Genomic DNA, 144,179 nt, shown 5'->3' on the forward strand with positions numbered 1-144,179 from the left:
TACGTTTGGCAATTCAGTATTACGACGTTACTGCAGGGGTGTGGCAGGATGGTGCCTTGTGCGGCTATCTTTAATGTCGGTGTAAGTGGCTACGTCAGCTGTATTGCAGTGACGGTGCGTGAGCTTCCCACGTCGTAATACACCGAACGAAAAGATTACGCTAGTAAAGCATCTTCCCGTATTTGATCCTAACTTTTCCCAACGTCTTTAAAATTCTGACTTTAGTACTGGATCCCCTGTCTCTTCACTTTTGACTCCTGTTTCTTCTTCTATCACGTCACGAGACAAGTGGCCCCTTCATAGGGGCCTTCAGTGTACTCCTTCCTCCTACCTGCTCGCTCCTCTCCTTTTTGCAGTGGAGTTCCCTTTGCACTCTTGAAGTTATCGCCCTTGCTATTAATTTCACCGAAAGCTATTTTGACTTCTATTTATACTGAAGCTGTCCTTCTGACAATCAATTCTTTTTCTATTTCTTCACATTTTTTCTGCAGCCATTTTGTCTTAGCTTCCCTGTAGTTCTCGTTTATTTCATTCCTATTTCTGCATCCTTGATTTTCCCAGAACGTTTTTTTAGTTCCTTCTTTCATTGATCAACTGAAGTATTCCTTCTGTTTTCCATGGTTTCTTCGCAGTAACCTTCTTCATACTTGTGTTCTTTTCCCATCATCTGTAATCGACCTTTATAGAAACGTCCATTCGCCTTCAACTAAACTGCGTACTGAGCTTTACTTTACCTCTGAATCTACGGTCTCAGAGAACTTCAAGCATATCTTTTCATCCCTGATACTTCGGTGTCCCACTTCTTTGTGCACTGATTCTTCCTGACTAGTCTCTTAAGCTTCAGTCTACTCTTCATCACTACTAAATTCTGATCTGAGTCTACATTTGCTATCGGGTACTCTTGCAATCTATATCTGATTTCGGAATCTGTGCCTGACTGTGATGTAATCTTACTAAAATTTTCTCTGACAGTCTTTCCCAAGTATACCTCCTTCTCTTGTGAATCTTGAACAGCTGAAATTTATTACAGAACTCAATTTGTTTTTACCAAGCCCATATTTTCCCGTAACCTTTTCTTCTCCGCCTTTCCATACAACTGTATTGCACTACCCAATGACTGTTAGATTGTCATTTCCGTTTACGTACTCAATCATCAGTTTAATATCGTCATATACTTTCTCTGTATATTCACTTTCAGCTTGCAACGTCTTATTGTATATTTGTACTATCGTTATCGGCAATGGTTTGCTGCCGATTTTGATGAGAACATCCCCTTCTCTGAACTGTTCACAGTAACTCATTCTCTGGCCGAGCTTCCTCTTCATAACGAAGTCCTCTACAGTTATACCATTTCCTGCTACCATTGAAATTACCTTTTACTCATCTAACCAGAAATCTTTGGCTTCTTTCCAATTCACTTGACTGACTAGAGCCGTATGTAGACTGAGCCTTACCATTTTTCTTTTCAGATTTTCTGATTTCCCTAACACGTTCAAACTTCTGATGTTCCAACCACAACTTGTAGAACTTAATCCTTTCGTTGGTTATTCAATCTTTTCTGATGGTTACCTCTCGCTAGGCTGACCCCTCCTTGAGGGGGACTAGTCGGGAATGGGGGACTATTCGGGAATCTTATACCACTGGAAAGATCATCATGACGCACTTCCAATTGCAGGTTACATGTTCTGTGATACACGTTATATGTCTTTCACGCAATGGTTTCCGTTGCCTTCTGCATCCTCATGTCATTGCTCATTGCTAGTTCTTCCGCCTTTACGGGCAGTGTTCTCTAACAAGACAAAGTGAGTGACCTGAATTTCTGTCCGCTCCTCCACCCTCTTTGACAAGGCCCTTGGCTGAATGAGGGTGACTTCTTGTGCCGGAGTCTTCGGCCGCCATTACTGACGATTTTAGAACCATTGGCATAGGACTTTGTAAGTACTGATCAAAGACGCATTGCCTAGACCACTTTTTAAATAAGGAACTTCTTCTAGAGCTCGCAGTGGCACCTTCGATTTGACAGTGGCTGCTACTTACATGACTAGCTAAGTCCCTGGGGCTGGTTTTATGAACTCGGTTTTGGGCTTTAATGTTGTACCTCCCAGTTATAAGATATAAGCTTCATCCTGGTGCTTGCAGTCTTAAACTGATTTAATCCTCTATACAACAGCAGTAGCTAGAGAGTGTGATGTAAAAATTTGTGTGTTATATTTTAATAAGATTGTTGTAATGGTCAATAGTTAGGTCTTACAGGTTATTTTATATCTTCCGTGTCCCTTTATGGTTTTAGAGTAAATGGGGGTTCTCATGCTAATAATCAAACGAGGTGTTAGGTGTTACTTAAGATATTTTCTTTATATAGATTTTAAACGTTTAACCTTGACCTGAAAAAGTTTTCTTCTCTTCCACATTCTACTGGACGTAATAATTACTTTAAGGATTATGGTTTGCGGATTTTTCAGTGTATTACGAAGAATTTAACTTCGAGTGGGACTGGGCTATAATATCCATGTATGGGTGTGGTTGGAAGGAAATTAGTAACCTGAGTTGAAAGTTATTTTGATAAGAACTATAACCTCCCGTCTTCGTCAGTGGTAATATTGAACGGCACTTACGAAACTCAAACGTAATACCTACATTTAAAACTTCGAATACGCTAAAGCCTAAGTTAAGACTCAAAGCTGAAATGAATGACAGACAGGGAGCTGTTTTTTTACGGGATTTCAGGAACACACTAACACCACTTGCGGATGTCATTTCAGAGACTGTGCTGTTCCTTCTCACTCCTGATATTTGTCATAACATGACAGTCCTGCATAATGTTTCCGAGGGGAAAACATTAGATATCTCAGACAATTTGCAAATTCATAGTTATAAGAAAAGAAATCAGAATAATTTACTGAATGACCAATCACAATATAATGACAATTTTGTATTTGCTATTTTTGAAGATCTTTTGGGATTTGTTTTTACGAAATTTCTCTAGTTAAGGTGATGTGGTTCTACAACTTTACAAAAATTGAGGTCTCCTTGTTCTTCGATAGTGATTCCTTTTCTCTCATATATTGGAACTGTGGAAAGATCACACTGGAAAGACATTGTTTCCCTTTCAGTCTGCCGATATTCATCGTAACACTTTGGCCTCGAACATTACTTTATGCACTTACGTCACACATCGCGTGTGACTGGATTCATGATTTGCTGTTAGAGAGGTCATAGTTCGTAGTGATCGATGGAATGTCATCAGTAAAACAGAAGTGGTTTCTAGACGTTCCAAAAGGTAGTGTCATAGGCCCTGTGCTGTTCCTTCTCTATATAAACGATTTAGGAGACAATCTGAGTAGCCGTCAGATTGTTTGCAGATTATGCTGTCGTTTATCGTCTATAAAAGTCATTATAAGATCCCAAAAAATTATAAAACTACTTAGGAAAGATATCTGCATTGTGCGAAAATTGGCAATTAACCCTGTAATGAAAAGTGTGAAGTCATCCACATGTGTGCTAACAAGAGTTCGTTAAACTCCGGTTACACGATTAATCAGTCAAATCTAAAAGCGGTAAATTTAACTAAATTTCTAGGTATCAGAATTACGGACAACTTCAGCTGGAAAGAACACACAGAAATTATTGTGTGGAAGTCAAAACAGTTAGGAGATGCAACACGTGTACCACAGAGTGTACCTTAGGCTTGTCCGTCCTCTTTTGGAGTACTGCTGCGCGGTCTGGGATCCTTACCAGATAGGATTAACGGAGAAATTCGAGAAAGTTCAGAGAAGAGCAGCACGTTTTGTATTATCGATAAATAGCGGAGAGAATGACACTGACATGATACAAGATTTGGGATGGAAGTCATTAAAACAAAGGCGTTTTTCATTGTGGCGGAATCTTCAGACCAAATTTCCATTACCAACTTTCTCCTCCGAATGCAGAAATATTTTCTTGAAGCCGTCCTACACAGGGAGAAACGATCGTCACAACAAAGTAAGGGAAATAAGAGATCGAACGGAAAGTTTTTGGTGTTCGATTTCCAAGCGCTGTTCGACATTGTGTTAATAGGTAATTATTGTGGCGGTGGGTCGACGAACCCTGTGCCAGGCACTTAAGCGTGATTTGCAGAGTATCCCTGTAGATATAGATGCAGATGTAGACATTAGGCGACATGATATTAAGTGGTAACATTTCTGATCACATTCTTTATTTACTAAATTACAAAGTGTATAGAAGTATTAAACGTTACTACATGACATGTTTTGGGACTATGCTATTCATTTCGTTTTGTCCCTGTCAGTTCCTATGTCAACCAAAAAGACTTGGAGCACTGTGCTAGTACGTAAACCTCGAGCTATGAGTTGATGACTTTGAATTGTGTGAATCGTGTATGGCAAGCTACATGGCCCTATTTGTATAGCTGTTGTGACTATATCGTATAGCAAGTTTATTTTTATTCTATTACATAGCGAGTTGCAGGATTACGCTATTTCTTCCCTTGGTCTTGGCATCCGTGTCTTGCTCTACAAGACCTCGAGCACCATGCTAGTACCTGAACGTCTGGCTACATATTATAGCGTATATTTGTGATTTCATTTTATGGTTTCTGTATTTGTAATGACTTGTTTGTTGTATTTATGAATGGAACACTTCATGTTCTCTTTGTAGTTCCTTCTTATTTACTTAACTACACCGAGATACAGAACAAGTGTGTATGGCTACCTAGGCATTGCGCTACCTGCATTTTGTGCCATGTCTACTTTTATTTTGTTTGTTTTTATGATACGAACATGCCATACGACTGGCTTCAAAACATGTGTATTAAACGACGTATTTAAGGTTCAGAGCTTCCTGTTATGTTTTTGAGATTGTTTTAATTTCTTTATTGATTATTTATTTATTATATGTCTGCAGTGTAACATTCTTCGATCACTGGTTTGTCTTTATGCTTTATATGAAACGAAGTATTTTTGTTTGTAACTACTACCGCAGTGCAACATGCTGGCTGGTTGTAACGTCTACGATCTCAGACATCATTCTGCTAACGTAACAACATGTTGTTTTGTAATCAGAGCAATATGTACGTTGTTTTTGTAACAGTTACTTTATGTGATTTGAGACTTTCTCGGCGTATTCCATTCGTGAAATCTTCTCGGGTGATCAGCCGAGTAAAGGCGTCGTCTTCTCGCAACGTTTCGAAGGGTTTCGTACCCATCATCTTCAAGCGAAGTGTCGAGATGCTGCTGCTGCTGCTTACATCTATTACTTTCCCCTCTTTGGGGAAGTGTGAGGGGGAGTTTGTAGCCTTTCGGCTTTTACTCCCCTGTGAACGTGTGTGTGTGATTTTTCTATAGTTTTTTGGTGTCTGTGACTTGTGATGTTAGTTGTGAGTGAGTCTGGTACTAGCCTGAGGTAGGCGAAAAGATTGTTGTTATATGGGAAGGAACTGGATTAGGGATTGGGTATTGGGATTTTCTCTTCGACTTAATCGTCGAAGATCGTCATAGGGCGCTTATGCTTATCGCGGGACATGTCATACCGACCTAGGGAGTGGATGAGCGCGTTACCGGATCTGGAAGAACCCTCATAGAAGGCCCTTGCCAGATCCTGGAAACGCTCTCTCAGGAGTGGGATTTCGGCTGCGGCGTGCAAGTCGTCCGTGGGGAATCCATAAGGTAGGCGCAGTGCCCTTCTGAGGGCGCGGTTCTGCAGCCTCTGGAGTTTGTCCAGGTGCTGCTTTGCCGCGTATCCCCAGACAGGGCACGCATACTCCATTACCGGCCTGATCAGGGCCTGGTATACATTTACTGCTACTGGGCAAGGAAGGGAGCTGGTTGTGTTCAGGATAGGGTATAGGATGGACATTCTGGCGCAGGCCTTCCTGTGGACCTCGTCTATGTGGGGTTTCCACGTAAGACGAGAGTCCAAGGTTACGCCAAGATACTTGGCGGTTCTGCGCCAGGGGAGTTGGGTTCCGTTTAGGTGAAGGTGGAGGGGGGGGCGTTGAGGAGGTTCGCGCCTTCCGAGCCTACGGGTAATCAGCATTGCCTGCGTCTTTTCAGAATTGATGGTGATTCGCCAGCGACGGGCCCAAGTTTCTGTGTCATCTAAAACCCTTTGTAGCCTACGAATGACCAGGTCCTTGTTCGCGTTTCTCGTGTAGAAGGCTGTATCGTCAGCGTACTGTGCAGTGTGCACCAGGGGGGCCGTTGGTGTGTCCGCAGTGTACAAACTGTACAATACGGGCCCCAGGACCGATCCCTGTGGCACCCCAGCACGAATACGCCTTCTGGTGGAGGTGGCAGTTTCTACTTTGACGGAGAAAGTCCTATTCGTGAGATAGCTCTTGATCAGCTGAACTATGCTCCCGGGAAACCCTTGTGTATACAACTTGTAGAGTAGCCCTCTATGCCATACTGAATCGAAGGCTTTGGCTACGTCTAGTAGCACTATCCCGCAGTAGCCTCTGTGGTTGAAGCCCTCTGTGGCTGCTTCAACCATTCTCATGACCTGTTGTGGGGCAGAGTGGTTCTGCCGGAACCCAAATTGGAAATCCGGCAGAATTTGCTCTCTGGTAATATGTTCTTGTATGGGTCTTAGTAGGAGGCGCTCATAGATCTTGCTGAGAGTTGGCAAGAGGCTAATCGGCCTGTAGTGCTGCGGGAATAGAGGGTCTTTCCCTGGTTTGTGTATCGCGACCACTTCCGCATGTTTCCAGCAAGCTGGGAAAACACGGGATCGGGTAATCTCGTTGAGGACGTTCGCGATGTGTGTGATTGCTGTAGGTGGGAGATTTTTGACTAACTGATTAGTGACACTGTCGTGCCCTGGTGCCCTTTTTGTAGGGAGGGACCTAATTACTCTTGCCACGTCCTCGGGGGCAAAAAGTATGGGTTCGTCCTCTGGGTCCTCCTCGGCATTGAGGAAGACAGTCAGTTGACGACTGACTACCTCTTCATGCTCTTCATCCTGGGGTTCTGCCGCTTGGAACTGCTTCTCGAGGGAGTCGGCGAGGGCGTTGGCCTTTCCAGCATGGCTGTAGACCAGTCCCCGCTCGCCATGCAGTGGCGGCATCCTAGCGCGTCGTTTTGTAAACTGTTTGGTCGCTTGCCATAGTGTATGATCGTCTACTTTGAGAGCTGTGAGGCGGGTTTGCCATTGCTGGTTTCTGTGCTCATTGAGCGCAACCTTCAGTTCTCTCTGTAGACGATTGAGCAGCCTCCTGGTGGCCTGATTTCTGGTGATCTTCCACTCTTTTGCCACTCTGTTCTTATGTCGAATTTGAGCTAGCAAGTGTTCCGGGAGCTGTATTTGCGGCGGTGGGCCATCCCTTTGTGGAGGGGTGGCTTCTTCCGCTGCCTGCAAGATGGTGCCTGTTAGGTCTTGTAGCGCTTGTTCTACTGTTTCGGCAGTAGGTGGCGGAGCGCGAGCGATATCAGAGGCGACAGTTTCCTGGTATCGCTCCCAGTCAGTACGTTTGTACGACGTCTGGTACCGTGGGAGTGCTACCCATTCTCCCACATCGACCTCCAGAATCACTGGGTTGTGGTCGGAGGACATTCTATTGATTGTCCTTGCGGCCACAAACCCTGCGATCCTCCTAGTGAGAGCTATGTCTAACACGTCGGGCCTGCCTCCATTTTTTGGAAAATGTGTGGGCTCGACTGGACCCCATGTTTCGAAGTGGTGGGTGCGCGCTAGTTGTTGCAGTTTGGCACCTGCTCTGGAGGTTACTCTAGAATTCCAATCAGGATGTTTGGCATTGAAGTCTCCCCCTATTATGAGTTTGCCTTCAATTTGCCCTAGAGCAGCTATGTCTCCCTCATCTAACTGGTCATGTGGGGGTCGGTAGACTGCAACAATTGTTAGGGGTCCAGTGGCAGTGGTTACTTCCACCGCCACTGCTTCGATTTTGTTGGTAGCTGGTAAGAATACCTGGTGGTGGGGGATCCCTCTTTTTACATATATGGCCACTCCTCCGCCTTGGGTTGGCCTGTCTTTGCGGTAGGTAACGTAGTTGGGAACTGTCGCTTTTATTCCCGGTTTTAGGTGGGTTTCTCCCATCATGCATATGTCGATGGAGAACTCCTTCATGAGTTCTCTGAACTCGACTGCTTGATTAACAATGCCGTCTGCGTTAAAGACGCACATTGTCAGGCCTTGAATATTCGGTCGTCTATTCATGATGGGGTTTTGATACTACTGAGGAAGTCGCAGAGGGGAGCGACTGCTGGACTGTTGCCTGAAGGGCGACGAGGATCTGTGTGTTCTGCCTCTGGGCTTCCCTGAATTCCTTCATCATTTCCATGACGAGGTTCATGGTCTGCACCATTACGCCTAACAACTGATCCATGGGGGGGGAGTGTGTGTGGGGTTCCCTAGATCTTTCTCCGTCATGGTGGACCTGGTCGTTGTTGCTGTGTATTTCCCGGTGTTGTTTTTGTGATTGTGTCTGGTGTTGTGGTGATCGGGCCACGCTTTCGTGGTTCCTCGGAGGAGAAACCACTTCCGCATATGTCGCCCTCGGTGTGTCCGGCCTTGGTTTTCCCCAGGCCTTGTCTGTGTGTGTTGTAATGTATTGGTTTCTTGTGTGTCTGGGTGGGTTCGTGGTGTTTTCTTTTCGTGTGTGGGGGGCGGCCTTTGCGCCCTTTGCCTGCTGTGTGTGTCTTTTATGGACCTCACAACCTTGGTAGCCCGCTGTGTGGTTTTTGCCACACAGCGCGCACCTTATTTGCGGGTCCGTGTGTTTTATGTTGCACGTTCGTGTGTCATGGGCCTCGGCGCATTTTCTGCACCTCACTGCCATTGAGCAGTGTGCCGCAATGTGGTTGAGGCCCTGACATCTGAAGCACTGCACCGTCTTGTTTTTGCGGCGCAGTGGTTCAGTGGTCACAGGGACCGCCAGGATCGTCTTAATGTCCCTTTTGTTCTGTGGGACGTCTGGCAGTGTGACCTGATACAGGGGCCATTTGCTGCCTATGTTTCCCATCTGTTGGACCGCCTTGACGATGTACCCCTGGGCAGTCAGGTCTGTTTTGATCGCCTGGGGGGCCACTCGTCTCGGTAGGTCTCTGATGACTATGTTTCTGTTACGTGTTTTTGTTGTGGGGAAAGTGTAGTGGGGTATGTTTTTGCTGTAGAGTAGTGTTTTTATTGTGTTGTAGTGCTCGAGTGTTAGTAATGTTATTTTTATTTTGTCACCACCAGCAGGTTTTGCCTTGAAATTGCCTCCCCCGATTGCTGTTTTTAACATTTCGTGGAGTTCCTCGTAATTCCGAGTGAACTCCGCGACGATCGGAGGGAGGTGGTGGGTGACCTGATTTTGTGTTTGTGTTGTTGTGTCTTGTGGTGTCTCTGGCTCATCGGCCACCGCCTGGAACCTGTTCAGGGTGGGTTCCACTCCCCGGGCCGGCGGGAGCCTCGGCTGGCGAAAGGTTTTCCTCGCCAGCACAAAACCATCCGAATCCTGCCCGGTTACGTGGTTCCCTTCCAGTGCCGGTGTTTCCTGGTCCCCTCCCAGGACGACGACAGGTGCTGTCGGGGGCGCAGGCTCCTCAGAGAGTGTGGAAGTGGTTGGGGTGGGGGTGGTGGAGCGCTTTTTCCCCTTCGAGTGCTTCTCCCTCTTGTCCTTCCTTACACGCCGCTGCTTGGATGTGGTGGACTTGAGTGGGGGGGATTTAAGGAACTGGGATCGGGTAGGGGGTTGGGTGGCAGTTGCGGGTTTGGGGAGGATTTTAGTCGGTTGACTGGGCTTCTGCTTGCCATTTAGGTTACGGATATGGTCAGCAAGGAGGCCACAGCTGTTGGCAAGCAGGAGAGGGCTGAGGAGAGGGGAGGGAGGGGCGGGATCGCAAATCCTGACGATGTATTTGTCTGTCTGCGTTTTGTGTGGTTTTGCCATGTCGGTAGCGGAAAGGGGGCTTGCTGCCAGGTTATTGTCAGTTGCCACTTTTGTTATCACCGTTGGGTTTTCCGGTGGCATTGCTGACCCTAGTATAACGATAGCAGACGCGGAGTTCTGGACGGGGGCGGCGGAAACCATTTCTGTGGTTCCACGGCCCGCTTCCAGGTCCTGGCCTACTTTTTCCCTATTCTTGGGGGGGGCAGAGACTGACTCTGCGGCAGCTGAGGTGCTCGAGACGGCCGACCGCGCGGCCCGCGGCAACAAGAAAGCGCGCCTCGTGTCGTCGGCGGAGAGAGACCGCCGCGACCCCAAGGCGCCACTCGAGCTCGGCATACCACAACGACGAGAAGACACGACAACTCTGCCAGGCGACGCCATGCAAAATTTTCTCCCAGTGCCGTCCGTGCTAAGACCTCGACGCAAGTGCCCGTCAATGTTTTAATAAAAACAAAGCCGGTGTACACTCCTGTTTGTACTCCCGTGCAAGCGGGGGCCTATGGCTGACAGTACGCGAGTGAGAGGAGCGATGCTCAACCCTCGACTGCTACTCAGCGAGTGTCGAGATGCTGTGTTGCGCGGTCCTATAAAGGCTCCTGGACCAGTGACTGATTCCGGGTGCCGACCAATCAGGTACCTGCGGAATCGGCCGCCGCGCCAGTGGTGAGGGGTTCGCGGCGCGGACCGGGCGTCGAGTCCCTGCCGGTTCCTAATACGTCTGTGGCCGCTACCGTCTTCGTGCCGGAGCGTTCTCTTCTAATTTTAGTTATTGCGGGATTCCAAGCTGTACTAAGTTGGAAACCAGTGTCTCGATTGATCAGGTTACTGTTCAACCGAATTTCTACAGCCTCTTTGAAAACTGAATCCCAAAATCCTTTAGCGTCACACAGCTTCTTCGTACCCTCAAAGAGGAAGGTGTGTCCTTCGTTAAGGCTATGTTCCGCTACCGCCGATTTTTCTGTCTGACCAAGACGTACATTTCTAATGTGTTCCGAGCGCCTCTGCGTGATGCAGCGCTGCGTTTGTCCGATGTATTTCGTACCACATTCACATTCAATACTGTATACGCCCGGAGTCTGCAGTCCTAGGTGGTCTTTGACTGAGCCAAGTATGTCCTTAATTTTACTTGGGGCATGAAAAATTGTCTTGATGTTGTGTTTCTCCAGAATGCGGGCAATCTTGGCTGTTGGCGGTCCCGCGTATGGTAGAAATGCCAGGCATCTGGTCTCATCTTCTTCTTCTGGTGTGTCTACCTTCCTGCTCTTGTGTAGGGCGCGCGAGATTTGCGTCTCATTATAACCGTTGCTGCGGAAGGTCTTCCTTAGGTGTTGTAACTCTGCAGGTAGGCTGTCATCATCACAGATAGACTTGGCCCTGTGCACAAGTGTGTTAAGCACTGAGTTGCGTTGTGCTGCGTGGTGGCAACTCTGTGCATGAAGGTATAAATCCGTATGTGTCTTCTTCCTATACACAGCGTGACCCAAGGTGCCATCAGGGTGCCTCTTGATTAGAATGTCAAGGAAGGGCAAGCTTCCGTTTTCTTCCACCTCCATGGTGAATTGTATGTTGCTGTGTATGCTGTTGAGATGTCGCAGGAAGTCTTGTAGGTTCTCTCTGCCATGTGGCCACACGACAAAAGTGTCATCCACATATCTGTAAAAGGCTTTAGGTTTCAATGGGGCGGTGTCCAGGGCTATGTCTTCAAAGTGCTCCATGTAAAGATTAGCGATGCCTGGAGCTAAGGGGGACCCCATGGCTACACCATCCACTTGTTCATAAAATTTGCCTCCACACTTGAAGTAGGTGTTTGTTAACACATGCCGGAACAGCTTTATTGTGTCCTCACTAAAGCGTGTTTCGAGCAGCGCTAGGGAGTCTTCCAGCGGTACTCGTGTGAAGAGTGAGGTGACGTCAAAGCTGACAAGAAGATCTTCTTTATCCAGGCGAAAGCCTTGTAGTACCTTCACAAACTCCGCCGAGTTCTTGACATGGTGCTCACAGTGACCCACGATCGGTTTGAGCAGTTGTGCTAGGTACTTGGCTAAACCATATGTCGGTGAGTTGATGGTGCTCACTATGGGTCGCAATGGAACTCCGTCTTTGTGGATCTTAGGGAGCCCATATAGCCGTGGTGGTGCCGGTGCTCTGGGGTACAGCTTCCTGATGACGTCCTTTTCCAGTCCAGAGTCATTGAGCAAGGCGATGGTCTTGCGAGTCACGGAAGCTGTCGTGTCCTTGTCCAGTTGCTTGTAGGCAGTATCTTGTAGCAGTGAGTTTATCTTCTGCCAATAATCTTCTTTCCTCAGTATCACCGTGGCATTGCCTTTGTCAGCAGCTAGAACGACAGTGTCCTCATCCTCACGTAGGGCCTTAAGAGCCTTCCATTCAGCAGTTACTTTATGCTTGACTTGCTGATATACTACTGCTCTCATGTTCATGAAAGATCGTTCTGTGACATGATACGATGTAAGATGCATTCGGGGAAGATTCAGTGAAATGTACTGCAGAATGTATGTTATATTCCATGGTACAGTCCATGATTATGTGAAACTATATTACACCTGACCGCAGTGTGCTTGCAGATGTTGGCCTATGCTTTTAAGATCTGATTATGGCAACGTAATCTGCTGAAACCGGCCATTACAACAAATCCATAAATGCTGCACAAAAGCGATCTTCACTGTTTGGCCGGCCGGGGTGGTCGAGCGGTTCAAGGCGCTACAGTCTGGTACCGCGCGACCACTACGGTCGCAGGTTCGAATCCTGCCTCGGGCATGGATGTGTGTGATGTCCTTAGGTTAGTTAGGTTTAAGTAGTTTTAAGTTCTAGGGGACTGATGAGCTCAGATGTGAAGTCCCATAGAGCTCAGAGCCACTTGAACCATTTCACTGTTTGGAGTTGTACATTTGTTTCTATATAATCTGGATCTATCCCTAACTTGACAATCGTCTTTCTCTAAATCTCACATAATTTTTTCAGAGAACATCAAATATTCTTCACGATTTCAAGCTCTCGAACGCTTTTTCTACGTCGATAAATTTCAAAACACCCACAGTAATTTGTAATAAAATTTTTACCCTTTTTACTATTCATAACAGTCAAAATAAATGCTCTATTTAATACTTGAGACAACTGAAACTGAGTGCTGGAGGTGGGACTCAACCCAGCATACATACTGCACGTTCCTAATTTGACTCACTTAGCAGGTCACCAATCAGACATTATTCTTGCTAATAGATCCTCTCACACCTTCCAAAACCCATTTAAGATATCAGTGCTCCGAGATCAGCAACACTGCGACAAAACAGAGATCGTGGAAAGCTCAACGGTTTCAGGGGAGTTATTGGTATGGTACATATTACGCTTTAGATGGATCATACGCTGCCTCAAAACATTTTCATGCAGAGCATGTCTCTAACTTCGATGACCTAGCACAGAATGACTGTACCATCGGATCACGCTTCCCAGATAAAATAATAATTTTAAACAGATTGTTTATGTTCTGAAACAACCACCCAGCCGAACCGTCGTTGGTAGCGCTACCTATAAACATATTACATAATCATCTTTGATGTATACTAGATGGAATTTACCTCCGTTTACAGTAATCGACTGGTTAACAGATATGGAGCATTACTTATTGCAAGAACTTGCAGGCAGAAACACATTTAATGTACTGAGCAAGCTGGAAAGCCAGGCACAGAAAAGTTTCGCAACAGACATCGTTCTAATTGCAAACCATTCATCACCGTGGATGCGAACTTAGTAGGAACTAGGTCGTTGCTGCCACAGAGAGTTGGCTAAGGCTGTCGTAAAGAGTTTTTCACACTGTAGAACTTCAGGAGATGGTGCTAAAGAGTCATGAAGCCACTTTCTTGAGTAAAGCACACTTCCAAGAGTACAGCGTAGAGTACCGGCGGGACCGAAATTATACGACAGTGATAAATGGAACAAGCAATGGCGCTAACCTACAGGCTGAATAAAATATAAGTGGTCGGGAAATATTACATACGCCTTAAGTTCGTCAACACAAGTAAAGCAGGCTGGCGATCTTAAGATCGATGAAATAAATTTCTGGGGCTGTTTTATTTGGTATATCCAGCGCAATATTAGTGTGTAGAGCTTCCGACAGTTTGGGTTGTTCACAGATAAGGTCTGTTAGTCGTAATTTCAGTCTTAATCTTGTCTGCACCTGCCCTGGTAGTGATCAAGATTCTCATTACAAGCCAGTATCTGATCTATTCTACACAGAGTACGCGAAAGAACTAGCCCCCCTTCTAACAGCCGTGTACCGCAAGTCTCTAGAAGAACGGAAGGTTCCAAATGATTGGAAAAGAGCACAGGTAGTCCCAGTCTTCAAGGAGGGTCGTCGAGCAGATGCGCAAAACTATAGACCTATATCTCTGACGTCGATCTGTTGTAGAATTTTGGAACATGTTTTTTGCTCGCGTATCATGTCATCTCTGGAAACCCAGAATCTACTCTGTAGGAATCAACATAGGTTCCGGAAACAGCGATCGTGTGAGACCCAACTCGCTTTATTTGTTCATGAGACCCAGAAAATATTAGAGGCAGGCTCCCAGGTAGAAGCCATTTTCCTTGACTTCCGGAAGGCGTTCGATACAATTCCGCACTGTCGCCTGATAAAGTAAGAGCCTACGGAATATCAGACCAGCTGTGTGGCTGGATTGAAGAGTTTTTAGCAAACGGAACACAGCATGTTGTTCTCAATGCAGAGACGTCTACAGACTTTAAAGTAACCTCTGGCGTGCCACAGGGGAGTGTTATGGGACCATTGCTATTCACAATATATATAAATGACCTAGTAGATAGTGTCGGATGATCCATGCGGCTTTCGCGGATGATGCTGTAATATACAGAGAAGTTGCAGCATTAGAAAATTGCAGCGAAATGCAGGACGATCTGCAGCGGATAGGCACTTGGTGCAGGGAGAGGCAACTGATCCTCAACATAGACAAATGTTATGTAGTGCGAATACATAGAAACAAGGATTCTTTATTGTATGATTATATGATAGCGAAACAAATACTGGTAGGAGTTAATTCTGTAAAATAACTGGGAGTATGCGTGCGGAACGATTTGAAGTGGAATGATCATATAACATTAATTATTGGTAAGGCGGGTGCCAGCTTGAGATTCATTGGGAGAGTCCTTAGAAAATGTAGTCCATCAACAAAGGAGGTGGCTTACAAAACACTCGTTCGACATATACTTGAATATTGCTCATCAGTGTGGGATCCGTACCAGGTCGGGTTGACAGAGAAGATCCAAAGAAGAGCGACGCGTTTCGTCACAGGGTTATTTGGTAAGCGTGATAGCGTTACGGAGATGTTTAGCAAACTCAAGTGGCAGATTCTACAAGAGAGGCGCCCTGCATCGCGGTGTAGCTTGCTGTCCAGGTTTCGAGAGGGTGCGTGTCTGGATGAGGTATCGAATATATTGCTTCCCCCTACTTATAACTCCAGAGGTGATCACGAATGTCAAATTAGTGGGATTCGAGCACGCACGGAGGCTTTCCGGCAGTCGTTCTTCCCGCAAACCATACGCGACTGGAACAGGAAAGGGAGGTAATGACAGTGGCACGTAAAGTGCACTCCGCCACATACCGTTGGGTGGCTTGCGGAGTATAAATGTAGATGCAGATGTAGATGATCTCTCTTGTGAGTTCAGTTGCGCATTACTAGCCATCACCCCGCTGTGTCTCTCGAGAGCCAGTGCCACTCCGGGTTCCAGACAAACCTAAGTATCTACCGGTGGAAAACTACGTGCGTGGTGTCACGTGGGAACGCGACTCCGCGGACGCTAATAGATGCCTGTGACTGCAGCGCTATTTAGAACGGCCTGCACATCACGCACCGGCGCGGTTTGCATTCCCAGGCGCTGTGACGCCTGCAGCAGTCTTTGCGGCATACAGGTCAGTAACATAAAGCCTTCCGTATTACCCTCCTGAGCCCACCGATTCCATATTCTGCTAACAGTCATTGGATCTCGACCAACGCGAGCAGCAATGTCGCGCTACTATAAACCGCAATAGCGATAGGCTACAATCCCACGTTTATCAAAGTTAGAAACGTGATGGTACGCATTTCTCCTCCTTACACGAGGCATCACAACAACGTTTCATCAGGCAATGCCGGTCAACTGCTGTTTGTGTATGAGAAATCGGTTGGAAACTTTCCTAATGTCAGTACGCTGTAGGTGTCGCCACCGGCGCCAACCTTGTGTGAATGCTCTGAAAAGCCAATCATTTGCATATCACAGCATCGTCTTCCTGTCGGTTAAATTACGCGTCTGTAGCACGTCATCTTCGTGTTGTAGCAATTTTAATCTCCAGTAGTGTATTTAGATTGGGAAGTACCGTCTTCTGGATAGCGCGACTGCCGGTTCGAATTATTGTGGATATTTTCTTTTGATCTTACTATGGAGAAACTGACTGGCAGGACCCTACGTGCCTGACTCATAACACAACGGACAACGGTACTTGAGAGACAGTGGAAAATATGCATGGTCTAATATGTGATGCGACACTATCCATTTGTGGAAAACGTATCATGGCGACGAAATCAGGGTAATTAGAGAACAACAAGCTTTTCACGCATACAACGTTAGTACTATACGCAATGACTATAGTAATATCTGACGGTACTGGGAAATGGAGAAAGTTACCTTAAGTATTTTCAGATTTTTTTATTTATGTTTCATTTTACTTATTTATTTTTTAATATACTAACTCTCTTAACGGTCTATCAGTTCAAATGGTTCAAATGGCTCTGAGCACTATGGAACTTAACTGTTGTGGTCATCAGTCCCCTAGAACTTAGAAATACTTAAACCTAACTAACCTAAGGACATCACACATATCCATGCCCGAGGCAGGATTCGAATCTGCCACCGTAGCGGTCGCGCGGTTCCAGACTGTAGCGCCTGGAACCGCTCGGCCACTCCGGCCGGCGGTCTATCAGTCTCCTTGCGGTTCATAGTAGGTCACATACAGGTTTTATCTACTCTGCGTACTTGTTTTGGGTGATTATAATTAAACTGCAGCTACTCATATAAGAAGAGTGTCGGCTGTAATTGTCATACTGCAGCGAAAAATTAACCCTAGCATTACCAACGTATTTTTTGTTACATGTAATACCAAGGGGGGGCCTCAAAGGCCCATAAAGAATACCACAATTTATTTTATCATAAATCAAGTTTATTTACTTCTGATACCTCTAATAACAATTCAAAATGCTTAGACATTGTTTTTGTATACTGGATAATAAAAGATATTATAATAGGAATAATATATTTTTTGGAATAATGTTTCAAAATAGTGTTTTCTTATAAAAACGACTTTTTTAATTCGATACACTACATGAAGCAAACAAAATTTACTGTCTCATTCTGCAACGCATTTTTCACACAACACTGTCTTCCTGCAGTGTTTCCCACAGACGTGTTTGTGGCACTGAGAGCAGGTAACAGTTGACTTTCCCAGCTTGTTGTACTTGATCTTTTTAGATGCAGCTTCTTGGCAGCATAGGTGGCACCGTCCACGTGTTCCTGGTTCTGCTGTTGAGGATGATGGTTCTACAGAGCAGCTGAGCTTCCGTTGTGTGATGCTTTCCATTGCCATTATTACTGGCTTCTGAAGTCCATACAAATTTTGTGCCCGTTTATCTACTTGAGATCTTATTAGTTCGAGACCTAAGTTAGTGATAAAAACTCTTCTGCGGTTTAGCAAATTCTTTTTCCAATTCGGAAAGTTGAGGAGGAAGAGTGAATATGCATTTATTGCTGCTATGTCAATGAATGTGTAGAAGAGGGACAAAGGCCATCTTCTTGTTCCTCTCTTTGTGCTGTAGTGTCTTGCCATCTGGTCTATGGTGTCCACGCCTCCCTTTGTAGAATTATAAAAAAGATTTATGTTAGTCTTTTTTGAGTCTTCATTCAACACCCCTTCTGAGTGATAAGTTGAAAGCATCAACAGCAGTCGTTTTGGCTTCTCGCGGACTAGCGTTGATGCAAGAGTAACTGGTGGCCTCTGTGTCTGAGGGTCAGTATAAGCAAAGATGGAAGAGTGTAAACTGCGGCCAGTTGTAGTCTTCAGCTCTTCAGGTATGTGTCGTCTGTTAGACTGTAGGGTGCCAACAAGTGTGAGGTGAAAATCATTCCATAGAGTCTCAGCAAGCTCCACTGAAGTATAGTACCGATCTGTGGTAACATTACGGCCTGATTTTTCAATAGGTTTTATTAGTCTCTTTACAATTTCCATCGGTCCATTTGAATGCTGTGTATTTCCTGACTTGCCTGTATAGATGTCCATGCTGATCACATATCTAGTCTCAGGATCAGACAGCATTCGAATTAGAATGCCGTATTTTCCAGGTTTTTCTTTTAGAAACACCTTGAATGGACAGCGACCACGGAACAAAGACAACATCTCATCCACTGTTGTATGTAGACCAGGAATGAAATACAATGGAAGTGAAGAATTGAAGCTTTCAAAAATTTCCCTCTTTGGAGCAAACTTGTCAGTCTGGCGACGAATTTCTCTTGTGTTCTTATCATCAAACCTCAATATTTTAGTCAATTCGAAAAATCGGGTCCGACTCATTGATCCATAGTACACTTGTCGGCCCTGAAGCAAAGACCATAAATGTTGGACAGGTATCTTACTGTCATGATTTGAACCCATGATTAGCAAGAGTCCTATATAACAAAATAACTCATCTTCATCTGTGTGCTGAATACCTAGTCGAGAAGCCTCTTCATTTGAGTGTAGTTTTATTAGATTCATAATTTGAGGTGTAAAAAAGAGCTCTATAGCCTCTTTCGGAGACGCAATTCTTCCTTGTTGTCCTAGCACCATTCTTTCTCGCACTATATTTTGTACAGAACGCCGATATTGTCGAGATGGCTTCGTAATATACTCTCGTCCACTTTTTGCAATGAATTTATCACATTCCGTATCATTATCATCTGGTGGATTGGCTTCAACCTCATCTTCATTCTCAGACGATGAATCAGTTCTAATTTCTTCCACATCATCATCCACTTCACTTTCCTCTAAATCTGATTCGTTCAAAACTTCTTCTAGCACTCTTTCAATGGAACTATCACGTAAACGATGTCTACTCATGTTGCTGGTTCAACAGCAGCAGAAACACTGAAAATAACAATGGTCCGCTTCATAATAATATGTCTGAAGGCAACAATGCCAAAATTCGTTTCATGGTAAGAATTTGAAACGAGAGACTCAACCTCGTAAATCTTTCCTTGCTATTACCAACGGGTGGGCTTCTAAGGCCCACAGAGAATTAAATCAAGTAAATGAATTTTAATTACATTTTTATTCCGAAATTCTGTAATGACTCAATAGTACATTCAATAACGAACAATTACCTTTGCTTTCAAGTTCATATATCAAAGGGTGTGGATACAACATAGAAAAACTGAGTCAGTGGGCCTACGAGGCCCCCCCCGTTGGTAATGCTAGGGTTAAATCTAATTTTGGCGACTGTACTGTCTGCCATCGGGTTCCCCTACATGTCAGGCAGCACCGCATAACAGCCACGCTATGAAGGTAAACACGCCGAAGATTCCAGTCGATTAATAGGAACCTTTCCTTGCAGAGGTCGCCGCGACATATCCGGCCACGGATTCCTACGCCGGGTTTCTATTGGCTCCAGCTCACTATATAGGCCCGGCCGGTCGAAGGCAGACCAGGCCCTTCTCTCCCTTTATTAGTCCTCTCCCTCCTTGGTTCCCCCCCCCCTTTTTCGTTTTTTCCTCTCCTCCCTCCTTGTTTTTCCCCCTACTCCAGGTCTCCCCCCCCCCCCCCCGATCTGCCATGGATCGGGAGTGCCATCTTTGTGCCGCCTTTTTCGTGCAGTGTTTTACAGTGTGTTTTTCCAGTGCGTGCTCCGCGTTGTGTCTTTTGGGAAGTGTAGCGAACAGCCATCATACTGTCGCTGGGTGTGCTTTTTTTTTTATCACTTGCGAGCAGAAACCAGACTGATGCCATGTTTTTTAATTGTGTGTCTACTATGTTACTTGTCTGATTCCTGTGTATTTTATCAACATTGCCAACCCCTTTTGCTTTCTGTTTTAACTTTCCGCATTTTTACGCCATTTTACACTTTGAATCACCATTTTATCGCCTGTTTTTCCTTGTTTCTTTCTTCTTCCTTTTTTAAACAAAAGTCTGTAGGCTGTAGAGCAGCGTAGTAAGCTGCTGCCAGCCCGCCCCCTTCAGGGGGAATTGAAAATCAATAAAGAAAAAAAAATGGCAGACCAGTCTTCGTCCGCTGCTAAAGGCAACCGCTGTAGCAGAGTCTCCGAGAAGATATCACCGAAGCCGCTGTAGTGCACCGTCGATCGAAGTACCAGCCGACCGAGAGGAACCACATCTCCGGCTAGATCGACGGACGTCTACATCTATTGTACAGCCAGCTATTGTATTGTAGAAGAAATTACGTTCAATAAACTGTTGGCGATTACAACAGCGACCAGGTGCCAATCTGGCGCTGTGAATCTAACAGAAACATACAGAAACGTTTCCAAATGTAACGGATTAGAAACGGGAGGTAGGCAGCACAAGGCAAACAGTTGAGGAACGCATAATGCTGATTTTATTATTAAATGCCACCAAGCCAGTTTGCTCAATATGAGCACCGGATACGTCGACGAGACGCTGTACGGTGCCACATTTGCACGTTGTGACCAAGAGTGGAACTAATTCTTTTGAAGATAAAATTGTTTCCGCATTAATGCATTAGCACGGCTGGCTACCAAATTCCGCTCCCATACGACAGTTACAGCCCACACTGGGCCTCCTTTAGTAGTCTTTAGGACTGTTAATTGTTGACGTTTTACTAACATCGATATTTGTCTGGATTTCTTTGACATGGATAAGCAACACGAACAATTACTGTTAAGATTGTTGCAGTTAAACAATTATGTTACTTTACTTTCAGAAATACTTTTGAAAGCTTATCCTCATGGTCATACAAAGCGGTGGCCCTAAAACTGATACGTGCAAACTTTAGTATTTAATAATGATTTTCAGAAATTACTGCCAAAACAGTAGTATTGCCAGTAATTTACTATTATTCTAGCTTCAATAAACATCAGGATACTCGGAATAAATTCGTTTAGGTAAGGATCCTTGGGTAACAGAAGAAATATTGAATTTAATTGATGAAAGGAGAAAATATAAAAATGCAGTAAATGAAGCAGGCAAAAGGGAATACAAACGTCTCAAAAATGAGATCGACAGAAAGTGCAAAATGGCTAAGCAGGGATGGCTAGAGGACAAAAGTAAGGATGTAGAGGCTTGTCTCACTAGGGGTAAGATAGATACTGCCTACAGGAAAATTAAAGAGACCTTTGGAGAGAAGAGAACCACTTGTATGAATACTAAGAGCTCAGATGGCAACCCAGTTCTAAGCAAAGAAGGGAAGGCAGAAAGGTGGAAGGAGTATATAGAGGGTTTATACAAGGGCGATGTACTTGAGGACAGTATTATGGAAATGGAAGAGGATGTAGATGAAGATGAAATGTGAGATAAGATACTGCATGAAGAGTTTGACAGAGCACTGAAAGACCTGAGTCGAAACAAGGCCCCGGGAGTAGACAACATTCCATTAGAACTACTGATGGCCTTGGGAGAGCCAGTCATGACAAAACTCTACCATCTGGTGAGCAAGATGTATGAGACAGGCGAAATACCCACAGACTTCAAGAAGAATATAATAATTCCAATACCAAAGAAAGTAGGTGTTGACAGATGTGAAAATTACCGAACTATCATTTTAATAAGTCACAGCTGCAAAATACTAACGCGAATTCTTTACAGACGAATGGAAAAACTGGTAGAAGCGGACCTCGGGGAAGATCAGTTTGGATTCCGTAGAAATACTGGAACACGTGAGGCAATACTAACCTTACGACTTATCTTAGAAGATAGATTAAGGAAAGGCAAACCTACGTTTCTAGCATTTGTAGACTTAGAGAAAGCTTTTGACAATATTGACTGGAATACTCTCTTTCAAATTCTGACGGTGGCAGGGGTAAAATACAGGGAGCGAAAGGCTATTTACAATTTGTACAGAAACCAGATGGCAGTTATAAGAGTCGAGGGGCATGAAAGGGAAGCAGTGGTTGGGAAAGGAGTGAGACAGGGTTGTAGCCTCTCCCTGATGTTATTCAATCTGTATATTCAGCAAACAGTAAAGGAAACAAAAGAAAAATTCGGAGTAGGTATTAAAATTCATGGAGAAGAAGTAAAAACTTTGAGGTTCGCCGATGACATTGTAATTCTGTCAGAGACAACAAAGGACTTGGAAGAGCAGTTGAACGGAATGGACAGTGTCTTGAAAGGAGGATATAAGATGAACATCAACGAAAGCAAAACGAGGATAATGGAATATAGTCAAATTAAATCGGGTGATGCTGAGGGGATTAGATTAGGAAATGAGACACTTAAAGTAGTAAAGGAGTTTTGCTATTTAGGGAGTAAAATAACTGATGATGGTCGAAGTAGAGAGGATATAAAATGTAGACTGGCAATGGCAAGGAAATCGTTTCTGAAGAAGAGAAATTTGTTAACATCGAGTATAGATTTAAGTGTCTGGAAGTCGTTTCTGAAAGTATTTGTATGGAGTGTAGCCATGTATGGAAGTGAAACATGGACGATAACCAATTTGGACAAGAAGAGAATAGAAGCTTTCGAAATGTGGTGCTACAGAAGAATGCTGAAGATAAGGTGGGTAGATCACGTAACTAAGGAGGAGGTATTGAATAGGATTGGGGAGAAGAGAAGTTTGTGGCACAACTTGACTAGAAGAAGGGATCGGTTGGTAGGACATGTTTTGAGGCATCAAGGGATCACAAATTTAGCATTGGAGGGCAGCGTGGAGAGTAAAAATCGTAGAGGGAGACCAAGAGAGCAATACACCGGCAGATTCAGAAGGATGTAGGTTGCAGTAGGTACTGGGAGATGAAGAAGCTTGCACAGGATAGAGTAGCATGGAGAGCTGCATCAAACCAGTCTGAAGGACTGAAAACCACAACAACAACAACAAGGACTCTACTGAGGTAAATAACATAGGAAAATCACGGTTAAACACAAAGGTACATTTAACACTTATATTCCACGGATTGAAGATGGATGGTTCATACTGTGATACACTTCTAAATAAAGTACTTTGCCTGTTACTGATGTCGAAGGTGGCGTGAGGCGGTGCTGCGTAGTAACAGTGCGCAGGTACGGCTCTTGATGTACATAGCTCTGTCTTCCTCTTGGTGGCGATGATCAAATTACAAATTTCAGAGCTATTAATTTATTTCCGTACTGCGCCAATCATGTAGAACACGTCCGAGGCCAAAAACCCAGTCTTGCAGATATATTCGGGGCCTCTAGTGCTTGACCAACGTAATGCATGTTCACTATTTGCAGGGCAGCTACCGACAGTGTGAGCCACCTGCGCACCTATTCTCACTCGCATGCCCCACCACCTTATCCATTCCACCACAGAAAGGAGTTCGGTTCTACCTATGATCCATACACCTTTCCAATTTACACTTCTGCTTACAAAAACCCTAATTATGAACCATCTACAATTGCATGACAGCATATACATGAAAAATTGACATAATTAATTACAGTTGTTCTTGAAATATTACATAATTATTTACAAAATATGTTTTAATACTTTATTCCACCTACGTCAAAGAGGTTATCTTAAATAGATAAACTACACTTAACAAAAGCTTACTATCGATATAGTATTTTCTTTATTTTTCAAAATTGTTATGGAACAAAAAAAATTTTTAAATATACAGATTAATCGCAATATTATTCTTACAATAGCATTACAATCCACCTGGTGTATTTTGTCTTCTTGGTTTCAACAAGTTACGTTATGTAACGATGAAAAATAAAAGACTTTTCACTCAGGTGTAATTTTATTGAGCATGGATTGGAATACTTTTTTATCCCGCTGGTATAGGCAGCACTTTACTGAGGTCATCTCTTACGTGAGAATATACCAATATACGTAGACGATGTGATATAAATTAATGTACATATTGAACCATTTGATCTGGGGATGGTTGAGTGAACAACCTAAATTAGTTATCAATTATAGTGATATCGTTTGCGACCTAGACAAATAAAAAATTTTGTATAAAATTTAAAAATAAAGTTCTGGGAATTTTGACTAACTTGACTCGTGATTTTATGTATGTTGCGAGAGAAAACGAGATATAGCAAACAGACAGTAATGGTGACATGGTATACAGTTCATGCTTATCGCACTTTTAAAATGGGGCCTCTTGTGCTAATTTTGTATGGTTCTTCTCGCATATCTACATAAGAGTCAGATAAGTGATTCTGGCCATTAGAAGAAGTCAGTGCCTGGCAACTTGAAGTAACTAAACAGTCCGCCCAAAACCGAGCAAATGAGTACACTTACGTAAGATATGAAAATAAGCGCCCTCATTGTAGTTGACCGCTTTCTTCGAAATCGGAGGTATTAAAGTAAGATCTCTACCTCTCAGAAACAAAATTATTCTGCCTTCCAAACATGTTTGTGGTTACTGGTACAGTCAATCTACAGGCTAAGACTTAGGCACCACGTGGAGAGGGTATAACTGAGTGTTAGGGGCACCGGGATACCCAGTAAATAACTGTCGATTAGTCGGAGAAACAGTTTACGATCTTGTCACAAGCTAGTGGCTACAATCAGATTATCCGGAGTTACGATGGCAACTCGTAAGACATTACGATCGCAGCCCGCGCAATGAAGCCTCTGCACCACCGCTAATGTAATCGGCCACGTTCAGCTGCCATGTGCCTCCATTAGACCGTATCTCCCTTGCTCTGAATTACACGTCCTTATTTTGTGTGTGTCCTCTGATTATTTATAAGTGTAATTTTTCTTAATTTACGGAGAATTTCCCACCCGTCCAGTAAACCTTACTTCGTATCTAGGCACTGTTCATCTCATTCCGAATGTGTCAGCTACATCATTAATGTAATTTTGGGTTCTTTGTTGAAATATCCATATTTTACTGGGTCTGTAGTCGATATTATTTAAATAACACCGCCCCTTCCGTGCTTAATGTATCACACCAGGTCAGTTCCACTGTGATTGTGAAGACAATGACGAATTGTGCCTTAGTAGGAGATGAATTCGATGCTTCCGGCACGGTCAGGAGAGGGGGCGAAGTAGTGGGTACTCTTGTCCTAGCCACATAGCTGGCAACTAAATTATAACTTTTCACTAATGTACACTACTGGCCATTAAAATTGCTACACCACGAAGATGACGTGCTACAGACGCGAAATTAAACCGACAGGAAGAAGTTGCTGTGATATGCAAATGATTAGCTTTTCAGAGCATTCACACAAGGCTGGCACGGGTGGCGACACCTACAACGTGCTCACATGAGGAAAGTTTCCAACCGATTTCTCATACACAAACAGCAGTTGACCGGCGTTGCCTGGTGAAACGTTGTTGTGTTGCCTCGTGTACGGAGGAGAAATGCGTACCATCACGTTTCCGACTTTGATAAAGGTCGAATTGTAGCCTATCGCGATTGCGGTTTATCGTATCGCGACATTGATGCTCGCGTTGGTAGAGATCCAATGAATGTTAGCCAAATATGCAATCGGTGGGTTCAGGAGGGTAATACGGAACGCCGCGCTGGATCCGAACAGCCTCGTGTCACTAGGAGTCGAGATTACAGGCATCTTATCCGCATGGCTGTAAAGGGTCGTGCAGCCACGTCTCGATCCCTGAGTCAACAGATGGGGACGTTTGCAAGACAACAATCATCTGCACGAACAGTTCGACGACGTTTGCAGCAGCATGGACTATCGGCTCGGAAACCATGGTGGCGGTTACCCTTGACGCTTCTTCACAGACAGGAGCGCCTGCGATGGTGTACTCAACGACGAACCTGGGTGCACGAATGGCAAAACGTCAATTTTTCGGATGAATCCAGGTTCTGTTTACACCATCATGATGGTCGGATCCGTGTTTAGTGACATCGCGGTGAACGCTCATTGAAAGCGTGTATTCGTCATCGGCATACTGGCGTATCACCCGACGTGATGGTATGGGGTGCCATTGGTTACACGTCTCGGTCACCTCTAGTTCGCATTGACGGCACTTTGAACAGTGAACGTTACATTTCAGATGGGTTACGACCCTTCATTCGATCCCTACGAAACTCTGCATTTCAGCAGGATAATGCACGACCGCATGTTGCAGGTCCTGTACGGGCCTTTCTGGATACAGAAAATGTTTGACTGCTGCCCTGGCCAGCACATTCTCCAGATGTCTCACCAACTGAAAACGCCTGGTCAATGGTAGCCGAGCAACTGGCTCGTCACAATATGCCAGTCACTACTCGTGATGAACTGTGGTATCGTCTTGAAGCAGCATGGGCAGCTGTACCTGTACACACTGTTTGACTCAATGGCCAGGCGTATCAAAGCCATTATGACGGCCAGATGTGGTTGTTCTGGGTACTGATTTCACAGGAGGTATGCACCCAAATTGCGTGAAATGTAATCACATTTCAGTTCTAGTATAATATATTTGTCCATTGAATACTCGTTTATCATCTGCATTTCTCCTTAGTGTAGCAATTTTAATGGCCAGTAGTGTATTGTTTCCCTCATACAGGCGGTCGTCAGTTTGACAATTAATTAAGTTGCAGCAGCGTTCACAACTACCACACATAGTGTGACTAATTACATTTGATAGCATTGGATGCATTAATTTATCTCTTTTTCACAGTGCTCAGTTTATATTGTATAATCTTTTTCAAATTAAACTTAATCGCAGATTAAAACTGTGATCCTGACTGAGACTCAAACCCGCTACCTTCCTTTCGTGGGCAAGTGTTCTAACGAGTGAGCTACCTTGAGAGCGTCATAACCATTAGGGCTTCGGGACGTGGGAGGGGGGGGGGAGCGGTTAGAGCGCCGAACACCTACGGTTTTGCCAGAACTCTCAGCAAGCTGCCACTCCACAAGCCCCATGCACGAACCGTGTAAACTAACGTCGTTCAAATTCGCCATTCAGACTGAAGCAATTGTACACAGACACATTAGCTCCCTCTTGCCTGGCATCTTATGTTTTTGGCTGTACCAGGGCCAGGGTCGTCCCCTTACATCTAGTAGCGAATGGGCTCGCCTCAGGTGGCTACATCCACAGCCGAGGACGGGACAATCCTGCCCCGAGTGCCTACTCACTTGGACCCCGGATATGAGTCTATATCTGTCCAGATGTCCTTGTACGCCGAGACCCACCAACAAGCTCCAGTTGAGCTGCTGTGCAAAGCCTCACAGCAGTCACAGGAGGACAGACTCCGCAACAAGCTCCAGACCAAGGCTCAGAACAAAGTACCGATCAAGACACAGATCGATACTTCATTGACCTTCCCAGCTTGAAGGCAGAGGGATTAAGGCTAAGAGGCCCAACCCTCCCCCATTGTAAGGTCGCATGTGTCACACTCATGGATAACGACTCCCAACATATCCCCTTCTGGCACAATGACACTGCCACAATGAGTCCAACGGCTCTTAGCCTTTAGTGGGGAAATGCTCTACCGACTGAGCTACACAAGTTACTTTTCCCGGTACCTTATCGCCTAGCCTGCAAACTTCACAGAAGCTCTCCTGCGAGACTTACAGGGCCACCCCTCCGAGAAAAAATGGATATTGCAGTAACACGGCTTCCCACAGTATGCGGCCTGTAGCCTCTGCAGTGGAATGTGAGCTGATGTAAAACTTACTGGCAGAAGATAGGAGACGAGGCACTGGCGGAAGTGAAGCCTCGAGGCGGGTCGTGACCCGTGATTCAGTAGCTCAGTCAGCAGAGCACTTGCCTGCAAAAGGTAACAATCCCAATTTTGAATCTCGACCCGTAAACAGTGTTAATGTGGCAAGAAGTGTCATATCACGGCAAACACTTCTGCAGATTGAAAATTACATTCCGGTGTTTGCGGATGTTTGTATAGTACAGCCCATATCTCCTACGCGGTCCGCCACATCACTGCTTTAATGGATGAACTACGAACACCATGACGAAGGCACTCGACGTAAGTGGGAAAATGAAAGCAAGATGTGTACTGTGTACTTGGACAGGCAAATGGCTAGTATTTCAGCACAGTTGTATGGAGTAAATAAGATAAACGGCATCCACATTCTGTGCGTAAGGAGAGACCACTGTGTTTCTCATGAAGATATATGAATACTGGTTGATTGCAAGAAGTATGTACGGTGACTAACATAAGAAGGAGAAACCAGGATATGTCAGAATTCGACGGCAGATACTGCAGTTTATAGTTCCATGACATTGCAGTTGACGATAATCGCGGTCCACGCATGCCATGATAATGTGGAACGATGGGTTGAGGGAGCTATGTTCAAGACCAAGTCCCTTGCGACTATTTCCCGAAAGGATAAAACATTGTCCTCTTGGTGGTAGAGGAAAGAACAGCCATGTCTCCTACCTTGAAACCGGAAACCGGCTACTTTGCAGCAAGAGAAGTATTTACGTGTTCAGAGGGATGACAGTAGGAACAGAATAGTCTCTCATCGTGATGACTATTCAAGTGCCGTCCCTTGACCTGGCTCACAATAGTTCCCCGAACGAAGAAAATGGACACAGGAACGGCAACACGTCTATATCCACGTAAATTCTGCTTCAGCATATCAGAATGAATATAACCGGGTGTCGAGAGACAGAGGAGAACGAATTTTCTTAATGTTCGTCACCGTCAAATGGTGCGAGCACCCAGTGCTAATACGACGTGCTACTGAGTGTACAATGTGATTCACCCCTTCCCTCTCCTGGTCGGCACAACAGGTACTATAAACAACTGCCGTTGCATGTCTGACGTTTCAAGTCCCATGGCTGTGCTCTAACTATGAGAGTTCCGCGACGTTTTCTTTCAACAAGATAATGCAAGTTGCGTCGTGTCGTATTGAGCTATGTTGATTCAGAGGATGTGCAATCTTTAGTCAGCATGTTTTTCGGATCTGTCACCCACAGAAAGTATCCGGTCATATCTGCCAACAACTGGCAGCAAAGTCAAATGATGAACACTGGCACAGCGCAAGAGCTGCATGGAAAGACTTAGATCTGTGTGTCATACAAGCTCAGTTCGACTCGATGCCTAGTCGTGTAACACTTGAAAGCTCTACGCAATAAATTTATCTTTTGTTCACTGCCAAATCACTTGCAGGTTTACTCATGTTTTCTTCGTACAACAGTATAGTTATACAATCAGTTAAATGCCATTATTTTTCATCCTTCATGGTATTGCGAGATTAATGGCAGACTAGTTGGTCTTCAATAGCCGATTTGGGCCAATTGCCTAAGACTTCACAATTATGTGATTTGATGAGTGGTAGGACTCTAACCGAAACAGATCAGTCATGACAAATCACAGTATGCAAATAATTTGAACATAGCCATGCACAAAATAAAAAACAAAACAAAAAAAAAAAAACTGACGGATATGTTAATCCGTTCAACTGCGGCTTGTTTGAAAGAATGTTATCATATGTTATCATTCATGCTTTAAACATCTTCAGTGGTCGCTATCAGGTGCATGTTGTTTAGGTCCGTAAAAGCCAAAAATTCTCATTTCTGACTGTTAATTCTTCATCTGTTGTGAAATCACTGCAATTCAAGAACTGCTCCAGAGATTCAATTTTTTTATTAAAATGGTGCAGGAACTTGTAGAATGTAAAAATTGCCATCAGTCAATAAATGTAATTCGCTATAAGACCCACAGTGATTTAACTGATAGTGAAGAGTACGACTAGCTAGCATATATATATATATATATATATATATATATATATATATATATATATATATATATATATATATATGGTGTCCCATTTATCTTGACCACCATTTGATGTAAATTACAAAGATTTCAAGCTATTGTTCTTTAGCCGTCAGGGGGACATCAAACAGCATGAGTGCCCTCGTTGTAGCTTTGTATTTTACAAAGGCTTGAACAGCGGAATGAATTTTTTTAAATGGCACCCTGCATTTTTTTGAGTAATTCATTTCCTCTCCTAAAGACCTATTCAGAAACGTATCACAGTGTACCATTCATTCAAACACAACGTTGTTAATTACGTAATACAACATTGACTTGGAGCCCGGGATCACAAACTCGTCCACTTGCTGGAGTTGTCAGAAAACAAATGAAAAACAAGTAAAAACATAACACAAAACTGACTTTGACTTTATTGTACCTTTGCCCAGGAGTAGGACATTCAAAGGTGCTCAAAGTGGTGACCCTGCATGCCGATACCCTGGTGCACTCGTTGAATGAAAGAATTATTTACTGATTACAGTGTTGCCTATTGAAGAGAATTACAAGCAAGCACGATACGTTCCTGCATGTCCTCTGGAGTTCTTGGAATATCGCGATGGACAACGTCTTTAATGCATCCCCAAAGAAAAAGGTCCAAAGGATTTAAATCAGGAGACCTAGCAGACCAAGTAACTGTTCCTCCTCGACCAATCCATCTGGCAGGATACCTTCGGTTTAGAACACGACGTGTACGCAAGGCACTGTGTGCTGCACATCCATCGTGTTGATACCACATAAGCATTCTGGTACTTAGCGGCTCTTCATCCAGAAGAGGAGGAACAATTCGTCTGAGGAAGTTGGCATACGCTGTGCTATTTAGACTAACACTGATGAAATAAAGGAGTAACCTCCCTCTCACTTATCGACGTTAATGACAGTGAAAAATTAAACCGCGTGTACCTAATGGAAATTTGGGAAAAGCATCCGTCACCGAAGTTAATCTGTCGGTAAAGAGGTAGGAAGGGTTACATCTAAATGAAAGGGAAAATGCAAATGAAATTGGTGGAAATTAATTTTGAAAAAGGGTAAAGTTAGTAAATAAAGTAAATTTGCGGTCCCTACGTTAACAATAAACTAGCGTTAATTAGATATTTGAGATTTGGGGAAAATTACGGTCGTCACTCCTAAGGACAACTACTATAATAACTGAACAAGAAAGGTTAATGCACATATAATTAGCACTAGAAGCGTGGCAACTGAAGGTTGACACGTGTTGTGTGAAAACTGAATGTTTGTCAGAAGTAATAAATTTCGCTACACTCTGACTTAACTGAGCAAAAGAACTAATAAAACCGGAAAATTCAAAGTTAATATAGTGACTGAAATGAATAGTGAACTTTGTTTCTGAAGCACTACGAAATCAAATAGAATAAGGTTAGTCTTGGGCTACCTCAACAATCATCTCAAAAGCAACTTGAAGCTACGCAATTTAGAAATAAGAGATTTAACTTTGAACTTGAATTAAATAATTTTGAACAATTAATAGTAGTAAAATTTAGTACGTACCAAGCTGAGCTGCAGCCACAGGTGAGCTAAAGTATGGTAACAAAACTCGCACTCTTAATTTGTGCTTGTGTAATCTAAATATAGTTCTGTTTGGTTATTGTAGCCAGCTATGAATACTTTAACTGAATTTTTAAATTAAAGCAGTGAAATGGAATGATATTACTTTAATGCTGGCGTTTGAATTTCAACGACACTCGGGTTTATTTCGGAAAAGGAAGTTACCCTGCTTGGTAATGCAATTTGGACAAAGAGCAACAAATGTTCATGCTAAGTTGCTGTATTTTAGTGATGCAAATGGAACAGTTTGAAAAGCTGAGGTCTGCCATACAGTTTACGTGCTTTCAGTCTTCCTTGTTGGTTGCTTGAAGGTTTGAAGTCGTCGATCGAGGAGGTGGCGACAGTCACTTATTGTCGCCGTCGCTGTTGCAGAAGCTGGATGTTGGCGGGCCTTCTTCTCGACACGGTCACCAGGCGAAATCGGCTCTTGATGTGTGCCAGTTAACGCATCCCGTCCGCGCCACCGTGCCAGAAACTATCACAGCAAGTCGAGCGGAATTACATGCTGCCAAACCCCGAAAGCGCGGCAACTCGCGGGAGCTTCACTCAACACACCTGCTCCACCACCGTACTCCAGCCAGACTCTGCTCTACCCGCGCTCCACGCGGCAAAGTTAACACTACCCAAGATCGGAAACACTTTGGTTCACCACACGACTTATCGATGTAATCGTTCGATAGCATAGTTTTCCCTAGGCAAGACCCAGCGTAAAAATACAAATAATATTTACAAAACAAACCAATTATACATAGACATAAATGTATAAAAATATACATACAAATTTTAAATCAACTACAATACATAAAGGCACAGAAATGTCATTTCTTCAGGTAACAAAATAAGGAAAAATTTTATAGTACAATAGATGGAAATAGGATATTCATTTCCGGCGTTACAAGAGCCAATAGTTGCAGTACCAAGCATTCCACACCAGACGTTAACTCTACATCGATGCTGATGTTCCACCTGTCTAAGCCAACGTGGGTTGTCGCTGGACCAACAATGCATATTCCTTGTATTTACCTGTCCTTTGTTTGAGAAGGAACATTCATCGGTAAATAGAACACTGGAGAAGAAGATCGGCTTGGATTTTCTGCTGTGCTTACCGACATAACTGTACTCGATTGTGGAAATCATATCCATGCAATTCTTAATGTAGCTGTACATGGTAAGGATGGAACCGGTGACGTGTAAGAATAGGATGTACACTTGTTTTAGAAATGCCAATCTCTTGTTCAAGTTGTCGTGTGCTCACATGTGGATTCACACCAACGGAAGCGAGAACAGTAACTTCGGCAGCTTCGTCTGTGCGAATGCTACGACTACGATGATTGCGTTGTCGTGTGTTAAACTTCCCGTTCCCTGAAGCGTCGCATGAAGACGAGAAAACATCCGTCGGGAACGTGGGTTCTTTTCAAGATACCGCTCTCTGTACATTTCCGCTGCCTGCGTAGCATTTCGCCTACCTTCAACAACAACAATATAAGAAACGTTATGTCGATGCAGTTTGCAGGAAGACAAGCTTTACTGTATGTCTACACTACACAACAGTATTTAAAAGGACCAAACTACTGTACTAAATGTACCTGTACGTAAGAAAACAGTATTGGAATTACTGTTCTGCTAATTTACATTCCCCATAGTAGAGTAGCATTTCTACCTTCTCTTCATTGGTGTACATTCTACTCACACAACTCTTCAACTGACGATGGTTGACGGAATGATGGGTGTGCATTCTGTTTATGTTTTCATCTGTCCTCTGTCAACGTCAGCACGTGGATGTGTTCCATTACCCTGAGTACCTGCTCTAAGTGCTGGGAGCGTCAATGTCAGTGTTGTGTTATGTAATTAATGACGTAGTGTTTCATTGAATGGTACACTGAGATTCATTTTTGAATAGGTCTTCAGGAGAGGAAATGAATTACCGAATAAGAAAATGCAGGATGCCATTTAAAAAAGTCATACCGCTGTTCATACCTTTGTAAAAAGCAAAGCTACAAAGAAGGGAATCATGCTGATTGATGTCCCGCCGACGGCTATTGAACATTTGCTTGAAACATTTTGTAATCTTCATCTGGACAAACAGTTGTTTCGGATGGTAAAGTTAAATGGGACACTCTATATACTACAACGACCCCAGTGAGTTAATAGGAAGACTATGACCTCCCATGGCATCAGCTGTTGCTCGTAATACTGCTCATTTGAATGAGATCATTTCAGTAACTCCAGAGCTTAAAGAGAGAGGTACACTCGAATAAATATGGAGACAGTAGTTTGAGAAGTTCACAAACCAGCACGTAAGACATACCGTTCTAGACATATTATATTTAATGATTTAGGTGACTTATTGCAAACAAATCTTGTATATATGAGGGAAGACACAAACGAATAATGGATTCAAATATATTTTAATGATTATTGATATGTACTCTAAATTTGAAACCACGTTCCGGGTTCCCGGGTTCGATTCCCGGCGGGGTCAGGGATTTTCTCTGCCTCGTGATGGCTGGGTGTTGTGTGCTGTCCTTAGGTTAGTTAGGTTTAAGTAGTTCTAAGTTCTAGGGGACTTATGACCACAGCAGTTGAGTCCCATAGTGCTCAGAGCCATTTTTGAAACCACGTTACCTGTTGAAACATAAACGGGGAGGTATGTTGCATAGGTGTTTGAGCATTTGTTGCCGATAAGGACAGATCAATGTCAGGACATTTTGAAAATCGATAATGGTGGTGAATTTCACAATATGTGTTTCAAGAGCTTGATGCAGAGATACTGAATACAGTACTACTCAACATCCACCCACCCAAAGGCAAGTATCATGGAACAAGTGAATGGAAAATTAAAATGTGAAATGTGGATGCATTTTAACCTCCATAGTTCATACAAATGTACAGATACCCTGCCAGAAATAATTGCACTGTATAATCGAACCTAACACAGCACTACAGAACTGAGACCAATCGATGTTAGCGGTAATCCACTCATGGATATAGTACATATCATATTGAAATGCACAATCCATGTAAATAGAAATTTTATGTATGTGATCTGTTGCATATCTCAAAACACAAGACAAAATTTGAGTACCTCCCAGTTAGGTCAAGTGAGATATTCACAGTTTCCAAACCTTAGAGAACAAATCTCAGAACTTACATCTTAAAGGATAGGGGTGGCTCTGATATTCAGGGATGCTTTTACGCAGAGACACTGCAGAAAAGCTTGAAACGACCCTCAGAAAAATTATAAATGACTGTGCTTAAACTGACACACAATATTTTTAGCGCAACGCAATCTGACTTTCAATAATCCCTACAAAGAATGGCCTTGACTAACAATAACCTATACCCTTCATGAATCATTTACCCCACAAAAATCTTCGTTATTCGAACTACTGCAATACAGCGAGCGCCACTACTGCCAGCTAAATAAAAGATTCTAACTACTGAAGGCACTAACTACTGATAGGCATGGTTAGCAAATGAAAGATTTTGATAGAGAACACACAATGTATTTACCTTAATAGTGTTCAAAAGCCATAATATATATATATAGCAGTTCATGACATCCAGTCTTACAAATTTACTGTCTCTGATGGACACACGTCCAGATCATCCGTTCTCAAAACTCCGCCATTTCTCTCCCCACATACACCACTGTTGGCGGCTCACCTCCAACTGCGCAACGCTACGTGCTGTTAACATCCAACTGCGCAACACTACAATAGCAAATATTGCAACAATGCCGACCAGCCTCAGACTGCACACCGCATAATCAGTGACTTTCATATAGAGCGCTACATGGCGTTACCAACATAAAAACCTAAACAGCCTACTTATAAGCTCAGAACCAGATGTGTTCCTCATAGGGTGTGTCATACGAATTTGAGGGAACAGGGCACTAGTTAAATGGCTGAATTGATGCTGACGATTTGCTGTATAATGGGGTGCACAGAGCGCAGCCAATACAGTAGGATAAGATGTATATTAGGAGACACGTTATAAGAGGTGGTGGTACTCTCGACAAACATCCACTTGAATTGCACGTGTCAGGATATAACTACTGTGGGACTGGTATACAAAGCTTAAAAACCGTTTGACTCATGGTGATAACGGCATTAACCTGCTTGACAAGGCATACTTCTAACATAACATTGCATACACACAACAGGACGTCACACTGCACACCGAATTTTAGCTGATAACGCCAAGGCAATACATGTGAGAGAGTATATTGGTATGGGGTATCACACTGGAGCATGTTCAGTTGATAAAATCATGTGTGGCAGGATTACTTGGAATTGGGTTTGAACTTCAAGCAAGTTATGAACACTGGACATCTTGCACTGAAGAAGACAACAATGAAGAAAAAGGAACCAAGGCAAAGATGTTAAAAGTGTATCCTGACAGTAATGTAGCCATCTGTAAGCCTTGACCTTCATAATAAGTATACCCGTTTGCTACTATGGATAAGACAGCAAAGAAAACTGATTGTATGTATAATAATAATTACCTAATTCCTGTCTCTCCGAAGGCATAATTTTTTCTCAGGTCCCTTGATCATCTGGGACACAGTTTGCCCACTCAGGTATCGAAGGGGAGTTGGGGTCACAGTATCCCCCAGTCTTATGCCATTTCCTCCACCCCGTCTGTAATGGGTGATTGCTCCACTGACTCTTTCGACATCTTGTCACTCTCGTACACCAACTGATCTATATCCATTGTAACAAGAACGGCAGATATTGGGAAATTTGTATGAAATACGTACTACTAGAACGAAACTCTGATTCCTATGTATGTACACAGTGAGGGCGAGACATTCCTCATTAAGATAATTTCAACCACCTCATCAATTGCGCTGAGATTGTCCACCATAACAAGAACTATGAACTCACTACTTCTTCTTCTTCTTTTATCGTTGATATATGTATAAGATTTGAAGACAAAAAGAAAAAAGAATTTATTTACTTACAAGGTTGATGTACTGGTGGAGGTATGTGAGGAGCAGACTATCACTTATCTGTATAACTACAACCTCTCTTTCAGCCTCCAGCTGGTGAATTAGCTGCTCTTGAATTTTCTGAAGGTTCACTGAAATGAAAGGGGAGTTGTAGTAAGCAGGAGATCCTGGGTTCGAGTCCTGGTCGGGACACACATTTTCAGCTGCCCACATCAAGGTATGTCAACAACACCTGTCAGCAGCTGATGGTTTCAATTAATTATAATTTATTCTAGAGGAGCTGCACGGTCATCAACGGTATCTGTTCTTTCGAGAACAGTTACTATCTTCATATATACTTAAATGGCTACCCGGCCAGTGACATTCGTCTGTACAAGTGCGCACAGGTTGCCTTAACCCTTATGGGATACGTCAACTTAAATGAGCGCGAGTAACGAGTGGATGGGCGAAGTATCTATTAGGAACATTACGTAGGTGATTGTGGACAGTTGGGAATATGGGTCTCACGGGAAGCGTGCAAGGGATAAGTCCCTGCAGTAGCGCTATTCATCTGTGTCCTCGGTGGCTCAGATGGGTAGAGCGACCGCCATGTAAGCAGAAGATCCCAGGTTCCGGTCGGGGCACACATTTTCAGCTGCCCCATCAAAGTATGTCAACAACACGTGTCGGCAACTGAGGGTTTCAATTAATTATCATTTATTAAAGGGGAGAAAAGACTAGAATAAAACTGCATGGTGCAAAAATAATGGGATCTGCTTGTTCTGAAGTACACGCAAACACACACACACACACACACACACACACACACACACACACACACACACACACACACACACTGAAGATGAAAGCATGTTTCTGTGCTTACATGGTAATTGCTCTTCCTCAGCTCTCAGGCGTTTGCCGGTGGCACTATGGGTGGTTGATGATGAAGAGCGTTTCATTTTGGCGGCGAAAGCTCGAAACAAGCGCAGTTGTTGACAGAGGCAAAATAATGGCGACTGCACCACAATAAGTTTTTATATAACCTCTGTCCCCCTCCAACCACCACCAGTGGGAACGCAGCATTCCTGTGCTGAGGAGAGCCAGTCAGAGCATGTTGGTCTGTGAGCAGGTCCTTGATCCTCCTGGCTGTGAGTTTCGCTCTTCGAAAACTGAAAGTGAGTATAAATACAGGTAATTTGGTCCATTAATTAGCAATAACCTTACATTCAGCATTCTGTGCATCGGTGATGTACATTAAAGTGACGGTTAGTAACAGTTAGTAGCAGTACGTGGACAGTGGTTCAGATGGTTCAAATGGCTCTGAGCACTATGCGACTTAACTTCTGAGGTCATCAGTCACCTAGAACTTAGAACTAATTAAACCTAACTAACCTAAGGACATCACACACATCCATGCCCGAGGGAGGATTCGAACCTGCGACCGTAACGGTAACGCGGTTCCCGACTGAAGTGCCTAGAACCGCACGGCCACAACGGCCGGCGCGTGAACAGTGACCAACAAGGTGGGACAGATCAGCAGATGATAAATGCTCGACACACTTATTGTACATCTTTATCCTACAGGCAGAAACCCGCATAACTGCCCAATGTGCTGGTGTCCTCCATTGCCATTGTCTTTGACAAGCAGAGATCCACCGATTTCTGAGTGGTTTGGAAACTTTTTGTAAGCGTTGCTTTTCTTTGGGGAAACCAATTGGTGACTTAATTTCGTGTGTTTCAAACCAAACTGCGAGCTCTCACACACAGGATGTAACTACACAGTTGTAGACCCCCCAACAAGTAACGATACTTTAATCGTGTGAAAGCACATATAAGCTCTGATTTCTTCGGTATTAGAAACTAACTCGTATAAAAGGAAGCAATCCACATATTTCGTGAGAAATTCGAGGTGTATGAACAACAATATTCCTGTTTGGGTTTGGGTAAAGTGGATTTCTTAAACTGGGGACTCTATACTGGGAACGGAATTGCAGTTAGTACCCTAAATCCAAGCTACACCTGCTTTTCCTGCAGGGCCTAAGGCCAGCAGCTGACTGGAAGTTGTGGCATAGCCTTGTACGACTGGTAAGTACAAAGAAAGTCTCCAGCGACCAACTAGTTGGCTGTTGCCCACAGATGTGGCGGCAAGTCCTGGTGGCAGCCCTTGTGGCACTCTCTGGATGGCTGCCTAGTGAAGTAAGTGGTATGCCAATAGATCAGCGACAGAAGTGGATGCCTGAGTCGTGTGTATTCTCTGATCCTGAGGTGTGAATTTGAGAAGATTCACATGACAAGTGGTAGTGCTGGACGATTATGCCTCCCGAACGAAATTGACCACTTGACTTCTTGGCAGTCATCTCTCTGGCTTCCGGTATGGCTGGAGATATGTGTGCAGCTGCTGGTGTGTCTGATGCGTGTGTGGGCCCCTTCTTACCGGAGCCATCGTGGCTGCCCGGCAGTCAGCGGATAGCGTGAGTTACATGACCACGATCGTGATCAACTGAAAGGCTTGTTTTACACTGGATATGTTTAGTACGAGTTGGAAACGTTGTGGTTAGCTCTTATTAATTGTAGCAGAAATTTAATTACTTGATTTGCAGAATCTTTCTGTGTGATTCTCAAACGTTGAAATACATTTTATTAAGATGAAAAGTCATTGTAATGAGGTGGTGACTGTTCTAGGCGATCTCTTTGAGTCCTGTACATTGCTAAACAATGAATTTGATAGGGTAGCAAAAATGGACTATTTCCTGCGAAGAATAAGCGTTTTCTCCTTCTTTGAAATTTTTCTATATGTAGTTCAGAATTTTCTTCTTCATATGCGGCTATGATCTGACCGTATACAAAACATTTTTCGTTGTGTAGACATTTTTCGCTGTGTCTAATTATAGAATTATATATTAAGATGGTATCTGTTCTTTCGGACATGCCCAAAAGAACTGATTCCATCGGCGACCATGCAGCTCTCTTAGAATGAAATGATAGTTAAATTAAGACCCTAAACTGTCGACAGGCGTTGATATACACCAACGTGTGCACCGACCGAGATTCGAACCCAGGATCTCCTGCTTACATGGCAGACGCTCTATCCATCTGAGCTACCGAGGGCACAGTGGATAGTGCGACTGCAGGGATTTATACCTTGCACGCTCCCCATGAGACCCAAATTCCCAATTTAGTGTCGACACACTACATTCGTAGTGGCCCTGCCCATTACACTCATTACTCACGGCAGACAATCTTACCGAGTCCCGTAAGAGTTCGGGCAATGCGTGTGCATCCAGCACAGAAGAATGTTCTTTCGGACATGTTCAAAATAACAGATACCATCGTCATGTATAGTTAAGGCCGACCGGCCATTGACCTTCTTCTTCTGTGCTGGATGCACACGCATTCCCCGAACTCTTACGTACTCGATAAGATTGTCTGCCACGAGTAAAGAGTGTATTGGGTAGGGTCACTACGAATGTAGTGTGTGGACATTAAGTTGGGAATGTGGGTCTCACGGGAGCGTGCAAGGGATAAATACGTGCAGTCGCACTATCCTCTGTGCCCTCAGTGGCTCAGATGGATAGATCATTTGCCATGTAAGCAGAGGATCCGGGGTTCGAGTTCCGGTCAGGGCACACATTTTCAATTGTCCACGTATGATGTATATCTACGTTTGTCGACACCTTAGCGTCTTCATTTAATTATTATTTAAGTTTATAGAATTATTTCAGTTATCATGTTAGCAATGTGCTGTCAGTTTCGGCGGTTACTGTCGACTACGCGCACAGCAGGAAGAACATACACACACACAAACAAACACACACACACACCATCACAAAAATGGAGGCAGGGGGCGGTGAAAAGTGTGGTGGTAACTGCAGGACAGTTTGGAACACACTCTCGTGGTGATATTGTGCACTAGAGCAGTCGGCCTTAGAATTTTGAGGTGAATAAATAGACATGTAATCAGAAAAGATAGGGGTGGATGGTGGTGGAAAGTAGGGGTAGGGGGTAGCAGAGTGTGGAGGCAGCTGTAGGAAAATCCAGCACCAGAATAACACTCTCAAAAATTAAAGTAAATAAATAGAGACACTCCCTTACATACTTCCACCGCAGCAGTTCAGCACAGATTGAGTCTTTTTCCCGCCAAGTCATAATTGGTGGAAGGGAGGGGGAAGTGAGGGAGAGGAGGAGAAGTGAGCAAGGCGGGCGTTGGGATGATGACATCATCTGTGTGACAGTGCCACGTGTACCCAACAGGGGGAGGAAGTGGGAGCCGTCAATTTGAAAAAAATTGGAAACAGTGAAGAGCGGTTCAGGACAAACTTTACCACTATACCACACTACTGATAGAACCAGTAGCCTACTCCTACTCAATGACATGATTTTGAAAAGGTCGAATGAGTGACTGCGTGTAGGCACAGAGCAAAAGTGTAGGCATTTCCAGAAATGACAGCGTGAGCCAGTCAGGTGGCTGTGTTCTGAAGTTTGGACGTTATTCTGAGGCGCTTTAATGGACATTCACATGCCGAGAGAGAAGCACACCTGTCTAGAATTACTTATATGGCTAATATGGTTCCTGTCAAGAATTAGATGATTTCTTTGTTGGAGGAATGCTTCCTCCCCACCCCTTCTGGAGATCATGTAGGTGATGAGGACACCAGGCTCGCTACCTGGCGACGGGCCATTGCCCAGAATGCTACAGTTTAATAGCGGGAAATTTTATTTCGGGCACCAATTGTCTGAATTTTCCAGTGTTCTAAACCACTACCAAGCACATAAGAAAGGCAGAAGTGAAGCGAAAAATAGTCACTAGGAAAGATAATCTAGTTGCAATGAAATGAATACCCCTAGCTGCATACAGGCGTTGATATAAGTCATCGAGGACTGTTGAAAATGCGTGCCCCGACCGGGACTCGAACCCGCAATATCCTGCTTACGTGGCAGATGCTCTATCCATCTGAGCTATCGAGGACACAGAAGATAGTCCTACGGCAGGGGCGTATCTCTGGCACGCCTCCCGTGATACCCACGTTTGCAACTTATTGTCCCGCATTATATTCATAGTGCACCTGCCCATTATTCTCATTACTCGTGGCTTTACTGCAGTTTCCCGTAAGAGTTCGGGCACTGTTTGTGCATCCGCACAGAAGAAGAGATATATATATATATATATATATATATATATATATATATATATCGGGGCGGTTAGTAGACCCGCAACCGAGCGCCTCCCCAGGTGGCGGATAGGGGAATGCCTTCTAGATATAGGTGGTACCGAGGAAATGAAATACTCGGGGCGGACCAAAACTACTAGTAGCGTCTGTTCCCACAGTGGGCGGCTACAAAAGGCGTCTGCTCCACTTGTCAGTGGCGGCCTCAACCAACCTCCTGATCTGGAAAGTCAGGTTGTAGTCGGCAGCATGCCATACATCCAACTACTAAACATCATGATGGTACAACGAGAAAAATCTCATTACCCCGGGCCCCAGTCAATAGACTGGGATCGTCGTGAGCATCGGATTTCGGGGGCTCACGGACATCATGAGAAGAATCGGAGCTTCTCAAACTCCCTCAAGACCAAACGCAAACACTATATCGGCACACTCAACGTGAACACACTGATGAAGACAGGAAAGATGAAACAACTGACAGACACTCTCGAAAAATTTCAACTCAAAATATGTGCACTGCAAGAAAGACGATTCACAGATGAAGACCATTTCAACACGGAGAATTTCAGAATATACAAAGGAAAACCATCGAGACAACTGAAAAACCTAAGGCTTTTTGGCACAGGATTTGCAGTACACAGGTCCATCACGGATAGCATAATCGACTTTTCGTCACCAAACGAAAGAATCAGCACCATCACAGTGAAATCAGCCAATAAATCCTACACAATAATCAACGCACATGCACCGACTAATGACTACAACAGGAAAATCCCGGACGAAATTGATGACTTCTGGACGACAATGGAAGAAACTATCAGAAAAATTCCTGCAAATAGAGTCAAAATAATACTGGGAGACTTCAACGCTAAACTCGGAAAAGAAAAGATATACAGACATATCACAGGAAAACATACTCCACACAAGGACACCAACAAAAACGGAAAACATCTGATAGACTTTTGCAAAAGCCACGACCTCACCATTATGTCAACAAAATTCAAGAAACCAACACGAAAACTTACCACATGGAAATTCCCCAGCGGAAAGCAAGAACTACAAATCGACCACGTAATAGTCCAGAAAGACTCACAAAAAGAAATTTTGAACATAGACACCCGTAAAGGCTACTTCGACTCTGACCACCACCTACTACAGATCAGGATTCGCCTTTTGCCCAAGAAAAAGCTCCAGAAGAACAAAATTGTTAGACCAGATCCATAATACGTTACTTGAAACGAGAGAGAAATATTACACAAAATTAAAATGGAGAAAACGACAGACTGGACACAACTTTCACGAAGAATCCGAGAGCCCATGAAACTAGCAAAAGCACCACGCACACGGAAACACCGTTGGTGGAACCACACATTTGACCAAGCTATTGACCAACGAATCAGTGCATGGAAAAAATTTAGTAGCCATAAGTCCCAAGAGAATTGGACGAACTTCTTGAAAACACAGAAGCAATCAAGCAAAACCATTCGCAGTGAAAAACGACAGTATGACAAACGGCGACTGACAGAGATCGAATCGGACTTCATGAAGAACAATACAAGAAACTTCTACAGAACGTTCAGAGAAAATATGACTGGATATCAACCACCGAACTTGTGCTTCAGAAGGCCGGATGGAACCCTAGAAACCAACAGCAAAAACAATTGTGACATTCTGGCAAAGTACTTTGAAAAACTGCTCAACACGGACCCCCCTATGGAAGAAATAATGACAGAAACGAGCACATACAATCCAGATAGTGAACCTCCAACTCTAGAAGAAGTTAAAGAAATAATTAAGTCACTCAAAGAATCGTAGAGCACCAGGAGAAGATGGCATCATCGCGGAAATCTGGAAGTTACAAGACCCAGAACTCACCAAAGACATCCACAGGATCTTGGAAGACATCTGGAAGACCATGAAAATTCCTGACGACTGGAAAACTGCCCTGATACACCCACTACACAAAAAAGGTGACAAGACTGACCCGAACAACTACAGAGGAATGTCCCTACTACCGGTCACATACAAGATCCTCTGTAAAGCTTTACTGAACAGACTAGAATGCCAAACCGACCACTTGATTGGGGAATACCAAGCAGGCTTCCGTAAAGGGCGGTCTTGTGCGGAACAAATTTGGAACCTGAAAATGATTTTACAACACAAACAGAACCTGATCATTACCTTTGTTGACTTCAAAAAGGCGTACGACTCTATCGACCGGAAAACTCTCTTCAAAATTCTAGCAGAATACAAAGTAGACAACAGAACACGGGCTATCATAGAGCAAACTTTAACCAACAAGACCTCCAAAGTAAAGTTTTGTGGGGAACTATCAGAACCCTTTGAAATTCGCACAGGTGTCCGACAAGGCGATGGCCTCTCACCTCTCCTTTTCAATCTGGTGTTAGATAAGGTCATAAAAGAATGGGAAACATCACAACAGGGGATAACCTTAGGAAACCTACAGATTAAATGCCTGGCTTTTGCAGACGATTTGGCGATTGTCACGAAAGGTATAAAGGAAACAAAAGACGCTATTGAAAAACTGCACGAAATCGCTTCCAAAACTGGACTACAGATCTCTTACGAAAAGACACAGTTTATGAGCACAAAGAAACTCTCATCTCTGAACACATAGTATGGCACAATTTACAAAACGGCAAACTTCAAATACCTCGGTGAAACACTACAAATGAGTGGACATAACAGAAACTCAAACGAAGAAAGAAAGACTAAACTGGACAAGGCATACAAAGTAGTGTGGAATCATTACAACAAGAAGTCTATCTCACAAAAAGCCAAATTACGCCATTACGACACGGTGGTGCTCCCCGAGGCACTATATGCAGCAGAGACCACACTAATCCTAGGGCATACACGTATCAGACAATTAGAAAAAGTAGAACGGAAAATACTTAGGAAAATATTTGGCGCAACTAACAACAATGGAATATGGATCAAGAAACCGACAGGGGAACTGTACAAACATACGGAGACAATCACAGAAACGATTAGAAAACGCAGACTACAATTCTATGGACACCTATACAGAATGCCATCACATAGGCTGACCAAACAGATCTTTGACTGGGTAACCACTAGAAACAACAAATGGGTGGCAGAGGTAAAAAAGACCTGAACCAACTCAACATAACAGCAAACACAATAAACGACAGAATAAAATTCAGAAACATCATTAAGAAAAGTAAACTACATGAAATACAATGTGACAAATGGACCGAAGAACGCAAGCAAGATCATAGCCAGAAGATGAAAGAAATATGGACAACCAAAAAGGCAATCAAGATGAAGCCGAAGACACAAAGCCGACAAAAAGCATGAACAGAGGACCGGAAACAGAAACACAGCAAGCGAATGAGGGAAGTTTGGGCAGCAAGGAAGGCAGAAAAAGGAACTGGCCATGTAGTTTAGTCCAAATGCGCTCTTTAAGGGCAAAACACCAATAATAATAGTATATATATATATGGTATCTGTTCTTTCGGATATGTCAGAAAGAACAGATTCCATATTCATATATATAAAGCTAATCTAGATTTTCAATTACAGAGCAGTGTGCTGAACAACTACTGGATCGAGGAAATTTGCATAGCAGCCTCTCCAAGATATTAATAGACAGTATCAGCAAAAAATGGCCACTTTACACATACACAGAAGGTTAACAGATATGAGAGTAGCTTAAAGACTTCTTAAGCAGTGAAAGCAGTACGTCGTCCATGACGACGAGTGTGTTGTATAGCTGCTGCCCGCCATCCCATATCGCGGCCGGGTGCTAATAGTATGACACCGCTGGAGCCGTGGTTCAGTGAGCGCTCACCATTGAGTCCACAATGTCCTGTGAGAACACAGTCGGCGTCTGACGGAAATTTGCAATTCGTTCGCCAACTTTAAGACGCCTGTGGTGTAGTATCGATTTGTGATACCTCAAGTACTATTGTGAAAATTTAGAAAACCGGCATCTGGAACTGACTGCAGAGCGATTCTGCGGTCCCGACATGTATTTCACTTAAGACGCGAGAAATTAGGGCTCATACAGACGTATATAGACAATCGTCTTTCCCTCGGTCTGTTTGCGAGTGGAGTAGGAAAGGAAACAATAACAATGTTTCAAATTGCTCTGAGCACTATGGGACTTAACATCTGAGGACATCAGTCCCCTAGAACCTCGAACTAATTAACCCTAACTAACCTAAGGACACACACATCCATGCCGGAGACAGGATTCGAACCTGTGAACGTAGCGGTTGCGCGGTTCCAGACTAAAGCGCCTAGAACCGCTCGGCCACAAAGGCCGGCGAAGGAAACTATACTAGTCGTATGGGATACCCTCCGCTACGTACCGTAAGCTGGTTTGCTGAGTATGTAAGTATGTTTAGATGTAAAAGAAGAGGCTAATAGTGCACTAGATACCCTGCGTCATGCACTGTATAGTGGTTTGCGGGCTACGTATGTAGGTGTACAAAAAAGCCTTGGGAGATGCTGTGGAACAGCTCAGAGTAAAGGCGTGTCGCCTGTGGAGCAGCACAGCGAGCGCAGACCGCCCTCTGTTCCAGCAACAAAGCGCGCGAGAGAGCAGGTGGCAGGTGTCAGCCGCGACCCGGGGGCGGGACCCGCGCGGCGCCGTTGTGTGGCGTGGAGTGGCGGGCCGCGCCGCGCCTCGCGTGTAGGCCGCCGGCGACGCACCGCGCAGCAGAGTAGGGCGGCTCGTATTGATTTTTACAGTAGTGGCGGCGGCGGCGGAGCGCTTGCACCCGGCGCTGAGCGGCTGCGGCTCCGAGGCCACGGTTTAATCTGCAGGCCGGCGCTGTTAGGGTCTGCCCGGCGCTCTCGAGCACTCCGGGCTTAAGCGCCGCGTGCGTAGCCTGCGGGCTTCTTCCGACCCTGCTGGCCCACTGCCTCCTGAGAAGAGAGCGGTCCAAGTGTTTCGCTGGTTTTTACCTCTGGCGGGAGATAACGTCATTCAGTACCCTGCTGAGATCCCAGTATTGTTTCCGCATCATTGTAATCGCCAACACTGAAGAGTGATCTTTTTCTGGTCATCAGACCAAAGATGGTTCGAGATAGCTCTTCATTACGTATATGCATAAGAAAAGGATTTCGCGGCCAGAGTCCATTTCAATCAAATTCATTGGGGATTATGATCACATGTAGTAAAACTGCTGACGATCATCTAATACGACTTACAGAGCGTAATTAATGAAAGCTACCTGCAATATTAGCTGAAAAGTCCGTAGTTTTTATTTTATATGACATGGTCATATATCCAAAAGAATTTGTTGAACGGTAGTTGAACTTGCTTCTCGTAGCCAACACTTGGTCTCCTTCTATAACATTTATCCTCTATCCCCCACTTCCACCACCACCCACAAGCTACACTTCCCCATTTCCCCACTTCCCCCCCACTCCCCCCCCCCCCCCAATATCAATCACCTATTCGCGTTTCATTGTTTCAGGGTGCTACAGCAAGCAGTCTCGAATTATTTCAGAATAAGGTCTCGGTTGTGAAGTTATTTAATGCCAACGTTACGTTTCACCCTCTCGGGGCATCATTTGACTGTGTGAAAGTTGCAGTATCTGTAACCCACCCGTCGCAAAGCCATTAAAAATTGAAAAAGGACGCAATAGTAATTGGATATGAAATCCATCAATTCACTTTCTATTTTAAAAGACTTTATTACGGATGAGTTACTTATACAGCAACTTTTACGCAATCCGATGATCCTCCAAAATGGTAAACGCGTCATTGACATTAAATAACATCGCAAACAAGACCATTTTATTCGGAAATAATCGCCTATTTCTTGATGCTTCGATTAGTAACACCAACAGCTAATTAGTTGCCGGAAGTTTTAACTTACATTCCGATACTCTTATCAATATCATCTTCAGAAGTATATTATGTTACCTAAAAAGATATGATGAATACAAATAGTTATTCCGGCTTCCAACTCTGAAGTAAAATAATTGAAATTCCCAATATTGGGAACTGAAACCATTATTTACTTGGTTACATTAACCAAAACATGTTACATGAAATATGAGCTAAGCAGCTTAAGGCGCAGGCAGAAATTAAAATTAAAATGTCTGTTAAAATTGTAAGGGTGAAATACATATGGCAAACAAATGACAGAGAGAGAGATTCAATGTTGGCAAACGTCGAACTAAACGGTAGCATCTGACAATAGTGCTTGAGTAAATAAGCATAGAGTGGGCCACATGTTGCGAGCCGTTGCCATAATAAAAAAAAGGTGATGTAATATTTATCTTTTTCTGCACCAAGGAACCATCATAACACAAAAACAATAATGTAATATGTATAATAAAATAGAACAGAGAATCAAAGAGTAATGCCATTTAGTGAAACTAGAAAAAATGCTTAGATTTATCTCTAGCAATCATAATTTCTTTTTAAATGTCTATAGTACGATCTTCCTCCCATTCAGAAACATTATTCTCCTGAAAGACCTTCATTGTTTTGATTACATATTCCTCTTTACTAGTGATAACCACTGTATTCCATTTGTCTGATTTGATGAAAAATTTTCCAAAAAATTAATTGATTAACATGAAGCTAATGCCTTCCTAGCTTAGATCCCACTTTACAGTAAATAAAATAGTACATCTGAGTCGTACAATAGTTAACAGTAGAAGCAGTGGCTAGCATGGAACAGCAAAATTTTTAACAGATTAAAATATCACATATTTTTCAGAATAATTTTTCATTTAACTGTCAGTAGTTGGCATACAAATTATAAAATCTGGTAGGAATAAGATTAGTTTAGTCTCGTTCGATGTTAATTTAGAAATAGTGGAGAAGAACCTGAATCCTCATAAAGAACAAATTGCAGATGAACAGATTACAGATTAAATGCCGCTGCTTAAAGCGGTAGTAACATACCATTATTTTCAGTTTAGTGGAAGGATTTATCAGTAGTCAGTCTTGCAATGGGTAACCTATTAGCCGCTTACATCCTCCCTGGTGGAATGACTGGAACTGATCGGTTTTCTGACCCCCTCTGTCTAATAGGCCCAGACGTCTAATAGGCGCTGCTTATGCATGGTTGTTTACATCTTTGGGCAGGTGTAGTGATATCTTTGAACAGTCAAAGCCACTGTGTCTATGATACAATATCCACATTCAATGTCTGTCTTCAGGAGCTCTGGGAACCGGGGTGATGCAAAACTTTTCTTGATATGTGTATATCGCCTGGTGAAACTAATGGAAATGTATTACGAAGTGTGTTTGAGGAAAACAACGCTTCAAAAGAGGAAATTATGTTGATTAACAGTTCGCGGAAAAATATTTACAGAGTCGCGAGTAACGATTAGAAACCATAAAATAAGCCTCAATTGCAACTGGATTTTTTAAAAGGAGGCAATATTCTCTTGATGTGTTTCTAAAATATGGCCCATTCTTCTCATATGTCTAATCTCCATCCTTTCCCTTCTTTACACAAGACCCCAATTTATTTGCCTCTTTTTTGGATTATGAAACAACGTTAATATATGTTCTGCTGATGTAGAACTACACAGCTTAGTACCTTTTTACCTAACAGATGTTCACTTTATCTTATATTACAGGTCCTCCCAGTCTGTCCGATTTAAAATACTGGACATCTATTGCATGACATCTTGTAACCACTTGAGCTGCATAAGTTGTCATTTGCGTTTTTAGTATTATGAATTTAATTTGTCTTTAGGCTATTGGCTATGGAGAATTCTACCTCGCAACAATACATTTCATCAACAAATTTCTAATCTTATAAGTATATTGCCTATATAATGCATTGAAATGTAGCTTTCATTTTAATTTTCCCCGTTTTCATATTTTCTAATGGCGGAATTTCTATTTCTTGTTGGCTTCTCAAAAATTTTTGTTTATTATAGATGGCTCATATCCATTATTAATAGGCTACAGTTTTAATTAGGTTGAACTCATCCTCCTTCCCTTTTTTTAATGGCATCACTACTGCACGATTTATGGCCTAACGAGCAAAAGTCATCTTGTGGGACTGAGTAAAATAGTATGATATAATCCATGCTAAATGCTTTGCTAAAAATATAAAAATTTATTCTATTACGTATAATCGCAAATGTGAGATCTAAAGTTTAGTTATTGATTTTTATTTCCTTACTCACAAGTATACTGGCTTTTTTCGTGAACACTCTTAAATCGTGAATAACTTTATATTACTAATTTCGTAGGTGCCTAGCTTTTAATAAAAATTATGTTATTATATTACATTTTTTAAAAAAATACGAGCCCCTCAGTTCAACCATACCTAGACGGTGAATACAGTGGTTAGATCGCGTCAGTATTGTTGCTTTGTGCCATGAAGGGCTCTCAACAACGGAAGTGTCCAAGCGTCTCGGAGTGAACCAAAGCGATGCTGTTCGAACATGAAGGAGATACAGAGAGACAGGAATTGTCGATGACGTACCTCACCCAGGCCGCCCAAGGGCTACTACTGCCGTGTATGATAGCTACCTACAGATTATGGCTCGAAGGAAACCAGACAGCAACGCCAAAATGTTGAATTATGCTTTTTGTGCAGCCACAGGATTTCGTGTTACGAAGTAGGCTGCATGATGTGCAACTTAACTCCCAACTCCATGGCGAGGTCCGTATTTGCAACCACGACACCATGCAGCGCGGTACAGATGGGCCCAACAACATGCCGAATGGTCCGCTCAGGATAGGCATCACGTTCTCTTCACCGATCAGTGTCGCATATAACTTCCGCCAGACAATCGTTGGGGAGTTGTTTGGAGGCACCCCTGGCACGCTGAACGCCTTAGACACACTGTCCAGCGAGTGCAGCAAGGTGGAAGTTCCCTTCTATTTTGGGCTAGCATTATATGGGGCCCAAGTACTCCGCTGGTGGTCATGGAAGGCGCCGTGATGGCTGTACGATACGTGAATGCCATCCTCCGACAAATGGGGCAACCATATCGGCAGCATATTTGGCATGCATTCGTCTTCATGGACGACAGTTCGACCCCCCATCGTCCACATCTTGTGATTTACTTCGTTCAGGATAATGACATCGCTCGACAAGAGTGGAATTTTCTCCAGTCCTGAATCCTATCGAACATGCCTGGGATAGATTGAAAAGTGCTGTTTATGGACGACGTGACTCACCAAGCACTCTAAGGGATCTACGCCGAATCACCGTTAAGCAGTGTGAAAATCTGGACCATCAGTGCCGTGATGAAATTGTGGATAGTATGTTGTTGTTGTTGTGGTCTTCAGTCCTGAGACTGGTTTGATGCAGCTCTCCATGCTACTCTATCCTGTGCAAGCTTCTTCATCTCCCAGTATCTACTGCAACCTACATCCTTCTGAATCTGCTTAGTCTATTCATCTCTTGGTCTCCCTCTACGATTTTTACCCTCGACGCTGCCCTCCAATGCTAAATTTGTGATCCCTTGATGCCTCAAAACATGTCCTACCAACCGATCCCTTCTTCTAGTCAAGTTGTGCCACAAACTTCTCTTCTCCCCAATCCTATTCAACACCTCATTAGTTATGTGATCTACCCATCTAATCTTCAGCATTCTTCTGTAGCACCACATTTCGAAAGCTTCTATTCTCTTCTTGTCCAAACTAGTTATCGTCCATGTTTCACTTCCATACATGGCTACACTCCATACAAATACTTTCAGAAACGACTTCCTGACACTCAAGTCTATACTCGACGTTAACAAATTTCTCTTCTTCAGAAACGATTTCCTTGCCATTGCCAGTCTACATTTTATATCCTCTCTACTTCGACCATCATCAGTTATTTTACTCCCTAAATAGCAAAACTCCTTTACTACTTTAAGTGTCTCATTTCCTAATCTAATCCCCTCAGCATCACCCGATTTAATTTGACTACATTCAATTATCCTCGTTTTGCTTTTGTTGTTCATCTTATATCCTCCTTTCAAGACACTGTCCATTCCGTTCAACTGCTCTTCCAAGTCCTTTGCTGTCTCTGACAGAATTACAATGTCATCGGCGAACCTCAAAGTTTTTACTTCTTCTCCATGAATTTTAATACCTACTCCGAATTTTTCTTTTGCTTCCTTTACTGCTTGCTCAATATACAGATTGAATAACATCGGGGAGAGGCTACAACCCTGTCTCACTCCTTTCCCAACCACTGCTTCCCTTTCATGCCCCTCGACTCTTATAACTGCCATCTGGTTTCTGTACAAATTGTAAATAGCCTTTCGCTCCCTGTATTTTACCCCTACCACCTTCAGAATTTGAAAGAGAGTATTCCAGTTAACATTGTCAAAAGCTTTCTCTAAGTCTACAAATGCTAGAAACGTAGGTTTGCCTTTTCTTAATCTTTCTTCTAAGATAAGTCGTAAGGTTAGTATTGCCTCACGTGTTCCAACATTTCTACGGAATCCAAACTGATCTTCCCCGAGGTCGGCTTCTACCAGTTTTTCCATTCGTCTGTAAAGAATTCGCGTTAGTATTTTGCAGCTGTGACTTATTAAACTGATAGTTCGGTAATTTTCACATCTGTCAACACCTGCTTTCTTTGGGATTGGAATTATTATATTCTTCTTGACGTGTGAGGGTATTTCCCCTGTCTCATACATCTTGCTCACCAGATGGTAGAGGTTTGTCATGACTGGCTCTCCGAAGGCCGTCAGTAGTTCTAATGGAATGTTGTCTACTCCCGGGGCCTTGTTTCGACTCAGGTCTTTCAGTGCTCTGTCAAACTCTTCATGCAGTATCTTATCTCCCATTTCGTCTTCATCTACATCCTCTTCCATTTCTATAATATTGTCCTCAAGCACATCGCCCTTGTATAAACCCTCTATATACTCCTTCCACCTTTCTGCCTTCCCTTCTTTGCTTAGAACTGGGTTTCCATCTGAGTTCTTGATATTCATAAAAGTGGTTCTCTTCTCTCCAAAGGTCTCTTTAATTTTCCTGTAGGCAGTATCTATCTTACCCCTAGTGAGACAAGCCTCTACATCCTTACATTTGTCCTCTAGCCATCCCTGCTTAGCCATTTTGCACTTCCAGTCGATCTCATTTTTGAGACGTTTGTATTCCCTTTTGCCTGCTTCATTTACTGCATTTTTATATTTTCTCCTTTCATCAATTAAATTCAATATTTCTTCTGTTACCCAAGGATTTCTATTAGCCCTCGTCTTTTTACGTACTTGATCGTCTGCTGCCTTCACTACTTCATCCCTCAAAGCTACCCATTCTTCTTCTTCTGTATTTATTTCCCCCATTTCCTGTCGATTGTTCCCTTATGCTCTCCCTGAAACTCTCTACAACCTCTGGTTCTTTCAGTTTATCCAGGTCCCAACTCCTTAAATTCCCACCTTTTTGCAGTTTCTTCAGTTTCAATCTGCAGTTCATAACCAATAGATTGTGGTCGGAATCCACATCCGCCCCTGGAAATGTCTTACAATTTAAAACCTGGTTCCTAAATCTCTGTCTTACCAATATATAATCTATCTGATACCTTTTAGTATCTCCAGGATTCTTCCAGGTATACAACCTTCTTTTATGATTCTTGAACCAAGTGTTAGCTATGATTAAGTCATGCTCTGTGCAAAATTCTACAAGGCGGCTTCCTCTTTCATTTCTTCCCCCCAATCCATATTCTCCTACTATGTTTCCTTCTCTCCCTTTTCCTACTGACGAATTCCAGTCACCCATGACTATTAAATTTTCGTCTCCCTTCACTACCTGAATAATTTCTTTTATCTCGTCATACATTTCATCTATTTCTTCATCATCTGCAGAGCTAGTTGGCATATAAACTTGTACTACTGTAGTAGGCATGGGCTTTGTGTCTATCTTGGCCACAATAATGCGTTCACTATGCTGTTTGTAGTAGCTAACCCGCACTCCTATTTTTTTATTCATTATTAAACCTACTCCTGCATTACCCCTATTTGATTTTGTGTTTATATCCCTGTATTCACCTGACCAAAAGTCTTGTTCTTCCTGCCACCGAACTTCACTAATTCCCACTATATCTAACTTTAACCTATCCATTTCCCTTTTTAAATTTTCTAACCTACCTGCCCGATTAAGGGATCTGACATTCGACGCTCCGATCCGTAGAACGCCAGTTTTCTTTCTCCTGATAACGACGTCTTGTTGAGTAGTCCCCGCCCGGAGATCCGAATGTGGGACTATTTTACCTCCGGAATATTTTACCCATGAGGACGCCATCATCATTTAATCATACAGTAAAGCTGCATTTCCTCAGGAAAAATTACGGCTGTAGTTTCCCCTTGCTTTCAGCCGTTCGCAGTACCAGCACAGCAAAACCGTTTTGGTTAATGTTACAAGGCCAGATCAGTCAATCATCCAGACTGTTGCCCCTGCAACTACTGAAAAGGCTGCTGCCCCTCTTCAGGAACCACATGTTTGTCTGGCCTCTCAACAGATACCCCTCCGTTGTGGTTGCACCTACGGTACGTCCATCTGTATCGCTGAGGCACGCAAGCCTCCCCACCAACGGCAAGGTCCATGGTTCATGGGGGGGTGTGGATAGTATGCCACGACGAAAACCGGCATGCGACAATGCAAGAGGAAGTGCTACTGGGTATAAGAGATACCGGTGTGTACAGCAATCTGGACCACCACCTCTGAAAGTCTCGCAGTATGGTGGTACAACATGCAGTGTGTGGTTTTCATGAGCAATTAAAATGGCGGAGAGGATGCTTATGTTGTTCTCTGTTCCAATTTTCTGTACAGGTTCCGGAACTCTCGGAACCGAGGTGATGCAAAACTTTTTTTGGTGTGTGTACGATTCGATGGATTCTTCTACCAAAAGAGGGCAATGTAATGTATGCTTTGTAACGTCGTATTCAGAGCTGTAATTTCCTCTGTAATCATTCACTAGACATGCACGTAAATTATTATTTCATGTAATGCAGAATTTTTAGACCTATGTTTCATGGAAAAATTTAGTAGTTAATTCTTTTCAGGCCATTTCGCATTTTTTAAATTTAAGTTGGCCTGTTTTTACGTCGTTAGCGTTACGCAGTTGTATACTGGTGCAACATGTATAATTATTTGTTTGTTAAGACGATATGTCGGAGCAGAAGTATGAAAATTTTACATAACTGAAATGTGGCGCATTCTATGGTAGTTTACGTAAGCGCTGTAGCTAGATGCTACACATTTAGTTCGATGTTTGCCTTTACTTAAAACGCATATGTAGTTCACTCTTACAATATTAATGGACACTGTAATTTTAAATGCTGCATGCTAGTGATCTGATAATTCATGTAAACAAGTAACTAATTGTTTCATTTCCAAACTGTGTATTTTAGTTATTTTATATCGTAATTGGTAACCAGAAATAACTGTTTTTGCTATAGTGTTTTTAGATAACGTCAAATACTTCTGAAGGACATACTCGAAGTGATGTCGAAACGTAGGTCAAGTTTAAATTACTAAAATTTTGGCAACTGATCATTTGTTTACTAATCGGAATTTACTAACAGTTGCTCCTAAGGGTTATGTTCAAGTTGTGAATATTCCTTGATGTCTAAGCATGTGTCCGATCAACCAAGGTCTTCTTTAAGCCACAGTGGGTCTAATTTTCTGTTCTCCCCGATTCCATTCAGAATCCTTTCTTTAATTAGATGTTTTACCCATTTCATCATTACTATTTTTCTGAACACTAAATTTCAAGATATTCGGCTCTCTTCTTTTCTATGTCGTTTATCGTCCACTTTTCACTTCCATAATTATAACGCCAGACTCCTATAAATACTGAGTAGTCGAAGCTTTTGAGTTGTGGAGCTATAAATGGAAGCTGAATGTTAAGTAGGCTCATAGGATCAGTAACTAAGTTTCCCTTGGATTCCACAGCGAATGTAATTAACAGAAAAATACCAACTGGAAGAATAGGGTGAGATGACATGTCACTACATCAAACAATAATGTCAATTATATTGGAGCCCCAAGTAAGAAAAAGTGTAAAGAAAGACAGATACTGGAATATATAAGATTCATAACATCAGACGTTGAATGAAATGCACAGGAAGGATGCGGAGGATAGCAGTTAATACGAGGCCATATTCGACTAACTTTAAAGACTAATGACGTAAAAAAGGCGTATTGTTTGTGTCCTCTTCCGTTACCCGTCAAGGACAGTTAATAAATCTGTTTCGGAAGGAAATATTATTATCATTTCAAATATCGTTGCTTTCTGCAAGTCGGACTGGCTATCTAAATGCATCTCAACTAACCAACGCCTTTTATCGTACAGCCGTTATCACCAGCACTAAACTAAAAATAAATTCCGACATATAGAGATAAGTTATTGTTAAGTGACATATCATATTTATCAATAAAGAAAATTAAATCTTCCTGTGAGTCCGTGATTATTAGGAATCTTTGAGAACAGAAATGTGTCGATGTCATGTATAGACGCACTTCGACTTGTTCGTAGGTTTTGCCGTAAACTGATCCCGGTCTTTATTACTGAAGTTCTAAGATTGGATTCAATAATGTTCACGGCCGAAACATTAGGAAGCAACGCAATAAACAAATAAATAAATAACTATAAGCAACTGTATGATCCTTGTGAAACAGGTTTATTATATTAGTGGTCATTAATTTCACATGAAGTTGCCCCGATGAAAATTGCTGCCTTAAAAAATGAATGAATCCCAAAAAGATAATATAATTATGTGATATGACTGTCCTTCAGGTGTGATTTGATATAGACATACACACTTAACGATCTTTTTTCTGAAACGATGTAGTATTATTAACTGAGCATAGGTCTCATCATTGTATCTGACCTTTCATCCCAGCGTCATCTAAATTACACTCAGTAGGAAAGACATGTATCATATCATAGATTCAGCTATGGCTGAAAAACTTAACTATTCGTGGATGGTAACACATCATTTCCACAAACAATTGTAACAATTGGGCGAAAAACTGCTGCTCTCGAAATCTCAAGGCGAAGTTACCTTCTGAAACAGAAAACAAATTACTAAAGTGATATAAATTGTTACTGGTCGTACAATTCGTACAACATGAAAAGCTGTTAACATCGAACTAATGAGTAAGTGAAGGCATAAGATCAACTTTGCTATTAATCTTTGTTAAGGCATTAGTGCAAAACCTCTTGGTTACCATGTAGCACCATCATGGGACTGATGAAAGGAAAGAAAAATGAATAAAGGTATGAGATTTTCTTTTGACTTGCGATTGTTAGTTCCCAACCAGTACAAACGTTTTACGCAGGACAGTAAGATTAACATTACACGTATCACACTGCACACACGCGACTATAACACGAGGACCTACTCCACTGGCTACTAACAATACAGGATGTAAGCAGAATGGAAGCTGTCCCACATTAGTCCTAACCACGGAAACCAGTCTGCTATTCAGTTTGCGTTAATAATCATGGAATATTACTTTCACAAGTGGTAACCGTGTATTGTTTTACAGTGTATTCATGTTTAGACATACGAAGTAATACTGTTTGCTATTCTCTGTGTCACGTCGTGAAAACAAACCGTAGAAAAAAGTAAAGCTGAAAAAATAAGTCGGTAAAAAAGGCGATTAAGGCTACTGCTTGCGTTAAGCAGGAAATCCGGATTCGGATCCCGACCCGGTATAAATTTTCATCTCTCACAGATCACGTGTACGGTTGATGTGTAATCGTATTCGTTACATTTCGTTAATTTAACACTGCTGTAGATCTTCTACAGTGTTTCTTCAGCCACGCGTGCATGCCTTCAAGACATTGCTTTAGATTATACATATTCTGTACAGTAAAGACACTGCTAACCTGTGGTTCACTATTTTAATTTTTGCACATTCTCAGTATCAAAAAAGTACAGCTGCGCGTTACATTATAATGTTCCTCACCGCTATCAAAGCTGTGCAACGCAATTTATACAAAATATTTCTGATAGTTCGTAATATTTCTGTTATTTCGTTTATAACTGGAGTACAGGAGAACTATTATATTTACTACCAGCTCCATAGCTCACAGCCTAGACTGTCATCCGGTGGTATTATATTCTATAATCACTTATTTACTCTGCGGCATATACCGTGCTGGTGTTAAATTTTCCGACAGCCTGTGTATTGGACCAGGAAGCACAAGAGAGAAAGATGGAATTTAACGTTTTATTGACGACGAGAGTTTCAGAGAAGGAACACAGACAGAACAACGATGGAAATGGAAATATTCTGTTTTCCTTGCAATGGGACCAACCTGGAATATACCTTAAGCGATTCAGGTGACTCTAGGATAATATAAATCCAGATGGTCGGATACGGATTTGAAATGCAATAACCTGTGCTCCACCCCTTCCTAGTGTTGCTGGGTAACAACTCGGATACTGACCATAGCTTCTCGTAGTAGATGCACTTTCTGAAATGTACGACCTTCACAGCTTCAATTCACCCAGTATCTAGTTTTGGACACTGGTTTAGCTTCAAATGGTTCAAATGGCTCTGAGTAGTATGTGACTTAACATTTAAGGTCATCACTCCCCTAGACTTAGAACTACTTAGATCTAAGTAACCTAAGGACATCACACACATCCATGCCCGAGGCAAGACTCAAAACTGCGACCGTAGCAGCAGCGCGGTCCCGGACTGAAGCGCCTACAGCCGCTCGGCCACAACGTGGTTTTGTTTCTCAAATACATTGCTTACGCCTCTATTGTTTGAATCTGTGCTATATGGACACATAACAATACAGAATCAGAGCAGTTACGCTAAATAAGTTTCTCAACAAAGAGATATCCCATTTATTTACAAGTATTGCGGAGGTATAAATTCGAATTCCTTGTTTCAGACACTTCCAAGATGTTTGTTCAACTACTACTGTGGTAGCTATGAACGGCTATGGTTCACTTTGCTGGATAATGCATTACATCTGAGGAGAATGTAAAACCTGTATATTGTATAGCGAATGGAAGACAGATTTATTGGAAAGGCTTAGGGAAAAATACAGTACATCTGTCAAGAGTGTTGCATGGAATATACCAATTACATCGTATTGTCACAGTATGCTGGATTTCTTATGAAATGGATATGACAACAGAGATTGAACTATTTCAAAGATGCGCCATTGGCATCATAACACGTTGGTATAACCCGTATGATCGTGTCACAGAAATGCTCAGGGAGCTTAAATGGGACACCTTGGAAGAATGAGGAAGTAGCTCTCGCGAACCCCACACGCATAAAGTTCAGGAATCAGTATTTGAAGAAGTCTGTTCCATCATTCTGCTGCCAGGATTGTGTATATTCTATAGAGATGACAATAGCGGTTACAGCATACGCTGATCACCCTCAACTATATGACCACCGATCTGCTATCCATAAAAACCCGTCCTGGCGACAGTAGCGTCACCTAGAGATGCTGTCTGTATGTAGATGGAGGAAGGTGCGCCGTCAATCTGACAGAGGGCAGATTTTGAAGGTATAGAGGCTTCGGATGAGCATTTCGGAAGCCGCAATTCTTGTAGGGTGTTCAAGGAGTGCTGCAGGGAGTGTCTTTAATTAATGAACGAAATCTAGGTGAAACCACGAACAGATGTCATGATTTGGGTTGTCACTCCTCATTGCAGGTGTTGGACGTCGTAGGCTGGACAGACTGGTAAAACAGGACCGGCGAAACTAACATCAGACTTTAATTCTGGGTAGACTGAAAGTGTGTCTGAATACACGGTGCACTGAACAACCCTAACGATCAGGCTCCACAGCCCTTGCCTGTTCCAATGTTAACACCACGTCATCGGCAACTACGACTGAAATGGGCACGTGATCCTTGGCACTGGATTTTGACACAGTGGTAGAGCGTTGCATGGTCTGATGACTCCCAATCGTCATCTCCCAGAGCAACAGTTCCTTCGCACCTGTACTGAGGGGCAGCGACTCCATTATGCTCTGGGAAACATCCACCTGGGCGTCCATGGGTCCAGTCGAGCTCGTGCAAGGCATCACGACGGCCTAGGAGTTCACACAGTGGTTTTAGACCACGTACCTTCTTCATGACAGTCATGTTTCCCGAAGATAGTGGCATTTTTCAACAAGGTAATGCACTATGCCACAAGGCCAGGAGTGTGGTGGAGTGCTGTGAGGAAGAAAGTGGCGAGCATCAATTGATGTACTGGCTCCCCAACTGTCCAGATCTGAATCCGACCGATCACATCTGGGATTTAATTGAAAGTGCTGTCGGAATTTACGGGCATTAGGTCACTTGTGTGTCCAGATCACTCCAGCGGCCTACCAGAGCATCATGGCATCCATGCCATGACGCGTCGCCGCTGTTATCCGTGCCAAAGTTCGACCTATAGCTAGTAGGTAGGGTGTCATAATATTATGGCTGACCAGTGTTACAGTGGCACACACAGTAGAGACCAGAAATGGAGCTAGTATGAGTCTAACGTTTTGGGTTGCATACTTAGCAAACGAAGACTATGGTGTGACATCAGTGATATATGGCTTCTCTCCTTGCCCCTATTGTTCTGCATGAGCAATTAGTCAGGTCAGGCAGACTTTAACAGAGCCGTGTTTCGTGAGACTGTGGAGAGTGCAAGACGAAAATTGAGTAGAGTACTGTATACAATTGCAAATGTGCTCCATTACAGGAGCAGTGATGTCTGCTGGACGACCCATGCTATAGTCCACACTTCAGACGAAAAACGTACAAATTTTTTCCAGGGCAAACAAAGTGGCTGAATCCTCATTTTTTTCCGCCTCCACTATAAGCAAACATAGGTGCTATATCAAACAAAATCTAGGCACACAGCAACGTCACTGTTATATCTCTGCGACCAAAAGCGCAATTTTATTGTACTCTTTCAATCATGGTAACGTTCGCTGATGGGTAACCAGCGAGCTGTGTAGCTTACCATTTCTGTTAATTTTCGAACACTGTTTGATAGATATGCACCGTTATAGAATGTCCTTCATGCTCGTGTCAGTTTTCTTGTAATCTTATCAGAGACTCACCAACACCTCGAAACAGTGTGTATGTCAGCGTAATCGCTTGACAGTTTCTGAAAAGTTATTAAAATAAATGTGCAGCACCTTCAGAAATATATATCTGGTGTAAACACTAATAAAATCGACAAACTGCGGGGACGGATTCCTCAAATGAAGTAAAAAAGTTCGGAAATGGACAGTGTGCGTGAACGGCAACAAATCGTCTCGGAACACAGTACGGAGCTGCATAACGTCCACGTCACAACAGATGCTCAAACTGACCTCCATGAGATGCAATTAAAGCGTTTTACACGTCGCATCGTGGATTGCCACACTCTTTTGCTTGTTCGGATCTCTGTCTCAATAGCGGCACAGACGTCATGAACACGGCGTTGATAAGTCTGCTCATCAGGACCTGGTACAGCACGCACAACGCTTTTCAGATGCCCAAAGAGGTGAAAATCGAGGAGGTTTAAGTCCAGTGATCTAGCAGGTCATACTGCTTACAGTACTGTACGTCAATCACACTGCCTGTACCACACAAGGAACACACGGCGTGATCAGAAGCACTTCCATTCCCGTCAGCGTCATCTACCGTGTCAACGGTACATGTCTGGACACATGTTCATACGACCGTTTTCCACTATTTCCGTTCAGTTTGTCGGTTTTATAAATGTTCACCGTGAAATAGGTCCCTTCTACTGTAAGGTCATTGCTTTCCATATTTTGGGAGAAGGAAGTACTGAGCGAAACTAGAAAAATGTAGTAAACAAGGGAATAAAATGCATACGTTAAGATCAATACGACAACCTCCCAAAATTTGAAAGGCAAGAGTTTTCAGTAGAGTACATATGTTTCATACTATCAAAGGCGAACAAGTGCTCATACTTCTTATACCTCTTAAGATTTGGGCCTTAAAGCCCTTGTTACCCAGAGATTTTTTCTTGTTTTGGTGTAAGGAACCTCTGCGTAAACTTTGTCGGTGCCCTTTGGGTTACTATGTATAGATGTAGCTCAAGGAGTGCTGTGGTGAAACCAAGGGAAAACAACGTCCAGTCGGAACTAACATCAGAATTTAGTGGTGGGCAGAATACGAGTGTGTTTCAACACATAGCACAACGAACGCTGCTGACGATGGGCCTCCATAGCCGATGACCCATGTTTGAGCCAACGTTAACACCACGACATCGACAGCTATGACTGAAAGGGGCATTGGCACTGGATGGCACTGGACGCTGGCGCGCTTGCAGAGCGTTGCATGGTCTGATGAGTTCCAATACCTTGTTCATCATGCCGGTGGCGGGGGGAGGACTGGGGGAATGGGCATGAATCCTTCATCTTCCAGAGGAACAGCTCCTTGACACGTGCACTCCAAGTGGGAGACTAGCTGATGGCGGATCCATTATGCTCTCTGGAACATTCACGAGCCCATCCATACGTCCAGTGGAACTCGTGCAAGGCATCAAGGAATATCTTACACTGCTTGCAGACTACGTACACGACCTCTCTGACGATTATGTCTCCCAGTGGCGGTGGCATCTTACAGCAAGATAACGCGCCATGTCATAAGACCAAGAGTGTGATAGAGTGGTTCCACGAACACAGTGTTGAGTGCCAGTTGTTGTTCCGGCCCACAGCTTGGCAGATCTCAACCCGATCACATTTGCGACATGAATAAATGTAGCGTCAGAGCTCATCGGTCCGCTCCCTGGAATTTACGGGGTATTAGGTGACTTGAGTGTACAGATGTGCTGCCGACTCCCTTCAGCGAGCTACCGAGGCTTCTGAGCCATGACGCGTTGCCACCCGTTACCCATGCCACGGTGGGAGATACCGTCTAATGTACTGGCACACACACGCACAACCACGAGACTGAGTAGGGTGTTCAAATGGCTCTGAGCACTATGGGACTTAACTTCTAAGGTCATCAGTCGCCTTGAACTTGAACTCTTTAAACTTAACTAACCTAAGGACATCACACACATCCATGCCTGAGGCAGGATTCGAACCTGCGGCTGTAGCGGTCGCGCGGTTCCAGACTGTAGCGCCTAGAACCGCTCGGCTCGCCGACCAGTAGGGTGTAAGACGAAAATTAGGTAGAGTACTGTATAAAACTGTAAATGTGTGCCATTATAGGAGCAGTGATGTCAGGGACACCTATGCTATAGTCCACACTTCGGACGAAAAACGTACAAATTTCGTCCAGGGCAAACAAAGTGGCTGAAACCATGTTTTCTTTTCGCCTCCACTATAAGAAAACATAGCTGCTATATGAAACGAAAACTAGGTTCAAAAAATGGTTCAATTGGCTCTGAGCACTATGGGACTTAACATCTATGGTCATCAGTCCCCTAGAACTTAGAATTACTTAAACCTAACTAACCTAAGGACATCACACAACACCCAGTCATCACGAGGCAGAGAAAATCCGTGACCCCGCCCGGAATCGAATCCGGGAACCCGGGCGTGGGAAGCGAGAACGCTACCTCACAACCACGAGCTGCGGACAGTTTTCTATTAAACGGGCAGCCGTACAGACTGGAGGGTCGAGTAGCCAGGGACGTTGAGATGAAGAGTTCAGAAATGACTCGCTGGCGAGTTTGAAGCGAGTATGCGCAATTCATTTGTGATCTCTAGCACACAGTCATTTGTCCCTTGCTCGATAAGTGATTAGAATAGGAAAGAGACTAATACTGGCAGCATGTTTTCTCTGCCGGCCACTATAGCTAAGCCGGTTAACTGGGCCTACTTTTACCCTAGCCAACTGTAGCGTGCATGCCTGACGTAAATGCAGGCAGTTTACGAGCAAGCACACGACACAGTATAGCGGGACGAAGCGAGGGAACGTGCCCAGCTTAATCGGGTGGGCACTGCAAATGGTATGGACTTGACAGGAAGTCAGTGCCGACCCGTTAAATCTAATACTGTTTTATTATTTACAATGTATTTACACTTCACACAAAAATGCGGGCATGATATACTTCATTTGTGTATATTACGATGTTTATTTTCCATGTTCTGCTATAAGCGAGAGAATGTTTGAACTAATACTACTAGAGGTGTGCAGTCCTCAGTTTTCTTTCTCTCGTTTGTGATCGATGTTTGGATTTGGAGAGCTTTAAGGCTGAGAAAAGTTGTTTAGATGAATATGTAGAACCAGACATGCACGTTATAGCTGCCGCTTTCGAATGTAATTGAGGAAATTTGTCCCGCGGAAGGTAAGAGTAAAATTGGATGGCGTTAATGGTGATTCTAAACTTCTGCTTCATAAATCGGTGTAATTGCACCTCTTGCGGATACATTACTGACGTCAACCGTACATGATGATGTAAAGACAGAAAGATCTGCCCCAAGTGACGTCAGATCGTCGGATTTATTCGCGAATGCTACATCTAAGTTATGGAGAGGCTGAATGAATGATTCAAGGGAGTCATTATTAACATCAGCTGTGAATCACGTCTACTCAGAAAATGCGTGAAATCGCGGTCCTGGAATAGATTTCTGCGGACTATCAATTTCATTTGCATTGCGGGAATATTAGGGAACAAGGATACAATTAACTGACCTTCTCCTTACAAAGAAGAATTGCGAGTACTCAAATAACTCGTTATGTCAGTAAAAAATGCTTGGATAACAATCCACTGAGTGTCATATACCTGTCAAGCAAAAGGAGGAATCTTTCAAGGACTTAACTCCTGTTTAGCTATCTTATCTGACAAAAATGGGATACGTGACTGAAATCAGATTACGGTGAATCCATTAAGACTTGAAACTGTAATTCAATCGTGAAGATAGTATGAGATTGACACTCGTAACAACAACACTCATACCCATTCAGACTACTCAGTCTTGGCACATTGTGCCATTTGATGAATCACACAGTGCGCAGGGTGAAATGTCTGTCACGGGTCCAACTTATCTTTTAAGAGTCTCACAGATCCCGCATTACAGACGACCATATTTGGAGCACCATCAGTGGCGACGGAAACCAGCTTATTCCAGGGCAGATTCATATTCTCCAGATCATGTTTAACAGCACGAAAGATATCTACGGCATTACACGTATCTCTCAGGGTATTAAATCCCAGAAGCTCTTCTGTGGTATTCAGATCTATATCCACTCCCCGGATGAAAATACCGAATTGTGCTGTGTCAATAAGGCCTGTCCTTTGAACAAGGAACAGTTATCCTCTCAACGTTAGTTGTCATTCAACCTCTGCACTAAGGTCTTCTATACGGTTTGTAATTGTATGATGATACAAAAAAAAAAAAAAAAAAAAAAAGGTTCAAATGGCTTTGAGCACTATGGGACTTAACTTCTGAGGTCATTAGTCCCCTGGAACTTAGTACTACTTAAACCTAACTAACCTAAGGACATCACACACATCCATGCCGGAGGCAGGATTCGAACCTGCGAACGTAGTGGTTGCGCGGCTCCAGAGTGTAGCGCCTAGAACCGCTCGGCCACTGCGGCCGACTATGATGATACAGATACACTGCATTAAACTGTTGTTTACTTGCAGGACATACGGATACACTAGCAGTGTCGAGGCAGTCTTCAGTTCCCCAGTAATTTGGTGAGCTATTTTAAAGCTCGCAGCCACTATACCGTCATTTGCAGCTTGCTAGAACTGAAATTGTTGGGCAAATAAAATTATTTTATACCTCTAACAATATTTACAACTCGAACTGTCGGGCATTCTTGTAGGATATTTCGACAGCTTGTTATCTTCATCAGCTGTTTTTCAGGTAGCACCTGATTAAGATAACGAGTAACGTTGTCGAAATATCATGGAAGAACAACTCCGATATCCGACAGAACACCCGACACCTGAAGATGTCAACGTATCCCCTGAAAAGTCTGTAGAATTACAACTAATAACATTAATAGTTGATATCAAATTAACAGAAATAAAAGAGCTTACCTTTTAACTGACAATTAGATAACCTGCGCTTGTCTACCTGACTACTGTCATACATGTCACATTTTTTTGAATTGTAGTGTCGCTCAACGTAATATTTTTTGGCTACAACAGAATGTCATCACACCAAATATTACGACGTTCTCCAAATTAGACAAGAGCCGCTGCCCTCGCAGTTGGGTTTCCAGTGCTATTTTACTGGAACGTGGTCTACTCTCAAACGAATAAATATTCACAGCACCAGCTGTTAACGCTGTGAGACAGTAGCTTTGTTTACGCAACCAAAACTGGTAACACGCAACTATTCTTCGCGCTCGCGGTCCGTGTGGTGGCCGCGTGTCAAAAAGGAGAAATACCTGGTTTTAGCAAGTGTGCACAGTGGCTTGCAGAATATGTGCGTAAGAATATGGCTGAAACACATAAAAGTCGATATGATTACAAGTCACACGGCATTTAGTCTACCAGTCTTCAAATGAAATGTACAATAATCTTATAAGAAAATATTCATACTTTAACGCCGGCCGCGGTGGTCTCGCGGTTCTAGGCGCGCAGTCCGGAACCGTGCGACTGCTACGGTCGCAGGTTCGAATCCTGCCTCGGGCATGGATGTGTGTGATGTCCTTAGGTTAGTTAGGTTTAAGTAGTTCTAAGTTCTAGGGGACTGATGACCACAGCAGTTGAGTCCCTTAGTGCTCAGAGCCATTTTCATACTTTAACAACGTAAAAGACTAAAAGCCTAGGACTAAACAGTCTCTAGACAGTCAGCCCTCTTCATTTTCTCCTAAAACCGTTGAACGAACACACATGCTTCCTTCAGTACGTAGTCTTCTTCATAGGACTGGAGGAAATTCGTAGCCGTTTCTGGGAAATTCAGTGTAAGCGCATAGTTAGTATAAGGTTCCATCCGAGTAAGACCTACATTGACTAAAAATGTATTCTGAATTTAAGCAATGTCTTTCACTTGTTGCTGGGCAACAGTGACTTCCCTGGCAGCAAATAATGAATACGAACAAAATTTTAATAATCCGGTTTCAAGGGCGAAAAAGCAATTAATTACGTCTCTCTAATTCACCGCTGAATAACACGAGGCACAATTGTTGGAACTACTTCTTCCAGGCTTGCATTCTGGAGTGTAAGTTTTGCTCCTGATGTGAGATTAATTTAATCCATGGAAAGAAGAACGTGGTAGACTAATCTATACCAGCGTAGTGCTTCTTCCCTGGTGTGGTAAGATACAGGGTGAATGGCAAGTAAATTGCAGCACAAGAGCTCTATTGCTGCATTTTGCGTTGACGTGGTAGTCGATTCACATCCAATATTGAGGTTCAGTGCCCCACCGTCAACGCGCTTCCCTCGGCGAATGCACCGGTTCTCTTCATCAGCGCTGGGCGTGGCCGGTAGTTGGACGGGTAACTGCCCGGGTAAATCTCGCGCTGTTCTCAATTCTCCCTTTGCCTTTCCGGCGAAGGGCAGGAGAGAGAGTGGCGTTAATCTACTGACCACTAGATTTTGTATCAATGTCCAGTGGCTCATAGAGTGATGGCATGTGACACGTTGATAGCGATCCGTCCACCGGAAGGCTACGTTGAGCCCCGGGGCCGCCGTGATTCTATTGGAGAGGCTATGTGCTGGCACTGGGTTTCATCCTCTCCCTCCTATCATTATACAATGAAAAGTAGGCTCCATACTACACAGGCCCATTACAGTCATTTACGCGCATCAGACAGACGTAAAACACCAATCTCACTCCTCGCGAAGAAAGTGTGCGAGAAGAATACGAAAAGCCTTTCCAATTAGGCGGCAGAACCTGCCCCTCGGCGTGTGACAGCCTGTCATGCCATACGACTTTGCTCTTTTAGTAAACTACAATTGCGCGGTGATAATATGCCTGATACAAAACTTACTCTGGTCTTGATGACTTCGAATAGCGACTGATTCGATTAAATGGTTTTTAATGAAAATTACAGCTTCAGAAATAACATCTCTCTTCCTAGTCATTCTGCAGTTGTGCTTCAGCCTTTTTCTAATGAAAATTTTAAAAATTATTCCAAACGTGCATATGGATGCTGTATGAATCAAGGAAAACCCAATACTGGTCCTTCAGAGGAACTGGATAAGTATAGTACTAAAAATAACATTCAAATATATTATTCTCAGCACACTTCCGTCACTCATAACACTCAACATTAAATCGGCGCCGCGCGGAATTGGCCTAGCGGTCTGAGACGCTGCAGTCACGGACTGTGCGGCTGGTCCCGGCGGGTGTGTGGGTTTGTCCGTAGAATAATTTAGGTTAAGTAGTGTGTAAGCTTAGGGACTGGTGACCTTGGCAGTTAAGTCCCATAAGATTTCACACACATTTCGACATTTTTTTTTAACATTAAATCGGCATGATATCGATCTCGTAGGGACGTTGAGATACTAGTGACGTTTCCTCAAGATGCTATAATCTGGAAGTAAATTCGTAACGCGCAAACCTTTGCACGACGGCGGTATAGAACACTTCATTAATGAGTTTGTTGATCCAGTTTTCTAGAACATGGAGGAATGAGAAACTATTGCCCACGGGCTTAGATCAGGGCCTTAACCACTAATTCTGCGGTCCTTACAAGAGATATAAGATGTATCAATATACTTGTTAAATATTATTCCCTGAATACCAATTTACTAAAAAGGTCTAACTATGTATCGCGAGAAAAAGGTCGTTTTCTTCCAGAGATTCCATTACACTTTCCTACGGCCTTTACTGGCTTGTAACTGTCCCAGCAGAACATCTTCGCAGTTATCGATGGTTGACTTGATGCATATTCATAACGAATTCATAGCCCTCAAGGAATTCCCTGTTACGCCTCTCAGTAGTCTTGCATGTATTCACTACTAGGAAATGCCCACCCTTACATCTTACATTTCTGTCTGTTATGTAACTATTTCATAGACAGTGGATGTTAGGGAATTAATGTACAGTTCATGTTCTGTGTCCTAAGATGCTGGTAGACATGTACGTCTGAGAAACCAAACAGCACGGTACGTTTCCATAATCAGTACAAACTGCATGTACTGAAGCACAACTTGAGCAACCTAATCTTCGCCAACAGTGTCTACCTACTGACGCTTAACGTTTTATCGTTTCATCCAATGCATCATGTTCTGCCACCTCACTGTCTGATGATAATAACTGCTCTGCCAACACAAATACACAGACGCCACAGTGAACTGTGCTAATTCACAAATGGCGAGACAAAACAGCTTTGTGTCGAGGCTATCGGATCTTATCCCTGCCGCGCGGGGTACCCATGCGGTCTTGGGCGCCTGGCCACGGTTCGCGTGGCTCCCCCCGTCGGAGGTTCGAATCCTCCCTCGGGCATGGGTGTGTTTGTCTTGTCCCTAGCGTAGGTTAGTTTAAGTTAGATTAAGTAGTGTGTAAGTCTAGAGACCGAAAAGCATGCCAGGTGCTTGTGTAATTCCTTCAAGTAACCAATTTAGGAACATTGCATGGTTTCTGCATAACCTGATCATAAAGAAAAATCACCTTTCTTTAGTCGTCAATCATTTGATGCTATGTTTGATGCTGGTAGACTTCTCTTGATCAGGAACGCTATTTATGTGCTCCTTACTACGTTCGTGAAGGGTTATTTTGCTGCCGAGGTAGCAGAAGCCCTTAACTGCGTCTCCTTCGTGATCACCAGTTCTGATGTTAACTCTCTTGCTGTTCCCATTTCTGTTGTTTAGCATAACGTTTGTCTTTCTGAGATTCACACTTCGTCCATATTCTGCACTCATGAGGCTATCATTTCCATTCAACAGACCTTGTAATTCTTCTTCATTTTCACTCATGATAGCAATGTCAGAAGCGAATATAATCGTTGATATCTTCGAATTTTAATCTCGCTCTTGAACCTTTCTTTTATCCCGTTACTGCTTCTTGGTGTATAGATTGAACAGTACAGGTGAATGATTACATCCCTCAAATCCGAGTATCTCGTTGTTGGACTTAAAGTCTTCCCTCTTGGTTCTTGTAAATACTGTGTAATACTCTTCCTCCCTCAAAGCTTACCCTTACTTTTCTCAGAGTTTCGAACATCTTCCACGGTTTGACATTGTCGGACACTTTTTCGACGTCGACAAAACGTATGTACATGTCTTCTTTTATCAGCGTAGCTTCTATTATTATCAAGCGCATTGTGAGAACTGCCTCTCTGATGCCTTCAGCATTCCTGAAGCCAAACTGATCGTTATATAATAGATGCCGCAACTTTCATCTCCATTCTTCTATTGTTTTCAGCAACCTGGATGCATGAGATATTAGGCTAATTGCTTAAGCGATAATTCTCGGACTTGTCGGCTCTTGCTATTTTTGGAATTGTGTGGATGATGGTTTTCCGGAAGTCTGACGGAGTATCGCCAATCTCACATATTCTACAGAACGACGTGAATGGTCGTCTTGTGGCCAATTGCCCCAACGATTTTAGAAATTCCGACTGAATGTCATCGATTCCTTCCGCCTTAATTGATCTTAATTCTTCCGAAGTTCTTTTAAATTCTCATTTCAATACTGTATTCCCTACCTCGTCTCCATTGGCCCACGTTTTTCTTCTGTCACGTCACCAGACAAGTCTTCCCCCTCCATAGAAGCCTTAAATATGCTATTTCCACCTATTCGCTCTCTCTGCTGCGTTTGACAGTGGAATTACCACTCCAGTATTTATGTTACTGTCCCAGTTTTTGACTTTACTGTATGCTGAGACAGTCCTTCCGACAGTCATATCTTTCTCCATTTCTTCACATTTTGCCTGCAACCATTTCCCATTATCTTCCATGCACTTCATATTTGTTTCATTCCTAAGTGACTTCTTTTCATATATTCCTCAATTTCCCTGAACATTTTTATACTTCCCTCTTTCATCCATCAACTTAAGTACTTCCTTTGTTACCCATAGTTTCTTTGCAGTATCTACGTTTTGCTCTCTCATTTCTGTGTTTGTGATTCCAAGTACTCCTCCACCTCTTCTGATTCCTGAACAGAGTATTCGCTATTACTAACTCATATTTATGATGTCGACGTCATAGTCATATGTCGGAAAGCAAATCCTTACTTGCGTCGACAACTGATCTAAAATTGCCTGCATTCACGTCCGAAAGTAATAAAAATTTGTGTCTTCTCTTGTCTCTCCTTAATCGATTGTCGTTCTAAACAGTGTTACTATTGTTGTTTTAGTCCTTCATTTCCATTTAAAATTGCGCAAATGTTTACCTTTATCCGTCTCCGTCATCGAGTCCTGCATTGACGTAGTACGGGAAATTGAAGTCGTGCAGCACAATTGGAGGATTTAGTACAAGGAACTGTCAATAGATTGCGCTGTCTCAGTTACCGCTACACGGGAACAGTCAAAGAGTGTGGTAGTATAAACAAACAATAGAAAGATCTGCTTGCGGTTCAATATTTTATCATTAAACCTTCACTGCTCTTCTCGTGTATGAACGTCACAATACTGACAGAGTTAACTTAAGATTTTTCGAGAGTATATAAGTGTATTGTTTAAATTTTGCGCAGAGGCTATGTGACTTTGGGCTGCACAGTTATGTGCTGCGTCCGCTCTTACCTCTCGATCAAGCAAGTGAAACAAGCGGACGTCACATTTCGTCTTGCAGCTAGACTCACACTCCACCGCTGTATTCCTCCAGTCAAAGCACAGACAAATTTTTGATGACATTCCCAATATTTACTGCGAGAAGGGAACTGCCGAACACTGTGTATTCGAATATCGCAAAAAGATTTCAAGCCGCAAACACATAACTAAAATACCTTTCTCATTCTGCGAGGACACGAATAACAAACGGCACTTCGCTCACCATAGTGTTTCTTGGACGTTTATTCTACCATGTGCACCACAGTAGAGAGGCTAGTAGAAGCGTACTGAAGGCACAACGAAATAGTGCCAGAGAAAGATTCTTAGAAAATTCAAATATTTCAAATGGCTCTGAGCACTATGGGACTTAACTACTGATGTCATCAGTCTCCTAGGACTTAGAACTACTTAAACCTAACCGAAGGACATCACACACATCCATGCCCGAGGCATGATCTGAACCTGCGACCGTAGCGGTCGCGCGGTTCCAGACTGTAGCGCCTAGAACCGCTCGGCCACCCCGGCCGGCTAAAGATTCTTAGAAAAACCGCTAGTATACACCGATGAGGGAAGACAAAATGACCACCTGTTTAATAGCGTTTTGTTCCACTTTTCAAACACAGTACAACAGAGATTCTACTTGGCATGTACTTGGCAAGTCCTTGACAGTCTTCCACGAATATGTTGCACCAGATGCCTACGCGCAGGCCAAGCGGTTCCCGCAAACTACGGGATAGCGGTTTACGGACGCGCAGTTGGTGCCCGATGTGTGTTCCAGTGGGTACAGATCAGACACATTTTCTGGCCAAGAAATCAATTTAAGTTCACTGTAATGCTCCTCAAAGCACTGCAGCACGATTCTGACCTTGCAGCACAGACGGTTATCCTGCTGGAATACGTCATCGCAGTAGGGGGAGACTTCAAGCATGAAGCGATGCAGGTGTTCCGCAATAATGCTCACGTAGTTCACTGCTGTCATGATTCATTTGATTACGACCTCAGATCCCACAGAAGCCCATGTATCCTACAATACAGGACTGCCCTCTCCGGCTTGCGTCTGTGACGCCGCGTATGCTTCGTGCAGTCATTCGATTCGATGACGACGTGTAAGGACCCATCCATCTACCTCATATAAGAAGAAACGCGATTCATACGACAGGCGACACATTTCTACTGGTCCTCTGTGAAAACTCAGTGATGCTCTATCCACTGCAGTCATAACTTATGATGTTCAAATGGTTCAAATGGCTCTGAGCACTATGGGACTTAACATCTGAGGTCATCAGTCCCCTAGACTTAGAACTACTTAAACCTAACTAACCTAAGGACATCACACACATCCATGCCCGAGGCAGGATTCGAACCTGCGACCGTAGCTGTCGCGCGGTTCCAGACTGAAGCGCCTAGAACCGCTTGTGTTCAACAACGGCCTTTGAACGGTGTGCTCCGAAACACTTGTGCCTGGACCAGTTTTTACTCTGTCTTCTGATCTGCCACAGATCATTACCTATCCTGGATTACGCAGTGGGGAACCACCGACGTCTTCGTTTTGTGACGAGACGTGATCGCCCAATACCATACGGCCCACTGGTTGTTCCACCATCCTTCAGCCACTTCCCTTAGGTGCTCCCGAAAGTAGTACGCCAACAAGCGACCAGCTTCGCCGTTCCTGAAGTTATAGATTCCAGCTGCAGCGCCACAATGCGCCATTTTTCAAAACCGTTTACGTCTGTCGATTTTGGCTTTTCCAGCCATTATCTTACCTTCGCCAGAACTACTGCCCATTTATCACTCTTCCAGTTACTGCGCCACGTACTCTCAACACCAACAGGAGGCATTGAGCCTCGCGGTGGGCAGTGGTCATAATGTTTTGGTTCATTATGTATGAGGAAACACTAAGTACTTTGTTGGTGGAAATAGAAGACGACGTAAACTCGTGACCCCTGCCGCAGTGTGACCCGGAAGTCATGACACCAAGCCCTTTGTTAATTGAGAATGGTTGACTACACCATAAAGAAGGATCTCCAGAGCAACGAGAAAAGCAGAAAAATGACTTCATTTGGACCAACGTCCATTAGGAAACGTGTTAAATGCCGAGTGTATGATATTCTGCTCTAGCAGGAAGCTACGTAGAGAGACGACGCACATACGGAAGAGAGCCCTCTTTATTGAAAAAAAGACAATGGAGTGATTGAATAGTGTGGGTCTTAATTCTACACACATTTACCGGAAGAAATATTATAGTGTGGGTCTTAATTATACATACATTTACCGGAAGAAATATTAGTAAGCCGGTGCAACTTTTCATCCCACTTGAGACTGACCAGGGTGGGACTAACTGTGGTGCAGAGGCTGTAGACGGTAAAATACACTGAAGACCCAAAGAAAATGGTGCAACTGCCTAATATCATATAGGGCCCCCGCGAGCAAGCAGAAGTGCCGCAACACGACGTGCCATGGACTCGACTAATGTTTGAAGTAGGGCTGGAGGGAACTGACACCATGAATACTCCTGGGCAGTCCATAAATTTCGTAAAAGTACGAGGAGGTGGAGTACCGCAAAGCATCCTAGATATGCTCAAGAAAGCTCATGTCTGGGGAGTCTGGTGGCCAACGAAAGTGTTTAAACTCAGAAGAGACTTCCTGAAGCCATTCTGTAGCAATTATAGAGTGGGGGGGGATGATGCATTGACCTACTGGAACTGCGCAAGTCGGTCGACATGCTCAATGGACATTAATGGATGCAGACAATCAGAGTGGGACATTACAGCCTTTATCACTGCGATTTTTAACATGGAAAAGTTTTTTTTTTGTATTCGCGTCAGTATGTGCGAACTTTTAACATATACCAATGAATGTTGTAACCAGATATCTTTGCCGCGCTCCTGAAAAGCGCAGAATATCACGATAGCTATAAACTGTTATACGCTGCTATCGACCAGTAAAAAAACGATGCACCTATGTTTCAAAATAACAATTGCCAATTTTTACTTCTGCAGGGAGCCGCGCCGCTCTCTAGCTGTTCTGTGAATGTGTTGCGAGTCGGACGCAAAAGTATTGTGCTCCATACTGATATAATCATTTTATTGGAACTTTAAGAGTTTAAGTGATTAAAAAAATATATGTAGCCACAAACAAGCGAGAATGTATATCATGAAAATTCGCTCCACCGCCACAATGGGTGGCCATGTTAATGTAAGTTTCCGTTTCATAATATAATACTTGAAGCCTTGAAGTTTATTTAATTTCAAAGAAAATCTCTCAACCTTATTTTCATTAATTATACTTGTGATAATATTTCCTGTTTAAAAGATTTATGCAGCTTATGATCCAGCGTGTGTTCTGTCGGAACAGGAGGCTGTCGTGACGACATCTTTATAGTATTTATTCCAAGTTCTTTCAGTTGCGTTTATATGTTCGAACAAATCCAATTAGTTGGTCCCTTAGGTTTCTTTCATGTAACTTCCGTCTGTTTTCTCCGCGCGATCTTCCTCCGACAAAAAAAAAATTCTGTTCATTTATTTTTAGTAATTTTCGATATCGCGAATGATAAAAGACAGCCGCCTCCTGCTCCGAACGGAACACCACGACTTTTCTAACGTCGGAGAGTACCGCACGAATTTTCCGCTAAAAGGTAATAGAATTTCTTAAAGCTGGATCAATTACACATGTTGCTGCTGTTCTCCGACAAATCTGGTGTGATTAATAGTAATTTATTCTGTCACGACAAAAAGAACCAATTTTATTTTTACCAAAGCAACAAAGCTTTCAATTAAATTAAAAAAAAATCATACCAGACAGTCCATAAATTTCGTAAATGTACGAGGAGGTGGAGTACAGCAAAGCATCCTAGATATGCTCAAGAAAGCTCATGTCTGGGGAGTCTGGTGGCCGACGAAAGTGTTTAAACTCAGAAGAGGCTTCCTGAAGCCATTCTGTAGCAATTATAGAGTGGGGGGGGGGGGGGGGGTGGTGATGCATTGACCTACTGGAACTGCGCAAGTCAGTGGACATGCTCAATGGACATTAATGGATGCAGACAATCAGAGTGGATGCTTACGTACGTGTCGCTTTTCAGAGGCGCATCTATACGTATCGGATTTCCTTAGAGGCGCAGTCCTGGACGAAACGTCAGGAATGAAGTTTTTTGGGCCATGAACTCATAACCCGAAAGGAATTCCGGCAGCTATGGCATCCGGTCGTGAAAGCCTTCATTCTATGATACTTATTAGTTTATTACAGTTTTCGTGGTACAAATAGTTGGAGACGTCTAGGGGCTATAACTGATAATACTTGTGAGTAATTAATAGGAGGGTCACTCCGAAAGAAATGCACACTATTTTTGTAAACATACAGATTTCATTCTGGACGTGAGAAAGTTTTTCAGTGCGTAGATACATCCTTCCCGCCTGTTTTCAAACTTAGTTCAACCTGTTCCCGTGAGTGGCGCCGTCACAGCATGTCTTCAAGATGGCTGCTGCACTTGACGTTCGTCATAAGCAACGTGCTGTCATACAGTTCCTGTGCTGTGAAAACGAGACAGTGAGAAACATCACAAGAGGTTGGAAGAGGTGTATGGAGACGCTGCTGTCGATCGCAGTACAGCTAGTCGGTGGGCAAGGAGGTTACGTGATGAAAGCGGGCACGGCAATATTGAGGATTGTCCTCGCAGTGGCAGGCCTCGTACTGCACACACTCCAATGTGCGGAGAATTAACGAACTGGTGACTGCTGACAGACACATCACAGTGAACGAATTGTCACGCTACGTTGGGATAGGGGAAGGAAGAGTTTGCAGAATACTGAAAGTGTTGGCGTTAAAAAATGTTTGTGCCAGGTGGGTTCCCAGGATGTTGACAGTAGCTCACAAAGAAACAAGAAGAACAATATGCAGCGAACTTTTCGAACAGTACGAGAATGATGGAGATGAATTTCTAGGAAGAATTGTGACAGGTGACGAAACATGGCTCCATCATTTTTCACCAGAGATGGAGAGGCAATCAATGGAGTGGCATAATGCAAATTGAGCCAAGAAAAAAAATTCAAGACCACACCTTCTGCTGGAAAAGTTATGGCTACAGTGCTTTTCGATTCCGAAGGACTCTTGCTTGTGGACTTCATGCCAAGTGGAACCACCATAAATTCTGATGCATATGTGACGACACTGAAGAAACTTCAAGCTCGACTGAGTCGTGTTCGACCACATAGGCAAAAGCAGGATGTTTTGGTGTTGCACGACAATGCACGGCCACATGTCAGTCAAAAAACCATGGAAGCGATCACAAAACTCGGATGGACACCACTGAAACACCCGCCTTACAGTCCTGACCTGGTTCCATTTCACTATCATCTTTTTCGGAAACTGAAAGACTCTCTTCGTGGAACAAAGTTTGAAGATGATGACTCCCTTATGCACGCTGCCAAACAGTGGCACCAACAAGTTGCTCCAGAATTTTACCGTGCGGGTATACAGGGGTTGGTTCTAAGATGGCGTAAGGCAGTTGAGAGGGATAGAAACTATGAGGAGAAATGAAAATATTGTTCCTAAAGGATGTATCTACACACTGTAAAACTTTCAAACATATAGAATAAAAGACGGATTAAAAAAAATATATTGAGCCGCGTGGCTCGCATCCGCTATTTCAATGCGGGAAATTCGTGCTGTCTTTCCTGCGAGTTTGTCTTGGGCTGGAGCGCCGTACGCTGGACGTCTCGCGCAGTTGGAAGGAGTAGCTCCAGGTCGCGAGGAGTGCGGAACGGGCTACTGTGAGCAGCCCTCTTCCTGACGGCCCCGGGTGTCGATTCTGGACGGGTTGGCGAGGTGGACAACTACAGCGGGAGTGGAGCTCCTGCGCGGCCGAGTCGCTTGGCCCGTGCCATATATGTCCGGGGTGACCCGTCTGAGTGTTTCCGTTGGTGTGGATTTATCTAAACACTGGATTTGCTGATGGCCGGTTCTTTGAAGTGCGAGTGGGTGACAGCGTTCATGTTGGTTGTGGGATGCTCATATGATGTGCTGTCTCACTTTGTAGCCATGTTTTCATGATTATTGTCTTGAACAACGCCGCGGGAGGCTGCTTGATAGTTTGGTTCCCCAAAATGAAGTGAACCGTCCGTGTTAACCACTGGTGCTGGTATAAAACCCCCCTGCTTCCCGGGATTTGCGAAATTACAAGTTGACAATGACCGTGAATTATGAATTTTGACCCGCGTCGGGATAAGGCATCCTAATCCGAAGTAAATAATGATTTTTCCGAGGGAAACAGGTGACGTTATAACTTTATCGTTATTGAATGAGTAATTTCATTCAATAACTATCGGTAAATTAAATAATGAAAATAATTTGGAAATAAATTTTACCAGTGGAAATTTAGCTGAAAGAAATGATTAAGTTGTAAAAGCAATTAAAAATCGGTCGCCAGCTCAACTGAAGAGCGACAGTACTGTTAAGTACGTGAATAATTGTGTCAAAAATAAAGTTTACCTATTTGTAGCTCTGCAGGTGGAACGGGAACTTTTACGTAAGTGCTGTGTCAGGCTCAGTAGTCATATAAAACAATGTCATAACAATCTCTGACAACACAGATAATTATCTATCGAGATTTTGAATAATGGAGTGTCATTCTGTCTTTAAAAATAGGAACTTTGCACAGTTTAATCTACTGATAATGAAATATATTGCCAATATTTGATTAACTATGTTCTGACTGATAATAATTCATTAATTGGAGGATTGTCAGGTGGAATAAGCTTTATAGTTTCATGAAATATCCTTGAATTAACTGCAGCTGAATATGCATTGAAATAAATCTTAATAATCAAATTTCTTACTTCAGTCTATTATTAAGTTACTACGGTTGACGTAAGCTTCTTAAGTGCAACAATTAACTACGATAACCAGTCTGAAATTTACTCTTCACCGTCTATGCAAATAATTTGATAATTAACATATTTTCTCTTGATAATGATGTGACACACTCGGTTCAATAAGGTAACGATTGGAAGGAACCTACTTGGTGTTATTGTCGGGTGGAATGTAACTGCAACACTTCGATTATAAAGTGCTTGTTATTAATTGTTCAACTTCAGAGAAAAGTACAGTCACTGGCAAGCCTTCTACAATTTTATCCTACGGAAATTACGTAGATTTTACTTCCCTCGTTGTCGGTGGATCGACGGAAGTCCACGGCAGCGCACAATGTGGCATCGGGCTTGTACTGTTGCGACTTTGGCCCACAGTGCGCTTCACGTTTAAGTCCTCGTTTCTTCAGCACTATGCCCATTAATCCATAATAACTTGCCCGGCCATGCTTCCAGATATGCCGACCATTACTTGCCCGTCGTACGTAGATCCACACACTAGCCGTTAGATGTAACACAGCTAGGACTAGCAGCCCTCGGCTGTACTTCTTACTCCGAGCACGGCGTCACAGCTACTTCTACCCGCTGGCGCGCTCCCCCGCCCAGAGGCGCGACAAAACAATCTCTCTCACTTCAACGTTAACTAAATATGCCCTGACTTGCCAGTGTTAAATATTACATAATTTAAACATAGTATTTACAATACATATTTACACTAGACAATAAATCGTATACAAACAGTTTCATGTGTTAAGTAAGCGAAAAAATTGATAGCAAGGACTGCGTTGTAGAGTCACCCTGGGATAGCCCATTGTATGAATCTGTTGTTTCCCCTGGTCTGGTTGTTGGTTATCTGTTCTGCTGTGAAGACTTGGACTTGGGCGGAAGTAAGTTGTATGTTCACGCTAGGCAACAGGAATACGGTTCTCAAACTTAGTAATTGTCCTTTAGTAAAGTTAGTTTTGCTGTTCTTTACCATTGAAGACTTGATCGTCTTTCGTGAAGAGCAGATAATTCTGTTTAGTGTCTTAGGTATCTGCATCGCAAGGTTAAATTTTATCTGGTTAGTGCCTCATAAATATATGTGATACGGTTGTCTTGAAGTCTAAATTCGGTCTAAAGTGTCCTGGCCTCATTCTTGCAATAAGTTACGAGCCGAGCCGCAGCTGGGTTTAATACATGCATTAGCTTGCTAACGACTCTCTACGTATTAGTTTCCTTCGGTTACGTGTTAACACCGGCTCCCATGGACCGGTCTGTTTGGCGTAGTGTGGCCCTTGGGCTGTGTTGTGAGAACTAATGTTACAATCATCGCCCTTGGTGTTCGTACTTGTGGCGTAGCCGTGCTGGCTGACGCTCGTGTCCGGTCTGCTCTGAACCCTTCCTGCTTCCGCCCAGTGACTAAAGAAGAAGAAAGCAAAGAAAGGAAAGGGGAAGTACTCGATGCAGTATCCTGAATATATACATTTATACACTAAAGCGACGAAAAACAGAGCTCGTTTACCATATGCATGCAAAGACCTGGTTACTAAGTTGATATTCCTGTTGCATTATTTTATAATACAATGAAGCGCCAAAGAAACTGGTATATGTATGCGAATTCAAATAAAGAGATATGTAAACAGGTAGAACACGGCGCTGCGGTCGGCAACGCCTATATAAGACAACAGGTGTCTGGAGCAGTTGTTATATCGGTTACTGCTGCTACAATGGCAGGTTATCAAGATTTAAGTGACTTCGAACGCGGTGTTATAGTCGGCGCACGAGAAATGAGACACAGCATCTCCGAGTTAGCGGTGAAGTGAGGATTTTCCCGTACGACCATTTCACAAGTGCACCATGAATATCAGAAATCCGGTAAAACATCAAATCTCCGATATCACTGCGGCCGGAAAAAGATCCTGCAGGAACGGGAGCAACGACGACTGAAGAGAATCGTTCAACGTGACAGAAGTACAACCCTTCCACAAATTGCTGCAGATTTCAATGCTGGGCCATCAGCAAGTGTCAGCGCGAACTACTCAATGAAGCATCATCGATATGGGCTTTCGGAGCCTAAGACCTACTCGTCTACCCTTAACGACTGCACTGCACGTCACAAAGCTTTACGCCTCGATGGGCCAGTCAACATCGACATTGTACTATTGATGGATGGAAACATCTTGCCTGGTCGGACGATACTCGTTTCAAATTGTATCGAGCGGATGGACGTGTACGGGTATGGAGACAACCTCATGAATCCATGGATACAGCATGTCAGCAGGGGACTGTTCAAGTTGGTGGAGGCTCTGTAATGGTGTGGGGCATGTGCAGTTGGAGTGATGTGGGATCCTTGATACGTCTAGATACGATTCTGACAAGTGGCACGTACGTAAGCATCCTGTCTGATCACATGCATCCATTCATGTCCATTTTACATTCCGATGAACTTGAGCAGTTCCAACATGACAATGCGACACCCCACAAGTTCAGAATTGCTACAGAGCAATAGAGCAATAGCTCTACAACAGAGCAATAGCTTCAATAGATAATAACAGGATGGACGATTTTGGAACGAAGTCTTTCCGGAAGAACTAACCGGACACTCAGCCAACTGAAACAGTGATTCTAACTTGTATTGTTATTTAAATGTTCTTCAGAAGAGAAAAGATGAAACACTGATGAAGCTATCAGTTACTCCGTTAAGCACAGTTTCAGTTGCATGTTTCTGACCATTTCAGCTTGCAGGATGGAGCTCCTTGCGCAGGGAACCTCTACAGTCTTCCAACATCTACTGCATCTGACAAGAATCTATTACAGCTCCTGAAACCTCACTGTTGAATTTACCCTCAGTTACTCACTCCTAGCTGCTATCTGACCACACCCAGCAACTAAACTGTCCTTCGCAACATCTACTGCTTCCCAACGCAATGTGACTTAGCTTTATACAATTACACAATACCTGACTGCACTTTCAGCAAACCCCCATCCCTCTCTACATATACATCTACATCTACATGATTACTCTGCAATTCACATTTAAGTGCTTGGCAGAGGGTTCATCGAACCACAATCATAGTATCTCTCTACCATTCCACTCCCGAACAGCACGCGGGAAAAACGAACACCTAAACCTTTCTGTTCGAGCTCTGATTTCTCTTATTTTATTTTGATGATCATTCCTACCTACTTAGGTTGGGCTCAACAAAATATTTTCGCATTCGGAAGAGAAAGTTGGTGACTTAAATTTCGTAAATAGATCTCGCCGCGGCGAAAAACGTCTTTGCTTTAATGACTTCCATCCCAACTCGCGTATCATATCTGCCACACTCTCTCTCCTATTACGCGATAATACAAAACGAGCTGCCCTTTTTTGCACCCTTTCAATGTCCTCCGTCAATCCCACCTGGTAAGGATCCCACACCGCGCAGCAATATTCTAACAGAGGACGAACGAGTGTAGTGTAAGCTGTCTCTTTAGTGGACTTGTTGCATCTCCTAAGTCTCCTGCCAATTAAACGCAACCTTTGGCTCGCCCTCCCCACAATATTATCTATGTGGTCTTTCCAACTTAATTTGTTCGTAATTTTAACACCCAGGAACTTAGTTGAATTGACAACCTTGAGAATTGTACTATTTATCGAGTAATCTAATTCCAACGGATTTCTTTTGGAACTCATGTGGATCACCTCACACTTTTCGTTATTTAGCGTCAACTGCCACCTGCCACACCATACAGCAATCTTTTCTAAATCGCTTTGCAACTGATACTGGTCTTCGGATGACCTTACTAGACGGTAAATTACAGCATCATCTGCGAACAACCTAAGAGAACTGCTCAGATTGTCACCCAGGTCATTTATATAGATCAGGAACAGCAGAGGTCCCAGGACGCTTCCCTCGGGAACACCTGATATCACTTCAGTTTTACTCGATGATTTGCCGTCTATTACTACGAACTGCGACCTTCCTGCCAGGAAATCACGAATCCAGTCCCACAACTGAGACGATACCCTATAGGCCCGCAGCTTGATTAGAAGTCGCTTGTGAGGAACGGTGTCAAAAGCTTTCCGGAAATCTAGAAATAAGGAATCAACTTGAGATCCCCTGTCGATAGCGGCGAATAAAGAGCTAGCTGCGTTGCACAAGGACGATGTTTTCTGAAACCATGCTGATTACGTATCAATAGATCGTTCCCTTCAAGGTGATTCGTAATGTTTGAATACAGTATATGCTCCAAAACCCCACTGCAAACCGACGTCAATGATATAGGTATGTAGTTCGATGGATTACTCCTACTACTCTTCTTAAACACTGGTGTGATCTGCGCAATTTTCCAATCTGTAGGTATAGATCTATCGGTGAACGAGCGGTTCTATATGATTGCTAAGTACGGAGCTATTGTATCAGCGTAATCTGAAAGGAACCTAATCGGTATAAAATCTGGACCTGAAGACTTGCCCGTATCAAGCGATTTGAGTTTCTTCGCAACCCCTAAGGTATCAACTTCTAAGAAACTCATGCTAGCAGTTGTTCGTGTTTCAAATTCTGGAATATTCCACTCATCTTCCCTGGTGAAGGAATTTCGGAAAACTGCGTTCAATAACTACGCTTTAGCGGCACAGTCGTCGGTAACAGTGCCTTCGGCACTGCGCAGCGAAGGTATTGACTGCGTCTTGCCGCTTGTGTACTTTACATACGACCCTCCCCCCGCCAGCCCGCCAGCCCGCGTCACCAGATTAATCTGCCTTCCCTTTACCGACCGAGACGGCACCTTGGCAGCATTTTTTTTCCGCAGTCCTCACCGGCTGATAACACTGAACAACAAATTTGAACTGAGAGTGTATTAATTGCATGATTTTGAGTTAATTATGTTTGTTTCAGTATAAAATGATACAAAATCATTATCTTCATAAATATTTACCTCTAGATTTTTTAAAAAAAGTAATCAACATTTTTGTATAAATAACTCTCTAACTAAATATGCATTTATGTTCCAAGATTCAGCATAACAAATTTTAAGTGAATAATTACTTGAATTATGTTATGTGTTATGCACTGATAAATTTCAGTGCTATTCTGAAAGTACAAAAGTAAAATATTAAGAAAACTGAAGATAATATTACATGAATGAAAATACTTTCTAAGTCTACTTTTTACTAGAATTATGTAAAGCACAAAAGAAAATATATGAATTAACTGGTCACAAATGAATATAAAAAATTACAAATATTAAATGTTCATATTTACAGTATATACAGCTACATATTTTGTTCAGAGATAAATTCAGAAGATGACCATTTTCGTTTGGCTTGACATTTATACACGTACTCGGGAACATCCCTTATGCCTGTCCAGCAGTAATCTGCTAAAATAGTAGGGCTCCCCTGTCTGGCATACCTCTTCTCAAATGTGGCAATCTCTTGATGGAATCGCTCCCCATGTTCATCTCTTACTGCACCACAATCTTTGGGGAAGAAGTGAAGGTGACTATGTATGAAATGCATTTTCAATGACATGTTGCAACCAAGTTTTTCTTAAGATGACAACATGTCATCTACAATCTCCTAGTGATTTATTGCTCGTTTGTTCTATAAGAACTGTAGACAGACTATCTTAAAACATTCCCATGCATGCTTCTCATCAGCTTGTATGATTCCATCAAAAGTATGATCTCCAGAAAGCTCTCGAATATGTGGGCCTACGAAGATGCCCTCCTTTACTTTGTAATCACTTAAGTAAGGGAATTGTTGCCTTTTACATGAGACCCAACTTGATGTGGATGGGCGGGAGCAGAATCTTTTTAGGGTCTACTAGAGGTTCACTCTTAATGCTCTTTATAGCTGGTTGAAGAGATTTTCTGGTGGGCCATTTATGTTTACTGTGATGAGATGCAAGAGCTCGGCTATCTCATTCACAGAGAAAGCAGCAATATTTAGTATACACACAAATGTGCAAAAATTATTACATGCATTAATAAAGTCACTGAAGTTGAAGAGGAGGGAGGCAAAAACCTCACTAAAATAGGTATCAAAATGTTTATATATAACAAAGTAAGTCCAGGGACAGTAATGTATTCCATTTTTGTTAATTATTATAAGTTTGGCAATCCAGCGCAATATTTGATTTTAAACCCAACATAAAATTCCGTATATAATTATCTCACTGTAATAAAACAATGTAAAATATAAAATAGAGCTTATTTTGAATTGTGTTTGTGATATTCGGGATCAGCACATTATAACTGATAGGAACTGGCTATTTTTATTCGATTTACATCTTCATTGATGCAGAGTGCAAACTGTCATGCTTTTCTCTGCAACGGTGCAGACCAATCAGACACAAGAAGAGAGTGCAGGAATACACCTTGTCTGGCGTCCTTCTTCCGAGAAAAGCTATCAGAAGCCTCTCCCGAGCAATCTGACGAGCCAGTCAAACACCTCTTCTGAAAATTTGGCGGAAATATCCGGTTCTACATCGGCGCACTCCGACACAGTCCGAAAGGTCCCAAAGCAATGTGTCTAACGGCACGCCTAAAGTTTTTTTTGGCGTGTCCAACCGATACCGATATTATGCCACGAAAGCTAACGAAGCCTCCCTATGCTCCCTCATCAAGAGGGAGCAGAAATCCATCCTAAAAAAACTTACATGCGCTTTAGTGAACTGGTACAGGGTTGCATTTGACTATGAGAAAGGATACTTAAAAATTAAAACGCAGGTTATACACACACTTTCTCTGGGTGTCGGCGTTAATTCAGAGAATGGAAAACAGGCAAAAAACATAATACGATTAATCGATCGTAAAATCAATTAAAGAGGTACGAAAGCAACGTACGTCTTACACCACTGTTGCTTCGCATTTCAGGTATGGAGATGTTTTTGATGGCTTAGAGACCAATCCCAGGCAGACAGAGTACGCGTAATAGGGGGTTGAGGCGTGGCTAGTTGGCGTGGCCGGGCCCGGCAAAGTTTGCATATCCGATGTTTTTCATATTCTTGCCTTCGAAGTTCCTGCTCCTACAGCTAAAGTAGCTGTGCCCGAGCGATTACGATCTTCTGCTTTGGTGCACCATTTACTCGGGATTGTTTAGATTCTTTAGATTCTTCGTGGATTGGCCTTTACAGCGCTTCAGAAAAGCACCCCGGGAACTTCTATTTGTGGTCACTTCACTGCACAAAATTTGTCGAGGAAGTCTGTTGCTCTCCTCAGCTGACAAGCCCAATCCATCTGAGCTGATGGCCAATAACCGTGGCTGCTATACTGCACAACTTCGCCCTCTCAAAAACAGTAGTGTCTGATACAGGGTCACCTCATTTCATATTCATAATGTATCTATGCTTTTGTTGGTTGAATCGTTCTAGTTTCTTAACAACACAGCGATATAGCCTCCAGGTTTCGCAAGCACAGCAGCGTAGAAACAACAACTGCTCGATACATCATTACGGTGCATGGTGTCAGTGCTTCATTCAATAAGACCTGTTGTAGGAGATTTGCTAAAGTGACATGTGCTCCATGAATCCTTTTCTCCACGTCCACGTCCGATGAGTAATTACTTAACAGTATATCTGTCATTCCATACCTGCACCTGAAAATGGTAAATTGACACAAACTAATAGCGGCAAGTAGAATAATTAATGGAGTTTGACTATAGTTGTGGATGGAGATAGACCATACAGCTAAACTTTATAAAGGCCAACGCCAAATGTGTAACGCCTTTATGTTACCTTTTTTCGATAAAAAAGCAGTACCATCTTATCTTAACGAGAAACTTGAGACTTTTAGCACAGGGCAGGAGTATGCAGAAGAACTCTAGCTCAAGTTTAAAAGTTACCCACATACTGGACAGATGTGTATACAGTAGAACAGCCCATAATGGGAGGGATGCCTCACGGCCTACTGTCACAATAAAGAAACTCCTAAAGAAATACGGAATACTTCATATTAGGTGTTAAAGAAAGCTTAGGGCTACAGATAGTTGCTGAATGAGACGTATTTGGCTGTCAACAGAACAATGAATGAAGCCTTAAGTCATTACCGCAGCAGAATTTTTTATCAGTTGGTCTTTCATAAAACCGATAGAAGTTCTGGTCGTATGTAAAGGCTGTTACTGGCCTCAAAGTTACTGTCCACTCACTCACCAATGAGATAGGAAATGAATCTCATGATAGCAAAACAAAATCAGAAATGGAGATAGACCATACCGCTAAATTATATAAAGGCAGACGCCGATGTGCTACGCTTTGAATGTTATTTTTCTTTTTTGCATAACGAAGAACTTCAAACTTTTAGCAAAGGGCAGGAGCATGTAGAAGAGCTCTGGCTCAAGTTTAAAAGTTTCCCACGTGCTGGATTGATTTGTATGTGGACAGATGTTATGCCTTGTCAGGAGTGGCCCGGGAAAGTGTGACAGGACCTCTGTTGTTCTGCATATACATAAAAGATTTAACGGACAGGGTGGGCAGAAATCTGCGGTTGTTGGCTGATGACGTTGTGGTGTATGGTAAGGTGTTGAGGCTGAGTGACTGTAGAAAGATACAAAATTTGTAATTGGTGTGATGAATGAAATGCAAGTTAAAGCGGATGATTAGGAAGAGTAAACCTGTAATGTTTGCATACAGTATTGCAAGCGTCCTGCTAGACACAGTCAAGTCTTTAAAATAGTTGGGCATAGCGTTGCAATGCGATATGATACGGAAGTAGCATGTGAGACCTGTGGTAGTGTAGGCGAATGTGGACTTCGGATTGTTGGAAGAATTTTAGGAAAGTGTGTTCAACTGTAAAGGAGACCAGTGGTGCGACCTCTTCTCCAGTACTGCTCGATTGTTTGGGATGCTATCTGGTCGGATTGAAGAAAGACATCGAATCAGTTCAGAGACGGGCTGCTAGATTTGTTACCGGTAGGTTCAAACGACACTACATCTACATCTACATGGATACTCTGTAAATCACATTAAAGTGCCTGGCAGAGGGTTCATCGAACCACCTTTACAATTCTCTATTACTCCAATCCCGCATAGCGCGCGGAAAGAATGAACACCTATGTCTTTCCGTACGAGATCTTATTACCCTTATTTTATTGTGGTGATCGTTCCGCCCTATGTGGGTCGGTGTCAAAATATTTTTGCATTCTGAGGAGAAAGCTGGTGATTGGAATTTCGCGAGAAGTTTCCGTCGCAACGAAAAACGCCTTTCTCTTAATGATTTCCAGCCCAAATCCTGTATCATTTCTGTGACAGTCTCTCCCATATTTCGCGATAATACAAAACGTGCTGCCTTTCTTTGAACTTTTTCGATGTACTCCGTCAGTCCTACCTGGTAAGGATCCCACACCGCGCAGCAGTATTCTAAAAGAGGACGGACAAGCGTTGTGTAGGCAGTCGCCTTAGTAGGTCTGTTACATTTTCTAACTATCCTGGCAATAAAACAGAGCCTTTGGTTAGCCTTCTCTACAAGATTTTCTATGTGTTCTTTCCAATTTAAGTTGTTCGTAATTGTAATACCTAGGTATTTAGTTGAATTTACGGCTTTTAGATTAGACTGATTTATCATGAAACCGAAGTTTACCGAGTTCCTTTTCGCACTCATGTGGATGACCTCACTCTTTTCGTTATTTAGGGTCAACTGCCACTTTTCGCAGAATTCTGATATTTTTTGTAAATCGTTTTGCAGTTTGGTTTGATCTTCTGATGACTTTATTACTCGATAAACAACAGCGTCATCTGCAAACAACTGAAGACGGCTGCTCAGATTGTCTCCCAAATCGTATACAGAGATAAGGAACAGCAAAGGGCCGACAACACTACCATGAGGAACTCCAGAAATCACTTCTACTTTACTCGATGACTTTCCGTCAATTACTACGAACGGTGACCTCACTGAAATTAAATCGCAAAAAAATGGCTCTGAGCACTATGGGACTCCTGAGGTCATCAGTCCCCTAGAACTTAGAACTACTTAAACCTATGTAAGCGTAGGCTTCCGCGGCCGCTGTCTTCTTCAATAAAATTCTTCAGGGTATCAGACCGCATCGTCATAATTTAAAATGCGCCAACGTTTCGGCCAGCGTTGCAGCTAGCCTTCATCAGGGCCTTACGTTAACTCAAGGCCCTGATGAAGGCTAGCTGTAACGCTGGCCGAAACGTTGGCGCATTTTAAATTATGACGATGCGGTCTGATACCCTGAAGAATTTTATTGAAGAAGTACTTAAACCTAACTAACCTAAGGACGTCACTCACATCCATGCCCGAGGCAGGATTCGAACCTGCGACCATAGCGGTCGCGCGGTTCCAGACTGTAGCGCCTAGAACCGCTCGGCCAAGACGCCGGCATTAAATCGCAAATCCAGTCACATAACTGAGACGATAGTCCATAAGCACGCAATTTTACGACGAGCCGCTTTTGTGGTACAGTGTCAAAAGCCTTCCGGAAATCCAGGAATACGGAATCCCTTGTCAATCGCACTCAGCACATCATGTGAATAAAGAGCTAGTTGTGTTTCACTGGAACGATGTTTTCTAAACCCATGTTGACTGTGTGACAATAGACCGTTTTCTTCGAGGTAATTCATAATGTTCGAACACAATATATGTTCTAAAATCCTGCTGCATATTGACGTTAACGATATGGGCCTGTAATTTAATGGATTACTCCAACTACCTTTCTTGAATATTGATGTGACCTGTGTAACTTTCCAGTCTTTCAGTACGGATCTTTCGTCGAGCGAACGGTTGTATATGATTGTTAAGTATGGAGCTTATGCATCAGCATACTCCTAAAGGAATCTAATTGCTAAACAGTCTGGACTAGAAGACTTGCTTTTATTAAGTGTTTTGAGTTGCTTCACTATTCCGAGGATATTTATTTCTGCGTTAATCATGATGGCAGCTGTTCTCGATTCGAATTCTGGAATATTTACTTCGTCTTCTTTTGTGAAGGCATTTCCGAAGGCTGTGTTTAGTAAATCTGCTTTGGCAGCACTGTCTTCTATAGTATCTCCATTGTTATCGCGCAGAGAAAGCATTGATTGTTTCTTGCTGCTAACATTGAGCCGTGGTAAAAATTGCTGTTTTGAAAAGCGTGCCGCTGCGCGTGGTGTGAAGCAGTCGACCTCCGTTTCTGGCGGTGGCGCCGCTGTGGCAATCGCAGCTTCGGTGTCTGCCTCTGGTGGGAAAGGGGGGAAGGTTGCCTGTTCACGTACATTTAAGGGGCGCTATGAGCTCGCCAGTCGGTGCGTCTGGGTCAGTCTCTCGTCCCCAGCTTGCTAGTCTGTCTCTCGTCCGCATTTGTTAGGCAGTTAGTGTCTGTCGTTCGGAGCTGCCTCTGCCATCCAGAATAATGTAGGAGACGAGATACTGGCAGAAGTAAAGCTGTGAGGACGGGGCGTTAGTCGTGCTTGGGTAGATCAGTTGGTAGAGCACTTGCCCGCGAAAGGCGAAGGTCCCGAGTTCGAGTCTCGGTCCGGAACACAGTTTTTATCTGCCAGGAAGTTGCCTCTTGTCATTTTTGTCGGATTCGGCGTGTTAACGAATTTAGTGCTTGGAGTGTAATGGCCTAATTCCTGAAATATGTTTTATCTTGCCTATCATCTTGAGAGGCGATATATGTGTACTGTAGAGCATGTTTGTCCAACCTTTTATACTTTTATGTAAGATTGCATTTCATGGGCTTTTATTTAAATGGTCATTTTAGTACATAAAGTTGCCACTTTTCTTGAAAGTTAAAATCAAGTTGCACCTTCGGTGGCAAGTTAATCTTTTAATTTTAGTGTTTTGTACCATTTCCATTCCTCCTACGGGGTGCATAGTTTGTGTGCTGGAGTGAATTGTTAAAACTTTTACTTTAAGGTAATCTGGTGTGTTGCAGATTTGCACCTGTGTAGTCTTTCAGAGGTTGTTGTGAGCGATCGATACTACGGCCGCGTCAAAAGGGAGCGGCAAGGTTCTCAGTCCGAAAGCTCATACACTCAAAAATTTGTTTCTTTCTGCCTCTGAATAAACTGTAACTTGATATTTAGATGGTGCTTTCTGCTTATAATTTTAAATCTGTTTCTTAAAAAAGAGAAAAGGCTTTTAGGAATAAAATTCCCGTTTGTTAAAAGCAATTTCATTTTGATTTCATCAGTTACTCCCTGGCAACTACTTCCACGCTCACATAGTGTGATTAAATGTGTTAATTTTCTTGATCAATCGCTAGTAAACAAAGGAAATTCTTAAGAAAAGGTTTTGAAAGTAAATTCACGGTTCAAACATACTGCACTTAAACGTCATGGAATGCTTCGGGAACTGAAATGGGAACCTCTGGGGGGAAGGCAACGTTCTTTTCGAGAAACACTATCGAAAAAATTTAGAGGACTGGCATTTGAAGCTGACTGCAGAGCGATCGGCCTGCCCCAACATACACTGTACACTGTCAGTGATGTTGAGAAGCAGCTGAAATCGTTAAAACTGAACAAAGCTCCAGGGCCCAGTAGACTCCCTATCAGATTCTCCAATAGATTTCCGGAGTTAGCCCTGTTTTAATACCTAGTATTTGGAAGAAAGCACAGGTCACACGAGTTTACAAGAAGGATGGCAGAAGCTTGATCCACGAAACTACCGTCTGACATCCTTGACTTCGATTTGTTGTAACATCTTAGAACATACTGTCAGCCAAAATAAAATGAGGTATCTCGAAGAGAATGACCTCCGTCATGCCAACCAGAATGGATTCCGAAAACATCGATCACGTGGAATACAACTCGCACTTTTCTCACATGAGATACTGATGACTTTGGATCAAGGCAACCAGGTAAATGCAGTTTTTCTTGTTTTTCCAAAAGCATTTGACTCAGTACCACATATACGCTATAAAAAGTATGATCGTATGGGGTATCAAGCGAAATTTGTGAGTGGATTGAGGGTTTATTGATAGCGATGACGAAGCAAGTTTATTTGAATGGAGAATCATTGAAAGATGTGGAAGTAACTTCCGGTGTACCCCAGAGTACCGTCTCGAGACCCCTGCTGTTCATGTTATATACACTGATTAGCAAGAACTTAGTGGTCAATTACCTAATTGCTGGAATGTCCACCTTTGTCTCAGATAACAGCAGCGACGTTTCTTGTCATGGAAGCAGTGGGGCCTTGGTAGGTCGCTGCAGTTGGCGCCACATCATAAGTCACGTAATTCCCGTAAATTTCTGGACGGGGACAATGAACTCTGACGCCGTGGTTCAGTCACGGGACAGATCGGTCGGGTTAAGATCTGGCGAGTTGGGGAGCCAGCACATTAACTGAAACTCGCCACTATGTTCCTCGAACACACCATCACAACTGTGGCCTTGTGGTGCGGCGCATTATCTTGTTGAAATGCGACTGCCGTTGGGAAACATTATCGTCATGAAGAGGAGTATGTGGTGTGTAACCGGTATACGGTGCTCCTTGGCCGTCATGGTGCCTTTCACAACCTATACTGGACGCAAGCATGACCCATGAATGCCCACGTGAACGTTCCCCAGAGCATAAAGGAGCCGCCGCCAGCGTGTCTCCGTCCCACAGTACAGGAGTGAAGAAGTTGCTCCTCTGTAAGATGAAGGATTCGCACCCTGCCATCGGTATAATGAAGAAGGTATCGGGATTCATCACACCATACAACACTCTGCTACTGTGCCAACGTCCAGTGCCAAAGGTCGCGTGCCCATTACGGCCCTTGTTGCCGATGTCGTGTTGTGTTGTTGACATTGGCACACGCATGGGTCGTCGGCTGTGGAGGCCTATCAGAGTTCGGTGGACTGTGTGTTCACACACACCCGCACTCTGCCCAGCATTAAATTTTGATGTTAGTTCCAACACAGTTCGCCGCCCGTCCTGTTTTACTAATGCACCAGCCTACGACGTCCTGTAATGAATGGTGGCCGCCCAACCTCACGACGTCTGTACACGGTTTCGCCACGTACTGAAGACACTTACCAGGGCACTCCTCTAATACCGCTGTTTCCGAGATGTTCGTGCCGAACCTCCGGCCCATCACAATTTGCCCTCAATCAAACTCAGATAGATCGCGCGGCTTCCCCATCCTACACCCGGACAGCACGCCCGATATACTACATGCACTTTTCGTGTGTCTGACTTGCGCCGGCCGCCAGTACCGAGCGGTTCTAGGTGCATCAGTCTGGAACCGCGCGACTGCTACGGTCGCAGGTTCGACTCCTGCCTCGGGCATGGATGTGTGTGAAGTCCTTAGGTTAATTAGGTTTAAGTAGTTCTAAGTTCTAGGGGACTGATGACCTCAGAAGTTGAGTCCCATAGTGCTCAGAGCCAAAATGTCTACTCGTAATTGTATACTACAAAAGTCCAAGTGGATTTACCCAATTTGTAAAGTGAGTTGGCCAGTGACTTCATCCATACCAACTCCATATAAGAATTGGCATTATACGTAGGTACAACATCAAATAAAGATTTACTAAATTAGATGAAGTGAAAGAATCCTGCTACTTTGGAAGCAAAATAACTCATGAGATATGAAGTAATCAGGATATAAAAGGCCAATTAGCACAGGTGTAGAGGGAAATTAAGACGTAAGAAGTGTAGTAGTATAAAATCGGGCCTCATTTGAGAAGGAATTTCCTGAAAATGTACGTTTAGAGAACAGCTTTGTATAGAGGTGACACATGTAGTGCACGAAAACCGGTAAAGAAGAGGCTCTAAGGGATTTCAACGTGATGCTGTACAAGGAAGTTGAAAATTTTGTCCACTGGTAACATAAAAACTGTTCAATGGCTTTTAATGACGTTAGCCACATTTGAGCATTGACGTGAAATAATGGGTACGGATAACAATTTGTGCCGGAGCGGTACTCGAAACCCGGATTTCCCGTCTAATACGAGCAGTCACCTTAACGGCCTCGACCGTACGAGCACACTTTAAGCGACCCAAATACCGTACACGCTAATGACGAAGTGCTATCTATTTGTCAATACGGTGATGACGAGTAAAGATCCTTTCTTTGAGTGTGGATGTACGTCATGGCCGATCTCTTATGGGAATTAGGAACTGCGAACGAGAGTTTCATGGGTAGGTGACGCGGGGCAGTAGTCAGGGAGCACGCTGAGATGGATGAGGATCGCTCAGGCGGTTAAGGCGACAGCTGGCGTTAAGCACGAAATCTGAGTTCGAGCTCCATCCGGCACAAATTTTCACCTGGTACCATTAATTATTGTACAGAATACCCACTATTACCATCTGAAATATGCTCTAGAACTCAGGTAATCTTTCACCGCTCTCTTTCGTAGTGGGAAGCCCATATTCTCCTGTAACCCTTTCTTCTATTCGTTCCCCTACAAACGCGTTACAATTCACCATGACTTTCAGATTTTCATATCCCTTTGATTAATGAATTACCCGTTCATTGCCCTCAAATACCTTCTCCATTTTTTCATCCTCTGTTTGCGATGTTTGAACTATTGTGCTCGGTGTTGGTTTGCTGTCGATTCAGATGAGAACGCTGAACTGTTCACAGTAACTCACTCCCTGCCATACTTTCGAGTTGATAACGAATTCCACTCCCGCTATACCATTTTCTGACACTGTTAACATTTCCTTATATCCGTAATCAGAAAATCTTCTTTCCACTTCAATTCCCTGGCTCCTACTACATCTAGATTGAGCCTTAGAACCTACCTTGTCCGTTTTTCTAACTTTGCTAATACAATCAAACTTCTGGCACTGCATTCTCCGACTCGTAGAATGTTATACCGTCGTTGGTTATCCTCTTTATCTCATGGTCACTTTCCTCTTGGCAGTACCCTCCCGGAGATCCGAATCGTGGTTGTTTCGGAACTTTTTGCCAATGGACCCTTTTCAGCTACTGGCCACTTGTTCTATGGATACAAATTACATATCTAATGGAGTGGTTTCAGTTTCCTTCTTCATCTTCACGTCATTGATCATGGCTGAATCATCCACCTCCAGTGGCCGAGCGGTTCTAGGCGCTGCTGTCTGGAACCGCGCGACTGCTACGGTCGCGGGTTCGAATCCTGCCTCGGGCATGGATGTGTGTGATGTCCTTAGGTTAGTTAGGTTTAAGTAGTTCTAAGTTCTAGGGGACTGATGACCTTAGAAGTTAAGTCCCATAGTGCTCAGAGCCAATTTTTTTTTTAAAATCATCCACCTCCTTTTGGACACACTCCAAAAGCAAGAGTGTGCCATGAATTTCTGTCCTCTCCACCGCCCTTTTTGATAAGACCATTCCAGGACGATGGTGACTTTTCATACCGGAAGACTTCGTTCGCCATTGCCGATGACTTTTTTTCTAAATGTGAGCATGTGAGTAGTGACTGGATACTAAGCAGGATGCAGTAGGTTTTCATTAGTAGTCCAAGATGTTGCCCGTAGGGCATGCCATACTAATAAGTTAAATTATGATAGGTGTGAGGAAATGTATGTAAGATAGACTATAATAAATTTGAAAGCGAAGTTCATTCGCACTGACACCAACATTTCTTCATTCAGATTATGCCTAAAAGTGTAAAACTACAATGCAACTGACATAAAACTATACCTGTCAGTCCTAAATGTTGGTACAAAAAGGACAGCATATTAATTACTTTAGAAGAAATAGAAATTTACACATATGTGACGAAATATTGTTAAATTATTTTCGAGGAACGACCGACCTGAAACACAAAACTGTTCATCGAAGGTTGCAACAATATATTAGTAAATTTTAAATGTTTTAATACACAGATAACACAAGTTGTAAATGAAATAATGTAGTCTATGATATAAACGACTCAGTGACAATCGTTGGATGCAATTTACATCGCGATTGGCAATTACACACAACATACTTGTTATTGATAATGGCAAACGTGAATTATTAACCTGTCTAGTGTTGTTAAATTGATTTACCTGTTATTATTTTGGTGTTCTGCGACTGTTTCTATCTTGTGTGATATTTTTAGTAATGTCAACTACTCCCGTTGAATATTGTAACACCATGACTCATATATATGTTGCTGCTTATGTTTGCACCGTTGTCACGACAATGTGTTAGGCAGTGGCCTTGTAACTCGAAATGAAGGGCACAAGTCTATATAGCTAGTGATGTAACTGGCAAAGATATGTTTCTTTAACAAAAAAGCAATACGTTTAAGTCAAGTAATTTAAAACAAGAAAAGTCAATTATTTTTGTTACACGGACATCGCACTAATCTAAGGCTAGTGAAGCTAACACACTGTCTTGCTGTATCATTGTCATTAAAAGAAATCAATTCGAAACAGATCTCTTAATATCAGATGGTTAGTTCCTATACGAACGTTCGGTATGAAACTACACTGAAGTGTTGCCGGTCAAGCAACACTGAAGTCATACCCAGGTTAGATGAGATTTTTATTTCACAGAGGCATATTGAACAAATCCTCAAGGATATAGAATATTTTAGAGCACATATTTGTTAAAAATGGAAGAGATTTGCTAACGACCCTTTCATGAGTTCTAAGTGAAATGGTTCCCGTAGATGTGCTAAAAGTAATATGTATATCAAAGTTCTCATTTAACCGAAACAGTACCAACGAATTTTCAGTAAAATGTATTACAAAGTATATCGAGAGGGAGAGGGGGCAGCATTCTTTATGCTCACCCTAAAAAAATTTGAAAAAGCTAAACTTGTTAATTATTATTGACTTATTTTAACGACGTACTTTTCAAAAGGGTGCTGATATGTATGTAGGCTCCAGAACAGGAGAGCATCTTTTAGCACACATTTAGCAATACCGACGCACTTTCAGTAAGGAGTATTACCAAGGGTGGTAATATTATGATTACCACAAAAATCTTTGTGACAATATACATTTACTATACTGTTGTCGAATTTCACTCACAACATACTTTTTAAAGAGCTACTGATGTATAAGCTACTTGCACATAATGGATTTGAAATTCGTTGTGAAAAATCACACTCACTACTAAGACTTCAATTTAGGTAGGTTAGTTGAGAAATTTAAAACATTTACTAAATCTTGTAGAATATGCCATTTAAAACAATAACTCTATTAGAATTTTAAAATATGAAGCACCTGACTAGCTGACTAGGTTCGAATACTTTCTGAAAGGGACATGAAGCCTGTGCTTCTACCACCCCCACCCCCATTTGATGGTATCGCGAGGGTTAAGGGATACTAACAAACATCTAAAATATAAAATAATACGCTGAAGTACCTTTATGTCGCTTCTTAGGCTGTTACAGATACACTTCATCAAAGTAAAAAAAAAGTTACCTCACATTCCACTAATACATTCGTCAGTGAAGTTGACCACCAGAAATCCTTTAGTTTATTCTTAATCTGCACTTTGTTAGTAGTTAAATTTTTTATGGCTGCCGACAAGTGTTGAAAACTGAAGTTCCAGAACAATGGACACCTTTGTGGACTAAAGAAAATAAGATTATCGACATTTCTAATACTGATTCCATGAAAAGAGTTGATGGTTTGTAAGTTAATGGGCATGAGCAGGAAAAACAAACGTCGTTTAAATATCTCGGCGTAACGTTGCGAATCGATATTAAATCGAACGAGCATGCGGGGATTGTAGTAGGAAAGACGAATGGTCGACTTCGGTTTATTGCGAGAATTCCAGGAAGGTGTAGTTCATCTGCAAAGAAGACCGCATGTAGGACGCTAGTGTGACCTGTTCTTGAGTACTGTTCGAGTGTTTGGGATCTGTACCAGGTCGTATTAAAGGACGTCGAAGCAATAGGGGGACTTCCAGATTTGTTACTGCCAGGTTCAAGTGTTACGGAGATCCTCTTTGGGAACTCAGATGGGAATACCCGGAGGGATGGCGGCATTCTTTTCGAGGAAAACTACTGAAAAAATTTAGAGAACCTTCATTTGACGCGCTGACTGCAGAAAGATTGTGTTGCCTCCAACATACATTGCGCTTAAGCACCATGGATATAACATATGAGAAATTAGGGCTCACACGGAGGCATATAGACAGTCGTTTTTCCCTCGTTCTACTTGAGGTCAAGAAAGGAAATGAAGAATAGTGGCCGGCCGCGGTGGTCTCGCGGTTCTAGGCGCGCAGTCCGGAACCGTGCGACTGCTACGGTCGCAGGTTCGAATCCTGCCTCGGGCATGGATGTGTGTGATGTCCTTAAGTTAGTTAGGTTTAAGTAGTTCTAAGTTCTAGGGGACTAATGACCACAGCAGTTGATTCCCATAGTGCTCAGAGCCATTTCAACCATTTTGAAGAATAGTGGTACAGAGTACCCTGCGCCACGCACCGTAAGGTGGACTGCGGTGTATCGATGTAGATACAGATGTAGATGTAGAAAAAAAATTAGGTTACCCAGTTGTTCGTATAGGCACCTTGAGGAGATTTTTGAGTTCACACCAGAAACTATTCGTATTACATGCTTTTTAACTTGGAAAACGTTAGGTTGACTTTACGAGTCATCCCAAAAAAAAAAAAAAAGATTCCTATATGACATTGTGGAATGAAATTAGGTGAAGCATTATACGCCTTTTTTTTGTCTTACGTCACCTGCCTGTACCTGGCAACGTGTACATTACAAATAAAGATTCGTATGCCTTTACACCAGATGCGTAGTAAGCTCCTCCCAGTTGAAATTATTATCGAGGTGTGATATTAATGAATGTGGGGAAGAGATGGGAAGTCCGGTTCGGAAACGTATTTGTATACATTCGAGCATCTAGTAATTACAGGGAATATAGGCAACACTGAGAAGTGTACCTGTTTCCCAAGTGACTATATCGAGATTGGCACGCACCGGCGCAAGTGTTGTAGCACGTAGACAGGCGCCTGGGTCGGCTACAGCAGTATCTGCGGTGTCCCTGCCTGTGGCTGCAGCGGGCGTGTTTAGGCACGCGGACCGCTGGGTGGCACGGCGACCGACAGCGCAGCTGACGCAATCACACCCAGATTAGAGGTGTTTGTTAATTAGGTGCACTGTACACGCCGCGGCACAGTCTCCAATTAGGGCCGCCAATGCTAAGGTGAAGTGGGTGTGATTAACATTGCAATAAGATGCTAAACAGCTGGTTTCTGTGGCGGACGGACTCTATCTAGCCCGACACCTGGCCGCGGCCTGCCATCAACATTGTGTGTGTGTGTGTGTGTGTGTGTGTGTGTGTGTGTGTGGACGCGCGCGTGCGCACTAGCTGTACACAGCGATGTTGATGCTATGAAGCGGTTACGCTATTGTGTGGTCCCATGTGCATCGCTTACTTTGTGACATGGTTGATCAGTGGGCTGTTGACGGGCAAGTGACCACCACAGAGGCTTCCATTGCCAACAACAAACTTTATAGGCGGCGGTCGTCGACAGCTTCTTGCTTTTAGCAACTGCTCGGAAGTACCACATGACGTCGAACTGAGAAGTGAGTTTCACGCTGTCGGACACGAAACGAACAATAAAATTTAATTAGCTTTTGATCAGATAGCAATCCAACACTGGTTATGATAATTGCACGCTAAGGCGTCGTCCTTCGTCATATTTCTTACAATTTTTACGTAAAAACCAATACAAAGCTTCTTAAGTGATGTCATTTTTTTTATCTTTGTATGTCATCGACGTGCACGTCAGAGAGAGAGCAAGTTACGTTACAATTTAGTAGTACTGTGTGGACTTGTGATTGTATATGTTAGATGAAGAACGGACAGCAAGGACGAATATGATGTAAACTATGAAAGGTGAGAGGAAAATAGATTTTGAATAATGTTATTATTTTTGAAGAGAAGAAGTCTGAGAGAAGACTGCAGCATTTAGTTAACTTGCTCAGAGCTAAAGAAAGAACCCCCACTTCCCTGAATCATGGATTAACATATCAATTAATTAAGCTGTTAGATTTTTATAGTAATTCTCCGTTAACTTTGAAACCTTTTAAAATCATTGTTCACTTTCTTAAGCATACTATTGTTCAGATTTGCTTTGTTAAACGTAGTATTGTTCAGATTGTTATGTGAGAAGGTTACGTGTAGTTTTACTCTGTCTTCTGAATACATACTTCACACTAAAATCGTTGTCTTGGAATACCATTTCATAGGAGTAGTTACTCTCCCCAAGCCTCTGTGTGTCATTAAGCATTATCACATGCAACAGTCTGAATAAGAATTTAGGAACAGATCTCTAGTTTAGCCGCTCGCTGCCTGCTTGCTGTTTGCTGTTGTCCTTTCCATAAATCTGCGACCATATTGTTAAGACGCTAGGTAAGTGGAAATTTTGACTAGAGCCAGATATTGTTTTACTTCCGTTGCGCACTTAATACAAAGACAAGACGCATTCTGATCAGTTACAGTTCAGTTCAAAATTAGGTAATGTTTAGTGAAAGGTTACCATACGAGTGTAAGTTGGATAACAGTTTGTGAATACATAGTTTTGGTACTACGTTGACTTTTATAGAGTGGGCGGTAAATTTGTGCTAAATTTGAGACAGAAGCAAATATAGTGGAGAGGTTACAAGTTGATGAAGTCTCTTATTAATGAGACTGGAATCCATATAATTCCGCTGTGCGCAACAATTGTTGAATATAGTCAATAGAGAAAAGAAGGGCAGTCGATCGCGAAATCCGTCGTCTTACGTTTCTGTTAGACTCCTGCACCTCTACACCAATAAGAACTGTTTTTGACGTAATACTTTGAACTAATGTCACCTGTTGTTATATGCACTGAAGACGTCTGTGAAATAGTTGAAATCTAAATTGAATTTCGTGATCGATTCCTGTCCTTTTCTCCATTCCCTAAGACTGTTACTGTTCAGCAGATAGTTTCGACGATGCGTCATCATCTGGAAAATTAGAGAACTTTTAAAACGTGCACATGACGTGACTGATACTTAAAATACAGGGCGAACACTAATAAAACCAACAGACCGCAGTGACCGTTTTCTGACCTGAAATGGTGGAAAAAGGGTCCTATGAACATGTGACCGGAAATGCATCGTTGGCACGGTATATAGTGCTACCGAATGAAGGTTGCTCTGACCACGTGCCATGTGTTCCGTGTGTTTTGCGGGCTGTGTGATCGAAGTAGCGTACTGTTAGCAGCATAATGATGCGACATTCACGTCGGGAAGAAGCCGAGATGGTGTTTGGGTATGACGAAGCAGATGGAAGCCATCGAGAGGCAGCACGGCTTTACCAAAACAAGTGTCTCTCTCTCTCTCTCTCTCTCTCTCTCTCTCTCTCTCACACACACACACACACACACACACACACACACACGTACTTTTATAGACTTAAATGTTCGAAATCCCTGTTATTTATTTATGATTTGGAATTATTTTTAAAGGACTGTAACGTATCTGTGTGGAAAACAATATCAGAATAATTTACAACACCGAAACGTCATACCGATCCATTAACCTGAAATGCACTCCTACGCTTCATTTAGTTGCGGTTTAATGTTCAGACAGTGAACATGATTTTCTAGGACCAACACTAAATGATAAAGTGAAGATCTGAGTACAGTATTTGGTGATCGGTTTTTTACAGTTTCTGAACGTAGGTGATTTTGTGGATACATTGATGATATGGGTGTGATGTGTTCACATGGTATAGACGACCTGGGCAGTTACCTAGATCATGATATTTTGCCTTCATGCCTCAATCAAGTTCCTAGTGCAGGTTGAAAGGGATTGAAAACTTACGTTTCTAGACATATTGGTCTACAGGAAGGACGGTGGCACTCTGGCACAAAGCGTTTACTGGAAGCCGTTGCACACGGACCGATATCTACATGCGACGAGTTGTCACTAGCTGTACCAACTCACTGGGGTCCTCCGGACCTTGGCAAATAAAGGTTACGTCATAGACGCAGAAAGCTTGTCACAAGGGCTCGAACATTTTCAGCTAGTGTTCAAGCTGAGTGACTACTCGGACAAACGGACCCATCTCGTTAGTCGTACCTTCGAGTGGACCTTCGCAGGAACCAGTAGAAGTCCAAGTAGATCAGTGGCTTTTCTTCTATGTGCTGGGAGCACATCTTGAAAAATAGGATAGATAATATGAAAAGTGTTTGCTAGCCTAGCCAAGCCGACTACCATCACGTATCTTATAAATTCCCTTTTGGGATGTAACGTTTAGTTGCTGTCAAAAAATTGTTAGCTGAAGTTTCTATATTGAAGTTTTACACTAATATTCAACCTTTTATTTGTCTTTAGTTTAGATTTCAACATTATTATCTTAAAATATTCATTCCCGCGCTACAAAAGTGATGTCATAGATAGTTAGGAGCACAGTATTTTGTCATCTTTGACCGATTTGACGATATTCGCCTCATCTAACAGACATCGTAGACATCTACTAAGCTCTCTACCCTTTCTGTTTTCTCGAGCCCGTACTCTACATTTCATCTGGTCCCCACTCCTTACTCGCCACGGAATTTTCAGCTGTTATGAATTTTACCTAATTAATAACTAATTTATATCTTTCGACACATGAATAACTCCTCTTTTTTCCTTCCCGCCCCAGTCCTCTTTCAGTCTCCTCCTCTGCTTTTGTTGATCACCTATCTGTCCATCTTCCACTACCCCTGCCCCCCCCCCCCAAATTACTCTCTCTCTCTCTCTCTCTCTCTCTCTCTCTGTCTCTCTCCCTCTCTCACACACATAGTTTCGAACGACTCAGGATCATCCACAGTAATCTTTTATTTTTATCTTGGCATTTGTCCCATATCTAAGCGAGGAAGGAGTGGTCACTGTGGGATTTGGCATGGTTACTTTAAGGGGTGATCGGATACCCTTCCAAACACCATCTGTTACACCTCGGAACTGAATATTTTTACCCCAACTGTCTTCGTGTAGTGTAGTGTTCGAATGTTTCCTAAGAGTTTTCGAATCTTGTGACTGAGGTGAGCATTGGGTAACTGCCCGATATTCACCTAGAAGAACGTGCAAAACCTCGTGAAAACCATATCGTCGTTAATCCACCTTAATTCAGCTTTCCTGTTCTCTGCTAGAACCACCTGCAGCAAAGCAAAATATGAAGTTGTGCATGCAGTTTCTGTACAAAATTATATATGTAAGGAGAAAGAATGCATATGCAAGAAACAATACGTTAGTGCTTTAAATGGTCTGCTATCGTAGTTAAAACTGATTGCTACCAAGGAAAACAAACCGCGATGGGTTTTTACATTACAGCACTCTTTCCCATAGTCGGTTTTAGTAGAACACCAGTACATTCTTGTTTAAAATAATATGTAGCACATGTCCACCTGAATGTCTCTTAGATTGTCATGTAAATGTTGTGAACTGATCGAGAACTTTTCGAGATTTTTTATAACAACCATATATGTCTGTTATATATTACATTTATGAAATTGTATATTACATTTATTAAGAAACACACACACACAGACACACACACACACTATATATATATATATATATATATATATATATATATATATATATATATATATATATATATATATATATAGCGTGTTACAAAAAGGCACGGCCAAACTTTCAGGAAACATTACTCACACACAAATAAAGAAAAGATGTTATGTGGACATGTGTCCGGAAACGCTTAATTTCCATGTTAGAGCTTATTTTAGTTTCGTCAGTATGTTGTTCCACCTACGCTCAATGGAGCACGTTATCATGATTGAATATGGGATACTCTACCTGTGCTACTAGAACATGTGCCTTTACAAGTACGACACAACATGTGTTTCACGCACCATGGAGCTCCTGCACATTTCAGTCGAAGTGTTCGTACGCTTCTCAACAACAGATTCGGTGACCGATGGATTTTTAGAGGCGGACCAATTCCATGGCCTCCACGCTCTCCTGACCTCAACCCTCTTGACTTTCATTTATGGGCGCATTTGAAAGCTCTTTTCTATGCAACCCCGGTACCAAATGCAGAGACTCTTCGTGCTCGAATTGTGGACGGCTGTGATACAATACGCCATGCTCCAGGGCTGCATCAGCGTATCAGGGATTCCATGCGACGGAGGGTTGATGCATGTATCCTCGCTAACGGAGGACATTTTGAACATTTCCTGTAACAAAGTGTTTGAAGCCACGCTGGTACGTTCTGTTGCCGTGTGTTTCCATTCCATGATTAATGTGATTTGAAGAGAAGTAATAAAATGAGCTCTAACATGGAAAGTAAGTGTTTCCGGACACATGTCCACATAACATATTTTCTTTCTTTGTGTGTGAGGAATGTTTCCTGAACGTTTGGCCGTACCTTTTTGTAACATCATAATAACTGTAAACCTTTGTGTTCGAACAGTTGATGTTTATGTTCGATATTTAATTTAGAGTACAAATTTGATTCTACAGTACATTATGGTTAGCTGTTTCAATGACTGATTCGTGTGATCCAGGAACAACGACGTGAATGTAATTGTTTTCTGTTCCAATCGGGATGCTTGATATCGGTGAGACCATTTGCAATTTAGCATTTGGGTGCTTGATTGCGATTGGTGTCCATGGCAGGTTCACCTGTGACTACCACTTCAAGGATATTTTGGCGAATTGCTATGGCTGTGGTTTATATTCGGTGGTGGCTGCGTAGCACCCAGCGCGAGAGTTAACACTTACCTTATTTGCCTTAAATGTCAATGTCTAGCTACGTTACTTGTACTGCACAATACCTTTTGCATGACACAAGTAAGGTTGGAACATTAGTATCCACCGTTAGAACACAAAGGGTTACCATTACAACGTAAGTGAAATGTGGAACCACATGCGTCGGTTCTTAGTTGCAAAAACTTGCACACTTCATATTTGTCGATGACAGCCCATGAACACGAATGGCAAACAATAATTTGAGTAAATGGTACGCATTTTTTGGCACAGAATTCGAGTATGCATTGAAAATGCGGGGATCTAGTTTGAAAATACAATGTTGAGCCCACCCACGCAGTAGGAACGGTTAGGAGGTGGCTAGTTATAGCAAAGACACATGTCCTCTTTACTAATGTGAATGTTTCACCTAGAACATTTTTTTTTGTAGGACAAGTAGTCTTCGAGATATTTACTTTACCTAAGTTAAAACACACATCCAATATGTATTACACTACTACTGTCGGAATGTGTATTAAGGCATCGTGTGAAAATTTGAGGTAAATCGCTCAAGACTTTTCGAGCTGATTCTAAAAACGTTTCCTCTTTATCACTATACTGGGTGAATCATCTAAAACTTGCACCGCAAATTTTGCGGAAATGGAAAGTGCTATTGATGTGTGGTCTTCATCAAATGAACCGGTAATCAGGGGCTCGTATTTTTAGCCAATCAACAGATTGTAATAAAACTTTGCTCACACGTACACTTTATTTATAATAGAAAAATGTCCATTGATATTAAAAAAATAAAATCAGGGTAATTTAGAATAAAAGTGGTGTTTGTTGCAGGATTCTAGTGCGAGTTGTTTACGAGATATTGTATTTTGAACAGTACCGACTGTTGTGTAATACCTGTGGTAGCGCTTGGTGAGGAACAACACAAATTGCATATACTAGTTAAATGGATACTGACCAGTAACGAGAAAATTGACCATCACAGGTTGTGTTCAAAATGACCTTCTGTAGCGAAAGTACACGCTTCCAGTCGCTATGGAACGACTGCTGCAAACGTGCTAGAATTTCAGAGGAGGTATCCGGGCGGGCTGCAGTAATACGTCGTTGCATATCGTTGGCATGTTGTTGGAGGCAGCGTGTTTCAGCTTTGCTCACAGAGAAAAAACTAATCCGGGAAAGTGCCGGACAAGGTATAGATCCTATGCGTCCAATTCAAGATTTGGAAACAAATCGTGAAGACATGCTGAAGTGCTTCGTGTACTACGGGCTGGACAGCCATCATGTTCGTACCGCAGGCACCATCTAGTTTGCAACGAAATGTCTTCGAGCTTCCGTGGAGAATGGTCTGTTGAGGGGCTGCGATACTTGTGCGCGTTCAGTGCTCCATATATAAGAAACTGGCCGTTGATCTGATGGTTCACCATCACACACCACACGTTTACACTCCATGGACGCTGGAATCCCACCTCAGTAAGCCAACGGGGATCGTCAATAGACCAGCAGTGCATGTTTCGGCGGTTAACGTGGTCATGACAGGTAAATGTAACTTCATCACTGAACAAGACATGCATGTGGTGTATCCTTTTTTAATGCCCTTGTACAGAGGTTAACACGGTTCTCATAATCGTTTCCAAGAAGCTCTTGATGGAGAGTGTGGTGTCACCGCCAGACACCACACTTGCTAGGTGGTAGCCTTTAAATCGGCCGCGGTCCGTTAGTATACGTCGGACCCGCGTGTCGCCACTGTCAGTGATAGCAGACCGAGCGCCACCACACGGCAGGTCTAGAGAGACGTCCTGGCACTCGCCCCAGTTGTACAGCCGACTTTCCTGGCAATGGTTCACTGACAATTACGCTCTCATTTGCCGAGACGATAGTTAGCATAGCCTTCAGCTACGTCATTTGCTACGACCTAGCAAGGCGCCATTAACAGTTTATATTGAGATTGTTATTTATCGTGGGATGCATGTACAGTCAGACCGATGTTCTCCAATTATGGATTAAAGTTAAGTGTTCCAAGATCTTCGTACTTTATTGCAATTCTCAAGACATTGTCCTGTTCCAGACCTCACGCCAGTCTGCGTGTAATTAAACGCGTGCATTTCGGCCTCCTCTAGCAACACTGTGTTGGCTCTTCTGCCAACACATCAGAGAGTAATGTGATAGTAAAGGAACCTACGTTGATGCAGACATAGCACATTTCCCTGACTCATGCCACATCTTCGTGCCTCGTGCGGGAGCTAACGTACGGATCAACTGCAACAGCAGCAAGAACATAAATTTCTACTTCCACACACCGTCAGCATGTCGGCTCTTTCTGCAATGGTAAATCCCATCGTCCACCCACGAACTACTACTTGGACTGTCACTAACTCACTAACAAGTCACAGTGCACTCAAGGAACACAGAAGCACTGTAATCAAACATAATTACATCGTACTTACGTAGGTTGAACGGCAAGTGTCGGTGTCAGAATTTTGCACAGTACGATATATCGTAACCAACTTGCAGAAGACTCCTACAACAAACCCCATTACGTTACCCTACTTTTAGTTCGTTAATGTGAACAGGCAATGTTCAATTTAAAAAAGTATATGCTTGCATAAAAAATATACTTTATCAGTAAAGTACTGAAAGGGAGATGAAAATCTGATAGTCACAGGGGACTGGAATCCAGATGTAGGGGAAAGGTTAGAAGAAAAAGTTACAGTAGAACATGAGTTTGGACAAGGAATGAGAGAGGAGAAGGACTAATTGAGTTCTGTAATAAGCGTCAGCTAGTTATAGCGAATATTTGCTCAAGAATCACGAGGGGAATGTATACTTGGAAAAGGCCAGGTGATGTAGAATGATTTCAGTTAGATTAAATCTTAATTAGAAAGTGATTTCGAAATCAGATAATGGATTGTAGGGCGTACACGAGAGCAGATATAACCTCAGACCACAATGTAGTAGTGATGACGGGCAGGCTAAAGTTTAAGGGATTATTCAGGAATAACCAGTACGCATAGAAGTGGGATACATCCTTGACTTCCGGAAAGCGTTTGACTCGGTGCCCCACTGCAGACTCCTAACTGAGGTACGAGCATATGGGTTTGGTTCCCAAATATGTGAGTGTCTCGAAGACTTATTAAGTAATAGAACCCAGTACGTTGTCCTCGATGGTGAGTGTTCATCGGAGGTGAGGGTATCATCTAGAGTACCCCAGGGAAGTGTGGTAGGTCCGTTGTTGTTTTCTATCTACATAAATGATTTTTTGGATAGGGTGGATAGCAATGTGCGGCTGTTTGCTGATGATGCTGTGGTGTACTGGAAGGTACCGTCGTTGAGTGACTGTAGGAGGATACAAGATGACTTGGACAGGATTTGTGATTGGTGTAAAGAACGGCAGCTAACACTAAATATAGATAAACGTAAAGTAATGCAGATAAATAGGAAAAAGAATCCCGTAATTATTTGAATACTCCATTGGTAGTGTAGCGCTCGACACAGTCACGTCGATTAAATATGTGGGCGTAACATTGCAGAGCCATATGAAGTGGGACAAGCATGTAATGGCAGTTGTGGGGAAGGCGGGTTGTCGTCTCCGGTTCATTGGTAGAATTTTGGGAAGATGTGGTTCATCTGTAAAGGAGACCGTTTATAAAACACTAATACGACCTATTCTTGAGTACTGCTGGAGCGTTTGGGATCTCTATCAGGTCGGATTGAGGGAGGACATAGAAGCATTTCAGAGGCGGGCTGCTAGATTTGTTACTGGTAGGTAACATCATTACGTGAGTGTTACGGAAATGCTTCAGGAACTCGGGTGGGAGTCTCTAGAGGAAAGGAGGCGTTCTTTTCGTGAATCGCTACTGAGGAAATTTAGAGCACCAGCATTTGAGGCTGACTGCAGTACAATTTTACTGCCACCAACTTACATTTCGCAGAAAGACCACAAAGATAAGATAAGAGAGATTAGGGGTCGTACAGAGGCATATAGGCAGTCATTTTTCCCTCGTTTTGTTTGGGAGTGGAACAAGGAGAGAAGATGCTAGTCGTGGTACGAGGTACCCTCCTCCACGCACCGTATGGTGGATTGCGGAGTATGTATGTAGATGTAGATGTAGATACAGAAGTACTAAGGAATGACGAGATGCGCTTGAAGTTCTCCGAGACTATAGATACGGCAATAAGGTCTAGCTCAGTAGGCAGTGCAGTTGAAGGAATCGAAAAAGAAATGATTGTCGGAAGGACTGACTCAGTATATAGGAACGTCAAAAGAATCTAATGGCTCTAAGTACTATGCGACTTAAAAACTGAGGTCATCAGTCCCCTAGAACTTAGAACTACTTAAACCTAATTAACCTGAGGACATCACCCACATTCATGCTCGAGGCAGGATTCGAAACTGCGATCGTAGCAGCAGTGCGGTTCTCGACTAAAGTCAAAAGAATCTTCGGTGAAGTTAAAAGCAAGGGGGGGGGGGTAACATGAAGAGTGCGACGGGAATTCCACAGTTAAATGCAGAGGAGTGAGCGGATAGGTGAATACAGTACATTGAAGGCCTCTATGAGGGAGAACATTTATCTGCTGTGATAGAAGAAGAAACAAGGGTTGATTTGTAAGATATGGGGATCCAGTATTACGATCAGAATTTAAGGCAGGTTTGGAGGACTTAAGATTAAATAAGGATGAAGGGATCGAAAGCATTTCATTAGAATTTCTAAAACCATTGGAGGAAGTGGCAACAAAAGGATTATTTCAGTTGGTGTGTAGAATGTATGAGTTTGGCGACGTACCATCTGACTTTCTGAAAAATATCATACACACTGTTAGAGCTGACAAGTGTGAGAATTATCAAAGAGTCAGCTCAGCTGTTCATGGATCCAAGTTGCTGACAAGAATAATATAGAAAAGAATGGAATACAAAATCGAGGATGTGTTAGATGACAATCAGATTGGCTACAGGAAAGGTAAAGACAACAGAGAGGCAATTCTGACGTTACGGTTGATAGTGGAAGCAAGACCAAAGAAAATTAAAGACACGTCCATTGGATCTGTCGACCTGGAAAAAGCGTTAGACATTATAATATGGTGCAAGACGTTCGAAATTCTGAGAAAAATGGGGTAAGCTATAGAGAGAGACGGGCAATATACAATACGTACAAAAACCCAAGAGGGAATAATAAGAGTGGACGACCAAGAACAAAGTGCTCGGATTAAAAACAGAGAAAGACAATAATACTGTTCTATCTGTACATCGAATAAGCAATGATAGAAATGAAAGAAGGATTCCGGAGTGGATTGAAAATTCAAGGTGAAAAGATATCAATGATACGATTCGCTGATGACGTTGCCATCCTGAGTGAAAGTTAAGAAGAATTAAATGATCTGTTGCATGAAATGAAAAATCTAATGATTTGTTGAGTGGTAAATAAATTAGAGGAAGCAGTGGAAGTGAAGTAGAAATTAGAAAATAAATGAAAAACTTAGTTTAGTTTAGAAGAATTACACAATGGCAAACAGCGGGCAGAGCAGCAGAGCAGAGGAGACAATGACCGTGAAGTCAGCAAGTTCAGAAGAAGCCATCGCCCTCCCCACATAAGCGGACGCTGACGATTCAGCCGTCAGGGCATCGCTCGACCGGCTCACGTGTTTCGTCACATGTGAGCAAAGGCCCTCGCCTACATTCCAAGAGCCAATGACCGACGTTAAGAAGATTCTTCGAGAAGCTTTTCAACGTGACAGAACTGTTACATTTGGTGTCGGGCAGAGCAGCAGCAACCTGGATATGTGTGCTATTAAGCTGATCGTGCCATAGTTCTTGCAGTTGTCGGCTCTTGTTATCTTCGGAATTGTATGGATGATGTTTTTCCACCCTGCCCACATGTTGCTAAGAGAGAAAAATTAATTTATTTAGTATTTTCACCCTGACATAATGCTTTAGAATTAAATGCCCAATGCAGTAATGCTCATCCTGACAATTGACTAGTAACAAAAGAGAAAACCCAGTTACATTTAGTAGCAGAAGTGTTACATTTAGTGACAGAACTGTTACAGAGTAGAGAATCTACTTCGTGATCATCAATCCTAATGTTAACGCTCTCGCTGTTATCATTTCTGCTACTTCTCGTTACTTTCTTCGGTTTACTCTCAGGCTACATCTAAATCCATACTCCACAAGCCACCTGACTGTGTGTGGCGGAGGGTACTTTCAGTACCTCTATCGGTCCTCCCTTCTATTCCAATCTCGTATTGTTCTTTTCACGAAGTTAAGGAATTCTACTACCTAGGCAGCAAAATAACCAATGGCGGGCGGAGCAAGGAGGACATCAAAAGCAGACTAGGACTGGCAAAAAGGACTTTCCTGGCCAAGAGAAGTCTACTAGTACCAAGCATAGGCCTTAATTTGAGGAAGAAATTTCTGCGAATGTATGTTTGGAGTATAGCATTATATAGTAGTGAAACACGGACTGTAGGAAAACTGGAACAGAAGAGAACCGAAGCATTGGAAATGTGGTGCTACTGACGACTGTTGAAAATTAGGTCGATTGATAAGCTAAGGAATCAGGTGCTTCTGCACAGAATCGGAGAGGTAAGGAATACTCGTATATGGAATACACTGAAAAGGAGAAGCGACAGGATAATAGTACATCTGTTAGATCACCAGGGAATGACTTCCATGGTACTAGGGGAAGTTGTAGAGGGTGAAAACTGTAGTGGAAGACAAAGATTGGGATACATTCAGCAAATAATTGAGGCCGTAGTTTGCAAGTACTACTCTGAGATGAAGAGGTTGACATAGAAGAGGAATTCGTGGTGGGCCGCATCAAACGAGCCAGAAGACTGATGACTCAAAAAAAAGTATTTTGACCATCTGATTATTGGCTGAAAATACGAGCCTTTAACTACAGGTCCATTATGTGAGGACAGCACATGAATAGTACTTCTTACTTCCACATTATTGCGGTGCAAATTTCAGGCGATTCACCCCACATACATATACTTACATATTATGTTTATTAAAAATGTGTAGCCTATGTCTGTCGGAATGTTCATCGTATAAAACATAGAATAAATCTGTAAGAAATTTTCGAGATATATTCTAATAACGTTACCCTTTTATTTTATTTATTTATAATTTTTTTATTGTGAGTCTTCAGTCTTCTGACCAGTCTGATGCGGCCCGTCGCAGGTTCTTCTTGTACCAACCCCCTTATCTCAGAATAGCAATTACAACCTATGTGCTCAGTTATTTTCTGGATGTTTTCCAGTTTCTGTCATCTACAGTTTTTATCCTGTAGAGCTCCCTCCAGTGCCACTGAAGCTACTCCCTGATCTCTTAATGGATGTCCTGTTTTCCTGTCCCTTTTTCTTGAGAGTATTTTCCATATATTCCTCACAATGCTGTGCTCCAAGCCTGCATTCTTAGAAATTCTTCATCAAACTGCGGGCTGTGTGTGGTAATAGTAGACGTCTCTTGTACAGTAGTGTCATATTTTGCAACTGCTACTCTGTTTTTTATGTCCTCCTTGCTCTGTCCATCATGAGCTATTTTGCTACCTAAATAACTGTATTCGTTCACTTAGTGAGCCTGAATTCAGTTGTTAAATTTTTCGCTGTTTCCATTTCTGTTAGTTGTCATCGTTACATTCATCTTTCTTTTGATTTCTTCTCAGTCCTCATATTCTCTACTCATTAGAGTGTTCATTCCGTTCAACAAACCCTGTAATTCCACTTCGCTTTCACTGAGCATAACAATGTCATCAGCGAACCGTATCAGTGATATCCTTTTACCCCGATTTCTAATCCCACTCTTGAATCCTATTTTTATTTCCATCACTCCTTCTTCGTTGTATGTACCGAACTGCACGGACGAAAGACTACATCCCCACCTTACACCCTTTTTAATCCGAGCACTTCTCGCTTGTTCTTCTAGTCTGACTGTTTCCTCTTGCTTCTCGTACATGTTGTACATTACCCGACTATCCCTATAGCTTAGCCCTGTTTTTCTCAGAATTCCAAACATCTTGCACCATTTTACATTGTCGAACGGTTTTCAAATGTCAACAAATCGCATGAACGTGTCTTTAGCCTTGCTTCCATAATCAACCGCAACGTAGGAATTGCCTATCTGATGCCTTTACCTTTCCTAAAGCCAAAATGATCGTCATCTAACACATCCTCGATTTTCTTTTCCATTCTTCTGTATATTGTTCTTGTCAGCAACTTAGATATGAGAGCTATTAAGCTGAGCGTGCCATAGTTCTTGCAGTTGTCGGCTGTTGTTATCTTCGGAATTGTGTGGATGATGTTTTTCCGCAAGTCTTATGGCATATTGTCAATCTCACAAATTCTACACACCTTCGTGAATAGTCGTTTTGCTGCCATTTCCACCACTGATTTTCAAGATTCCAATGGAATGTTATCTATACCTTCTGCATTTATTGCACTGATTCTATTGCTGGATCTCCTGTCTTTTCGATTCCTGTCTCTTGTCCTATCAGATCATAAGACATGTCCTCCCACTCATACTTGCCTTCAGTGTACTCTTTCCACCTATCCGCGTTCTCCTCTACATTTAACAGTGGAATCCCCATTGGAATCTAAGTGTGACCATCCTTGTTTTGACTTTGAGTTTTCTGTATGCTGAGTCAGTCTTTCCGGCAATCATTTTTTATTGGATTACATCATATTTTTCATGCAACCATTTCGCCTTAACATCTCTGCACTTCCTTGGTGTTTCGTTCCTAATTGACCCGTATTTCTGTATTCCTGAATATTTCTATACTTTCTTCTTTTCTCTATCTTCTGCCTACAGAACTGTTCATTATCAGAGTCTGTATAGTCTCAGAGAACTTTAAGCGTATCTCTCAATTCCTTAGTACTTCCGTATCCCACTTCTTTGCTCTCTGATTCTTCCTGAATAGCCTCTTAAGATCCCGCCTACTCTTGATCATTAGTAAATTGTGATCCGAATCTGTATCTTCCCCTGGGTTCACCTTACAATCCAATAATTTAATATCTCTGTCTGACCGTTATGTAATCTAACTAGAATCTTTCCGTATCTCCCGATCATTTCCAAGTATAACTACTCCTGTTATGATTCCTCGACAGATTATGTATTGCAGACTTCAATTAGTCTTTCCCCTATCTCATTCCTAGTACCAAGCCCATATTCTCCCGTAAGCCCTTCTTGTACTTCTTCCCTTGCAACAGCCTTCCTATCCACCATGACTGTTGGATATTCATATCCCCTAACTGATGTTTGGTTTATGGGGCGCTCAACTGCGCGGTCATCAACACCCGTGCAAAGTCCCAATATTTTCACAGTCCAATTTTTTACACAGACCAAAGTAGGCACTGTCACGAATGATGAGGACAACACAAACACCCAGTCCCGGGGCAGAGAAAATCCCCAACCCGTCCCCTAACTGATTTACGCGTTCAATATCCTCATATACTTACGCTATCTTTTATCTTCTGCTGAACCGTTACTGTCACTGTGGTTTGTCGCCCGTTCAGATTAGAACAACACTATCGTTGAACTGTTCACAGTGACTCACTCTCTTCCCTATTTACTTATTCATAACTAAAATACTATTCCCGTTATACCATTTTCTGCTGCTGTTGCTATTACCCCATACTCGTCTGACCAGAAATCCTTGTCTCTTTTCCATTTCACTTCAGTTACCCTCGTTATATCAAAACTGAACCTTAGCATTTCCCTTTTCAGAACTTCAGCTTTCTTACTACGTTCAAACGTCTGAAATTCCAAGCTCAGACTCGCAGAACGCTATCCTTACGTTGGTTATTCATTCTTTTTCTCATTGTCACCTTACCTTTGGCAGTCTCCTCCTGGAGATCCGAATGGGAGAAGAGTCCGCAATCTTTTGGAGAGATCATCTGACACTTATTTATTTTTTTTTTTCAAATGTCCCTTGGATGGACATTATACGTCCTTAATGGAATAGTTTTCATTGCCTTCTGCATCCTCATTTCGTTGATCATTAATGATTCTTCCGCCTGCTGGGGGCAATTTCCCACTGCAAATGAAGGAGAGTGTCCTGAATCTCTATCCGATGATCCGCCTTGTTCGAAAAGGTCATTGGCAGAACGAGGGTGAAATCTTATTCCGCAAGTCTTTATGTATTATATAAGTTAACAATATGTTAAAATATATAATCTATGTCCATCTGAGTGTTTATTAGAACATTGTGTAAATATTTTAAGTGTGGTTTAAAAACTTTAGAGAATTTTAGTAACAGCATTAAACAATATATTGTTTCTACACAGTAGTATACAGTATAGATTTACACGAGACCAGGAGGTTTTTTAATAACTGGGAAACTGAAACTATAAAGAAGACAGGAAGAGGTTGAACGTTTGAATAAATTATTTTGAGAAATTCAGGAAGAATTATGTGACGTAGGAATGATGATAGTGGTTAGTACAAAAATAAAAGTAAAAATAAAAAATACGTGAGGAGCAGGGCATCATGATATTGAAGCAGCTAAATGAGGCCGAAGAGTTCGCATTAGCCCCAACTTTCAATGCTCTAGATTTTCAAATTCTCCAGACTATCAATACAAGAAGGGAAATATGTGAATAAGTTTGTTGGTATGAGATTGAAAAGTGAATCTGAAATAAGAAGGAAGCAGAAAAAGGCTACATCAGGATGGAACGAAATCAAGAACAAAAGCATTTCTGGTATACGGTCACAGAGGAAAACGAGTGTACAGGAAGATTAAATTAGTTACGGCTGATGCAGCTGGAAAGCACGGCAGGAAAGTGGAAGGAATGGCGTCCATATCAAGAGTTTTTAAACGAAGATTCTCACGCAAGATTACTGGTGATGAGTAAGCTGATGAAGAAAACTGCTGTTCTGTTCCACTGTCGGTGTAGCACAAGGGAGGATGATTTGAGCTCATTCAAATCAGGAGGGAACACTGTAGTAAGTAGGGAGTATAGGAGTATACGGTGTGTGTGCCGAAAGATGTGAAAGACAAGATGTAGCACTATATTATGAGACGACTTTGTTTCATCGTTACTGAAGAAGACGAACGGAAGAAAGCGTACAACAATCGGACTGTTAACGTACAATGACAAGGATGCTGGTAAAAAGTGGGTTAATGGAAACTACACAACTTTATACAACACAGTAAAAATGTATCATCAATGATTAATGTTGACATAAGAGTTACAAAGAATGAAAATCTTCAGGATGAGAAATATAACAGAGCGATATATTCTAAACAAACTCGGGAAGTAGTCTATGCAACGGTAAATCTACGGTGTAGCAGTTTATGGAAGGGAAATATGGAACATAAGAACAATAGATGAAGAGAAGTTGGAAGAATTTTACATTTTCCTGTCGTATTTTGGCATTTTAACAGGAAGTGTGTAAATTTTAGGCGTCGTAAGTAAGCAGAATGCTCTGGTGGACTTCGAGCAAAACAGTAAACGATAAATAACCGCTGAGAAAATTGGACTTTTAATGGACATTTGCAAACTTGTTTTATTTTGGTGGTCTGGCGCCAACTCTATCTCCACGAAGATATGGGGTTACTAGCATCAAAATCTGAATGATAGCTGCATTATGTATGAACTTTGCTTTAAACTGCTTTAGGAAGTTATTAATTACATATGAATGTAATCAAATGTTAACTGTAATGCAACGGCATTAAACCAGACCGAAAATTAACTGGTTTTGGATGTCAACGCTTGTTTCTAACATACTCGTATATTCCACATTGAGCATCCATTCCATTCAGTCATTCTCACCTAAAATCGTAGTGTTGTGCATTGTATTCGGTTGCACATTACTGCTACGATTTTAATTCTCATTGATTATACTTTTTCTTTTGAAAATGAATGTGTATGTTTTTAGTTCGTTTACATATTGTTATCCCACGGCCTGCTAGCTTTCTGCGGATGGGAAAATACGACTGTTACGATGCACACGATGACATTTAGAGGTGCATTTCATAATGATATTTAAATAATATATTATTTAATAATATTTAATAATATAATATTTAAATAATATAACATAATGATATTTAAATAATATTGCTTGGCGCCAGTCACTGGTATCATCTGTAAGCACATTTTAATATTTCACTTGCCATAAGCATGCCGTTAATGCACATTGCTATAACATATATATATTAAGGCGCTGTCTATTTTAAAATGTCTTAGTCACCACACATGGGGAGCAGACAGGACTTGTCTGCTCCGGTTTTACAGAGCGTTCGTGCGGTCCCGGCTTGATTATGGATGCACGTTGTATGGGTCTGCAAGACCCACTTATTTGAAGCTGTTGGATGTGGTGCACCATGAGGGGATTCGGTTGGCCACTGGGGCGTTCAGAACCAGCCCCATACCGAGCCTCTGTGCAGAGGCAGGTGAACCGCCACTTCACCTCCGGCGGCGTCTACTAATGGTGCGCCAGGCCTATCAAACATTATCCACACCGTACACACCTGCATACCACACTGTTGCTCGGCCTCCACTGGAAAGGCTTTTTCGCAACCGGCAACGAGCAACAAGGCCCTATGGGATTCGTGCAAAGGATTGCCTTTTAGAGATGGGTGTGGCCGGTTTTAATGTTTCACGTCGAGGTTGGAGCAGATATCCACCTTGGCTCCTCCAGAGACCCACACTGATTTTAGATTTGGCAAATTTTAAGAAAGACAGTACATCAGATTTTACTTTCAAATCTTTGTTTTTTAACATTTTAGACAGGCATGATTTTACAGTAGTCTACACTGATGGATCCCAACAGGGGGATTATCTTGGCTGCTCAGTCGTGTTCCCCGACCGTGTCAAGCAATAATATTGCTTGGCGCCAGTCACTGGTATCATCTGTAAGCACATTTTAATATTTCACGTGCCATAAGCATGCCGTTAATGCACATTGCTATAACATATATATATTAAGGCGCTGTCTATTTTAAAATGTCTTAGTCACCACACATGGGGAGCAGACAGGACTTGTCTGCTCCGGTTTTACAGAGCGTTCGTGCGGTCCCGGCTTGTATTCCCCAGGAATACACTGTTTTTTTCCGCAGAACTTTACGCGGTCCTGAAGGCATTGGAGCAGATACGGTTTACTCAGGGCAAACACTTCCTAATTTGCTCTGACTCACTGAGCGCATTACAGTCACTGCAGAACCTGTACCCAGCGGAGAAGTTGGAACAGCTGATTTACGACCAACTGTACATCCTCCAACGATAGGGCAAGCAAGTGTCCTTTTGCTGGGTGCCAGGGCATGTGGGCATACGGGGAAATGAACAAGCCGACAGAGCTGCCAAGGACGCCTGCAGGTTACCGGATGTGACACAATGTTCTATTCCTTTGCAAGGTGTCGTTTCTGTGCTGCGGCGGAAGTATATGCAATTGTGGGAGGAGGAATGGCTGGCGGTGAGAGAAAATAAGCTGCGGTTGATGAAACCCACCGTCCAGCCGTGGTGTTCCTCCTGCCGGTCACCTAGGCGCGACGAAGTGACCCTTACACGTCTTCGCATAGGGCACTGTCCTCTTACGCATGCCTTCTTACTACGGCGAGAGGAACCCCCTCTGTGTGATGCCTGTGGCGTACGAATCACTGTACGCCAAATTTTAGTTGAGTGTGATTTATATCGTTTTGTCAGGGCAGAAGTTAATATTAGTGGGGATCTGCCCTCGATTTTAGCCGATGACGAGGCGAGTGTCAAGAAAGTTTTAAGGTACTGTGATGTTTCTGGGCTTCAGCCAAAAATTTTAGGTTGGAATTTTTAGTGTGTTGCTGAGTGGCTTACCACTCCTTTTTTATTCTTGTAATAGGCCAGTTCCAAACATGTGCTATGTCTTTCATTTTACCCCTTCCCCTCCGTTCACTTGCAGTTCTCATTATGTGCTGCTTTCCTCTTTGCTACTGTTGACGTGCAAACTGCCTCTGTAGACTTTCACCTATAATTTTAATCCTATTTTTGCACTTGCTGCATTTTAGTGACACTCGTCCGTTGTTGTTTCCGTTCGGGCGCTAAAGACTACACTGTTGAGCGCCCCTTAACACCATATCCAACCATCCATAACATATAATGTAAACGGAGAACAATGCATAAAATTTTAATAACTGAGACCGGAATATAGTTAACGTTGGAAATTACATAACAATGAATATTGGCTAGAAGAAACAGTGGTAATACGCTAGATTCATATACGGGAGGCAAGCGGTTGAAACCACCGCTGACCACTTAAGATTGAGATTTTCGGTGATTTCCCTAAACTTCCTTAGGTGAACGCCTGGATGGTTTCTTTCAAAGGGCACAGCCGGCTTTTCTCAGTCCGTCAGTCGGTCAATAATCGCCTTGTCGAAGGGACATTAGGCTCCTGTTTTCCTTTGTAGACATTAATAAATACACTACTGGCCATTAAAATTGCTGCACCAAGAAGAAATGAAGATGATAAACGGGTATTCATTGGACAAATATGTTATACTAGAACTGACATGTGATTACATTTTCATACAGTTTGGGTGCATATATCAGAGAAATCAGTAACCAGAACAACCACCTCTGGCCATAATAACGGCTTTAATACGCCTGAACATTGAGTCAAAGAAAGCTTGGATGGCGTGTACAGGTATAGCTGCCCATGCAGCTTCTACACGATACCACAGTTCATCAAGAGTAGTGACTGGCGTATTGTGACGAACCAGTTGCTCAGCCACCATTGACCAGACGTTTTCAATTGGTGAGAGATCAGGAGAATGTGCTGACCAGGGCAGCAGTTGAACATTTTCTGTATCCAGAAAGGCCCGTACAGGACCTGCAACATGCGATCGTGCATTGTCCTGCTGAAATGTAGGGTTTCACAGGGATCGAATGAAGGGTAGAGCCACGGATCGTAACAAATCTGAAATGTAACGTGCACTGTTCAAAGTGCCGTCAGTGTGAACTAGAGGTGACCGAGACGTGAAACCAATGGAACCCCATACCATCACACCGGGTGAAACGTCAGTATGACGATGACGAATACACGCTTCCAATGTGCGTTCACCGCGATGTCGTCAAACACGGATGCGACCATCATGATGCTGTAAACAGTAACTGGATTCATCCGAAAAAATGACGTTTTGCCATTCGTTCACCCAGGTTCTTCGTTGAGTACACCATCGCAGGCACTCTTGTATGTGATGCAGCGTCAATGGTAACGGCAGACACGGTTTTCGAGTAGATAGTCTGTGCTGCTGCAAACGTCGTCGAACTGTTCGTGCAGATGGTTGTTGTCTTGCAAACGTCCCCGTCTGTTTACTCAGGGATCGAGACGTGGCTGCACGATCCGTTACAGCCATGCGGATAAGACGCCTGTCATCTCGACTGCTAGTGATACGAGGCCGTTGGGATCCAGCACGGCATTCCGCATTAGCCTCTTGAACCCACCGATTCCATATTGTGCTAACAGTCATTGGATCTCGACCAACGCGAGCAGCAATGTCGTGATACGATAAACCGCAATCGCGATAGGCTACAATCCGACCTTTATCAAAGTCGGAAACGTGATGGTACGTATTTTTCCCCCTTACACGAAGCATCACAACAACGTTTCACCAGGCAACGCCGGTCAACTGCTGTTTGTATATGAGAAGTCGGTTGGAGACTTTCCTCGTGTCAGCATGTTGTAGGTGTCGCCACCGGCGCCAGCCTTGTGTGAGTGCTCTGAAAAGCTAATCATTTGCATATCACAGCATCTTCTTCCTGTCACTTAAATGTCGCGTCTTCGTGGTGTAGCAACTTTAATGGCCAGTAGTGTACATTCAACAAGCATTAAACCATAATATTATAGGTGCACGACACTTCGTGTTTTTCTATATACCAACACTAGGACTGCTAATGGAAGTACTTAGGGATCTCCGGCCGGTGTCAATTTCAACAAAATCATTCTGGGTACTAGGCCGAGTCATTACGAAACATGAAAACAGCTTCATAGTCCATCCACATGAATGTGACCAACGTCTGTGTAGCCTATGATCAGCGTCAACATTCAGTAACCATCCACACATGGCAGGTAGCAAAGCGAGCAGTGATGGGTATATAAAGCTTATCAAGGGAAGTGGACAACAGTGCAGTCGTTGTCGTAAGGCGAGAGCGAAGCGATTTATCTGACGTCCAGAAGGGCTTGATCATTGGCTTTCGTGCCTAGGTGCAAGCATTTCCGAAAGGAAACTTCCTGGGAGATCAAAACTGTGTGCCGGACCGAGACTCGAACTCGGGACCTTTGCCTTTCGCGGGCAAGTGCTCTACCAACTGAGCTACCTAAGCACGAATCACGCCCCGTCCTCATAGCTTTACTTCCGCCAGTACCTCGTCTCCTACTTTACAAACTTCGCAAAAGCTCTCCTGGCGGAGGTATAGCTGTGAGGACGGGGCGTGAGTCGTGCTTGGGCAGCTCAGTTGGTAGAGCACTTGCCCGCGAAAGGCAAAGGTCCCGAGTTTGAGTCTCGGTCAGTCACACAGTTTTGATCTGCCGTGAAGTTTCATATCAGCGCACTCTCCACTGCGGAGTGAAAATCTCATTTTATTTCCGAAAGGCCTAAGTTTTTAAATCATTCGCTTGCCACCGTGATTCATGTACACGAAGAACTGAAAAACGGCGCTATCTACAACCGTGCAGCTAGGCAGCTGTGGTGCACCATAAGCCATAGATGACAGGGGTGAACAACGGCTGTGGAAATGCACACGGGTGAACAGATGCTCAACTGACCGCCCGAATGGACCAAGGGGCTACCAACAGTGTCTCCTCATTGACAGTTCAGCGAACGTTGCTGAGTAAGGGCCTCCACAGCAGGCGCCTGGTTCTTGCGCCCATGTCAACTGCTGTCCATTGGCGACAAGGCCGGAATTTTGACGCCAATACCGCAACTGGATGCTCACTGTTTGGCGACAGATGTTCATTGGCGTGTACGACATGAAATCTCTTAAAGCAAACACCTCACAACACCGTTATAGTCCGGGGAATGTTTTCGTGTCATTCCCCTTGTTGTCTCGTTATTCCGGAAGGTGCAATGTATTAACACAAGTATGGATCTATTCCCGGGGATCACGTTCACCTCAGTTCGTTTCTCCTCGGGACATTGGCTTCTGCCAGCAGGACAATGCAGTGTGTCTCACAGCTCCCACTGTACGTATGTGGTTCGAAGAGCATCAGGGTGAGTTTATCGCACTCCCCTGTCAGTTCGCGGCGTGGATCCTCAACGAGAAATCTATTGCATCTGGCCCCGGCACTAGAGTTGGAATGGCCACCACAATCCTCTTGGTGGCTTTCAAAAGTCATTAACTCTCTTCCTACACGTCTGTCCGTGGTCTGCGCTGCTAAAGGCGATTATTGAGGTTCAGGTCGAAAAAAAATCGTTTTTCGGTTTTCATCATATTTCGATAGATTACGGTTTTGTTTAAGTACTCTGAAAAGGATTTTGCCGAAAGGTTTTTTTTCTGGCATATAAAGAGCATTTTGCTACCACGGGTGTTTATGTGCCACGCCCACTTTTCTATCACCCACTTTTATGCATATATTTTAGATCTTTATATTCCCTACATTGCACATTAGGGATTTTTTTTACTCCGGTTTGTGTTGGCTATCCTTGGAATGCAACGGTCGGTATTCTTTTGTTTCTGCTGTTTGTAAACAACACGCTTTCAAACACGCCGTTAGTATTTTTCAAGTTTGATTGCGAGTAGTTGTTATAGGAAACTTGCAGGTATACTATGGGCAGGAAATTAGGAGGAATAAAGAAAATCTCGAGGCAATGAAGAGAGATGTTTGGGCCACATTCTTCCACAAGTCCTCTACTGATGATAAGCCATGTCATGGATTGTGTCCATCAGGCGAAAATTCGTGGTACAAATACAATAGTGCTCAGGCAACTGGTGAAATTTATTCTCACCAGCATTCTCTTCCTGCTGTTGCTACTACAGCAATTAAACCTATTTTCAGAGACTTGGCTCATCCTGACGTTCTAAGGAAATGTCTGCATGGGCAGATACAGAACCCAAATGAGTGTTTCAACAGCATAATTTGGAACCGCCTTCCTAAAGCTGTATTTGTAGGCATTCATACAATGAAACTAGGAGATCATGATGCTGTTATTACACTCAGTTGTGGTAATATTGGAAAGTGTTGGGTACTGAAAAGCTGGGAATTAATCCTGGTAAAAATATGATCACTGGGCTGAAACAATGCGATAAAATGAGGATAGCCGATGCAGATGGGTCTGCATCTAATATGGCCAAGAAAGCAAGACAAACATCCAGGAAGGTGAAAAAGAAGCTGGAAGACCTGCTAGAGGCCAAAGAAGGGTCATCACATGCAGCAGGACAGTTTTAATTAACTGTAAGTAACAAATTTCAAAAGTTTTTTCTTTAAAGTCAATTTCCCGCACACTAAAATTTTCTGTATATCTGCCCCATTATATCAGAAACTATCATAGGTAAATGAATGAAATACTACTTTGTATTTTGAAGCTGCTAATTTTGGCTGTAGATGAAACTGGAAAAGAGCCTCCCACATCATCAGACTAATGTTTCTGCAGAATACTTCTCGATGTGGCAAATAATACCTCCTTTGCGGGCGTAATTTTCACATACACCCTGAAGGTACTTTAAAATTTTATTTATCAACACATGGAAATGTTTAGTAACAATCTCATTGTCGACTGTCATTTGCGAAAATGTGCAGAATACACTGAAGCGCCAAAAAAAACTGGTATTGGCATACACATTCAAATACAGAGATATGTAAATAGACAGAATACGGCGTTCCAGTCGGCAACTCCTATATAAGATAACAAGTGCCTGGCGCAGTTGTTACATCGGCTACTGCTGCTAAAACGGCAGGTTGTCAATATTTAAGTTGGTTTCAACATGGTGTTATAGTCGGCGCCCGAGCGATAGGACACAGCATCTCCGAGGTAGCGATGAAGTGGAGATTTTCCGGTACGACCATTTCACGACTGCACTGTGAATATCAGGAATCCGATAAAACTTCAAATTTCTGACATCACTGAGGCCGGAAAAAGATTCCTAAAAAAAGGGACCAACGACGACTGAAAAGAATCTTCCAACGCGACAGAAGTGCAACCCTTCCGCAAATTGCTGCAGATTTCAATGATGACTGCACGACACAAAGCTTTACGCCTCGCCTCGGCCCGTCAATGGCGACATTGGACGGTTGATGACTGGAAACATGTTGCCTGGTCAGACGAGTCTCGTTTCGAGCGGATGGATGTGAACAGGTATGGAGACAACCTCATGAATCCATGGACCCTGCATGTCAGTAGGGGCTGTTGAAGCTGTTGGAGACTCTGTAATGGTGTGGGGCGTGTGCAGTTGGAGTGACTTGGGGCCTCTGATACTTCTAGATAGGACTCTGACAGTCGACACGTCTGATCGCCTGCATCCATTCATGGTGACTGTGCATTCCGTCACACTTAGGCAACTCCAGCAGGACAATGCGATAACCCACACGTCCAGAATAGCTACAGAGTGGCTCCAGGAACAATCTTCCGAGTTTAAACACTACCGCTGGCTGCCAAACTCACCGTACATGATTAATATTGAAGATATCTGGGATGCCTTGCTACGTTCAGAAGAGACCTCCACCTCTCCTACTCTTACGGATTTATGGAAAGTCCTGCAGGAATTATGGTGTCAGTTCCCTGCAGCACTACTTCAGATATTATTCGTGTCATTGTCACGCGTTGTTGCGGCACTACATATTAGGCTGGTGTACCAGTTCCTTTGGCTCTTGAGTGTATGACGGGGCTGCTACACGAATTTTGCGACGAGATATTGATGGACTGTAAGGCTTGGAGCCTAGATAACGTAAACTTTGCTGACATCTGCGAATGTTGTACAAAATATAGATGATATAAGGACGACAGATGACGTAAGGTTAAAAGAGTGTCAGTCTATTCCGGCCGCGGGATGGAAGAACAAGTTAATATTCAGCATCAGCAGTGCTCTAAGATCTTCTGCTTAATGCAATATACACTTTGTGTGGACTATGTGCTGAATACATTTTTATAAAAATTCTCCGGAGACCGGGAGCAATCGGCCCTTTGTTACCGAATACCACTTACCAAGTAATTCCTTTTATTATGAGAAATATAATGTTTGACGTATTTTAAGAATATGCAACGCACATATTTTGAAAAGTGTTCTTCTAAATATACGTTGACCATTATAATGTAAGAAACAATTGCATATAGTACTGTAAATACACTCCTGGAAATGGAAAAAAGAACACATTGACACCGGTGTGTCAGACCCACCATACTTGCTCCGGACACTGCGAGAGAGCTGTACAAGCAATGATCACACGCACGGCACAGCGGACACACCAGGAACCGCGGTGTTGGCTGTCGAATGGCGCTAGCTGCGCAGCATTTGTGCACCGCCGCCGTCAGTGTCAGCCAGTTTGCCGTGGCATACGCAGCTCCATCGCAGTCTTTAACACTGGTACCATGCCGCGACAGCGTGGACGTGAACCGTAGGTGCAGTTGACGGACTTTGAGCGAGGGCGTATAGTGGGCATGCGGGAGGCCGGGTGGACGTACCGCCGAATTGCTCAACACGTGGAGCGTGAGGTCTCCACAGTACACCGATGTTGTCGCCAGTGGTCGGCGGAAGGTGCACGTGCCCGTCGACCTGGGACCGGACCGCAGCGACGCACGGATGCACGCCAAGACCGTAGGATCCTACGCAGTGCCGTAGGGGACCGCACCGCCACTTCCCAGCAAATTAGGGACACTGTTGCTCCTGGGGTATCGGCGAGGACCATTCGCAACCGTCTCCATGAAGCTGGGCTACGGTCCCGCACACCGTTAGGCCGTCTTCCGCTCACGCCCCAACATCGTGCAGCCCGCCTCCAGTGGTGTCGCGACAGGCGTGAATGGAGGGACGAATGGAGACGTGTCGTCTTCAGCGATGAGAGTCGCTTCTGCCTTGGTGCCAATGATGGTCGTATGCGTGTTTGGCGCCGTGCAGGTGAGCGCCACAATCAGGACTGCATACGACCGAGGCACACAGGGCCAACACCCGGCATCATGGTGTGGGGAGCGATCTCCTACACTGGCCGTACACCACTGGTGATCGTCGAGGGGACACTGAATAGTGCACGCTACATCCAAACCGTCATCGAACCCATCGTTCTACCATTCCTAGACCGGCAAGAGAACTTGCTGTTCCAACAGGACAATGCACGTCCGCATGTATCCCGTGCCACCCAACGTGCTCTAGAAGGTGTAAGTCAACTACCCTGGCCAGCAAGATCTCCGGATCTGTCCCCCATTGAGCATGTTTGGGACTGGATGAAGCGTCGTCTCACGCGCTCTGCACGTCCAGCACGAACGCTGGTCCAACTGAGGCGCCAGGTGGAAATGGCATGGCAAGCCGTTCCACAGGACTACATCCAGCATCTCTACGATCGTCTCCATGGGAGAATAGCAGCCTGCATTGCTGCGAAAGGTGGATATACACCGTACTAGTGCCGACATTGTGCATGCTCTGTTGCCTGTGCCTATGTGCCTGTGGTTCTGTCAGTGTGATCATGTGATGTATCTGACCCCAGGAATGTGTCAATAAAGTTTCCCCTTCCTGGGACAATGAATTCACGGTGTTCTTATTTCAATTTCCAGGAGTGTATAAAGATTCTTTGGATTTTAAGAAGACAGTTAAAGTCTGCCGAAACTAGTCTTCATATATTTCACGTGATTTGTGCTAAATATAGCTTCTCCTACCAGAAGATTATATTTCTCATTGCAAATAATAATAGTAATAATGATAATAATAATAATAACATTATTATTACTTGTGGGGGAGGGGGTAGATGTCACCAGTATTCTGACATGTTTGATGTGGTCCGTCACGAACTCCTCTCCTGCGACTACCTCTACATCACAGATTAGCCATTACATTCAAATTCCTCAATTATTTGTTGTATGTATTCCAATCGCTGCATCTCGCAACTGTTGTCACCACCTACAGCTTTTTCTACTATCGTGGAATGAACTCCCTCATCTCTTAATATACGTATAACCATTCTGTCCCTTCTTCTTGTCAGTTTTTTCCATGTATTGCTTTCCTCGCCGATTGTACTGACTTTTCCTCATTTCTTATCAGTGGACACAATCGACATCATTCTAAAATACCTTATCTCAAACGTTTTTATTTCATTCTTTTCAGATTTTCCCACCGTCCGTGATTTATTCCTATAGTCTATAGTGCTATGCTCCAAAGGTACAGTCTCAAAACCTTCCTTCTCAAAGTACAGCCTATGTTTGATATGCCATTGGTATCTTCGGATTGTCTCAATTTTACTTTCCTGACAGTCTGATAGTACACTCCTGGAAATTGAAATAAGAACACCGTGAATTCATTGTCCCAGGAAGGGGAAACTTTATTGACACATTCCTGGGGTCAGATACATCACATGATCACACTGACAGAACCACAGGCACATAGGCACAGGCAACAGAGCATGCACAATGTCGGCACTAGTACAGTGTATATCCACCTTTCGCAGCAATGCAGGCTGCTGTTCTCCCATGGAGACGATCGTAGAGATGCTGGATGTAGTCCTGTGGAACGGCTTGCCATGCCATTTCCACCTGGCGCCTCAGTTGGACCAGCGTTCGTGCTGGACGTGCAGAGCGCGTGAGACGACGCTTCATCCAGTCCCAAACATGCTCAATGGGGGACAGATCCGGAGATCTTGCTGGCCAGGGTAGTTGACTTACACCTTCTAGAGCACGTTGGGTGGCACGGGATACATGCGGACGTGCATTGTCCTGTTGGAACAGCAAGTTCCCTTGCCGGTCTAGGAATGGTAGAACGATGGGTTCGATGACGGTTTGGATGTAGCGTGCACTATTCAGTGTCCCCTCGACGATCACCAGTGGTGTACGGCCAGTGTAGGAGATCGCTCCCCACACCATGATGCCGGGTGTTGGCCCTGTGTGCCACGGCCGTATGCAGTCCTGATTGTGGCGCTCACCTGCACGGCGCCAAACTCGCATACGACCATCATTGGCACCAAGGCAGAAGCGACTCTCATCGCTGAAGACGACACGTCTCCATTCGTCCCTCCATTCACGCCTGTCGCGACACCACTGGAGGCGGGCTGCACGATGTTGGGGCGTGAGCGGAAGACGGCCTAACGGTGTGCGGGACCGTAGCCCAGCTTCATGGACCTCGCCGATACCCCAGGTGCAACAGTGTCCCTAATTTGCTGGGAAGTGGCGGTGCGGTCCCCTACGGCACTGCGTAGGATCCTACAGTCTTGGCGTGCATCCGTGCGTCGCTGCGGTCCGGTCCCAGGTCGACGGGAACGTGCACCTTCCGCCGACCACTGGTGACAACATCGGTGTACTGTGGAGACCTCACGCTCCACGTGTTGAGCAATTCGGCGGTACGTCCACCCGGCCTCCCGCATGCCCACTATACGCCCTCGCTCAAAGTCCGTCAACTGCACATACGGTTCACGTCCACGCTGTCGCGGCATGCTACCTGTGTTAAAGACTGCGATGGAGCTGCGTATGCCACGGGAAACTGGCTGACACTGACGGCGGCGGTGCACAAATGCTGCGCAGCTAGCGCCATTCGAGGGCCAACACCGCGGTTCCTGGTGTGTCCGCTGTGCCGTGCGTGTGATCATTGCTTGTACAGCCCTCTCGCAGTGTCCGGAGGAAGTATGGTGGGTCTGACACACCGGTGTCAATGTGTTCTTTTTTCCATTTTCAGGAGTGTATGTATCCCGACTCATATATTCTACACACCAACTTGAATAGTCGCTTGGTTGCCTTTTCTCCCAATGATCTCAAAATTTCCTATCCTTCTTATTTCATAATGTCTTCCAAAGATGTATGAAATTCTAATGCTGGGTTCCCTATGTCTTCCATATCTTCTACCCCTGCTTCCTCTATAACAAAATGCACTCTTTCTACCCACCCACGCTTTGCGTTTAACATTGGAATTTTCATTTGAGTCTTAACGTTGACAGTCTTGCTCTTAATTTGGTGCCGCGCGGGGTATCAGCGTGGTGTCTTGAGCGCCTTGTCACGGTCCTTGCGGCTCCCCCCGTCGGAGGTTCGATTCCTCCCTCGGGCATTGGTGTGTGTGTGTTGTCCATAGCGTAAGTTAGTTTAAGTTGGATTAAGTAGTGTGTAGACTTAGGGACCGATGACCTCAGCAGTTTGGTCCCATAAGACCTTACCACAAATTTCCAATTTTCTTAATGTAGTTGTTTTGACTTTTCTGTGAATGTTTATGGTGGATCAATTCTTCCGATGACGATTCGTTTTTCTCCACAGTTTTCTGCAATTATTTCGACTTCGTTTCTCTTCGTTAATTTATTTCCAAGTGACTTATTTTCTTGGACATTTTTCTGCTTCCATCTTTCGTAGACCGGTTGAAATATTTCTTCTGTTGCCCGGTGGTTTTCCGCCGTCACCTTCCCCACATCTGTGTACAACAGTTGCCAGTTCATAAAAATCATGAACGACATTGGTCGGCATGGGCATGCAGACTTGACAGAAAAGTTCGAAGTCGTAAGTTCTCAACACTGCAATAAGTAGTCCTTAGAGCAAACTAGAGTTTAATCAGTAGCAGTAAGTCACGTACAAATAGGATGATTTGTACGGTCTTCACTCGATGAATGATGTGACTCGGTACTTACCGGGCACTACTTATAAGTGAATTCCAACTTTAAATAGTGGATCGAGTTGAGTCGCTGGTAGCGCTGCGTCTCTTAAGTTGCCAGGCCCCTCAACTTATTGCCTCGATTCCGTCGATATCTTCGGGGAATGTTATTGGACGTCTTACCCGACTAAGCAGACTTCAGCTTTAGACGAAGGGATCGGAGATGCCTTGTAGATCCTAGCTCAAAACGTAGACCGATGTTCCCAGAGTCGAAGGTTTGTGCACCGGATGAAGTGAGCGATCCAATGATAACCATACTGTCGTAAACCTCAAAGGCCTCTTTCGCGTATGTGGCCACTGGACGTGGCGCAGAATAGAAGACGTTGAAAGCAATACCAGGCTTGTTCGGTACTGGAGCAAACCAGGTTACAGCTAGCTCAGTGGACGGCAGACGAAGGCGAAGCCGACTTGAATGGTACATGAAGATACCCCCAAATGCTTCGATGGTGAAATTATGCATCTAAAACTGGTTCTGAAGATCCCAAATCCCGATCAGTGGTGCCCTCTATCATGGATTGCAGCTGAGGGATGTGCAGTCCCACACATCGTACTCTACGTTGCTATACATGCGTGGCCAGTATATGTACCATACGGCATGTGCCTTGGTGCACAACGTCCCTCAGTGGTCTGCACCGGGAAACAGTATGATGGTAGGGCGTAGTTGTGCAGCAATGACGATCTGACTTCCGCATTCAGCTGTAGGTTGGAGAAGATGCCTGTGATGACTTGAAACTGCTGATGTAGGTAGTTCAAGGATCGGATCTCAGCAATCGCATTGATGGATAGATGTTTGGCCCAGCCTTTGGTAGAGCTGCAGAGGACAGAATGTGGTCCTGTGGGGACTCATGGGGAGTCAGGAGGGTGCGTCCCTATTTTTTGCTGTGAACTACAACTATAGTGGATCAGGGATAGGTAATTTCTTAGGAATTGAGCCCACTTTCTCTAGCTGTGAGGGCCAACGATGGTGACCAGAGGTCTCTGGTTTGTAGTCAGGCGGAATTTTTCTCCAAAAAGAAAATTAGGTAGTATTTAGATTCCTTCTCTGTCTGGTTGTAGTTGGGGTGAGTGAGATTCAAAGTGTTAAGGATGTGTGCTATATGACGTTCTATGCCATCGGTATTTTTGTGTTATAAACTGCACCAAACGGTGTCCATACTGAGAATGTGTGTCAGGTAGTCAGCCTCTAATCTGATCACAATTCTTTTAGTTGCAACAGAAGCCATATCATAGTAAAGTTTGAGAAAGAAGGTGAAGATTAAGGAGATATACTCCTATCATTTTGCTAGTAACAGAGATGTCATCTTGGTATTTAGTGCAGCACTGGGATTCATGGATGGCCTGTTCCAGATCTCTCTGAAAGATTACAAGTGCACTAGCCATGCCAGAGGGAGATGATTGTAGTGATACGTGTTGCAAGAACAGTTGATGATCCCGAACTTCTGGGAAACGTCACCCAATGGAAACTGTAGATCAATTTTGGAAAATATTTTCCTCCGACTAGTTTTGACCTATGTTCCTCGTAGTGGGGAATGAGATAAGTCTCGACAGCTGATTGAGCTGTTTTAAAACCTCCAAAGACACGATTTCTGTCAGTAGCATTCCGGAAACACCAACGGAGTGGCTCTTAGACATGTAGTAACAGGAATCAGTATGCCTAAAGCTTCGTTTTTGTCCATGTTGCGAAGAGTGACTGGAGTAGGGCAGGCTCCAAAGAACTGTGAATATTCCGACAGTTTCATTTCTTTGAGCGCCTCGGAATCAGTGGCATAATCAGGCCCATGGCTGAAGACAGATGTTGGTTCATCGCACAGTCTGTCAAGGTCTTCGAAAGGCAGCGAAGTGTAAATCCTGTTCACTGAATCGTCAAGCCATATGTACCAAAAGCGTCGATATCAGTAATATTTTGAGCAATGACGCAGAATGTTAACTATCTGTCCATGTTCTTGTGGCTGGTCGTCACCCCACAGAGACGACAGAGGGTTATGCTACTTATAGGATGGCGGCAATTCGGGAAACCAAATTCGAGTGTAGGTGACCTTATTTATGTGATACATAGAAGCTTCTGTAGGCACTTGAAACGTATCCGGGCTGCCGAAAATGGAGAGTGTAGTCGGTTTCAGCGTCTGTGCCGTAACTGGATCTAACTAGGTAAGATGTGAACTTTTTTACAGTAGTGTGGTGTTGGAGGGTCTGTGCGGCTGCCGCAGACGACGGCGACGTTGCCGATCTGCTGAAATTTCGAGCAGCGTGTGCTCTGAAGAGGACACTGCTGTCAGAGGTGAGTACAATGACAATGTAGGCACCCGGGCGTTGTGAAACTGAAGTGGATGCAGAAGAGTTATTAGCCGCATGATGTGCACTGCTCTACAGGCGCTAAACGTCGAGCATCCTTCGTTCAGTCTTTACTAAAGTGATTAGAATTCCTGTTCGTGGTTGAACGAGGTGAACTTTGAACGTAAGACACAGAGCTACATTTAGTGCATGTTGAGCAGGGTGGGTCCAGGATCCGCAATTTCCTGTAGAACTAAGGGAATAGTACGCGCTGTGTTGTCCCTCTTAGGCTTTTAGGAGTTTGAGAACCTTTCCTTCGGTTGGACTGCCCTACTGTAGTGCTTGTTCACACACATACAGACGTGGAGCGAACCAGTCATTACGTCTTGCACAAGAGAATCTGCTTACGACTGTTAGAAATCGAGCTAGTACACGCAGAATGGCGTTTTCTGGAAAGACCTTGAAGTTCAGCAGCCCATGCACAGTATGAATGATTGAAGAATTTGTGACACTGAAAAAATTGTTATTTGTTCGCTACTAAATATTTTATTCGTAATACTAAGAAAGAAAATTTACGGAATGAGAGTTACGTTCGAGTCTTTTCTGTGGAACTGAGACCGGAATCTTTCCCACCACTTTTGTACACGACTGTTTGGACTCCTGCAACGAACGCGCACTGGATAGTTATAGAACTATTCAAAGAACACAGAAAAAAGAATCTGAACGAACTGGGCTGCCGTGAGTGAACAAAGCTGACGGTGTGAGAATGATACCACAAATTTCATGGCGATCCGAGGTTAATGACTGGAAGAAATGATCGAACTGCCAGGATCCACAACACCATTGCCTTGATAACGTCGATAACATCTTCAGGTGAAATGAAGTAGTTATCTGGACGAAATATGAGTCTCTGGACTCACTTGATGAGATCCGATCCTGTGAAAGAGTACTTGAAGTCCACTATACATCACATGATCAAAAATTACTTGACACCCCTATGTAATGAGGAATCGTCCACTAGATGCGACGAGAGGCGGACTGGCCAGTATAAAATTATTGAGGAACTACTGTGTTGTTAGTGGAGAAACAGTAACAGCAAAATTGTTTGTTTAAGAAAGCTCGGTGACTTTAGACGTGCTCAAGCCATTGAATGTCATCTGAGTCACAGATCTCCAGGGACGTTTCAACCCTTTCACAGCTACTCCTGTAGGCTGTTGGTAGAGTAATTGAAAAGCAGCGAGAAGGGACAACCACAGCTGAACCAAGACCAAGCAGACACGTACTTCCGGACAGGGGCCGTCAAACATTGCACAGGATGGTTGTGAAAAATCGCGTGAAATCAGCGGAAGAAAATATTCATCTTAACTTCTCATGGTTGGGGTTCACAGTCACGCAGTACTTTCCTAAAGACATGTCCAACTTTAGAAATCCTCAGACACAGCCTTTCAACTACACTACTGGCCGTTAAAATTGCTACACCAAGAAGAAATACAGATAATAAACGGGTATTCATTGGACAAATATATTATACTAGAAGTGACAAGTGATTACATTTTTACGCAATTGGCGTGCATAGATCCTGAGAAATCAGTACCCCGAACAACCACCTAAGGCCGTGATAACGGCCTTGATACGCCTGGGCATTGAGTCAAACAGAGCTTGGATGGCGTGCACAGGTACAGCTGCCCATGCAGCTTCAACACGATACCGCAGTTCATCAAGAGCCGTGACTGGCGTATTGTGACGAGCCAGATGTTCGGCCACCATTGACCAGACGTTTTCAATTGGTGAGAGATCTGGAGAATATGCTGGCCAGGGCGGCAGTCGAACATTTTCTGTATCCAGAAAGGCCCGTACAGGACCTGCAACATGCGGTCGTGCATCACCCTGCCGAAATGTAGTGCTTCACAGGGATCGAATGAAGGGTAGAGCCACGGGTCGTAACACATCTAAAACGTAACGTCCACTGTTAAAAGTGCCGTCAAGGCGAACAAGAGGTGACCGAGACGTATAACCAATGGCAGCCCATACCATCACGCCGGGTAATACGCCAGTATGGCGAATGACGAATACACGCTTCCAATTTGCGTTCACCACGATGTCGCCAAACACGGATGCGACCATCATGATGCTGTAAACAGTAACTGGATTCATCCGAAAAAATGACGTTTTGCCATTCCTGCAGCCAGGTTCGTCGTTGAGTACACCATCACAGTCGCCCCTGTCTGTGATGCAGCGTCAAGGGTAACCGCAGCCATGGTCTCCGAGCTGATAGCCCATTCTGCTGCAAACGTCGTCGAACTGTTCGTGCAGATGATTGTTGTCTTGCAAAGGTTCCCATCTGTTTACTCAGGGATCGAGACGTGGCTGCACGATCCGTTATAGCCATGCGGATAAGTTGCCTGTCATCTCGACTGCTAGTGATACGCGGCCGTTGGCATCCAGCACGGCGTTCCGTATTACCCTTTTGAACCCAGCGATTCCATATTCTTCTAACAGTTCAAATGTTCAAATGTGTGTGAAATCTTATGGGATTTAACTGCAAAGGTCATCAGTCCGTAAGCTAACACACTGCTTAACCTAAATTATCCTAAAGACGAACACACACAACCATGCCCGAGGGAGGACTCGAACCTCCACCGGGACCAGCCGCACCGTCCAAGACTGACTCACCTCAGACCGCACGGCTAATCCCATTCGGCTCTGCTAACAGTCATTGGATCTCGACCACCGCGAGCAGCAATGTCGCGATACGATAAACTGCAGTCGCGATAGGCTACAATCCGACCTTTATCAAAGTCGGAAACGTGATGGTAGGCATTTTTGCTCCTTACACGATGCATCAGAACAACGTTTTACCAGGCAACGCCGGTCAACTGCTGAGGAATCGGTTGGAAACTTTCCTCATGTCAGCACGTTCCTGTCGGTTAAATTTCGCGTCTGTAGCACGTCATCTTTGTGGTGTGGCAATTTTAATTGCCAGTAGTGTACATTAACCGAGCGCAAGGCCACGTGTATCGTAAAAAGCATATAAGTTACATAAACTATTTCCAATATTAGCATCTTTAACATAAATCCCAACAAACCACAGTTCTTGTACACTGCTTACATGAGAACTGAAGCGGTTGGCGCGAAAATACGTTCAGATGTCATATTTTTTCTGCTCTTTTCAGAGATAGTAAATTCAAGAAAAAGCAATTGTAATCATAGTATCATACATCTCTTTACATTTGTTGACCGAATACAGCATATTATGTAATGATACAGTCATATGCTACAAAGTGACAGGATAGATTTACTTACGTATGTGATACCTGTTACACGATATTTACTCTGGTTTTGATGCTAATGCCAGTAACAGTCTTGTATATCACTTTAAATAAGTGTACACTGTAACAGATAAACAACAGAAAAGGCACAAATCGGACTGACAATAATGCTCGCACATCGAATGATCCAATAAAATCTGAATTCCGTGTCGATTCAAGATTAGATAAGTACTTACATAAATTATTAATATTTAATATCATTAATTGCTCCACAGCAGATAGAGCAATTCCTTTTGCAGTAATTAACTGAGATTTGATTTCAGAGTATGAAACCGTCTGGTTGATTGGGACCTTCATTGTTTCAGTTGTGGTGCAGCACCGTGCGGTACCTAGTTGCAGCTATTTTCCTTCCACGTTGCCGGCCGCGTTGGCCGAGCGGTTCTAGGCGCTCCAGTCCGGAACCGCGTGACTGCTACGGTCGCAGGTTCGAATCCTGCCTTGAGCATGGATGTGTGTGATGCCCCTAGGTTAGTTAGGTTTAACTAGTTCTATGTTCTAGGGGACTGATGACCTCAGAAGTTAAGTCCCATAGTGGTCAGAGTCATTTGAACCATTTGAAAATGGTTCAAATGGCTCTGAGCACTATGGGACTCAACTGCTGAGGTCATTAGTCCCCTAGAACTTAGAACTAGTTAAACCTAACTAACCTAAGGACATCACAAACATCAATGCCCGAGGCAGGATTCGAACCTGCGACCGTAGCGGTCTTGCGGCTCCAGACTGCAGCGCCTTTAACCGCACGGCCACTTCGGCCGGCGTCTGAAGTAGTGCTGGACAGAACTGACACCATGAACCCTGCAAGGCTGTCCATAAATCTGTAAGAGTACGAGGGGGTAGAGATCTCTTCTGAACAGCAGGTCGCAAGGCATCCCACGTATGCTCAATAATGTTCAAGTCTGGGGAGTTTGGTGGCCGACAAAAGAATGCTCCTGGAGCCAACCTGTAGGAATCCTGGAAGTGTGGGGTGTCACGTTTACCAGCTGGAATTGCGCAAATCCGTCGAAACGCACAATAGACACGAATGGATGCAGGTGATCAGACAGGATGCTTATACTCGTCTCGCCTGTCAGAGTCGTATCTAGACGCATCATGGGCCCCATATCACTCCAACTGTACACGCCCCACGCCATTACAAAGCCACCACCAGCTTGGACAGTCCCCTGCTGACATGCTGGGTCCATGGATTCACGAGGTTGCCTATATACCCGTACACGTCCATCCGCTCGACATAATATGAAACGAGACTCGTCCGACCAGGCAACATGTTTCCAGTCTTCAACAGTCCAATGTCGGTGTTGACTGGCCGAGGTGAAGAATTAAACTTCATGTCGTGCACTTATCAGAGTACACAGTGGGCCTTCGGCTCCGAAAGCCCATAACGATGATGTTTCGTTGAATGGTTCGCACTCAGAGATCTTTTGATGGCCCTGCGCTGAAATCTGCAGCAATTTGCGGAAGTGTTGCGCTTCTGTCACGCTGAACGTTTCTCTTCAGTTGTCGTTGGTCCTGCTCTTGCAGGATCTTTTTCCGTCCGCAGCGATGTCACAGGTATGATTTTTTACTGGATTCATGATATTCACGATACACTCGTGAAATGCTGTGTCCCATTGCTCGTGCGCTGACTATGACACCACGTTCAAACTCGCTTAAGATTTGATAACCTAGAATTGGAAGGAAAATCAGCATTGGTCGTATTTTTTTGTTTTATTAAGCGGATAATAAAACAAAAAAAAATAAAAAAATACGACGAATGCTGATTCTCCTTCCAATTCTATCCACTATTTGGACGTGGTGCACAGAACACTCCATGGAGTCGCCAATCAATTTGATAACCAGCTAGCCGGCCGGGGTGACCGAGCGGTTCTAGACGCTACAATCTGGAACCGCGCGACCGCTACGGTCGCAGGTTCGAATCCTGTCCCCAGCATGGATGTGTGTGATGTCCTTAGGTTAGTTAGGTTTAAGTAGTTCTAAATTGTAGGAGACTGATGACCTCAGAAGTTAAGTCCCATAGTGCTCAGAGCCATTTGAACCAATTTTGATAACCTACTACTGTAGCAGCAGTAACGGATCAACAACTGCGCCAGAAACTCGTTGTCTTGTGTAGGCGTTACCGACCGCAGCGCCGTATTCTGCATTTTTATGTATCCCTTTGTTTGAATACGCATGGCTATACCAGTTTCTTTGGCACTTCTGTTAGTAACATAATACACACGAAAAATATTACTGACTCAATTTAACGCCGATGTCCGAATATGCCTGATGTGGGGGCCACTAAGACGACGAGATAAAAGTAATATTAAAGCAGGAGATTGGGCGCAGTTGAATCTGTTGGAAATAATGGATGGTAGTGGCAAAAAGATCGGTTTTGAGCACTAGCGGAAGTACGATCATTGACAGTTTGTCCATTAGTGAAAATTATATCGTCACAACAGGCCTGATAATTGCAGATTAAAACTACAACGGGCTGGTAAGACGGATATCGAAGCCAATTCCCTATTTGTAAAGAGCGCCAGCACATATTCTTAAAAGTAGAGACTGAACTGAAAAATCGAGCCGGGGTAGAACTCTTAATCACTAGTCACCGCCTACGTCCGTATGTCATGAGCAGAAGAAAATCGTAATATTTGTTCGCATAATCGGCAGGCCAACTTAATGGAGTCTGTAGTGGAGAGCGCGGAAGTTCCTCCAGTACATGTTAAGCTGTAGCCTCGCGAGGAAAGCCACGGAGAACCGCGCGATATGTCTCCGAGCAGCGGTCGGCCGCCGCGCAGAGCCCACGAGTGACCGGAGGCGCTGCTGGTGACGGATCACGCGGCACCAGGCCGGGGGCCATCGCCCGCCCGTAAATCCCCGCTCGGCGCTCGCGCTGCCATCTGGCGACGACCCCGAACATCCATCACTCGTCCTAGACAGGCGAGCCGCCCAGCTGTCCGGCGGCGACACACCACAGACAGTCGCACGTGTGTGTGTGTGTGTGTGTGTGTTAGCGAGCGTGGGAGGGAGGAAGTGAGGGGGGCGGGAGGTGCTTGCAGAGGGCGAGAAAGGGTCTAGGAAGAAGACGTGGGAGTTTCCGGCTGTGACTTTCAGCGGAGTACATGAGTTAGGTGCTCGAGATACAAGAATTCGACTTTCTACTGCAGGTGTATCTAATTACATCAGTAAGAAGGACGACTGTAAATGCCTTAAACGATTGCTCTGATACTGGACAACGGAAAGGTCCTCCCATGGGGAAATTTACCCATATTATCTACTCGGTACTTTTGTTGAATCAATTGGCCTTAAATAGCTACCTCAAAGTTAACGATGTTTTCATACAGCACTTTAAAATCGAGGTCAAATCTTTGAATTTACTAAGGAGAATAAATCTGTTGTTTCTGGACGGTCAGGTTGGCCATAAGCGAGCAACAAACGTTAAACTTTATCGACTATTATCAGTATTATTTGTCAAGGTCACAAAAATTATTGATAAACATTACGAGGTGTGGCTAGAAAAAAACCTGACTAGTACTGGTGAAACAATAAAACGAAAGCAATAAGGCTGAAAGTCGCGTGGCCTGTCACGTGACTCTCGCTCCGCCTACTGCTCGAGTTTCATCTGCCTCCTGCACTCAGTCTGCCCGTGGCGCCTGTTATAAGTAGTTGACGTTTTGTCTGTGCGTCGAAAAATGTTGAGTGTACAGAAAGAACAGCGTGTTAACATCAAATTTTGTTTCAAACTAGGAAAATCTGCAAGTGAAACGTTTGTAATGTTACAACAAGTGTACGGCGATGATTGTTTATCGCGAACACAAGTGTTTGAGTGGTTTAAACGATTTAAAGATGGCCGCGAAGACACCAGTGATGACACTCGCACTGGCAGACCATTGTCAGCAAACACTGATGCAAACATTGAAAAAATCGGTAAACTTGTTCGACACTTTCCTTGTCAACTCCTGTTAACTCAGACACTGCTCTGATTGTTAAACGGCGGTCTCGTCGAACAAGTTTACCGATTTTTTCAATGTTTGCATCAGTTTTTGCTGACAATGGTCTGCCAGTGCGAGTGTCATCACTGGTGTCTTCGCGGCCATCTTTAAATCGTTTAAACCACTCAAACACTTGTGTTCGCGATAAACAATCATCGCCGTACACTTGTTGTAACATTACAAACGTTTCACTTGCAGATTTTCCTAGTTTGAAACAAAATTTGATGTTAACACGCTGTTCTTCCTGTACACTCAACATTTTCCGACGCACAGACAAAACGTCAACTACTTAAAACAGACGCCACGGGCAGACTGAGTGCAGGAGGCAGATGAAACTCGAGCAGTAGGCGGAGCGAGAGTCACGTGACAGGCCACGCGACTTTCAGCCTTATTGCATTCGTTTTATTGTTTCACCAGTACTAGTCCGGTTTTTTTCTAGCCACACCTCGTGTATGATCACAATTTAGCCATCGCTATACAAAATATGACTAACATTGCTTAGTCAAATCACTGGGCCATTTGGATACATATTGTCATCTATAAATTAGAAACATGTTGTTAACAGCATTCATAGCCCAACCTTTTTGTACATAAGCTCGATAAACATTAGTGTAAATTTCAGAGGACAGACCTTCGCCAGCCGCAATCGGCCACCGAAATATTTTCATAAAGAAAATTGAAAATTTGTGTGGCGCCCCTACTCGAACCCGGATCTCTCGCTTAAAGCGAGCGGTTGCCTTAACCGCCTCGACCATCGCGATAAACTTCCGATCCGACCAGACTTCTTCAGCTTGTCACAATCCAATAGCATTTACCGTCCATTCACCTACTTGCTATGCATATAATAGGAGGACATTTCAACGAGATTTCACATAACCAGCAGGACCTAAAATCCAGATGTGCAGAATACTACCTACCCCAGTAAACTGACAGAGTAATTTTCAACAAGACAAGCATGAGTGTCTGTGACTAGGAACGCCGGTCGGTCTGGCCGAGCGGTTCTAGGCGCTTCAGTCCGGAACCGCGCGACCGCTACGGTCGCAGGATCGAATCCTGCCTCGGGCATGGATGTGTGTGTCGTCCTTAGTTTGGTTAGGTTTAAGTAGTTCTAAGTTCTAGGGTGCTGATACCCACAGCTGTTAAGTCCCATAGCGCTCAGAGCCATTTGAACCATTTGACTAGGAACATCTTGAGTGCGGGAGCGCAAGTTCAATATCTAATAAGTCTTATTTGAAAGTGTTTTGTTAACAATTATGACTGAAAAAATATTGGCTGCTAATCTGATAATGACTCACCATGTGCATCAGGAAGGCGACAGGAAATAAGTGTCCGGGAGGCGCAGAGATCCACCTCCAATGGGATGTACGTATTACACTTCACAAAATGGACATCGTGGAATGTTCAAAATAAATCATTAACTTCCGCCAAGAACACTGAATGAAAAACGCCTTGCCACACTGATCACGAAGGGATGCACCACCAAGATCAAAAGCGAACGCCTGGGGAGCTGGATAGAATCAAAAAAGTTCAAATGTGTGTGAAATCCTATGGGACTTAGCTGCTAAGGTCATCAGTCCCTAAGCTTACACACTACTGAACCTAAATGACCCTAAGGACAAACACACACATCCATGCCCGCCGGGACCAGCCGCACAGTCCATGACTGCAGCGCCTTGGACCGCTCGGCTAATCGCGCGTGGCTGGATAGAATCATATTAGAGTAACGGGTGATGAAAACTGATAGAATGTATTGGCATGCAACCGAAAGCTAAAGAATCTGTCGTGGAGCTTCTCGTGAAACTGGCTATCCTTTAATGCGCAGCTGCAGGAAGTGCGATAATATTACGTCTACAACTTTGCTTCCGCCGTTTTGCAGTAGACGACATTAGTGGAAAGCAGTGGCGCAAGTCGTTGGTCGTAAGTGTCATACACTAAGCTTAGGCATTTGAGAACATGACGCCATCAAAATATTAGTCGATTTTTGATTGCATCTTAAAGTTGTTCTCGGCTGAATATGTCAACTTACGAGCCCAATTCTCCTCATCTGCGGGAGGTATTAATTTTCTGCTTTGATATGAAGAAATCTGCCGCTGAGGCTCCTAAAAAGCTGGGTAAGACCTATGATGAGAAGCCTGTTAGTGACAGAACTTTGCAGAATATGGTTTCCATGCTTCAAGAAAGGTGATTTTGACGTTGAAGACCGGCATGGTTGTGAAAGAGAGAAACCTTTCGATGGTACTGCGGCCGACGGTAACAATCACAGGAGCTCGTTATCGAAAGTAATTGGTGTGTTTGAGCCGATCACTGAAAGTCAAATGGACACAATACAGCGATAGACATGAAAAGATGATTTTGCATCAAGACAGTGCACAACCCCAAGTTGAGAATCCCGTCAAACCATACTTGGAAACGCTGAAATGGGAAGTTCTACACCACCCGCTGTATTCTCCAGATATTCCTCCCTCTGGCTGCCACTTATCTATAGCACACGACCTCGCTGACTAGCTCTTGCGGTCATATGAACAAGTGCAAAATTGGATCGATTCATGGCTCCTCTCATAAGCTGCCCAATTTATATACTGCGGGATTCGTATGTTGCCCTGAAGCTAGGAGAAAGCAGTTGTCAGCGACGGCACAAAATTGTAAATTTTGTGTATGTTTTTCACAACGAAGCCTCGAACTTCGAGAAAAAACGGCAGAAGCAAAGGTGTACACCTAGTTTATTTTCATGCCATGAAAAAGAAAAAAACATCCAGACGCAGAATTTGTCCAGTTGTTCGATGTGATATGAATTGCATTGCCACACACTTTTCGGCACCCATAGTTTGCTCTAAAGGAGCTTGTACACACAAACCAATTTTGACTATCTGTTGGCCAAAAGCAACACTTTTATCATTGTTGAAGTTCTCTTACGCCCATTTTCCCAGTCTACATAGCTCCGATAGCTCCGACGTAAGTATTCCCTACTGCCCTTGCAAGATCAGCACACGAGAAAGAGTCGTAGGGGGTACACCGCCTCCAACTTCTCGCAGCACAATAAATAAAATCCCACCCAATTTACCCTCCAGATTCACAGTCGGCAGAGTTTTATACGAATGCGTTAAAGCTTTGATGTTAGTTGATCTTGATACCATTCTTTTGGAACCTGTAATCTCCAGGGTTACTTTCATATGCATTTCCTTTTCAAACACAGACTGCTCCGAGTTGAAAACAATACCGATTGCACGGAGCCGAAAAGAAATTCCTTACTGAGAGATGGGATAAGTTTGTTTATTTCATCTACAAATTTTCGGGCAGATTCGGCAGTTTGCTGTCTGTCGTCAATTTGATGCCTTGTTTGCACTTCCATTATCTGACACCTTCAAATTCTGTAGCACTGTTTTAAGTTACGCAACCGTCCACTGCTTCCTTTGAAATCATGTAATCTATGCCGCGCAATTTGATGTCCGTTACTTAGTAGCTCACTGTCATGCACATCCTGCAAATTGTACCGACCGTTCTTGAAAGGCGCAAACACCAGTTTTTGTAAGAAGTACGCCTTAAATACTCCCTTGGAGATCCATAGTTTTTCTGATGCACTAGACATAATATTGCTGCGGAATTATTCGAAATCTATTGTTGTTGTTGTTCTTGTTGTGGTCTTCAGTCCTGAGACTGGTTTGATACAGCTCTCCATGCTACTCTATCCTGTGCAAGCTTTTTCATCTCCCAGTACTTACTGCAAGCTACATCCTTCTGAATCTGCTTAGTGTATTCATCTCTTGGTCTCCCTCTACGATTTTTACCCTCCACGCTGCCCTCCAATACTAAATTGGTGATCCCTTGATGCCTCAGAACATGTCCTACCAACCGATCCCTTCTTCTGGTCAAGTTGTGCCACAAACTTCTCTTCTCCCCAATCCTATTCAATACTTCCTCATTAGTTATGTGATCTACCCATCTAATCTTCAGCATTCTTCTGTAGCACCACATTTCAAAAGCTTCTATTCTCTTCTTGTCCAAACTATTTATCGTCCATGTTTCACTTCCAAACATGGCTACACTCCATACAAATACTTTCAGAAATGACTTCCTGACACTTAAATCTAAACTCGATGTTAACAAATTTCTCTTCTTCAGAAACGATTTCCTTGCCATTGCCAGTCTACATTTTATATCCTCTCTACTTCGACCATCATCAGTTATTTTACTTCCTAAACAGCAAAACTCCTTTACTACTTTAAGTGTCTCATTTCCTAATCTAATTCCCTCAGCATCACCCGACTTAATTAGACTACATTCCATTATCCTTGTTTTGCTTTTGTTGATGTTCATCTCATATCCTCCTTTCAAGACACTGTCCATTCCATTCAACTGCTCTTCCAAGTCCTTTGCTGTCTCTGACGGAATTACAATGTCGTCGGCGAACCTCAAAGTTTTTATTTCTTCTCCATGAATTTTAATACCTACTCCGAATTTTTCTTTTGTTTCCTTTACTGCTTGCTCAATACACAGATTGAACAACATCGGGGAGAGGCTACAACCCTGTCTTACTCCCTTCCCAACCACTGCTTCCCTTCCATGTCCCTCGACTCTTATAACTGCCATCTGGTTTCTGTACAAATTGTAAATAGCCTTTCGCTCCCTGTATTTTACCCCTGCCATCTTCAGAATTTGAAAGAGAGTATTCCAGTCAACATTGTCAAAAGCTTTCTCTAAGTCTACAAATGCTAGAAACGTAGGTTTGCCTTTACTTAATCTTTCTTCTAAGGTAAGTCGTAAGGTCAGTATTGCCTCACGTGTTCCAGTGTTTCGACGGAATCCAAACTGATCTTCCCCGAGGTTGGCTTCTACTAGTTTTTCCATTCGTCTGTAAAGTATTCGTGTTAGTATTTTGCAGCTGTGACTTATTAAACTGATAGTTCGGTAATTTTCACATCTGTCAACACCTGCTTTCTTTGGGATTGGAATTATTATATTAATTATTATATTATATTATATTATATTATATTATATTATATTATATTATATTATATTATATTATATTATATTATATTATATTATTATATTAATTATTATATTAATTATATTAATAATTGTTATTTTGGTATGCTGCGGACGACCTTCCATGTAGGTAATTATGGTAACTACCCGCTCCATGTGCAATGATTGTCCTTTACTTCGTCTCGCTGGAGACGGAATTTGAGGCTCACCTGTCCGACAAGGGTAATTAACTATATAGCCCGACAGCATTTTCAGTCTCACTTCCACTTGTTATAGCGTATCATCATCATTGTCCTCACAGTCGAGCCTACGAGTCAACGGAATACATTTCACTGAATAATCTTGCAGAAACGTTAATATTTCACATGGAACTTCTTTCCTACTTTGAGGAATTCCTCGCGTTCCTTCCTGACGAAATGTCAACTTCGGAAATTTTTGTTCTAGATATAATTCAATGTTTGACACGCCATGTTAGCCGAAAGCGCTAATGCGCTGCTTCCTGGACTTTTGTAGGCGCGCCAGCCCCGGATCGAATCCGCCCCGCGACTTAACGACAACGGCGGGTGTGCCGGCCAGCCTGGATGTGCTTTTTAGGCAGTTTTTCACATCCCCTAGGTAAATACTGGGCTGGTCCCCAAATCCCGCCTCAGTTACACGGCTCGCAGATATTTGAACACTTTCGCACTATTCCATGGATTGCACTAGTCGCAGACAGTTGGGGTACACTACTTCCGTCCCGGAGGGGGTTCGGGGCGGCGGCAGGAAGGGCATCCGGCCACCCCTTCCATTAACATTGCCAAATCCGATTAACCATGCCGACCCTGCCTCACTGCGGGAAAAGGCAAAGGCGAAAGAAAGAATATAATTCAACGTTTGTTTTGTTTATTATTGTCATTGCTGTGCTTTCTGTCAACACCACCAGCACCATAGAGAATTGTTGTGAGTTACTCATCGATTAATCAGTTCAGATGCTCTCTAGCTGTGCTCACCATTGCGGGGTAGCCGCATAGTATAGGGCGCCTTGTCACGGTTCACGCGGCTCCCCCCGCCGGAAGTTCGAGTCCTCCCTCGGGGGTGAGTGTGTGTGTTGTCCTTAGCGTAAATTAGTTTAAGGGGGGTAGGACGTCAAACGGGCCGACTTGGAGCAGGAGAGTCACCACACGACATTTTAATTTCTACTGTCTGTACTTGTACAAATAAATTCATAAAACTTTGTCACCATGACCAGGAAGGATTGAGGACTCACACTCATCGCAGTGGAAGTTCAAAAACGTAGCAAAATACATTTTTTTACATGTGAAATTTCATCACTTTTTCACTTATTACTGGCTGCATTTGTTGCTATAGGTACACTTTTCTTCCTAAGTAACAGAGATTATTCGGTGCATTTTTCACAGCATACAAACAGTAGTTATAGGTGTATGAAACTAGAATTTTCCAAATCTATTAAAAAACTGTGGAAAAAATTTAGATAATTAACTATAAAACTTGAATTTTTCTAAACATGAAGTTTAAAAGTAACAGTTCATTCAT

The sequence above is a fragment of the Schistocerca nitens genome, chromosome 5 (genome assembly GCF_023898315.1).
Source record: "Schistocerca nitens isolate TAMUIC-IGC-003100 chromosome 5, iqSchNite1.1, whole genome shotgun sequence".
In the NCBI taxonomy this organism is placed as follows: Eukaryota; Metazoa; Arthropoda; class Insecta; order Orthoptera; family Acrididae; genus Schistocerca; species Schistocerca nitens.